Below are 144,179 nucleotides of genomic sequence, written 5' to 3'. Positions count from 1 at the left end.
TTTTGTGGCTGTCTAGACAGAATACACAAAGGCCAGTTATCACCCAACTCAGACTGAACAAAAACAGGCATCAGGCACCATATGGTTAAAGTAAGTAAATTCCAACTTTCTAAAAGTGCCATTTGTTAAACCATAACTTCAAATCCAACTTCACCATAAGTTGTGAATTTAAATTGTGAGTCCAGTGACACCAAACTTGAAAAGTCTATCTCTTTACAATTGGGAATTGAGCTTAAAAGATGTAATTAGGTAACCATATATGTTAACCTATGGGAGAGATAGGCCTTGCAGTAGTAAAACGAAATTGGAAGTTTTTCACTACCAAGAGATGCCTTTTAAATACATTATACCCTGCCCTGTCTGTCATACATGTCCTACCTTATGGTTGGTTTATATGTAAAAAAGGAAAGGTTTAAACCTGGCAAGAAGTTTATCTTTCCAGGTCGAAGTGGCAATGTAAACTGCACATACAGGCTCTGCCATGGCAGGTCTGAGCCATGGTTATAGTGCAACTAAAGTGCGTGGCACCAAGAGTGCTGCAGTCTCACTAGTAACATTTAATTTACAGGCCCTGGGCACATGTAGTGCACTTTATTAGGAGCATATAGGTAAATTAAATATGTCAGTTAGGTATGAGCCAATGGTACCAAGTTTAGGGGAGAGAGCACATGCACTTTAGCACTGGTTAGCAGTGGTAAAGTGCACACAGTCCTAAAGCCAACAAAAACGTGGTCAGAAAATAGAGGAGAAAGTCAAAAAGTTGGGGGAAGACCACCCTAAGGCTGCTAGGTCTAAGATATGTCCCCCCAGCTGAAAGTGGGGAGAGCTGCCCAACCCCTTGGGAGTTCTCCTCGCTAAGGTGTAGGAATCTGGAGAGACCATCAGCGTTGGCGTGGTCGGTCCTCGGGCAATGCTCCTCCATGCAGTCCAGCCCTGTGGCGAGATGGGCCACCTCAACCCCTTGGGAGTTCTCCTCACTAAGGTGTAGGAATCTGGAGAGACCATCAGCGTTGGCGTGGTCGGTCCTCGGGCAATGCTCCTCCATGCAGTCCAGCCCTGTGGAGAGATGGGCCACCTCAACCCCTTGGGAGTTCTCCTCACTAAGGTGTAGGAATCTGGAGAGACCACCAGCATTGGCGTGGTCTGTCCTCGGGCAATGCTCCTCCATGCAGTCCAGCCCTGTGGCGAAATGGGCCACCTCAACCCCTTGGGAGTTCTCCTCACTAAGGTGTAGGAATCTGGAGAGACCACCAGCATTGGCGTGGTCGGCCCCCGGGCAATGCTCCTCCAGGCAGTCCAGCCCTGTGGCGATATGGGCCACCTCAACCCCTTGGGAGTTCTCCTCACTAAGGTGTAGGAATCTGGAGAGACCACCAGCATTGGCGTGGCCAGTCCCCGGGCAATGCTCCTCCATGCAGTCCAGCCCTGTGGCGAGATGGGCCACCTCAACAGATTTCACCCCTCATCCGCATGAGCCATCTGAGGGGCCTGGGGTCAGTCTGAACCAGGAAGTCCACTCCCCCTCTGTTCCAGTGGATGTAGCCTCCTACTAATGAAGGCTACCGGTTACTCTAGGCCCTTCTCATTCATCTGTGCTAAGACTGCCCCTATGCCATGTTCTGAAGTGTTCGTTTGCACAATGAATTCCTTGGAGAAGTGAGGGTAGCTGAGCACAAGTGCTGTGCACGTGACTTCATTGAGGAAGTCGTCGGCTTTTTGACTAGCTTCTACCCAGATCATCAATCTTGCTGCTTCTTCGAAGTCAGCTTGGTTGAAGGGGCAAAAATGGTACCATAGCCTTTAACCAGTCTTCTGTAATAGCCAGTAAGACCTAGGAAGGCTGTCACTTCTGTTTGGGTTTAGGTAGTTGCTGGGCCATGATAGTTTCAATCTTGGCCTAAAGGGGCTGCACCTTGCCTCCAGCTATAAGGTGTCCCAAATAAACCCCGGAACCCTTCCCAATCGAGGCACATACTGACCTTGAAGGTCAGGCCAGACTGTTGCGGGGCCTGAAGCACCTCGTGGAGGTGGTGCAGATATTCCTCCCAGCTGGGACTATAGACAGCAGTGTCATCTAGATAGGTGGCACAAAAGGCCTCCTTACCAGCCAGGACCCTGTTAACCAACCTTTCAAAGGTAGCAAGGGCATTTTTCCATACAAAGGGCATCACCTGAAACTGTAAGTGGTCTTCCGGGGTTGAAAATGCTGGTCTCTCTTTGGCCCCCTCAGTCAAGGTGATCTTCCAGTACCCTAATGTCAAATCAAAGGTACTGAGGAATTTGGCCTAGCCCAGCCTGTTTAGGAGAACATCCGCTCGAGGGATGGGGTGTGCATCAGTGCTGGCGACTGAGATGAGTCCTCTGTATTCCATGCAGAACAGGAGTTCTGGTGTGGTCCACGGTTGGGTATCCTATGGTACCAACACCACAGGACTAGACCATGGACTATTAGAGGGCTCAATCACACTTAGGGCTAACATCTTGGAGACATCCTCCTAGATTTTGGCTCTCATCCTGTCTGACTGTTGAGTTCAGGGGTGAATGAGAACAGTGAGTTGAACTGCCCCAGCAACTGGTAACAGTCCCTTTGCTCTTCTGAGTCAGGGTGGAAGAGAGGTTGGTTCTAGGGTTGGGCAGAATTGGAGGAATTTAACAATTCTGCATTACTTATGTACCATGGGATTACTAATCAATTTTAGCACTCCGCCAGTGGAATAATCAACCTCACTTCTGAGGGAGAGCACAGCTGTGTAAAAGCTGTGCTGCATGTGAAAGATTAGAAAACAGACACACCGATGCAGCACCCTCTTAAAATATCCAGGGCTGGTTGTCGGAGGCTGGCCAAGCAGGCCTGCTCACACGTGTTTGCTGGTCTGCTTCTGACAGCCCCTCTTCCACCCTTCTTATAAACATATTCCTGCTTTCTGGCACTTTCGTCTCCCTTCCCCTTGACTAGTTCATGCCTGAACTCGAAGATCTTCCCACCTACAGTAACTCACAGGGTTGGGACAGCCCTTCGGAGCTCAGCATTGAGGGGAACCCAATTGCACACATTGGTATTTGTTTACCATGTGCAGCCGCGGCCGCTGCAGGTAAGAGCGGTGGGGTGGTGAGGCCGGCTGGGGGGATTTCGAAAGATGACCACGAGGGAAAATAATTATTTATTTATTTTTTCCTTGTGGTCGTTTCTCAACCAACAAAGCCCCCCCCCCCCCCACCACTCTTACCTGCAGCGGCCGCGGCTGACCATGTGGCAAACATGAGACTATTCATGCAAGGAAGGCATAAGTAACGCTGTTGCGAACCTTGGCCGTGTTGGTTGAAGGTGATGTAGAAAAAGGAGCCGCTGTCCCTCTCCTACGTGGAGACCCTCATTTTACAGATCATTTGGAAGAGGAAAAAATCATCTTCACTTTTGAGAAAAGTAGTTTCACTGTACATTATTTAACGCCGTTGTTGAGGAATCTAATATTACTTCGTCACAAATGCGGTATTACCACTTCTCTCCATGGAGCAGTCCAGGCTCGTTAGCACCAGCAAAAATCTGCTACCATTTCCACACTTTTGAATGGGGACTGATCATGGAGAAAGGAAAAGCATGCTGGAGCCTGGCTTCTGCCTGCCTTTCCCAATATAATTCCAAATGCACTGCAATATCACACTTTCCTTTTGCAGTAATACCATTTCTGAGATCGCTGTGTTACAATGACGACATGACGCACTGCAAACGAGGGACCTGGACTACAGCCTTTCCACAGTTTAGGCCCAGAGAGTCCTCTGTTTGCTATTTGTGGCTACAAAAAGTAAAGAATAGTACCTTATTGGCCTTTGCACGTGCAATTGGCAACAGGCCTACGCAGTCTGATGCCCTGGAGGGTGTAGAGATGAGGGGGTCTAGTGGTTGCGTGGGCGGAGCAGTGTGGGTGGAGAAAGGGGAGGACTGGGGAGACAGGAAGAGGCGGGGAATGGGGACAGGTCGGCAGTTGAGGGCAGAAGCATGCTGGTGTAAAGACGATAATAAAGTGCCCTAACGAGAACCCTCCGTGTCTGTCGTGATTGTGGCTGCGTGGACATGACAGCTGGCGACGAGGGTGGGATAGAGCTGGATGCTCTCCCCGGAACACCAGCACGCTGATAAAGCTGGCGCGGGACTGGTAGCAAAGGAACCAGCGAAAGCGCCGTCACCCGCGACCTGAGAGCTCCGCAGCTGAAGGAGTGAGCGCCCTGCGGTGAGAACGGACTGACACCGTGACAAGCAGGAAGAGAAGTGGCGACGCTGACACGCGCGTCTCCCAGGCCAGGTCGGAGCAGCGAGTTCGAGGACTCCACCCACCCGCCTACCTGCTGTGAAGCCGTGAGTAAAAGCGGATGATTAGAGGGGCCGTCTAAGCAGCGCGCTGTCCTGGAATGAATGAATCGAGAGCCCGGCACCACGTGGGATGTCTACACGCGTTCTCTAGCCGGCGGCCATTTTGAAGTCAGGCGGACTCTCAGACGCCCCATGCAAATAGGCCCGGGCGGCCATTTTGAAGTCAGGCAACGCTGAAACTTCAACAAGCACAGGCAAATACAAAAAAAAAAAGAGAAAAACGAGGGAAACTAATTGAATAAAGCGCACAAGATTCCACGTAGGATTCCCTGAGCCTACACTGCGCTGAAGCTGCACGCATCACACGTGCACCACGATGTCGAACCATGGATCCCCAGCTCATTCTCCAGCGCGCCAGGATGCGAAGCCGATCATCATGGGGCTATCGCACCTGCGCCCCCCAGAACCCTTAGCGCTCGTGGTTGGGAGCAGCATGGGCCCTCGCTGGGAAGAGTGGATTGAAGACTTTGAGGACTACATTAAGGGCTCGAAGGTGATGGGGGACGAGGATCAACTGATCGCACTTCGGAACCTCGTGGGCAAGGACGTCAGCAAGATGATAAAGGAACTCCCCGCCGCAGACGCGGGAACGTATGCGAGTGTGCGTGCAGCCCTGGATCGAAAGTTCGTGCACAAGAAGAACGTAGATTACGAACGATACGTGTTCCAAAGAGCGCGACAAGAAAAGGATGAGGTCATGGGCTCATACATCAGAAGGTTGCGGCGACTGGCTCGCCACTGTGAGTTCGACGAGTTCTCGACGGACGACGCCATACGCCTGCGGGTAATCGACGGCTGCCAGTCGGAGACGCTACGCAGAAAACTGCTAAAAAAAAGTCACACGCTGGATGAAATAGAAGAGATCACAAGGCTCCATGATCAGACTGAAGAGCAAGCCAAGACCATGGAGGCAGGACGCGTGGATCGCAAGGAGGTAGTTTGTCAAGTGCGCACCGACCGCCCTCGCCGGGGGTCGAGAGAACGGGAACGACAAGCTCGGCCGCCATCGAGACATCCCCGTACACTGGCCATCGACGGCCTGACTCGGGGAAGAGAAGCAGGCGTCAGGATTATGGGAAGAAGGCGCCATTGAGAAGATGTTACCGTTGCGGGTACGACTTCCCACACATCGGGGCGTGCCCGGCCCTGGGACAGAAATGCCACAAGTGTGGTCGCAACAATCATTTTGAGACCATGTGCGGGGACTACCGCCGGGAGAAAGAAAAAGCCTCCACGAGGTCACCAAGAGGCGAGACGCGCCGCCATCACGCGCGAGCGGTACGGGACCGCCGGAAGTCTTCCTCCAAGTCCCCCCAGTCCAGCAGGGAGTCACGGTCCTCAAGGTGGTCCAGAAGATCACCATCAAGAGACTCCGATTCACCTTCAAGTGAACATGAGTATTCCGTTGAATATGCCAACATGATCGCCGATCCAGACCAGCTCAAAAAATACCCTCGGCTGGACATCAGCGTTGGCACGCATCCCACAAAGTTTGTGATGGACAGTGGGGCATCCCTCAACTACATCCCAGTGACAGAATATAAGAAGATGAACCCTCGGCCTCGGCTCAATCCTGCACACGTGCGTGTCTACACCTGGATGTCCAGGAAGCCGCTCCCTTGCCTTGGGAAGTTTTCAACGACACTGAGGCACCAAACGACATCTATTCCGGCCGTGATTCACGTCATCGAGGGACCGGAAGCAGACTGTCTCCTCAGTCTACCAACTGCTGAACGGTTGAAGTTGGTGGAGATCCTGTACCGCGTCAACAGTGACAATGACACCATTCACAAGTTCCCAAAGCTGTTTTCCGGACTCGGCAAAATGAACAGAGGCCAGATCCGCCTCCACATAAATGACCAGGTCCGCCCGGTTGCCCAACACCCGCGGAAGGTACCGTTCCACCTCCAGCAAGCGGTGGAGGATGAGCTGCAAGACCTGCTGGACGCCGACATCATCGAACGGACAGAGGGCGCCACACCGTGGGTATCTCCAGTCGTGATAGTACCGAAGAAAGGAACACCAGGGAAAGTACGACTCTGTGTGGACATGAGAATGCCCAACACCGCCATTGAGAGAGAGCGTCATCCAGGACCTCACTTAAGTGACATGATCGCCGCCCTCAATGGGGCGAGGGTGTTTTCTAAATTGGACCTAAACAAAGGCTACCATCAGTTGGAACTACACGAGAGCTCCCGCTACATCACGACATTTGCAACACACCTAGGGTTGTTCAGGTACAAGAGACTAAACTTCGGCATTTCATCAGCCGCAGAAATATTTCAAGAAGCCATCCGACAAACAATACATCACATCCCAAATACGCTGAACTACAGCGATGACATTCTAGTCTACGGGGCAACACTCCAAATCCACGACACGGCCCTAGACAGGGTTTGCCATGCTCTCCTGGAAGCCAACCTCACGCTCAACAGGGAGAAATGCGAGTTTCATCAGTCGCAACTGAAATTCTTTGGCCACATCTTTTCAGGAGCCGGAATGCAACCAGACCCTGACAAAGTGAGTACTCTGAACAGCACCAAGAGTCCACTTGACGTCAGTGATGTGCGGTCCTTCCTCGGCATGGCGAGCTACTGTTCAAGATATATTAAGGACTATGCCACAATCAGTCACCCTCTGCGCACCCTCACCAAACAGGGACAGGCATTTGAGTGGACCCTCGAATGCGAGCAAGCATTCCAGGACATAAAGAGAGCCGTGGGCACGGTGGAAAGCCTGGCATATTTCAGCCCGGATCGCAAGACCGAAATAACGGTGGACGCAAGCCCCGTTGGGCTGGGAGCCATCCTGGCTCAATATGACAAGGACACGGACCACCGCCACATTGTGGCGCACGCCAGCCGGAGCCTTTCCGACACGGAGAAGGCCTACTCCCAACCGGAAAAGGAGAGCCTTGCGGTGGTGTGGGCGTGTGAGCACTTCCACGTGTTCATTTACGGGAAGCATTTCACCATGGTAACAGACCACCAGGCGCTCGTCACCATCTATGGCAACCCCCGGTCCAGAATGCCACCCCGCATCGAGAGGTGGGGACTCCGTCTGCAGGAATACACGTTCACAATCGTGCACAAGCCAGGGAAGGCTGCCAACCCGGCCGACTACATGTCGCGCCACCCGGAAGACTTGCGGCGTCATACACCGTCCATGGCAGACGAGTATATCCATTTTGTGGTGGACCAAGCGCGGCCACCAGCGGTCCCCCTAGAGGCTATCCTGGACGCCACCCAGCAAGACACCATGCTGCAACAGGTGATCCGAAGGGTCCAAACGAACAGGTGGCGGCACGAAGAGTCGGAGGACGAGAGGGGTGACACCACAAAGCGTCAGGAGTGGCAAGCATTCCGGAATGTGTGCGAAGAGCTATCTGTTACACCTGATGGCCTACTGTTGCGAGACAACCGAATTGTAATACCCCAGCAACTGAGACAGGGAGTCGTCAACCTGGCACACGAAAGCCATCGAGGAGTAGTCGCAACGAAAAGAGCACTTCGTGAACGTGTCTGGTTCCCCTTCCTAGACAAAATGGTAGAGCACACTCTGAAAGACTGTCTGCAGTGTCAAGTGGTAAGGCAAGGAGACCCGCCAGCTCCACTTCAGATGACGCCCCTGCCACCAGGAGTATGGCAAGAACTGGCCATGGATTTCTACGGCCCCATGCCGTCGGGCAAGTACGTGTTAGTCATAATAGATGAATACTCGCGGTTTCCCATCGCCCGGTTCGTCCCATCCACCAACGCAGCTGCCACGCTCACCATCCTGGATGAAGTCTTTGCAGCGTGGGGCATACCCACGGAGGTGAAAACAGACAATGGGCCTCCCTTCAATGGCCGGGAATTCAGTGACTTCCTGACACTCATGAATGTGCGACACCGACGGATAACACCACTATGGCCGCAGGCCAACGGCACAGCGGAAAGATTCATGGCCACTCTCAAAAAGACATTCCAACAGGCTGCTCTGGACAAGAGAGACCCGCAGGCAGCCCTCAATGATGTACTCCGAGCATATCGGACGACACCGCATGCCACCACAGGCAAATGCCCGGCCACACTCATGCTGGGACGCCCGGTCAGGACCCGGATACCCACCTGGGAGGGAGCGCTGCGACCCATTTCTCCCAGCCGTGTTCATCGGGAAGTGGAAGCCACCGACAAAGCTCGCAAAGAAAGCATGAAGGTGTACGCGGATGGCAGAAGACGGGCTCGTTCCCTATCGTTCCACGAGGGGGACTGCGTGGTCGTTAAGCAGGAGCAATCCAAGAAGACAGACAGCAGGTTCAGAGCGGAACCTCTGACGGTCACTCGTCAGAAAGGCACCATGCTGACAGCGGAGTCAGATAACAGGCGCGTAACCCGAAATGTGTCCCACTTTCAGAAGTGCAGCCCAGTTCTACAAGAGACACTTGAGTCGCGAACTACACCTTCAAGAACTCGGCAACTTGAAGCACAGAGCGATGGTGACAGCCACCCGGGACAGGTACCCGGTACCGAAACCACCACAGTGCCTGAAGGCCGCACACTCCGACCACGGCGAACGATCCGTCAGCCCAAGCGGCTGATTGAAGAGATGTAACTCTTGGTGACTCATTTCTTTGCTAACAAAGGGGGAGATGTAGAGATGAGGGGGTCTAGTGGTTGCGTGGGCGGAGCAGTGTGGGTGGAGAAAGGGGAGGACTGGGGAGACAGGAAGAGGCGGGGAATGGGGACAGGTCGGCAGTTGAGGGCAGAAGCATGCTGGTGTAAAGACGATAATAAAGTGCCCTAACGAGAACCCTCCGTGTCTGTCGTGATTGTGGCTGCGTGGACACGACAGAGGGGAACAGAGGCACCCTCACCAACTGACAGATATGTCTGCCTCTCTGTTCAAACACAGGGGGCCACAGTGCACTCTGCACTGGCGCAACCGGCTCGGAAGACTCAGGCCAGGTTCTCTTAATTGGTGTTATGCCACAGAATCTTGCGGAATTTTAATTTAAGCCTGCAGAATTCCACTGAATAAAACTCCACCAATACTGCCCACCCCTAGTTGAAGCCCTTCACTGACCCATTGTGGTTCTGTTCAGGGAGGAGGTCAGGAAGAGGTTCATTCTCCTCTTCCACTTCCTCATCTATTACTAGGGGGATGCTCATTTCAGACCTCTTAAAGTGAGGTTTGAGTCGGTTTACATTGAGCACCCCTAAGCGGTTTCTAGGGGTATGGAGATTCACCAAGCAGGTGGTCTCTCTCTTATACTCTTAGACTTTGTGTGGGCCGGATCAGCCAACGTGGAGAGCTGTGGGCTCTACTGGTTCCATGACCCACACTGTCTGGCCAGGCTAAAACTCCATCACTGTGTCCTTTTGATCGTACCAGAGTTGCATGGCTTAAGGAAGATGACCACACCATGGGGGGTTACTTGGGAGCTTTCTTCCACCCCTCCTTTCAGAGGTCCCCTAACATGGTGGTCATAGAATAGTGCAAAGGGGCTGTACCCTACTCCCTTCTGTGGCCCCTCCCTGTAGGCAAAGAGAAGTCATGGCAAGAGCATGTCCCACTTATGGCTGGTGGGGTCTGGCAGGCCCATAATCATGCCTTTCAAAGTCCTGTTGATTCTCTCCTCAAGACCATTGGTTTGTGGCTTATAGGATGTAGTGAACTTGTAAGTTACACCACACGCATCCCGCATGGACTTCAAGTACGCAGACATGAAGCTAGTGCCTCTGTCGCTGTTTAACGTCTACATGGCACCACTCGCCCACGTCGCCCGACTGCACGACCTCAACATCATCTCCTACACGGATGACACCCAGCTGATTCTCTCCCTCACCAAGGACCCCCACACCACCATAACCAACCTCCATGAAGGAATGAAGGCCATCGCCGAATGGATGAGGAATAGCCGGCTAAAGCTGAACTCAGACAAGATGGAGGTCCTCATCCTCAGATCCACTCCCTCATCCTGGGACGACTTCTGGTGGCCAACCGCACTGGGAACAGCTCCAACACCCACCGATCACGCACGCAACCTAGGGGTCATCCTCAACTCCACCCTCCTGCTTCAACACCCTCCACATGCTCCGCAAGATCTACAAGTGGATCCCCACCGAAACAAGAAGAACGGTCACCCAGGCCCTCGTCAGCAGCAGATTAGACTACGGAAATGCCCTCTACTCAGGAGCCTCGGCAAAACTCCTGAAAGGGCTGCAACGCATCCAGAATGCCTCTGCACGCCTGATCCTCGACATCCCTCACCGCAACCACATCACACCCCACCTGAGAGACCTGCACTGGCTCCCCGTCAACAAGAGGATAACCTTCAAGCTCCTCACCCACGCACACAAGGCATTCCACAACACCGGACCAGCGTTCCTCAACAGACGACTCAGCTTCTGCGCCCCCACCCGCCAGCTCCGCTCTGCCGACCTCGCCCTCGCCACAGTCCCCCGCATCCGAAGAGAGACCTCCGGCGGCAGATCGTTCTCCCACCTACGGCAGACCCAAGACCTGCTGACCTTCAGAAGACTCCTCAAGACCTGGCTTTTCGAGTAGGAGCAGCATTCCCCACCCCCCAGCTCCTTGACACCCTCACGGGTGAATAGTGTGCTTTATAAATGCCTTGATTGATTGATTGATTGATTGTCAGACACTACCTCCTTGGGGAACCTAACATTGGTAAATATCGCCCTCGGAGCTCTAGCCACCACAGGTGCAGTCACTGACCTCAGAGGAACGGCCTCTGGGTAGCAGATGGCATAGTCCACTACAACCACGACAAACATGTTGCCTAAGGCTGTCTTGGGGATCCAAGGTTCCAATTATGTCAATGCCCACCCTTTCAAAGGGGGTGCCGTCTGCTGAAAATGGGGATCAGGGGTGCTTTGTGCTTTTTCCCTGATTTCCCACTAGCCTGGAAGGTGAGACAGGACCTGCAGAATGCATCTGAGGCTGTCTTCGTTCAGGGTCAATAGAAGTGAAAGACAAGCCTGTCAAAATCTTGTCTTGCCCCAACTATCCTGCCAGGGATATATTTTTACCTAACCCAATAGGAAGGTCCAGTAACATTGTAGGACCGCCAGTAAATGGGCAGTCCCAGCACCGGGAACCTTAGACTCGCTATGAAGGAGATAGTTCTCCCAGTAGGTTAGGAGATCCCCAGAGGCTTCACCTGCTGCACGGGCCGAGCTCTCACCTTGAATAAACTGGTGTTAGTCGGTGTACACATCATACAATCACCCACAGTTTTATTCTGGCCCCACAATGAGGCAAGATCATGACGATGCCTTGGGAAGATCAGCCTGGACCCAACGGTCCCTGAGGTTCTTCCCTTTCTTAAAGGAAAACAAGGGTCAGTCATTGGAAAAGCCAATAGAACTAATCTGTGGCCAATGTTTACTCACAATCCTACAATCCTGGTAATTGTGATAAAACATTGGCCACTGCTCTGTGTACAGAAAGTAATGACACATTCAAATGTATCCATGTTTGTCTTGGCCGTGGGGGTCAATAGGAATTCCCTGTGGTGGTATCAAGCGCGTTTATGGGAGCCCTTCATCAGCCCAATGGGATCGCCCCGGGCCTCTAGTTTCTTATCCAAAATGCTGGCTTCACAGAAGTAGTAGTCCTTACATTTTCAATTATGAGCAGTAGGTTGGTGAAGCATCTTGTGACTAATTTACCTTCATAGGCACAAATAGTGAGGTCCAGAAAGTCAATGGAGCTGTTGTGATGTTAATTTAAGGTCCGTAGACAAAGAGTTTAGCCAGTGTAGGAAATCAGCAAGCAAAAAATGGTCGCTAATCCAAATAAAGACAATATCATCTATGCAACATTTCCACAGACGTATATTCTCCAAAACAAGGGTTTCTGTCTGCATCATAGATGTGTCTCTTCTCGAAATCATCAGCAAACTGCATTGCAAAGTTTGGGGCATAAGAAGCCCCCATAGATGTACCCCTTATCTGCATATACAACTGCCCATCACAGTCAAAACAGCTACGCGTCAGAGAATGTACCATATCTCAGAAGCTCCACTTCACTAACAGTCTAGTTGGCAAAATCATGCCCCTGCTCCTTCGTCCACTGTCCCACCAGATAAGGAGGTCTGGAAACTTGACTCTAGGAAGGAAGATGTGCGTCACAGTTGCTACCACTGTGAAGATGACAAGTGCCGCTGATCTACGGTGAAGGTACGACAGGTCTTTATGCTACTGACCTGCCTAGGGAAATCGTGGAAGTTTTCAATGGGAGCATGATGGTGTGAAACCATCTGATCAGTCTCGAGAGTCTTCCATCCTCGATGCACACAGCTTCTGTCATGACCTTGCATTGAGGCTTCTGCATGGTTGAAGCTTAGAGGCCTCTAACCGGAGGCTCAACAAACAATTGTGAACTTACCTTTCTCAGGAAACACCTTATTCTGCACTCACACCGGTGACGAAATGGCCAGAATGAAAGCTGCGATGGAGACTGAAGAGGCCTGGAAAAGGGGAGAAATTAAAAGGCATTCATACAGGCATTTGATCAGCAGCTACACATGGAGACTTCAAACCCCTCAGTGGTCTCAAGGAGAGCAACATCAGCACCAGAGGCCTTTCTTTCCGCAGCTGAGGCGCCAGTCTAGATGCAAGCATCTCAAATTAAAGTAAACAATTTAAATCCATCACAAATGGGGTCTGCAGGAGAGTAGGATCTGCTTCACATGGGTACCCCCACTTTTTGCTGGTGTTTAACTGTTTTTCGACCTTAGTCTGGCTGTGGCCCTGCTAATCAGGACCACAGCCTAGCTGCTTCCTCTCTAAAATGGTTTGCATGTACATTAGGTACATATCTAATTGGATTCTGGAGTGCCTTATAATCCTCTAGCATATGGTATACTATGTACCTAGGGCATAAGTACCTCAGAGGCCTACCAGGGGCTGCAGCATATATTATGCCACCCCTAGGAAGCACTCCAAAATGGCACCACAGATCTGCTACTGCAGCCTGGGTAAGGGTTTGCTTGCACCCCTTACAGTGGTATAGGATACCTCTATCCACACATATATACAGACACATATAAACCTATAAGCCACTCCTATGGCAGGCCTTGACAATCCTGAAGGCAGAGTGCTTGGTTTTATCTGAGAGGGTGCCCAAGCATGAGCTGAGCCCCTCTGCAGCTTTTGGAAATATTTCCTTACGGCTGTTCTGTGATACAGCCATACCATATACTCTTAAGTGAGTTATAACCTCACGGTAAATGACAACTTTGGAATGGCTGCATCCAAACATGTCGTGTTTGATGTCAAACGCTTTGGAATACTACCCCCCGCCAGTTCTGGCGGCGGGGGTAGCATTCCACCCTTCTAGAGGGAAAGACATGTTCACACTGGTCAAACCCGGTAGGACTTTCCTGAGCCCTGGCATCACAAAATGGATGCCTCTGCCACAGACAAGGCCTCCTGCTGCTGACCGAAACTCCGGCAGGGGAGGCCTGGACAATAGGTTTCCTGTCGAAGGGAGGTGTGACTACCTCACCAGACAGGCAGATGTGTATTGGGGCTGGGCGGGAGCACTCTCTGGTGATTTGAAGTCCTGCACTGGGGGCACGTTTGCTGTCCCTGTGCATAGCCCAGTTCAAACCGGTTGCAGGGGCTACCTGTCCCTGCTCTTGCATTAAACTGGACAAAGGAAATGGGTGTAACCAGCCCTCTTTCCAGGCCCACCCATAGGTGGAGTCTTAGAGTTAGACCATCCCCTAATCTTGGTATAAGTATGGGAATTCAGCCCCTAGGACTTTAGATTACCCTGGACGAAACTCTGCTACAGATATCCTGGACCTTCGAAGTTCTATCCTGACTAGGAGACTGAAGAAATCTCCCTTGGGGTCAAGGAGTGACTCCCCTGCTTGGCAGGCACCAAAGAAGCAACTGACCGGTCTGCATTGCTGAAGCTCCCGCCGGACACTGAAGTCTTTGCATCATCAGAGGTAGACTTCCAGACTTCCTAGGGGCTACCCTGAGTCCACAGCAAAGCTGAAGCCCATGGCTATCGTGGGTGATGTGGAACCGTGACCCCTGGACACCGTAAACGTTTGTAGCAACACTATCTTCCTGGTCCTCCTCGAAGTTGTGCTTTGGGCTCTGTGTAGCCCCAGCCTTGAGCACCTCCTACACCAACGATTGTTGGCCTTGGTCCATTCTGCCCTTGGTCACTGGCTAGTGACCCAGACTCTGTCCCCTCTGCTTTCAGGTTCCTTCCATCCTAGATCCAGGCTTGGATATCTTCAGACACTTCTCCTCTTCACAGCAGCAGCAGTTCTTTGCAGGCTTCCATTGAAATCGACGACGCGACCCGACACCAAAAGACACCTATGCACCAGGCTTCCCTGGGTGAGGTAACTCGAGTACTCCGGTGCTCTCGTGGGTGCTAGCCCTAGGACTTATTAAGTCCAAAAGGGTTTGGTCCTGACTCGATTAGAAGTGTCCCTAATCTTTAAACTTCCAACCACGACATTGCCCATAGAAGGTAACGGGAACCCGCGGTTGTGTTTACACACTGCATACAGTCCCCGTAGGTCCCCTGTGTCACTATCTTGGGTGGTTCCTTGGGTCCCAGCGATTCTACAGGCTCTAGGCCTTGTGTCCATCCCAGTCGTAGTTCTTATACCACTTTTTTGGTATATGGTTTGGCACGCCCCTAGGGCTCAAGCATGTATTTCTGCTATTACTGAAAATTGCTGACTTGTAAACAAAGTACTTCGAACTCCAGTCTCATAAAGAGACTAGAGGGGTGTGTTTCAACCTAAATACATATATTTTGAATATATACCTGGTGTGGTTATCTTTTCATTTGATCATTCAAGAGATTATAGACTGGTAAAACAAGCTGCTTTACATTCCTTCAAGACTTAGCCTGAAGGCTGCTCTCCATAGCTACCACTAGGATAGCTTTCAATAAATGTTGTCTTTAACCATTCACCATAAGGGGTTGTTTGGACTGATACAAGGTGCCCACTAGAACTAGTGGACAGCATATATCAGGCCACCTCCTCACGTTGGTGTGCAGCGTGTGGGATTCCAGCTTGCTATTATTTTACCAGATAATCGCAATTGAATTGATTAACTGAAAGCCACTAAAGGTACCTAAGGTACATATAATATCAAGTTTAGCTATAGTAAGTTCTACTGAACTTAGAGTTGTGTGTTAAGGGATAGCACACCCTTTCTACAACTCAAGAGAGTTTAGTAGGCCACACTAGTGTAGGTAGTGCAATACACCACACCACATTAGTGATGTTTAACCAGCCAGGAACCAGTGGGTCCCTACCAGGGGCCAATGAGCTCCTTCCCTATAAATATGAGGATCTCTCCTTTGCTGAGCTTAGGGCCTTATGTTCCATTAGGAAGCTGAAGACAGGCAAAAGTCCATCCACCCAGCATCTCATAAAGATCCTTAAGCTGGATGATATCGCAGGGCCTAGTGGGCCTGATGATGGAGACAGTGTGGGTGGGGCAGCAGGTGAGGGTGGGACTAGGGGTAACAATTCCCCTGACCCTAACTCTAATGCTGACCAGACTGGTGACAATGGCCAGACTCTGGTGAACACAGATCTACTGAATGATGATGAGGAGGATGACAATAATGCTACTTCTTTTATCCCTCCAGGTAGACCTGACAACAGGGCTAGAAGGGATAGATCTCTGTCAAGGGGATCTATCCAGTCTAACTCCTCTGTAGGAAACTATGTTTCTTCTCACAGAGGGAGGGAAACCTCCCAGGAGAGGAGAGAGAAACTGCTGAAGTATGAGCAAGACAAGTTCAACCTCAGAAAGCATAAGATGGCCCTAGAAAGGGAAGCCCTGGAGCTCTACAGAGCTAGTAAAAAGGAGGGACTAGAGTCCCTTGGTGGCAGCAATTTCCCTAGAGATAGGGAGAGGTCTTATGACCATAGAAACCTAAGTAAAATTGTCCCTCCCTACCAGAGTGGGGATGACATCCACAAATGGATAACTGCCTTGGAGAGGGCCTGTAAAGTACAGAAGGTCCCTCAAGGTCAGTGGGCAGCAATCTTATGGCTCTCCTTTGCAGACAAAGGTAGAGACAAGCTCCTCACTGTAAGAGAAGAGGATGCTGATGACTACAAAGTCTTGAAAAGTGCACTAATAGATATGTTTGGCCTAACCACTGAACAATACAGGTTAAAGTCCAGAGACACACAAAAAGCACAAAAAGACTGGGTTGACTTTGTTGACTGTGCTGCTAAGGCTCTGGAAGGTTGGTTATTGGGCAGTAAAGTGTGTGGCTTCAAAGGATTGTACAATCTGATAATGAGGGAGCAGGAGCAGATTCTTAATAACTGTCAAAATCAGCTGTTGCATCGGTACCTGGTAGACTCTGATCTGAACTCTCCCCAAGAATTGGGAAAGAAGGCAGACAAATGGGTCAGAACCAGGGTGAAGCAGAAGGTACAGAACCAAGGTGGTGACCCAAAGAAGCAAGATTCCAAACACTCTGACAAGAGTGGGGACAAGGGTATCTATCAATCAATCAATCAATCAATCATAGGCATTTGTATAGCGCACTGCTCACCCGGAGGGTCTCAAGGCGCTGGGGGGGGGGAACGCTACTGCTCGAACAGCCAGGTCTTGAGTTGCTTCTTGAAGGCGAGATGGTCTTGCGTTGTCCGGAGGTGGATGGGGAAGGAGTTCCATGTCTTGGCTGCCAGGTAGGAGAAGGATCTTCCTCCGGCGGTGGCTCTGCGAATGCGGGGGACGGTGGCGAGAGCGAGGCTGGCGGAGCGGAGCTGGCAGGTTGGCTTGTGGAAGGTAAAGACCAAAAGTCTTCTCAAGGGCCCCCAAAATCTTCTTCAGGTGGGGATTCACAGGCTAACAAAGGGAAAGGCCAAAATAAACCTTGGTGCAAAGTCTGTAAACAGAAACCTCACTAGATTAGTGACTGCACCAAGGCCAAAGACAATACTCCTGCCCCCACCAATGCCCCTAAGGCACCTGCTCCCCCTAGTGCAGTTACAATTGGTGGTGGGAATACACAGAATAAGGGTGTAGTAGGGTTGACCCTGGGTTCTGAGATGGACTCTGACCTAGTCAGAGTACCAACTCATCCTGTGCTTGTCAGTGATGGGGGCATGGATGTGTCCCCCTTTGTGAGTCCCAGTAACTTGGGCAAATACAGACAGCAGCCTATAATTAAATAAATTGAAGCTTGGGCATTCAGGGACACAGGAGCAAGTGACACAATGGTGACAAAAGATCTTGTGGATCCTGGGCAGATTATACTTGGTGAAATGTACCAAGTGACCAATGCTCGCAATGTCAGAACAGACCATTCTCTGGCAGTTGTTAACTTCTCCTGGGGAGGGGTAACTGGCCTTAAGAAGGTTGTGGTAAATGCAGACCTACCAGTACAGTGCTTGCATGGCAATGATCTAGAGACTTCAGCTTGGGCTGAAGTGGAGCTCAGGACACATGCAGAAATGTTAGGGATCCCTGCACATGTGTTTGCTGTGACCAGGTCACAGGCAAAAATGACTCAAACTGGACAGGCCCTGGATTCTGGAATAATGGACCAGGTGCCTAACAAGAGAAGGAGCAGTAGGGTTAAGGCAGAGCCTTCCCACCTGTCTCAGGATGCTGATCAGTCTCCTCAGGGAGATGATCTTGAGCCTGCAGAAGGAACTGTCCCAAAGGAGCTTGAACCTGACCAGTTTGAGTTCTTGGGGACAGGGGGCCCTTCCAGGTCTGATCTGAGCCGGGAGCAAAAAACCTGCCCCTCTCTTGAAACCCTCAGACAGCAAGCTGCTGATGAGGCTGCTGGGAATTAGGCCTGGGCCAAAATTTCGTTCCGTTCGCGGAAATTGCGATAATTTGGTATTTTCGCGTTTCGCGGAAAGCGCAAAAATGTCAAAATTTCCGCATTCCGCAGCTTAGCGATAATTTGTTTCTTGCTCACGCTGTAAAATAATACATTCTCGCGTGTGCGCGATCGCCTTACCTGAATCCCCGCGTTCGCCGACAAGTTTTCCCGATCCGGTCGCGTTCTCCACGAGATGTTGGATTGTTGGTAGCCATTTGCGCTGTCTCGCGACAGTTCGCGCCCACAGTAACGTCATGCATCGCGCGATCACGTCTTTCTTCTCGCGATCATGCACCGCGAGACAAGTGAAAACAAGATGGCCGCACCCGCGAGCACCCGCATGGGTAAGTTGGCGAGCCACGACCACGCAGAAAATACCGCGAACGGGCGGGAAAAAAACTTCTGCATCTTCGCGATATTTCCCCGTGTTTGCGGAGATTTTTTACATTTTCGCAAAAATTTGGGAAAGTGAATTTTGCAAATTCCGCCCACCCCTACTGGGAATACTAGTGGCACCCATAAAGTTTATTGGGATGATGGACTCCTATAAGTAGAGACCCCAAGGCTGGTGCATCCAGGAGGTTGGTTATACCTCTGAAGTTTAGGGGTTTCCTATTGACACTAGCTCATGATATTCCCCTAGCGGGACACCTAGGCCAGAACAAGACTTGGGACAGAATCGTTCCTCACTTTCACTGGCCTCACATGTCTGAAGACACAAAGGAGTTTTGTCGCTGTTGTGTAACCTGCCAAGCCAGTGGCAAAGCAGGTGGCACTACAAAGGCCCCCCTGATACCACTACCTGTGGTAGGGGTGCCCTTTGAAAGGGTAGGGATGATTTATACTGGTGGTAGTGGATCATGCCACCAGGTATCCAGAAGCAATTCATTAAGGACCACTACAGCACCTGTAGTGGCAAGAGCTTTCTTGAGTGTGTTATCAAGAGTAGGCTTTCCTAAGGAGGTAATATCTGACAGGGGTGCAAACTTCATGTCTAGTTACTTGACTGCTATGTGGAAGGAGTGTGGAGTGAACTATAAGTTCACCACACCCTATCACCCACAATACAATGGTTTAGTTGAAAGATTCAACAAAACCTTAAAGGGCATGATCAAAGGACTCCCAGAGAAGCTTAGGCGAAAATGGGACCTGCTCTTGCCCTGCCTTTTATTTGCATACAGGGTGGTGCCTCAGAAGGGGGTTGGCTACAGCCCATTTGAATTTCTGTTTGGTCACCATGTCAGGGGTCCATTGTGTTTGATGAAGGAAGGATGGGAGTTACCTCTCAAGCCCCCAAAGCAAGACATAGTGGACTATGTACTTGGTCTCCGCTCCAGGATGGCTGAGTACATGAAAAAGGCAAACACAAACCTTGAGGCTAGCCAGGAACTGCAAAAAGCCTGGCATGACCAAAAGGCTGTACTGACTGTTTACCAGCCAGGACAGAAAGTGTGGGTGTTGGAGCCTGTGGCCCCAGCAGCTCTCCAGGACAAGTGGAGTAGACCCCACACTATTGTTGAACAGAAGGGAGAGGTTACTTATTTAGTAGACTTAGGATCTCCCATGAGTCCCCTTAGGGTGCTCCATGTCAACAGGCTGAAGCCATATGTGCAATGGAATATACTCTTGTACAATGTTATCACAATTCGTAAAACAACATTTATTCTAAAAACAAATCACATATCATACCATGTATCATACATTATTAACACAGTTCATAGAAAACATTTGTTCTAAAAAACATTTCACCTATTATAATGTGCTACCTAATAGATATAAATCGCAACTGTGACCAGCACAATAGAGATAGACATCTACGTAAGATAAAAATTGTTCCTATTCTTTACGAGTGCATATCCACTGAGGCTTTACAACATAGTGCTTAATACATTGATGTAATCAGTATTTGACTTCTCTATGTCGATCCTTGGATGGCGATTTTCTAAAACCCGATGCGTGTCCTTTGAATCAGACGACCTGTTAACATAGATCCGTATCACAAAGAAAGAGCAACGAAAGTGCTAAAGTACGCGGAATCTGTTTAAAAGTAACGGAGGGCTAAAAAGAACGAAGGACGCTAAATGAAGGCACAGTGATCGATGGGAGGATACTCTTAAAACCCGACGCTTGTGCTCTAGACCAGAGGTCGTAAGGATATAGATTTGCCTCGCATATAAAAAAAGCGACAAGCAGCTCACAGGAACACGGCACCGCTGCTAAGAGGATACAGAACGTAGAAAGGGTAGATTGGAGACTAACAGGACAATACTTGAGGACTCAAGTTATGAGATAGACAAAATCTTGTGTCTTGATAAAGATGGCAAAAACTATTTGAGGCCATCGAAACGCGTCGACGCTGTTGAAGGCATAATCCAAGGATCGACATAGAGAAGTCAAATACTGATTACATCAATGTATTAAGCACTATGTTGTAAAGCCTCAGTGGATATGCACTCGTAAAGAATAGGAACAATTTTTATCTTACGTAGATGTCTATCTCTATTGTGCTGGTCACAGTTGCGATTTATATCTATTAGGTAGCACATTATAATAGGTGAAATGTTTTTTAGAACAAATGTTTTCTATGAACTGTGTTAATAATGTATGATACATGGTATGATATGTGATTTGTTTTTAGAATAAATGTTGTTTTACGAATTGTGATAACATTGTACAAGAGTATATTCCATTGCATGTGCATGTAGAATTACTGAATTCACTACATATATATTACTATTCTTTTTTAATAAATCATCGTGACAAAATAGAATCTTTGTTGTAACATCCAACTTTTTTATTATAAGAAAAATGGTATAGCGAATTGAAATAGTTAGTTCAAGGGAATTACTCTCTCTTTGCTTGGTGATAAGAACCTCATTTCCCTTGATTATTTAAGGGGTCCCTCTTTATACTTTTTATTGAAGCCATATGTGGACAGGGCTGACATGGGCTTGCTCATGGCAACCGATGAGGGACAGGAGGAAGAGAGTGACTCACTCCCTGACCTCCTCTCACAGAACCCTGATGATGGGTCAGTTGATGGTGTAGCCTTGGCAGGCAACCTCACTGCCCAGCAGCAAACTGATTGCAGACAGGTGCTCAATCAGTTCAGACACATGTTCTCACTGACTCCAAGTCAGACTACCTGGTGCACTCATGAAGTGGACACTGGGGACAGTCTGCCTATTAAAAATAAGATGTATAGGCAACCTGACCATGTCAGGGACTGTATCAGGACTGAAGTCCAGAAAATGTTGGATTTGGGTTTATTGAACTCTCAGATAGCCCTTGGGCTAGTCCAGTGGTCCTTGTGCCAAAACCTCACACCAGTGTTGGAAAAAGAGAGCTGAGGGATTGTGTGGACTACAGGGGTCTCAATGCAGTCACTAGGACTGATGCCCAACCGAAACCAAGGGCAGATGAGCTTATAGATACTTTTGCCTCAGCCAAGTACCTTAGCACATTTGACTTGAAAGCTGGCTACTGGCAGATCAGACTAGCCGATGATGCAAAGCCAAAGACAGCATTTTCAACCCCTAGTGGGCACTATCAATTTGTGGTAATGCCCTTTGTTAGACCTGTCAGCCCTTTGGGTGGTTCCTCCTCATCATTATTTATTTTGTCCCACTTTTGCCTCAAACCCTGTTAGTATTTTTCCTTTTTGGGAACCACCAGACTTTTTAGTGTTGATGCAGGGTCAGGGAGCCATTTTCCCTACCCCTGGAACTTCTGTCTGAGGGCCTGAAACACAAAATGGTGGCCACCCATTGTCACCAGTGACATCACTGGAACCTACTAGTACCTTCCAGAACATTCTAGAACCCTGTGACAGTGTGAGGCAGGTTTAGAATGTTGGGAAGCCAGCTCGGAGTTGGCAGTTGGAGTAGGCAGTTGGCACCTGACTGGAGAGGAGAGAGGACAGAGAAACAGAAGGAGGAAGGAGTAAGGCAGCAGGGGTGGAAACTTGTGCCTGGAGTGGGGTCCAGAAACCCACCCTTGATACTAGTCCCTACTGACCAAGCCCAGCCTAAAGCCCTGTGTGGGATAAAGACCAGAAAATCATCTTAAGGACCTGAACAGCCGGAACAGGCCTTAAAGGAGAAGAACAGCAAGTTCCTGACCTGTTTGGTGGAATCCTCCTGGAGACCCGACGTCGAGAAGCCTGGAGACCTGGAGCCCGAGGTGGAGAAGCGGCGCTGACAGAAGGCAGACGTCGTACCCGGAGCCGCTAGAGGTCGAGTGAGGGTGCCGACGGAGGTCGTGGAGAGCCACCGGAGGTCGAGTAGAAGTCACCTGAGGTCGAGGTGAGGCGTCGACGGGGGAGTGAAGTCCGCCCTCCGGAGTCGCCGGAAGCTGAAGTAAAGCGCGCAGGAGGTCGGGAGTGGAGGTCGCACTCCGGAGTCGCCTGAGGTCGAGGCGAAGCGCGCAGGAGGTCGGGAGTGGAGATCGCACTCCGGAGTCGCCGGAACCCGAAGTGGAGCCGACGGAGGTCGGGAGTGGAGGTCGCACTCCGGAGTCGCCCAGAAGCGGGGGAACCGTGACCCTGTGACGCCGGAACACGACATCGAGCCGAGGCCGCCCAGCGACATCCATCCGGAGCCGCCTCACGGCATCGACCCGGCGTCAGGTAAAGCAGATCGACGCAACATCGAACCGAGGCCGGCCAGCGACATCGAATCGGAACCGCCCGACGGCATCGACACGGCGTCAAGTGGAACAGATCGACGCGACACCGAACCGGAGCCGCCCAGCGACGTCGACCCGGCGCCGAGCGGAGCCGATCTTTGTGAAAAGGGCAGTAAGTGGTAGAAAGGGCATCTGAGGCCCTGTGGAGCCCTAAAAGACCAGTCTTGGGGCTAGAGGGGTGTTAGGACCAACCTGAGAGTGCTAGGGGGTGAACTGAGACTGGTGCAGGGACCTGTGTGAGGGACTGTGTAGTTGGAAGAATCAGAACCTTAGGTTTCCCTCATTCTACCTCAGCTTAGGCCCCAGCCTTGACCACTCGTGGAGAAGTGTAGCTCACTGGTTAGAGGAGGCATACCCTGAAGCAGAGATCAGACCCGGGACCTGGGTTCGATTACCGACGTGGCAGGGTCCAGAGCCCAATCGTCCACGGACTCGATAATTCTCGCTTCGGTGCCCACTCTAAGCACGAGTTCACACTATGCAGCTCTGGGCAACAAGCCTGCTTAATCTCCACAACGGCCCCCCGCGGCGGGATGCCTGGCTTTCACCTTGGGGATGCCCAGTACGGGTTATCTTACAGGGAAAAACCAGGACGGGTTCCCAATGCAAGCGCCAAGATGCCCGTAGGGTGATAGCTGCGCTCTATAAGTACATCAATCAATCAATCAATCAATCACTCTAGGTGGGACATCCCCAGGCCACCCCAGTGACCATAAGCTGTACTTGGGCATGGTAAAATCAATCTACCTCATAAATGTGATCTGATTTGCAATTGTTTGATGGCTATATTATGTATTGAAGGTGTTTTATTTATTGTCTGACCGTATTTATTCCTGCCTTGTATTTATTGTCTGACAGTATTTATTTGCCCCATGTATTTACCGCACCTCTATTTATTCCTTGTGTATTTATGACCTAATCCTATTTATTGCACCTGCAAAGTGTTATTATTTAATTGACCTGCTATTTCTGAAGAAAATCCTTTTGTATTGTATTTGTGTCATACCCCTGCAACTAAGAGAAAAACTAAGATAAACACAAAGTGATTCTTTCATAAATATTTACGGTGTAGAGTCGTTTTTGGAACGGATGAACGCATGGTTATTGTGAGGGTGTGACGTACGCTTAACACGGTGCCTGACCCCCGACTGCTCGAGCCAAGCTACCCCTTGTGTTGGGAAAAACCGGGTGACTGCTAACCCGGTTGCCCGGGGTTTTCTAACATAATTGGTGTTCAGCGGTGGGATAGAGCTGTGCTTGCGTCCACTCGACAATAACTGTGGGCAGTCCATAGGCCTACACCGGGAGTTTTCTCAAAGCGGACTTCCTAATTCTGAGTTTTGTTTTTTTCCAAATTTACTCTGGTGGTGGGAGGAGGTATTACAAAAGGTACCCCCCTGCATAGCTTCTGTAAACACCTGTCTTCTATTCTGAGTGGGCAAAATGGAGTTTGTGTTGGAAGATTTGGAAACTTACACTGTGGCCCAACTCAGAGAGTTTTTTCAGCGAGAGGGGGTGTATTGTCCCCCGGGTGCCAAGAAGGCTGAACTCCAGACCAGCTTGAGGGCTTGGGGGGAGGCACGACGGGAAAGTAAGGCTGAGCAGGAGGACAGGGATGGAGAGCCTGTTAGAGAGGGGGCTGGGTTGTACCAACCTGAGGTGGGGAACCTGTTAGCGGGGCCCAGAACACTTTCCAGGAAGGGCAGCACTGTCTCTAGCGGTGGCTTATCTGAAGCAGAGTTAACGGACCGGAGGGAGAAAAGACAGCTCACATGGGAGTTGGCAAAGCTTGAGAAAGAGAAGGAGGGACAGAGGATGGCTCACGAGTTGAGGCTGAGGGAAATAGATCTCCAGATCCTACAAGTCGGGGCACACACTGTTCCTAATGGTGGCAGCAAAGACAAAGAAATCACCAGGAACCCAAACCCTATCTGCCAAAAGACATAGTAGCTAGCTATAGTGCAGGGGATGATATTGCCAAGTGGCTAGCGGCCTATGAGGTCTCTTTAAGGGCCCATGGGGTGCCAGAGAAGTACTGGGGAGGGGGATTGTACAAATACATGCCTCCAGCTGGTAGGGATGCATTATTGGCCCTAGAGCAGGATGAGCAGACCCACTACCCCACCATGAAAGTGGCGCTCGTAAGAAAGTTTGGACTAACACCCGAGAAGTACAGACAGAAGTTCCAGGGTAGCCACAAACTGGGCACACAGAATTGGGTGGATTTCCTGGACTATGCAAAGAAGGCATTAGAGGGTTGGATTCAGGGCAGTGAGGTGAGGGACTACGAGGGGTTGTTTGATTTAATGTTGAAGGAACACCTGCTTGAAAAATGTTTCCCTGAACTGCGTCAACACCTGGTGGATAGCAAGCTGACCAATCCCCGGAAGCTTGCTGAGGAGGCGGACATTTGGGCTAGTACCCGGGTGTCCACAAGGGGGACTGGAGGGGATACTCAAAAGGCCGGACAGGGCGCCCCCCAGAAGAAAGAGGGAGGGGAAAAGAAAAAGGAGTTCTCTAAAGGCCCCCAAAATAACTTCCAAGGAAAGGGAACAGGATTCACCCCTAGGGCTAACCCACCGAGAAACCCTAATCCTGGCCAGAGTCAGCAGCCAAGGGTTGTCCATTGCTTCGAGTGTGGTGGCGTCGGACACTATAAGGGAGATGCGAAGTGCCCGAAAAGACCACCCCCTCCCATTGGAGGAAAGGCCCCCGGAGTAGCTAGTGTAGTGCTCGGGGAGGAGATGCCCTTAACTAAGGGAAGGGAGTGGGCGGGTGTCACTTTAGTGTCCCTGGGAGAACGGGAGATGGTTCCTAAGATCCAGGTGCCCGCAAATACCATAAAGTATGGGCAGTGTGTCACCATCAACGGCCAAAGAGGGGAGGCTCTGAGAGACACAGGAGCCAGTATGACTATGGTACGTAGCCAACTGGTGTCTCCAGAGCAGGTAATTCCCGATGTACTCCACCCAGCCGCGATGGCTGACAGCAGAACCGGCCACTATCCGGTGGCCGAGGTTCCCTTTGAATGGGAGGGGGTTGCAGGTTCACTTCGAGTTGCCGTAAGCCCTGCCGTGCCGGTTGATTGTCTACTGGGGAATGACATGGAGCACAATGCTTGGAAGGAGGTGGAATACCGGACTCATGCTGAGATGCTGGGTACACCTGACTGGGCCTGTGTTAGCACAGGGTCCGCGACTACCCGGAGAGGGAGTTTGTTTCGACTGGAGCCTGGAACAACAAAGGCACAGCCGGCTGCCGACCAAGGGAAGAACCGAGGACAGGAGGAGCCTGCCTCGGCATCCGCGCCCCGTGTGACGGATAGGCCACCAGAGGTGGTGGACCAGGAGTCCGCGGTGGGGGATGTTACCAAACTGGAGGACCTACCCATCCCGGCCAAGTGGCACGTGGAGGGAGGGCCGACCAGGGAGGAATTCTGCAAGGGCCAGAGGGAGTGCCCTACCCTTGAGGGACTGAGGCGACAGGCCGAAGCCCAGGCAGCAGGGAATGTTGAGGGGAACTACAACCTTTACTGGGAGGATGGCCTCCTCTACAGTGAACCCAAGGCACCCCTACATGGATCGTCACGAGCCTTAGTAGTCCCTCAACGTTACCGAGCCTTCCTACTGGAATTGGCTCACGAGATCCCCTTGGCAGGACACCTGGGGCAAGACAAGACCTTCGCCCGTCTTGTCCCACACTTTTATTGGCCTCAAATGAAAGTGTCGTCCGACACCTACTGCCGGACATGTGTGTCTTGCCAAGCCAGTGGGAAAACAGGGGTGAAGCTGAAAGCTTCCCTGGAACCACTTCCTGTCGTTAGCACCCCCTTTGAAAGGGTGGGCATCGACATTGTGGGTCCATTAGATCCGCCTACTACAGCTGGTCACAGGTTTATCCTGGTTCTGGTGGATCATGCCACACGGTATCCAGAGGCTATACCTCTAAGGACCATTACAGCACCTGTTGTGGCTAGGGCGCTGATGGGAATCTTTACCCGATTGGGTTTTCCCAAGGAAGTTGTGTCCGACAGGGGGACCAACTTCATGTCAGCATACATGCGGGCCATGTGGAAGGAGTGTGGAGTGACCTACCGGTTCACAACTCCTTACCACCCCCAGACCAATGGTCTTGTGGAGAGGTTTAACAAAACCTTGAAAGGCATGATCAGAAGTCTGTCTGAAAGCCTGCGGAGGAAATGGGACGTCCTCCTACCCTGTCTATTGTTTTCCTACAGGGAAGTGCCACAGAAGGGAGTGGGCTTCAGCCCCTTCGAGCTTTTGTATGGGCACCCTGTGCGTGGACCTCTCAGCCTGGTGAGAGACGGATGGGAAAGAACTCCCAGAAAGCTTCCCCAGGACGTGGTGAGCTACATGCTGGCCTTCCGAAGCCAAATGGCTAAGTTGTGGAAGCAAGCTTCTGACAACTTGGAGGCCAGCCAAGCAGTAATGAAGGCGTGGTATGACCACAACGCTCACCCGGTGGAATTGGAGCCTGGCCAGAAGGTGTGGGTGATCGAACCAGGAGAGCTTAGCGCCCTCCAGGATCGCTGGTCAGGACCCTTTGAGGTATTGGAGAAGAAGGGTAAGGCTACCTACTTGGTGGATCTTAAGACCCCTCGTCAGCCGCTACGGGTGCTGCATGCCAACCGCCTCAAACCCCACCACGAGAGGCCCGAAGTCATTTTGATGATGGTGACTGACGGAGCAGAGGACGTGGAAAGCGAGCCTCTCCCCGATTTGTTTGCGTCTCAAGAGAAGGATGGGTCGGTGGAGGGAGTGATTCTCTCCCCATCTCTAACTCCTGAACAGCAGGAGGACTGCCGCCAGGTCCTGGGACAGTACTCTTCGTTGTTCTCCCTTGTTCCGGGTAGGACTCACCTGTGCGTCCATGATGTGGACACAGGAGACAGCCCACCTGTGAAGTCCAAGATCTACCGGATGTCAGACAAGGTGAAGGCCAGCATTCACAGTGAAGTCACTAAGATGCTGGAGCTAGGAGTGATCGAACCTTCCAGCAGCCCCTGGTCCAGTCCGGTGGTGCTAGTACCAAAAGCCGCACCACCGGGTGCCCAACCGGAACTGAGGTTCTGTGTGGACTACCGGGGACTGAACTCAGTAACCAAGACTGATGCTCATCCGATCCCAAGGGCGGATTAATTGATTGACCGGCTGGAAGCTGCCCAATATCTAAGTACCTTTGACCTTACTTCTGGGTACTGGCAGATCTCTCTGACTGACGGAGCTAGGGAAAGGTCAGCCTTCTCCACGCCCAAAGGCCACTACCAGTTCTGTGTGATGCCCTTTGGGCTCAAGAACGCACCTGCCACGTTTCAGCGTCTGGTGAACCAGATCCTCACTGGAATGGAGAGTTTCTCTGCTGCTTATCTGGATGACATAGCCGTCTTCAGTAACAGCTGGGAGGATCACTTGCGTCACCTGCAAGCTGTTCTCCAGGCCCTGAGACAAGCTGGTTTAACGATCAAGGCCAGCAAGTGCCAGATCGGGCAGGGGTCTGTAGTGTACCTTGGACACTTGGTGGGTAGGGGAGCGGTGCAACCCCTCCAGGCGAAGATCGAGGCCATCATGGCCTGGGAACCCCCCAAGACTCAGACTGAGGTCCGAGCTTTTCTGGGCCTCACCGGATATTACCGCCGCTTCGTGAAGGGATACGGTACCATTGTGGTCCCCCTCACGGAGCTTACGTCCAAGAAACAACCTCGACGGGTAGTCTGGACGGAGGCTTGTCAGCAGGCCTTTGTAAAACTGAAGCAAGCCATGTGCGAGGCCCCGGTCCTACGGGCCCCAGACTTTTCCAAGGAGTTCATTGTCCAGACGGATGCATCGGAACATGGCATTGGGGCAGTGTTATCGCAACTCAATGAAGAGGGTCTGGATCAACCCGTGGTCTTCCTATCCCGGAGACTACTTCCCAGGGAACAGAAGTGGAGTGCAATAGAGCGTGAAGCCTTTGCAGTGGTATGGGCTCTGAAGAAGCTGCGGCCATACCTGTTTGGCTCGCACTTCCTAGTTCAGACCGACCACAGACCCCTTCGTTGGCTGATGCAGATGAAGGGGGAGAATCCCAAGTTGCTAAGGTGGTCTATCTCCCTACAGGGAATGGACTTTCAGGTGGAACATCGGCCTGGAGTGGACCATGCCAATGCAGACGGTCTCTCAAGGTATTTCCGCCTTAGTGATGAGAACTCCCAAGGGGTTGGGTAGCTCTCCCCACTTTCAGCTGGGGGGGACGCGTGTTAGACCTGTCAGCCCTTTGGGTGGTCCCTCCTCATCATTATTTATTTTGTCCCACTTTTGCCTCAAACCCTGTTAGTATTTTTCCTTTTTGGGAACCACCAGACTTTTTAGTGTTGATGCAGGGTCAGGGAGCCATTTTCCCTACCCCTGGAACTTCTGTCTGAGGGCCTGAAACACAAAATGGTGGCCACCCATTGTCACCTGTGACATCACTGGAACCTACTAGTACCTTCCAGAACATTCTAGAACCCTGTGACAGTGTGAGGCAGGTTTAGAATGTTGGGAAGCCAGCTCGGAGTTGGCAGTTGGAGTAGGCAGTTGGCACCTGACTGGAGAGGAGAGAGGACAGAGAAACAGAAGGAGGAAGGAGTAAGGCAGCAGGGGTGGAAACTTGTGCCTGGAGTGGGGTCCAGAAACCCACCCTTGATACTAGTCCCTACTGACCAAGCCCAGCCTAAAGCCCTGTGTGGGATAAAGACCAGAAAATCATCTTAAGGACCTGAACAGCCGGAACAGGCCTTAAAGGAGAAGAACAGCAAGTTCCTGACCTGTTTGGTGGAATCCTCCTGGAGACCCGACGTCGAGAAGCCTGGAGACCTGGAGCCCGAGGTGGAGAAGCGGCGCTGACAGAAGGCAGACGTCGTACCCGGAGCCACTAGAGGTCGAGTGAGGGCGCCGACGGAGGTCGTGGAGAGCCACCGGAGGTCGAGTAGAAGTCACCTGAGGTCGAGGTGAGGCGTTGACGGGGGAGTGAAGTCCGCCCTCCGGAGTCGCCGGAAGCTGAAGTAAAGCGCGCAGGAGGTCGGGAGTGGAGGTCGCACTCCGGAGTCGCCTGAGGTCGAGGCGAAGCGCGCAGGAGGTCGGGAGTGGAGATCGCACTCCGGAGTCGCCGGAACCCGAAGTGGAGCCGACGGAGGTCGGGAGTGGAGGTCGCACTCCGGAGTCGCCCGGAAGCGGGGGAACTGTGACCCTGTGACGCCGGAACACGACATCAAGCCGAGGCCGCCCAGCGACATCCATCCGGAGCCGCTTCACGGCATCGACCCGGCGTCAGGTAAAGCAGATCGACGCAACATCGAACCGAGGCCGGCCAGCGACATCGAATCGGAACCGCCCGACGGCATCGACACGGCGTCAAGTTGAACAGATCGACGCGACACCGAACCGTAGGCCGCCCAGCGACGTCGACCCGGCGCCGAGCGGAGCCGATCTTCGTGAAAAGGGCAGTAAGTGGTAGAAAGGGCATCTGAGGCCCTGTGGAGCCCTAAAAGACCAGTCTTGGGGCTAGAGGGGTGTTAGGACCAACCTGAGAGTGCTAGGGGGTGAACTGAGACTGGTGCAGGGACCTGTGTGAGGGACTGTGTAGTTGGAAGAATCAGAACCTTAGGTTTCCCTCATTCTACCTCAGCTTAGGCCCCAGCCTTGACCACTCTAGGTGGGACATCCCTAGGCCACCCCAGTGACCATAAGCTGTACTTGGGCATGGTAAAATCAATCTACCTCATAAATGTGATCTGATTTGCAATTGTTTGATGGCTATATTATGTATTGAAGGTGTTTTATTTATTGTCTGACCGTATTTATTCCTGCCTTGTATTTATTGTCTGACAGTATTTATTTGCCCTCTGTATTTACCGCACCTCTATTTATTCCTTGTGTATTTATGACCTAATCCTATTTAGTGCACCTGCAAAGTGTTATTATTTAATTGACCTGCTATTTCTGAAGAAAATCCTTTTGTATTGTATTTGTGTCATACCCCTGCAACTAAGAGAAAAACTAAGATAAACACAAAGTGATTCTTTCATAAATTTTTACGGTGTAGAGTCGTTTTTGGAACGGATGAACGCATGGTTATTGTGAGGGTGTGACGTACGCTTAACACGGTGCCTGACCCCCGACTGCTCGAGCCAAGCTACCCCTTGTGTTGGGAAAAACCGGGTGACTGCTAACCCGGTTGCCCGGGGTTTTCTAACACCTTTTGGTCTGAAAAATGCACCTGCCACTTTCCAAAGGTGGGTGAATACAGTTCTCACAGGTGTCTAAGCCTTTAGTGCAGCATATCTAGATGATATTGCTGTCTTTAGCTACACCTGGGAGGATCACCTGGTCCACCTAAGGAATGTTTTGGAGGCCCTGCAAAAAGCAGGCCTAACTATCAAGGCTACTAAGTGCCAGATAGGGCAGAGTCAGGTTGTGTACCTGGGCCACCTTGTAGGTGGAGGCCAGGTTCAACCATTGAAGAGCAAGATCCAGACCATAATGGACTGGGTTGCTCCCACTACCCAGACTCAGGTGAGAGCCTTCTTAGGCCTGACTGGGTACTATAGGAGATTTGTCAAAGGATATGGATCAATAGTGACACCCTTGAATGACTTAACTTCGAAGAAAATGCCCAAAAAGGTTCAGTGGACAGCTAGCTGTCAAAAGGCATTTGATGACCTGAAGCTGGCCATGTGTACTGCTCCCATTCTGCAGAGTCCTGACTAGTCCAAGAAGTTCATTGTTCAAACTGATGCATCTGAATTTGGGGTTGGGGCTGTACTGTCACAATTGAATGAAGAAGGTCAGGATCAGCCAGTAGCTTTCATAAGCAGAAGGCTGAACCCTAGAGAGAAACGTTGGTCAGCCATTGAGAGGGAGGCCTTTGCTGTGGTTTGGGCTCTGAAGAAGTTGAGGCCACACTTGTTTGGCACTCACTTCCTTGTTCAGACAGACCACAAGCCCCTCTTATGGCTAAAACAAATGAAGTGTGAAAACCCCAAACTACTTAGGTGGTCCATTTCCCTACAGGGGATGGACTTTACAGTGGATCATAGACGTGGGAGTAACCATGCCAATGCAGATGGACTCTCTAGGTATTTCCACTTAGAACATGAAGACTCAACTGTCAAGGTTAGTTTAATGTCCCTGTGTTTGGGGGGGGGGGGTTGTGTAGGAGAGTAGGATCTGCTTCACATGGGTACCCCCCCCCCTTTTTTGCTGGTGTTTCACTGTTTTTCGACCTTACTCTGACTGTGGCCCTGCTAATCAGGACCACAGTCTAGCTGCTTCCTCTCTAAAATGGTTTGCATGTACATTAGGTACATACCTAATTGGATTCTGGAGTGCCTTATAAGCCCCTAGTATATGGTATACTATCTACCTAGGGCATAAGTACCTCAGAGGCCTACCAGGGGCTGCAGCATATATTATGCCACCCCTGGGAAGCACTCCAAAATGGCAACACAGGTCTGCTACTGCAGCCTGGGTAAGGGTGTGCTTGCACCCCTTATAGTGGTATAGGCTACCTATATAGACACATATATACAGACACATATAAACCTATAAGCCACTCCTATGGCAGGCCTTGACAACCCTGAAGGCAGAGTGCTTGGTTTTATGTGAGAGGGTGACCAAGCATGAGGTGAGCCCCTCTGCAGCCTTCGGAAATACTTCCTTATGGTTGTTCTGTGATAATCCATACCATATACTCTTAAGTGCATTATAACCTCGCGGTAAATGATAACTTTGGAATGGCTGCATCAAAACATTTCGTGTTTGGTGTCAAACGCTTTGGAATACTACCCCCCCCCCCACCAGTTCTGGCGGCGGGTGTAGCATTCCACCCTTCTAGAGGGATAGACATGTTCACACTGGCTAAACCCGGTAGGACTTTCCTGACCCTGGCATCACAAAATGGATGCCTCTACCACAGACACGGGTCTGGCGTCCTGCTGCTGACCGAAACTCGGGCAGCGGAGGCCTGGACAATAGGTTTCCTCTCGAAGGGAGGTGTGACCACCTCCCCAGACAGGCAGATGTGTATTGGGGCTGGTCGGGAGCACTCTCTGGTGTATTGAAGTCCTGCACTGGGGACACGGTTGCTGTCCCTGTGCATAGCCCAGTTCAAACCGGTTGCAGGGGCTACCTGCCCCTGCTCTGGTGTGAAACTGGACAAAGGAAATGGGTGTAACCACCCCTCTTTCCAGGTCCACCCATAGGTGGGGCCTTAGAGTTAGTCCATCCCCTAAACTTACTATAAGGATAGGAATCCAGTCCCTAGGGCTTTAGATTACCCTGGATGAAACTCTGCATCATACATCCTGGACCTTTGACTTTCTATCACGACAAGAAGACGGAAGATATCTCCCTTGGGGTCAAGGAGTGACTCACCTGCTTGGCAGGCACCAAAGAAGCAACTGACTGGTCTGCATCACTGAAGCTCCCGCCGGACGCCTCCTCTCCACGAGTGACCCGTGGGCCAGCTTCAAGTGCAACCGCATGAGGCCCTTTCGCGATCACTAGCCCATTGGCTAGCAGGTCCCCACGAAGGCAACTCCTTTTCTACTTGGGCTTTCCTGGTTGCTCCAGAAGTGCCCTGATTTACCCTCACTGGGTGAGTCCCTCAGACCTTCCTGGTCTGCACCGCAGTCCTTTCTCTAAATTCCAGTGACTTGTCATTGCCAAGGCTTGTTGGGTCCATTCTGGTCGCGGACACTGCAGCACTTGACAGACTTCATGGGGCAGCTAGAATCCGGCTCGTGGACTTCGTCGATGCCTTCTGGACCTTGTGGCTGAAGAGTCAAGACACCCATCAACTCACCTAAAGCACACGACATCTGTGGGCATTGGTCCATCTTGCCCTAGGTCATTGGCAAGTGACCCAGACTCTGTCCTCTCTGATTTCAGGTTCCTTCCATCCTAGATCTGGCCTTGGATCTCTTCGGACACTTCTCTTCTTCACGGCAGCAGCAGTTCTTTGCAGGCTCCCATTGAAATCGACGATGCGACCCGACACCAAAAGACACCTATGCACCAGGCTTCCCTGCATGAGGTAACTCAAGTACTCCGGTGCTCTCGTGGGTGCTAGCCCTAGAACTTCTTAAGTCCAAAAGGGTTTGGTCCATACTTGATTAGAAGTGTCCCTAATCTTTAAATTTCCAACCACGACATTGCCCATAGAAGATAACGGGAACCCGCGGTTGTGTTTACACACTGCATACTGTCCCCGTGGGTCCCCTGTGTCACTGCCTCGGGTGGTTCCTTGGGGTCCCAGTGATTCTAGAGGCTATAGACCTAGTGTCTATTCCAGTCATGGTTCTTATACCATTTTTTTGGTATATGGTTTGGTACGCCCCTAGGGCCCAAATGTGTATTTATGCTATTACTGATAATTGCTGACTTGTAAACTAAGTACCTCGTACTCCAGTCTCATAAAGAGACTAGAGGGGTATGTTTTATCTTAAATACATATATTTTGAATATATACCTGGTGTGGTTGTCTTTTCATTTGGTCATTCAAGAGATTATAGACTGGTAAAACAAGCTGCTTTACATTCCTTCAAGACTTAGCCTGAAGGCTGCTCTCCATAGCTACCACTAGGATAGCTTTCAATAAAGGTTGTCTTTAACCTATCACCATAAGGGGTTGTTTGGACTGATACAAGGTGCCCACTAGAACTAGTGGACAGCATATATCAGGCCAACTTCTCACAGGGAGCAGGCTGGGAGATGGAAGCCGCTGGCTTCTCAGAGAGGCAGTGCCAGTAGGGAGCAGGCTGGTGGTGGAAGCCATTGGCTTCTCAAAGAGGCAGTGCCAGTAGGGAGCAGGCTGGTGATGGAAGCCATTGGCTTCTCAAAGAGGCACTGCAGAGAGCAGGGTGGGAGATGGAAGCCGCAGGCTTCTCAAAGAGACAGTGCCAGTGGGGAGCAGGCTAGTGGTAGAAGCTGCTGGCTTCTCAAAGAGGCAGTGACTGTAGGGAGCACACTGGAGATGGAAGCTGCTGGGTTCTCAAAGAGTCAGTGCAGGGAGCAGGGTGGGAGAAGGAAGCTGCAGGCTTCTCAAAAAGGCAGTGCCTGTAGGGAGTAGACTGGAGATGGAAGCTCCTGGCTTCTCAAAGAGGCAGTGCCAGTAGGGAGCAGGCTGGTGATGGAAGCCGAAGGCTTCTCAGATAGGCAGTGCAGGGAGCAGGCTGAGAGATAGAAGCCGCAGGCTTCTCAAAGAGGCAGTGCCAGTAGGGAGCAGGCTGGTGATGGAAGCCTCTGGCTTCTTGTAGGAGAGTAGGATCTGCCTCTTATGTTGCCCCCACATTTTTTCTGATGTAAACACTGGTTTCTGTCTATAGTCTGGCTGGGACCTGCTAATCAGGGCCCCAGCCTCTCTGTTCTCTCTAAACAACATGAAGTGCATATTAGGTGCACTAGTGATTGGATACTGTGGTGCCTTATGAGTCCCGAGTATATGGTACCTTAGGTACCCAGGGCATAGGTACCTCACAGGCCTACCAGGGGCTGAAGCATGTATTATGCCACCCCTGGGAAGCAGACTAAGTCTGACACCACAGGCTTGCTACTGCAGCCTGAGTGAGGTGGTGTTAGCACTCCTCACTGAGATAGAGGTTCAGTCACCCCCAAGGCAGTCCCTATCAATCCCGAGGACAGGGTGCTTGGTTTCCATGTGAGGGGGGTGCCTCTGCCTGAGCAGGTCCCCTCTGCAGCTCTCAGAGTCAGTTCTCTGGGGCTGGTTGTGAATGCGGTCAAACCATATACTCTAAAGTGCATTATAACCTCGTGGTAAATGCTAACTTTGTAATGGCTGCATCAAAACATGTTGTGTTTGGTGTCAAACACTTTGGAATCATACCCCATACCAGTAACTGGTGTGAGAGTATGATTCCACCCTTTTAGAGGGATAGATATGTACCTACTGTGGAAACACTGTAGAATCCTGAAGAGCCCTGGCATCACAAAATGGATGCCACCAGTCACAGACACTGGGCTGCCCTCCTGCTGATGACAGAAACTCGCAGTGAAGGAGGCCCAACAATAGGTATCCTGTCACAGGGAGGTGTGACCACCTCTCAGACAGGGTTTAGTGTATTGGGGCTGGGTGGGTGCACTCCTAGAGTGCTTTGAAGTCCTGCACTGGGGGAGCAGTAGGCTCCTCTGTGCATTCACCAGTTCAAACCGGCTCAGGGGCTACCTGCCCCTGCTCTGGCGTGAAACTGGACAAAGGGAAGTGGGTGTAGCCACCCACTCCCCTGACCCTCCCATAGGTGGGGTCATAGAGCTAGTCCCTCCCTTCCTTTCAGTATAAGTTAGGGAACCCTTGCCATTGCAAACTAGATACCCCTGGACGACGCTCTGAAGACGAATCCTGGACCTCCGACGTTCCACTACCTCTGGAAGACGGAAGAATCTCCCTTGGAGTCAAGCAGTGACTCCCCTGCTTGGCAGGTAGCAAAAACTACAAACTGCGGTCGCAAACTCCATCGCTCCTGCCGGAGCCCGAAGTCCCTGCAGCCCAGGAAGAGGATTTCCTGACTTCTCCAAGGTCATCGTGAGTCTCCAGCGACGCTGAGGCAAGTGGACCCCACGAGTGACGCGGAACCACAATCGACGCCTCCTGGACCTCCTGGCTGAAGAGTCAAGACACCCGTGGATCACCTGAAATCACCCGACGACTGTGAGCAACCATCTTCCTTGCCCTGGGTCACTGCCAAGTGACTTTGAACACTGTTCCCTCTGCTTTCAGGTCTTCCTTCTTCAGAATCCAGCCTTAGATTCCAGCGGACACTTCTGTCTTCACAAGCAGCAAGTCTTCTTTGGCTACCTTTGAAAACAACGCCGCGACCCGACACCAAAAGACACCTATGCACCCGGCTTCCCTGGGCGAGGTAACTCCAGCGCTACGGTGCTCCTGTGGGTGTTGGCTCTAGAACTACTTACCCTGTAAGGGACTTGCTTGTAGACTCTCCCAAAGTATGCTTAAACTCTTAATTTCTAATCGCGACTTGCTCCATTGAAGTTAATAGGGATTCGTGGCTGTGTTCTCACACTGCATGCGTCCCCCGTGGGTCCTTTACTTACCTGCCTTGGGTGGATTAGTGAGGCCCCAGTGCTTCTGAAGGCCCTAGGCCTTGTCCCCTTGCAAGTCGTTATCTCTAAGTCTCTTTTTTAGTATATGGTCTGGTACACCCCTAGGGCCCCAGCCATATTTGTGCCTAACTTATTGTGAAACGTTGATTTGTGCATATGTTTCTGACTTCTAATCTCACAAAGAGATTAGTAGTAAGTGTTTAGTAATAAATACATATATATTTGATATATATACCTGTGTGGTGTCCTTTCATTTCGTAATTCAAGAGATTATAAGGTAAAACACGCTGCTTTACATTCCTCAGAGACTTAGCCTGAAGGCTGCTCTCCACAGCCACCACTAGGATAGCTTTCTTTAAAAGGTTGTCTTTAAACCTATCTACCAAGAGTCGAATTGTACTGGTGCAAGGTGGCCACTTTAACTAGTGACCAGCATATGCCAGGCCAACTTCTCACACTTCTCAAAGAGGCAGTGACAGTAGGGAGCAGGGTGGTGATGGAAGCTGCTGGCTTCTCAAAGAGGCATTGTCATTTTTACCTAATAAATTTCATGTCTAGCAAGCACTCTTTCCTTTATGTATTCTCTCTAATATAATACAAAGATTTAAAGCTCTCCAAGCGAAGGGCTCATATGTTTACGTTAGGCGCTCATAAAAGGTTTTTTCTTCGGTTTAAATTGGCTGTTCCTCAGAGAAGTGTTCAGCAAATGCCACCTCTTTCATACTATGGCGGCTGCATTCAGTTGGAATGTTTATGAAGTGCCTACTTCCAATGAAAGGTAAATCAGTTAAATAAATAAAGGGAAGGGCCTGGCGGTCATATTCTATGTTTATGACTGTCACTGAGGATCCTATGAGGCAGAAGGTCTTTGTTTCGCAAATTTTATTTCTGTGCGCCAAGGCATGGGACTATCACAATGTAGAACCTTTACACTCCTCCAAACCCGCTTCACGCCTGCAGAACCTCTTCACCTCATAGGGGAGGACTAGACCCGCTCCACTCCTGCAGAACCTCTTCACCTCATAGGGGAGGCCTAGACCCGCTCCACTCCTGCAGAACCTCTTCACCTCATAGGGGAGGACTAGACCCGCTCCACTCCTGCAGAACCTCTTCACCTCATAGGGGAGGACTAGACCCGCTCCACTCCTGCAGAACCTCTTCACCTCATACGCAAGGACTAGACCCGCTCCACTCCACTCCTGCAGAACCTCTTCACCTCATAGGCAAGGCTCAGACCCGCTCCACTCCTGCAGAACCTCTTCACCTCATAGGCAAGGCCTAGACCCGCTGCACTCCAGCAGAACCTCTTCACCTCATAGGGGATGCCTAGACCCGCTCCACTCCTGCAGAACCTCTTCACCTCATAGGCAAGACCTAGACCCGCTCCACTCCTGCAGAATCTCTTCACCTCATAGGCAAGACATAGACCCGCTCCACTCCTGCAGAACCTCTTCACCTCATAGGGGAGGACTAGACCCGCTCCACTTCTGTAGAACCTCTTCACCTCATAGGCAAGACCTATACCCGCTCCACTCCTGCAGAACCTCTTCAGCTCATAGGCAAGGCCCAGACCCGCTCCACTTCTGCAGAACCTCTTCACCTCATAGGCAAGGCCTAGACCCGCTCCACTCCTGCAGAACCTCTTCACCTCTAGGCAAGGCCTAGACCCGCTCCACTCCTGCAGAACCTCTTCACCTCCATGGGGAGGCCCAGACCCGCTCCACTCCTGCAGAACCCCTTCACCTCATAGGCAAGGCCTAGACCCGCCCCACTCCTGCAGAACCTCTTCACCTCCCAGAGGAGGCCCAGACCCGCTCCACTCCTGCAGAACCTCTTCACCTCATAGACAAGTTCTAGACCCGCTCCACTCCTGCAGAACCTCTTCACCTCACAGGCAAGGCCTAGACCCGCTCCACTCCTGCAGAACCTCTTCACCTCACAGGCAAGGCCTAGACCCGCTCCACTCCTGCAGAACCTCTTCACCTCACAGGCAAGACCTATACCCACTCCACTCCTGCAGAACCTCTTCACCTCATAGGGGAGTCCTAGACCCGCTCCACTCCTGCAGAACCTCTTCACCTCACAGGCAAGTCCTAGACCCGCTCCACTCCTGCAGAACCTCTTCATTTCACAGGCAAGGCCTAGACCCGCTCCACTCCTGCAGAACGTCTTCACCTCACAGGCAAGGGCTAGACACGCTCCTCTCCTGCAGAACCTCTTCACCTCATGGGTAAGGCCTAGAAACGCTCCACCCCTGCAGAACCTCTTCACCTCACAGGCAAGGCCTAGAAACGCTCCACTCCTGCAGAACCTCTTAACCTCACAGGCAAGCCCTAGACCCGCTCCACTCCTGCAGAACCTCTTCACCTCACAGGCAAGGCCTAGACCCGCTCGACTCCTGCAGAACCTCTTCACCTCACAGGCAAGGGCTAGACCCGCTCCACTCCTGCAGAACCTCTTCACCTCATAGGGGAGGCCTAGACCCGCTCCACTCCTGCAGAACCTCTTCACCTCATACGCAAGGACTAGACCCGCTCCACTACTGCAGAACCTCTTCACCTCATAGGGGAGGACTAGACCCGCTCCACCCCTGCAGAACCTCTTCACCTCATGGGCAAGGAATAGACCCGCTTCACGCCTGCAGAACCTCTTCACCTAATAGGCAAGGCGTAGACCCGCTCCACTCCTGCAGAACCTCTTCACCTCATAGGGGAGGCCTAGACCCACTCCACTCCTGCAGAACCTCTTCACCTCATAAGCAAGGACTGGACCCGCTCCACTCCTGCAGAACCTCTTCACCTCATATGCAAGGATTAGATCGCTCCACTCCTGCAGAACCTCTTCACCTCATAGGCAAGGCCTAGACCCGCTCCACTCCTGCAGAACCTCTTCACCTCATAGGGGAGGCCTAGACCCACTCCACTCCTGCAGAACCTCTTCACCTCACAGGCAAGGCCTAGGCCCGCTCCACTCCTGCAGAACCTCTTCACCTCATAGGGGAGGACTAGAGCCGCTACACTCCTGCAGAACCTCTTCACCTCATACGCAAGGACTAGACCAGCTCCACTCCTGCAGAACCTCTTCACCTCATACGTAAGGACTAGACCCGCTCCACTCCTGCAGAACCTTTTCACCTCATAGGCAAGGCCTAGACCCGCTCCACTCCTGCAGAACCTCTTCACCTCATACGCAAGGACTAGACCGCTCCACTCCTGCAGAACCTCTTTACCTCATACACAAGGACTAGACCCGCTCCACTCCTGCAGAACCTCTTCACCTCATACGCAAGGCCTAGACCCGCTCCACTCCTGCAGAACCTCTTCACCACACAGGCAAGGCCTAGACCCACTCCACTCCTGCATAACCTCTTCACCTCATAGGGGAGGACTAGACCCGCTCAACCCCTGCAGAACCTCTTCACCTCATACGCAAGGACTAGACCCGCTCCACTCCTGCAGAACCTCTTCACCACACAGGCAAGGCCTAGACCCGCTCCACTCCTGCAGAACCTCTTCACCTCATACGCAAAGACTAGATCCGCTCCACTCCTGCAGAACCTCTTCACCTCATACGCAAGGACTGGACCGCTCCACTCCTGCAGAACCTCTTCACCTCATAGGCAAGGCCTAGACCCGCTTCACTCCTGCGGAACCTCTTCACCTCATAGGCAAGGCCTAGACCCACTTTACTCCTGCAGAACCTCTTCACCACACAGGCAAGGCCTAGACCCGCTCCACTCCTGCAGAACCTCTTCACCTCATACACAAGGACTAGACCCGCTCCACTCCTGCAGAACCTCTTCACCTCATACGCAAGGACTAGACTGCTCCACTCCTGCAGAACCTCTTCACCTCATAGGCAAGGCCTAGACCCGCTCCACTCCACTCCTGCAGAACCTCTTCACCTCATGGGCAAGGCCCAGACCCGCTCCACTCCTGCATAACCTCTTCACCTCATAGGCAAGGCCTAGACCCGCTGCACTCCAGCAGAACCTCTTCACCTCATAGGGGATGCCTAGACCTGCTCCACTCCTGCAGAACCTCTTCACCTCATAGGCAAGACCTAGACCCGCTCCACTCCTGCAGAATCTCTTCACCTCATAGGCAACACCTAGACCCGCTCCACTCCTGCAGAACCTCTTCACCTCATAGGGGAGGACTAGACCCGCTCCACTTCTGTAGAACCTCTTCACCTCATAGGCAAGACCTATACCCGCTCCACTCCTGCAGAACCTCTTCAGCTCATAGGCAAGGCCCAGACCCGCTCCACTTCTGCAGAACCTCTTCACCTCATAGGCAAGGCCTAGACCCGCTCCACTCCTGCAGAACCTCTTCACCTCTAGGCAAGGCCTAGACCCGCTCCACTCCTGCAGAACCTCTTCACCTCCATGGGGAGGCCCAGACCCGCTCCACTCCTGCAGAACCCCTTCACCTCATAGGCAAGGCCTAGACCCGCCCCACTCCTGCAGAACCTCTTCACCTCCCAGAGGAGGCCCAGACCCGCTCCACTCCTGCAGAACCTCTTCACCTCATAGACAAGTTCTAGACCCGCTCCACTCCTGCAGAACCTCTTCACCTCACAGGCAAGGCCTAGACCCGCTCCACTCCTGCAGAACCTCTTCACCTCACAGGCAAGGCCTAGACCCGCACCACTCCTGCAGAACCTCTTCACCTCACAGGCAAGACCTATACCCACTCCACTCCTGCAGAACCTCTTCACCTCATAGGGGAGTCCTAGACCCGCTCCACTCCTGCAGAACCTCTTCACCTCACAGGCAAGTCCTAGACCCGCTCCACTCCTGCAGAACCTCTTCATCTCACAGGCAAGGCCTAGACCCGCTCCACTCCTGCAGAACGTCTTCACCTCACAGGCAAGGGCTAGACACGCTCCACTCCTGCAGAGCCTCTTCACCTCATGGGTAAGGCCTAGAAACGCTCCACCCCTGCAGAACCTCTTCACCTCACAGGCAAGGCCTAGAAACGCTCCACTCCTGCAGAACCTCTTAACCTCACAGGCAAGCCCTAGACCCGCTCCACTCCTGCAGAACCTCTTCACCTCACAGGCAAGGCCTAGACCCGCTCGACTCCTGCAGAACCTCTTCACCTCACAGGCAAGGCCTAGAGCCACTCCACTCCTGCAGAACCTCTTCACCTCACAGGCAAGGGCTAGCCACGCTCCACTCCTGCAGAACCTCTTCACCTCACAGGCAAGGCCTAGACCCGCTCCACTCCTGCAGAACCTCTTCACCTCATACGCAAGGACTAGAGCCGCTCCACTCCTGCAGAACCTCTTCACCTCATACGCAAGGACTGGACCGCTCCACTCCTGCAGAACCTCTTCACCTCATAGGCAAGGCCTAGACCCACTTCGCTCCTGCAGAACCTCTTCACCACACAGGCAAGGCCTAGACCAGCTTCACTCCTGCAGAACCTCTTCACCACACAGGCAAGGCCTAGACCCGCTCCACTCCTGCAAAACCTCTTCACCTCATACGCAAGGACTAGACCCGCTCCACTCCTGCAGAACCTCTTCACCTCATACGCAAGGACTAGACCCCTCCACTCCTGCAGAACCTCTTCACCTCATAGGCAAGGCCTAGACCTGCTCCACTCCTGCAGAACCTCTTCACCACACAGGCAAGGCCTAGACCCGCTCCGCTCCTGCAGAACCTCTTCACCTCATAGGCAAGGACTAGACCTGCTCCACTCCTGCAGAACCTCTTCACCTCATACGCAAGGACTAGACCGCTCCACTCCTGCAGAACCTCTTCACCTCATAGGCAGGGCCTAGACCCGCTCCACTCCTGCAGAACCTCTTCACCTTATGGGCAAGGCCCAGACCCGCTCCACTCCTGCAGAACCTCTTCACCTCATAGGCAAGGCCTAGACCCGCTCCACTCCTGCAGAACCTCTTCACCTCATAGGCAAGGCCTAGACCCGCTCCACTCCTGCAGAACCTTTTCACCTCATAGGGGATGCCTAGACCCGCTCCACTCCTGCAGAACCTCTTCACCTCATAGGCAAGACCTAGACCCGCTCCACTCCTGCAGAATCTCTTCACCTCATAGGCAAGGCCTAGACCCGCTCCACTCCTGCAGAACCTCTTCACCTCATAGGGGAGGACTAGACCCGCTCCACTTCTGCAGAACCTCTTCACCTCATAGGCAAGACCTATACCCGCTCCACTCCTGCAGAACCTCTTCACCTCATAGGCAAGGCCCAGACCCGCTCCACTCCTGCAGAACCTCTTCACCTCATAGGCAAGGCCTAGACCCGCTCCACTCCTGCAGAACCTCTTCACCTCATAGGCAAGGCCTAGACCCGCTCCACTCCTGCAGAACCTCTTCACCTCCCAGGGGAGGCCCAGAGCCGCCCGACTCCTGCAGAACCGCTTCACCTCACAGGCAAGTCCTAGACCCGCTCCACTCCTGCAGAACCTCTTCACTTCACAGGCAAGGCCTAGACCCGCTCCACTCCTGCAGAACCTCTTCACCTCACCGGCAAGGCCTAGACCCGCTCCACTCTTGCAGAACGTCTTCACCTCACAGGCAAGACCTATACCCACTCCACTCCTGGAGAATCTCTTCACCTCATAGGGGAGTCCTAGACCCGCTCCACTCCTGCAGAACCTCTTCACCTCACAGGCAAGTCCTAGACCCGCTCCACTTCTGCAGAACCTCTTCATCTCACAGGCAAGGCCTAGACCCGCTCCACTCCTGCAGAACCTCTTCACCTCACAGGCAAGGGCTCGACACGCTCCACTCCTGCAGAACCTCTTCACCTCATGGGTAAGGAATAGACCCGCTTCACGCCTGCAGAACCTCTTAACCTCATAGGCAAGGCCTAGACCCTCTCCACTCCTACAGAACCTCTTCACCTCATAGGGGAGGCCTAGACCCACTCCACTCCTGCAGAACCTCTTCACCTCATACGCAAGGACTAGACCCGCTCCACTCCTGCAGAACCTCTTCACCTCATACGCAAGGATTAGATCGCTCCACTCCTGCAGAACCTCTTCACCTCATAGGCAAGGCCTAGACCTGCTCCACTCCTGCAGAACCTCTTCACCTCATAGGGGAGGCCTAGACCCACTCCACTCCTGCAGAACCTCTTCACCTCACAGGCAAGGCCTAGGCCCGCTCCACTCCTGCAGAACCTCTTCACCTCATAGGGGAGGACTAGAGCCGCTCCACTCCTGCAGAACCTCTTCACGTCATACGCAAGGACTAGACCCGCTCCACTCCTGCAGAACCTCTTCACCTCATACGCAAGGACTAGACCCGCTCCACTCCTGCAGAACCTTTTCACCTCACAGGCAAGGCCTAGACCCGCTCCACTCCTGCAGAACCTCTTCACCTCATACGCAAGGACTAGACCCGCTCCACCCCTGCAGAACCTCTTCACCTCATATGCAAGGACTAGACCCGCTCCACTCCTGCATAACCTCTTCACCTCATAGGGGAGGACTAGACCCGCTCCACCCCTGCAGAACCTCTTCACCTCATATGCAAGGACTAGACCCGCTCCACTCCTGCAGAACCTCTTCACCACACAGGCAAGGCCTAGACCCGCTCCACTCCTGCAGAACCTCTTCACCTCATACGCAAAGACTAGATCCACTCCACTCCTGCAGAACCTCTTCACCTCATACGCAAGGACTGGACCGCTCCACTCCTGCAGAACCTCTTCACCTCATAGGCAAGGCCTAGACCCGCTTCACTCCTGCGGAACCTCTTCACCTCATAGGCAAGGCCTAGACCCGCTCCACTCCTGCAGAACCTCTTCACCTCATACGCAAGGACTAGAGCCGCTCCACTCCTGCAGAACCTCTTCACCTCATACGCAAGGACTGGACCGCTCCACTCCTGCAGAACCTCTTCACCTCATAGGCAAGGCCTAGACCCACTTCACTCCTGCGGAACCTCTTCACCACACAGGCAAGGCCTAGACCAGCTTCACTCCTGCAGAACCTCTTCACCACACAGGCAAGGCCTAGACCCGCTCCACTCCTGCAAAACCTCTTCACCTCATACGCAAGGACTAGACCCGCTCCACTCCTGCAGAACCTCTTCACCTCATACGCAAGGACTAGACCCCTCCACTCCTGCAGAACCTCTTCACCTCATAGGCAAGGCCTAGACCTGCTCCACTCCTGCAGAACCTCTTCACCACACAGGCAAGGCCTAGACCCGCTCCGCTCCTGCAGAACCTCTTCACCTCATAGGCAAGGACTAGACCTGCTCCACTCCTGCAGAACCTCTTCACCTCATACGCAAGGACTAGACCGCTCCACTCCTGCAGAACCTCTTCACCTCATAGGCAGGGCCTAGACCCGCTCCACTCCTGCAGAACCTCTTCACCTTATGGGCAAGGCCCAGACCCGCTCCACTCCTGCAGAACCTCTTCACCTCATAGGCAAGGCCTAGACCCGCTCCACTCCTGCAGAACCTCTTCACCTCATAGGCAAGGCCTAGACCCGCTCCACTCCTGCAGAACCTTTTCACCTCATAGGGGATGCCTAGACCCGCTCCACTCCTGCAGAACCTCTTCACCTCATAGGCAAGACCTAGACCCGCTCCACTCCTGCAGAATCTCTTCACCTCATAGGCAAGGCCTAGACCCGCTCCACTCCTGCAGAACCTCTTCACCTCATAGGGGAGGACTAGACCCGCTCCACTTCTGCAGAAGCTCTTCACCTCATAGGCAAGACCTATACCCGCTCCACTCCTGCAGAACCTCTTCACCTCATAGGCAAGGCCCAGACCCGCTCCACTCCTGCAGAACCTCTTCACCTCATAGGCAAGGCCTAGACCCGCTCCACTCCTGCAGAACCTCTTCACCTCATAGGCAAGGCCTAGACCCGCTCCACTCCTGCAGAACCTCTTCACCTCCCAGGGGAGGCCCAGAGCCGCCCGACTCCTGCAGAACCGCTTCACCTCACAGGCAAGTCCTAGACCCGCTCCACTCCTGCAGAACCTCTTCACTTCACAGGCAAGGCCTAGACCCGCTCCACTCCTGCAGAACCTCTTCACCTCACCGGCAAGGCCTAGACCCGCTCCACTCCTGCAGAACGTCTTCACCTCACAGGCAAGACCTATACCCACTCCACTCCTGCAGAATCTCTTCACCTCATAGGGGAGTCCTAGACCCGCTCCACTCCTGCAGAACCTCTTCCCCTCACAGGCAAGTCCTAGACCCGCTCCACTTCTGCAGAACCTCTTCATCTCACAGGCAAGGCCTAGACCCGCTCCACTCCTGCAGAACCTCTTCACCTCACAGGCAAGGGCTCGACACGCTCCACTCCTGCAGAACCTCTTCACCTCATGGGTAAGGAATAGACCCGCTTCACGCCTGCAGAACCTCTTCACCTCATAGGCAAGGCCTAGACCCTCTCCACTCCTACAGAACCTCTTCACCTCATAGGGGAGGCCTAGACCCACTCCACTCCTGCAGAACCTCTTCACCTCATACGCAAGGACTAGACCCGCTCCACTCCTGCAGAACCTCTTCACCTCATACGCAAGGATTAGATCGCTCCACTCCTGCAGAACCTCTTCACCTCATAGGCAAGGCCTAGACCTGCTCCACTCCTGCAGAACCTCTTCACCTCATAGGGGAGGCCTAGACCCACTCCACTCCTGCAGAACCTCTTCACCTCACAGGCAAGGCCTAGGCCCGCTCCACTCCTGCAGAACCTCTTCACCTCATAGGGGAGGACTAGAGCCGCTCCACTCCTGCAGAACCTCTTCACGTCATACGCAAGGACTAGACCCGCTCCACTCCTGCAGAACCTCTTCACCTCATACGCAAGGACTAGACCCGCTCCACTCCTGCAGAACCTTTTCACCTCACAGGCAAGGCCTAGACCCGCTCCACTCCTGCAGAACCTCTTCACCTCATACGCAAGGACTAGACCGCTCCACTCCTGCAGAACCTCTTCACCTCATACACAAGGACTAGACCCGCTCCACTCCTGCAGAACCTCTTCACCTCATACGCAAGACCTAGACCCGCTCCACTCCTGCAGAACCTCTTCACCACACAGGCAAGGCCTAGACCCACTCCACTCTTGCATAACCTCTTCACCTCATAGGGGAGGACTAGACCCGCTCCACCCCTGCAGAACCTCTTCACCTCATATGCAAGGACTAGACCCGCTCCACTCCTGCAGAACCTCTTCACCACACAGGCAAGGCCTAGACCCGCTCCACTCCTGCAGAACCTCTTCACCTCATACGCAAAGACTAGATCCACTCCACTCCTGCAGAACCTCTTCACCTCATACGCAAGGACTGGACCGCTCCACTCCTGCAGAACCTCTTCACCTCATAGGCAAGGCCTAGACCCGCTTCACTCCTGCGGAACCTCTTCACCTCATAGGCAAGGCCTAGACCCGCTTTACTCCTGCAGAACGTCTTCACCACACAGGCAAGGCCTAGACCCGCTCCACTCCTGCAGAACCTCTTCACCTCATACGCAAGGACTAGACCCGCTCCACTCCTGCAGAACCTCTTCACCTCATACGCAAGGACTAGACCGCTCCACTCCTGCAGAACCTCTTCACCTCATAGGCAAGGCCTAGACCCGCTCCACTCCACTACTGCAGAACCTCTTCACCTCATGGGCAAGGCCCAGACCCGCTCCACTCCTGCAGAACCTCTTCACCTCATAGGCAAGGCCTAGACCCGCTGCACTCCAGCAGAACCTCTTCACCTCATAGGGGATGCCTAGACCCGCTCCACTCCTGCAGAACCTCTTCACCTCATAGGCAAGACCTAGACCCGCTCCACTCCTGCAGAATCTCTTCACCTCATTGGCAAGACCTAGACCCGCTCCACTCCTGCAGAACCTCTTCACCTCATAGTCGAGGACTAGACCCGCTCCACTTCTGCAGAACCTCTTCACCTCATAGGCAAGACCTATACCCGCTCCACTCCTGCAGAACCTCTTCAGCTCATAGGCAAGGCCCAGACCCGCTCCACTTCTGCAGAACCTCTTCACCTCATAGGCAAGGCCTAGACCCGCTCCACTCCTGCAGAACCTCTTCACCTCTAGGCAAGGCCTAGACCCGCTCCACTCCTGCAGAACCTCTTCACCTCCATGGGGAGGCCCAGACCCGCTCCACTCCTGCAGAACCTCTTCACCTCATATGCAAGGCCTAGACCCGCCCCACTCCTGCAGAACCTCTTCACCTCCCAGAGGAGGCCCAGACCCGCTCCACCCCTGCAGAACCTCTTCACCTCATAGACAAGTTCTAGACCCGCTCCACTCCTGCAGAACCTCTTCACCTCACAGGCAAGGCCTAGACCCGCTCCACTCCTGCAGAACCTCTTCACCTCACAGGCAAGGCCTAGACCCGCTCCACTCCTGCAGAACCTCTTCACCTCACAGGCAAGACCTATACCCACTCCACTCCTGCAGAACCTCTTCACCTCATAGGGGAGTCCTAGACCCGCCCCACTCCTGCAGAACCTCTTCACCTCACAGGCAAGTCCTAGACCCGCTCCACTCCTGCAGAACCTCTTCATCTCACAGGCAAGGCCTAGACCCGCTCCACTCCTGCAGAACGTCTTCACCTCACAGGCAAGGGCTAGACACGCTCCACTCCTGCAGAACCTCTTCACCTCATGGGTAAGGCCTAGAAACGCTCCACCCCTGCAGAACCTCTTCACCTCACAGGCAAGGCCTAGAAACGCTCCACTCCTGCAGAACCTCTTAACCTCACAGGCAAGCCCTAGACCCGCTCCACTCCTGCAGAACCTCTTCACCTCACAGGCAAGGGCCAGCCACGCTCCACTCCTGCAGAACCTCTTCACCTCACAGGCAAGGCCTAGACCCGCTCGACTCCTGCAGAACCTCTTCACCTCACAGGCAAGGCCTAGAGCCACTCCACTCCTGCAGAACCTCTTCACCTCACAGGCAAGGGCTAGCCACGCTCCACTCCTGCAGAACCTCTTCACCTCACAGGCAAGGCCTAGACCCGCTCCACTCCTGCAGAACCTCTTCACCACACAGGCAAGGCCTAGACCCGCTCCACTCCTGCAGAACCTCTTCACCTCATACGCAAGGACTAGAGCCGCTCCACTCCTGCAGAACCTCTTCACCTCATACGCAAGGACTGGACCGCTCCACTCCTGCAGAACCTCTTCACCTCATAGGCAAGGCCTAGACCCGCTTCACTCCTGCGGAACCTCTTCACCTCATAGGCAAGGCCTAGACCAGCTTCACTCCTGCAGAACCTCTTCACCACACAGGCAAGGCCTAGACCCGCTCCATCCTGCAAAACCTCTTCACCTCATACGCAAGGACTAGACCCGCTCCACTCCTGCAGAACCTCTTCACCTCATACGCAAGGACTAGACCCCTCCACTCCTGCAGAACCTCTTCACCTCATAGGCAAGGCCTAAACCCGCTCCACTCCTGCAGAACCTCTTCACCACACAGGCAAGGCCTAGACCCGCTCCACTCCTGCAGAACCTCTTCACCTCATAGGCAAGGACTAGACCTGCTCCACTCCTGCAGAACCTCTTTACCTCATAAGCAAGGACTAGACCGCTCCACTCCTGCAGAACCTCTTCACCTCATAGGCAAGGCCTAGACCCGCTCCACTCCTGCAGAACGTCTTTACCTTATGGGCAAGGCCCAGACCCGCTCCACTCCTGCAGAACCTCTTCACCTCATAGGCAAGGCCTAGACCCGCTCCACTCCTGCAGAACCTCTTCACCTCATAGGCAAGGCCTAGACCCGCTCCACTCCTGCAGAACCTTTTCACCTCATAGGGGATGCCTAGACCCGCTCCACTCCTGCAGAACCTCTTCACCTCATAGGCAAGACCTATACCCGCTCCACTCCTGCAGAACCTCTTCACCTCATAGGCAAGGCCCAGACCCGCTCCACTCCTGCAGAACCTCTTCACCTCATAGGCAAGGCCTAGACCCGCTCCACTCCTGCAGAACCTCTTCACCTCATAGGCAAGGCCTAGACCCGCTCCACTCCTGCAGAACCTCTTCACCTCCCAGGGGAGGCCCAGACCCGCCCCACTCCTGCAGAACCTCTTCACCTCACAGGCAAGTCCTAGACCCGCTCCACTCCTGCAGAACCTCTTCACTTCACAGGCAAGGCCTAGACCCGCTCCACTCCTGCAGAACCTCTTCACCTCACAGGCAAGGCCTAGACCCGCTCCACTCCTGCAGAACCTCTTCACCTCACAGGCAAGACCTATACCCACTCCACTCCTGCAGAACCTCTTCACCTCATAGGGGAGTCCTAGACCCGCTCCACTCCTGCAGAACCTCTTCACCTCACAGGCAAGTCCTAGACCCGCTCCACTTCTGCAGAACCTCTTCATCTCACAGGCAAGGCCTAGACCTGCTCCACTCCTGCAGAACCTCTTCACCTCACAGGCAAGGGCTAGACACGCTCCACTCCTGCAGAACCTCTTCACCTCATGGGTAAGGCCTAGAAACACTCCACCCCTGCAGAACCTCTTCACCTCACAGGCAAGGCCTAGAAACGCTCCACTCCTGCAGAACCTCTTCACCTCACAGGCAAGGCCTAGACCCGCTCCACTCCTGCAGAGCCTCTTCACCTCACAGGCAAGGGCTAGCCACGCTCCACTCCTGCAGAACCTCTTCACATCACAGGCAAGGCCTAGACCCGCTCGACTCCTACAGAACCTCTTCACCTCACAGGCAAGGCCTAGAGCCGCTCCACTCCTGCAGAACCTCTTCACCTCACAGGCAAGTCCTAGACCCGCTCCACTCCTGCAGAACCTCTTCACCTCATAGGCAAGGCCTAGACCCGCTCCACTCCTGCAGAACCTCTTTAACTCATACGCAAGGACTAGACACGCTCCACTCCTGCAGAACCTCTTCACCTTAAAGGCAATGCCTAGACCCGCTCCACTCCTGCAGAACCTCTTCCCCTCATACGCAAGGACTAGACATGCTCCACTCCTGCCGAACCTATTCACCTCACTGGCAAGGACTATACACGCTCCACTCCTACAGAACCTCTTCACCTCATACGTAAGGACTAGACATGCTCCACTCCTACAGAACCTCTTCACCTCACAGGCAAGGCCTAGACCCGCTCCACTCCTGCAGAAGCTCTTCAACTCATAGGCAAGGCCTAGAAACACTCCACTTTAACAGAAACTTGTTACCTCAACAAGGGGGTTATGGATGGCATGATGCTTAAAAGCGCTCCATTCCAGCAGAACGTCTTTACCTGGTAAATGGCGTTTGTGGATGTTTGAGTTATAGGAGTTCTGTTCCACTCAAACAGAGTCTCTTTACCTTCCTAATGGTGTAAGGGAGTCATGAGGGCCAGGACACTTCCACTCCTGTGGAACAACTTTAGCTCAATATCTTTGTTTGTGGAGGTGCAAGGCCCAGACCACTCCATTCCAGCAGAACATCTTCAACCCACAAATGGTGTTTGAGGTGGTACGAGGCACAGACCCTTCCATTCCAGCAGAACCTCTTTAACCCACAAATGGCATTTGTGGAGGTACGAGGCCTACAACACTCCATTCCAGCAGAACCTCTTTAACCCACAAATGGTGTTTGAGGCGGTACGAGCCCCAGACCGCTCCATTCCAGCAGAACCTCTTTAACCCACAATGTCATTTGTGGAGGTACGAGGCCTACACCACTCCATTCCAGCAGAACCTCTTTAACCCACAAATGGTGTTTGAGGAGGTACGAGGCCTACACCACTCCATTCCAGCAGAACCTCTTTAACCCACAAATGGTGTTTGAGGAGGTACGAGGCCTACGCCACTCCATTCCAGCAGAACCTCTTTAATCCACAAATGGTGTTTGAGGCGGTACGAGGCCCAGGCCCTTCCATTCCAGCAGAACCTCTTTAACCGACAAATGGAATTTGTGGAGGTACGAGGCCTACACCACTCCATTCCAGCAGAACATCTTTAACCCACAAATGGTGTTTGAGACAGTCCGAGCCCCACACCGCTCCGTTCCAGCAAAACCTCTTTAACCCACAAATGGCATTTGTGGCGGAACGAGGCCTACACCACTCCATTCCAGCAGAACCCCTTTAACCCACAAATGGTGTTTGAGGAGGTACGAGGCCTACATCACTCCATTCCACCCGAACCTCTTTAACCCACAAATGGTGTTTGAGGAGGTACGAGGCCTACACCACTCCATTCCAGCAGAACCTCTTTAACCCACAAATGGTGTTTGAGGAGGTACGAGGCCTACACCACTCCATTCCAGCAGAACCTCTTTAATCCAAAAATGGTGTTTGAGGCGGTACGAGGCCCAGACGCTTCCATTCCAGCAAAACCTCTCTAACCGACAAATGGCATTTGTGGAGGTACGAGGCCACACCACTCCATTCCAGCAGAACCACTTTAACCCACAAATGGTGTTTGAGACGGTACGAACCCCACACCGCTCCATTCCAGCAGAACCTCTTTAACCCACAAATGGCATTTGTGGAGTTACGAGGCCTATACCACTCCATTCCAGCAGAACCCCTTTAACCCACAAATGGTTTTTGAGGAGGTACGAGGCCTACACCACTCCATTCCAGCAGAACCTCTTTAACCCCCAAATGGTGTTTGAGGCGGTACGAGGCCCAGACCCTTCCATTCCAGCAGGACCTCTTTAACCCACAAAGGGTGTTTGAGGAGGTACGAGGCCTACACCACTCCATTCCATCAGAACCTCTTAAACCCACAAATGGTGATTGAGGGGGTACGAGGCCTACACCGCTCCATTCCAGCAGAACCTCTTTAACCCACAAAGGGTGTTGGAGGAGGTACGAGGCCTACACCACTCCATTCCAGCAGAACCTCTTTAACCCAGAAATGGTGTTTGAGGCTGTACGAGTCCCAGACCGCTCCATTCCAGCAGAACCTCTTTAATCCACAAATGGCGTTTGAGGCGGTACGAGGCCCAAACCGCTCCATTCCAGCAGAACCTCTTTAACCCACAAATGGCGTTTGAGGTGGTATGAGGCCCAGACCACTCCATTCCAGCAAAACCTCTTTATCCCACAAAGGGTGCTTGAGGAGGTACGAGGCCTACACCACTCCATTCCGGCAGAACCTCTTTAACCCACAAATGGTGTTTGAGGAGGTATGAGGCCCAGACCGCTCCATTCTAGCAGAACCTCTTTAACCCACAAATGGCATTTGTGGAGGTACGAAGCCTACACCACTCCATTCCAGCAGAACCTATTTAATCCACAAATGGTATTTGAGGAGGTACGTGGCCTTCACCACTCCATTGCAGCAGAACCTCCTTAACCCACAAATGGTGTTTGAGGCGGTACGCGGCCCAGACTGCTCCATTCCAGCAGAAACTCTTTAACCCACAAATGGCATTTGTGGAGGTACGGGGACTACACCTCTCCCTTCCATCAGAATCTCTTTAACCCACAAATGGTGTTTGAAGAGGTACGTTGCCTACACCACTGAATTCCAGCAGAACCTCTTTAACCACAAATGGTGTTTGAGGAGGTATGAGGCCCAGACCACTCCATTCCAGCAGAACCTCTTAAACCCACAAATGGCATTTGTGGAGGTACGAGGCCTACACCACTCCATTCCAGCAGAACCTCTTTAATCCACAAATGGTATTTGAGGAGGTACGTGGCCTTCACCACTCCATTGCAGCAGAACCTCCTTAACCCACAAATGGTGTTTAAGGAGGTACGAGGCCTACACCAATCCATTCTAGCAGAACCTCTTTAACCCACAAATGGTGTTTGAGGTGGTATGAGGCCCAGACCGCTCCATTCCAGCAGAACTTCTTTAACCCACAAATGGTGTTTGAGGGGATAGAGGCACAGACTGCTCCATTCCAGCAGAACCTCTTTAACCCACAAATGGCATTTGCGGAGATACGAGGCCTACACCACTCCATTCCAGCAGAACCTCTTACCCATAAATGGTGTTTCAGGTGGTACGAGGCCCAGACCGCTCCATTTCAGCAGAACCTCTTTAACCCACAAATGGTGTTTGAGGCGGTAAGAGGCCCAGACCGCTCCATTCCAGCAGAGCCTCTTTAACTCACAAATGGCATTTGTGGAGGTATGAGGCCTACACCACTCCATTCCAGCAGAACCTCTTTTACCCACAAATGGTGTTTGTGGAGGTACGAGGCCTACACCACTCCATTCCAGCAGAACCTCTTTATCCCACAAATGGTGTTTGAGGAGGTACGAGGCCTACACCGCTCCATTCCAGCAGAACCTATTTAACCCACAAGGGGTGTTTGAGGAGGTATGAGGCCCAGACCGCTCCATTCTAGTAGAACCTCTTTAACCCACAAATGGTGTTTGAGGCTCTATGAGGCCCAGACCGCTCCATTCCAGCAGAACCTCTTTAATCCACAAATGGCGTTTGAGGCGGTACGAGGCCCAGACCACTCCATTCCAGCAGAACTTCTTTAACCCACAAATGGCATTTGAGGATGTACGAGGCCCAGACCACTCCATTACAGCAATATCTCTTTAACCCACAAAGGATGTTTGAGGAGTTACGAGGCCCAGACCGCTCCATTCCAGCAGAACCTCTTTAACCCACATATGGTGTTTGAGGCTCTACGAGGCTCAGACCACTCCAATACAGCAGAATCTCTTTAACCCACAAAGGGTGTTTGAGGAGGTACGAGGCCCAGACCGCTCCATTCCAGCAGAACCTCTTTAACCCACAAAGGGTGTTTGAGGAGGTACAAGGCCCAGACCGCTCCATTCCAGCAGAACCTCTTTAATCCACAAATGACGTTTGAGGCAGTACAAGGCCCAGACCGCTCCATTCCCGCAGAACGTCTTTAACCCCCAAATGGAGTTTGAAGATGTACGAGGCCCAGACCCTCCATTACAGCAGAATCTCTTTAACCCACAAAGGGTGTTTGAGGAGGTATGAGGCCCAGACCGCTCCATTCCAGCAGAACCTTTTTAACCCACAAATGGTGTTTCAGGCTGTACGAGGCCCAGACCGCTCCATTCCAGCAGAACCTCATTAATCCACAAATAGCGTTTGAGGCGGTACGAGGCCCAGACCGCTCCATTCCAGCAGAACCTCTTTAACCCACAAATGGCGTTTGAGGATGCACGAGGCCCAGACCACTCCATTACAGCAGAGTCTCTTTAACCCACAAAGGGTGTTTGAGGAGAAACGAGGCCCAGTCCGCTCCATTCCAGCAGAAAATCTTTAACCCACAAAGGGTGTTTAAGGAGGTACTCGGTCCAGACCGCTCCATTCCAGCAGAACTTCTTTAACCCACAAATGGTGTTTGAGGCAGTACGAGGCCCAGACCGCTCCATTCCCGCAGAACATCTTTAACCCACAAATGGTGTTTGAGGCGGTATGAGGCCTAAACTACTCAATTCCAGCAGAACCTCTTTAACCCACAAATGGTGTTTGAGGAGATGCAAGGCCTACACCACTCCATTCCAGCTGAATCTCTTTAACCCACAAATGGTGTTTGAGGAGGTACGAGGCCTACACCGCTCCATTCCAGCAGAACCTCTTTAACCCACAAATGGTGTTTGAGGTGGTACGAGGCCTACACCACTCCATTCCAGCAGTACCACTTTAACCCACAAATGGTGTTTGAGGCGGTACGAGGCCTACACCACTCCATTCCAGCAGAACCTCTTTAACCCACAAATGGTGTTTGACGAGGTACGAGCCCTACACCACTCCATTCCAGCAGAACCTCTTTAACCCACAAATTGTGTTTGAGGCGGTACGAGGTCCGGACCGCTCCATTCCAGCAGAACCTCTTTAACCCACAAATGGTGTTTGAGGAGGTACGAGGCCTACACCACTCCATTCCAGCAGAACCTCCTTAAACCACAAATGGTGTTTGAGGAGGTACGAGGCCTACACCACTCCATTCCAGCAGAAACTCTTTAACCCACAAATGGTGTTTGAGGCGGTACGAGGCCCAGACCCTTCCATTCCATTAGAACCTCTTTAACCCACAAAGGGTGTTTGAGGAGGTACGGGGCCCATATCGCTCCATTCCAGCAAAACATCTTTAACCCAAAAATGGTGTTTGAGGCAGTATGAGGCCTAAACCACTCCATTCCAGCAGAACCTCTTTAACCCACAAATGGTGTTTGAGGAGGTACGAGGCCTACAACACTGCATTCCAGCAGAACCTCTTTAACCCACAAATGGTGTTTGAGGAGGTACGAGGCCTACACCCTCCATTCCAGCAGAACCTCTTTAACCCACAAATGATGTTTGAAGCGGTACGAGGCCCAGACCCTTCCATTCCAGCAGGACCTCTTTAACCCACAAAGGGTGTTTGAGGAGGTACGAGGCCTACACCACTCCATTCCATCAGAACCTCTTAAACCCACAAATGGTGATTGAGGGGGTACGAGGCCTACACCGCTCCATTCCAGCAGAACCTCTTTAACCCACAAAGGGTGTTGGAGGAGGTACGAGGCCTACACCACTCCATTCCAGCAGAACCTCTTTAACCCAGAAATGGTGTTTGAGGCTGTACGAGTCCCAGACCGCTCCATTCCAGCAGAACCTCTTTAATCCACAAATGGCGTTTGAGGCGGTACGAGGCCCAAACCGCTCCATTCCAGCAGAACCTCTTTAACCCACAAATGGCGTTTGAGGCGGTACGAGGCCTACACCACTCCATTCCAGCAGAACCTCTTTAACCCACAAATGGTGTTTGACGAGGTACGAGCCCTACACCACTCCATTCCAGCAGAACCTCTTTAACCCACAAATTGTGTTTGAGGCGGTACGAGGTCCGGACCGCTCCATTCCAGCAGAACCTCTTTAACCCACAAATGGTGTTTGAGGAGGTACGAGGCCTACACCACTCCATTCCAGCAGAACCTCCTTAAACCACAAATGGTGTTTGAGGAGGTACGAGGCCTACACCACTCCATTCCAGCAGAAACTCTTTAACCCACAAATGGTGTTTGAGGCGGTACGAGGCCCAGACCCTTCCATTCCATTAGAACCTCTTTAACCCACAAAGGGTGTTTGAGGAGGTACGGGGCCCATATCGCTCCATTCCAGCAAAACATCTTTAACCCAAAAATGGTGTTTGAGGCAGTATGAGGCCTAAACCACTCCATTCCAGCAGAACCTCTTTAACCCACAAATGGTGTTTGAGGAGGTACGAGGCCTACAACACTGCATTCCAGCAGAACCTCTTTAACCCACAAATGGTGTTTGAGGAGGTACGAGGCCTACACCCTCCATTCCAGCAGAACCTCTTTAACCCACAAATGATGTTTGAAGCGGTACGAGGCCCAGACCCTTCCATTCCAGCAGGACCTCTTTAACCCACAAAGGGTGTTTGAGGAGGTACGAGGCCTACACCACTCCATTCCATCAGAACCTCTTAAACCCACAAATGGTGATTGAGGGGGTACGAGGCCTACACCGCTCCATTCCAGCAGAACCTCTTTAACCCACAAAGGGTGTTGGAGGAGGTACGAGGCCTACACCACTCCATTCCAGCAGAACCTCTTTAACCCAGAAATGGTGTTTGAGGCTGTACGAGTCCCAGACCGCTCCATTCCAGCAGAACCTCTTTAATCCACAAATGGCGTTTGAGGCGGTACGAGGCCCAAACCGCTCCATTCCAGCAGAACCTCTTTAACCCACAAATGGCGTTTGAGGTGGTATGAGGCCCAGACCACTCAATTCCAGCAAAACCTCTTTATCCCACAAAGGGTGCTTGAGGAGGTACGAGGCCTACACCACTCCATTCCGGCAGAACCTCTTTAACCCACAAATGGTGTTTGAGGAGGTATGAGGCCCAGACCGCTCCATTCTAGCAGAACCTCTTTAACCCACAAATGGCATTTGTGGAGGTACGAAGCCTACACCACTCCATTCCAGCAGAACCTATTTAACCGACAAATGGTGTTTGAGGCGGTACGAGGCCCAGACTGCTCCATTCCAGCAGAAACTCTTTAACCCACAAATGGCATTTGTGGAGGTACGGGGACTACACCTCTCCCTTCCATCAGAATCTCTTTAACCCACAAATGGTGTTTGAAGAGGTACGTTGCCTACACCACTGAATTCCAGCAGAACCTCTTTAACCACAAATGGTGTTTGAGGAGGTATGAGGCCCAGACCACTCCATTCCAGCAGAACCTCTTAAACCCACAAATGGCATTTGTGGAGGTATGTGGCCTTCACCACTCCATTGCAGCAGAACCTCCTTAACCCACAAATGGTGTTTAAGGAGGTACAAGGCCTACACCAATCCATTCTAGCAGAACCTCTTTAACCCACAAATGGTGTTTGAGGTGGTATGAGGCCCAGACCGCTCCATTCCAGCAGAACTTCTTTAACCCACAAATGGTGTTTGAGGGAATAGAGGCACAGACCGCTCCATTCCAGCAGAACCTCTTTAACCCACAAATGGCATTTGCGGAGATACGAGGCCTACACCACTCCATTCCAGCAGAACCTCTTACCCACAAATGGTGTTTCAGGTGGTACAAGGCCCAGACCGCTCCATTTCAGCAGAACCTCTTTAACCTACACATGGTGTTTGAGGCGGAAAGAGGCCCAGACCGCTCCATTCCAGCAGAGCCCCTTTAACTCACAAATGGCATTTGTGGAGGTATGAGGCCTACACCACTCCATTCCAGCAGAACCTCTTTGACCCACAAATGGTGTTTGTGGAGGTACGAGGCCTACACCACTCCATTCCAGCAGAACCTCTTTATCCCACAAATGGTGTTTGAGGAGGTACGAGGCCTACACCGCTCCATTCCAGCAGAACCTATTTAACCCACAAGGGGTGTTTGAGGAGGTATGAGGCCCAGACCGCTCCATTCTAGCAGAACCTCTTTAATCCACAAATGGCGTTTGAGGCGGTACAAGGCCCAGACCACTCCATTCCAGCAGAACCTCTTTAACCCACAAATGGCGTTTGAGGATGTACGAGGCCCAGACCACTCCATTACAGCAGAATCTCTTTAACCCACAAAGGATGTTTGAGGAGTTACGAGGCCCAGACCGCTCCATTCCAGCAGAACCTCTTTAACCCACATATGGTGTTTGAGGCTGTACGAGGCTCAGACCACTCCAATACAGCAGAATCTCTTTAACCCACAAAGGGTGTTTGAGGAGGTACGAGGCCCAGACCGCTCCATTCCAGCAGAACCTCTTTAACCAACAAAGGGTGTTTGAGGAGGTACAAGGCCCAGACCGCTCCATTCCAGCAGAACCTCTTTAATCCACAAATGACGTTTGAGGCAGTACAAGGCCCAGACCGCTCCATTCCCGCAGAACGTCTTTAACCCCCAAATGGAGTTTGAAGATGTACGAGGCCCAGACCCTCCATTACAGCAGAATCTCTTTAACCCACAAAGGGTGTTTGAGGAGGTATGAGACCCAGACCGCTCCATTCCAGCAGAACCTTTTTAACCCACAAATGGTGTTTCAGGCTGTACGAGGCCCAGACCGCTCCATTCCAGCAGAACCTCATTAATCCACAAATAGCGTTTGAGGCGGTACGAGGCCCAGACCGCTCCATTCCAGCAGAACCTCTTTAACCCACAAATGGCGTTTGAGGATGCACGAGGCCCAGACCACTCCATTACAGCAGAGTCTCTTTAACCCACAAAGAGTGTTTGAGGAGAAACGAGGCCCAGTCCGCTCCATTCCAGCAGAAAATCTTTAACCCACAAAGGGTGTTTAAGGAGGTACTCGGTCCAGACCGCTCCATTCCAGCAGAACTTCTTTAACCCACAAATGGTGTTTGAGGCGGTACGAGGCCCAGACCGCTCCATTCCAGCAGAACATCTTTAACCCACAAATGGTGTTTGAGGCGGTATGAGGCCTAAACTACTCAATTCCAGCAGAACCTCTTTAACCCACAAATGGTGTTTGAGGAGATGCAAGGCCTACACCACTCCATTCCAGCTGAATCTCTTTAACCCACAAATGGTGTTTGAGGAGGTACGAGGCCTACACCGCTCCATTCCAGCAGAACCTCTTTAACCCACAAATGGTGTTTGAGGTGGTACGAGGCCTACACCACTCCATTCCAGCAGTACCACTTTAACCCACAAATGGTGTTTGAGGCGGTACGAGGCCTACACCACTCCATTCCAGCAGAACCTCTTTAACCCACAAATGGTGTTTGACGAGGTACGAGCCCTACACCACTCCATTCCAGCAGAACCTCTTTAACCCACAAATTGTGTTTGAGGCGGTACGAGGTCCGGACCGCTCCATTCCAGCAGAACCTCTTTAACCCACAAATGGTGTTTGAGGAGGTACGAGGCCTACACCACTCCATTCCAGCAGAACCTCCTTAAACCACAAATGGTGTTTGAGGAGGTACGAGGCCTACACCACTCCATTCCAGCAGAAACTCTTTAACCCACAAATGGTGTTTGAGGCGGTACGAGGCCCAGACCCTTCCATTCCAGCAGAACCTCTTTAACCCACAAAGGGTGTTTGAGGAGGTACGGGGCCCATATCGCTCCATTCCAGCAAAACATCTTTAACCCACAAATGGTGTTTGAGGCAGTATGAGGCCTAAACCACTCCATTCCAGCAGAACCTCTTTAACCCACAAATGGTGTTTGAGGAGGTACGAGGCCTACAACACTGCATTCCAGCAGAACCTCTTTAACCCACAAATGGTGTTTGAGGAGGTACGAGGCCTACACCCTCCATTCCAGCAGAACCTCTTTAACCCACAAATGATGTTTGAAGCGGTACGAGGCCCAGACCGCTCCATTCCAGCAGAACCTTTTTAAGCCTCAAATTAAGGGTGGGCGTAGTTCGTGAAGTAGCACTTCGCGAAGCTACGCAAAGTGAAGTTCGCACTACGCGAGCTATGCGTAGCACTTCGCGAACTGCGTAGTAACATGTTCGCACTGTGCAAGATGTTGTTTTCAATGATTGAACAGTGCGGACAAGCAACCGGCAGTGTGCAATCATTGAAAATGGCATCTTGCACAGTGCGAGCTGTAGGTTTCTGCTGCTCGAGTAGATTTTTACTCGAGCTTCAGCTTTCTCAACGTGAACTGGTAGTTTCTCATCGCGAGCGGTCGCGAGCATACGTGACCACTCGCAATGAGAAACCTGACCTCCTCGCGTCGGGAATCTCGCCGGGAGGTTTATTTTCCATGCTCGCGATCGCCAACTTGCAGTCGCTGATCGCGAACAAGTAAAAAGTCTCGCCGGGATGTCATTTTGCTTGCTCGCGGTCGCCAACTTGACGTTGAGGACCGCGAGCAAGCAAAAAATGACCGCAGCACTACGCAACACTACGCTACGCCTGTTCGCACTGTGCTACGTGCAGTTCGCGTAGTGGGAAGTAGCGCGAACTTCGCAAACTACGCGAGCGTAGCGTAGTGCTTCGCCCAGGCCTACCTCAAATGGTGTGTGAGGTGGTACGAGGCCTACACCACTCCATTCCAGTAGAACCAGTTTAACCCACAAATGGTGTTTGAGGCGGTACGAGGCCTACACCACTCTATTCCAGCAGAACCTCTGAAACCCACAAATGGTGTTTGAGGAGGTACGAGGCCTACACTGCTCCATTCCAGCAGAACCTCTTTAACCCACAAGGGTGTTTGAGGAGGTACGAGGCCTACACCACCCCATTCCAGGAGAACCTCTTTAACCCACAAATGGTGTTTGAGGCTGTACGAGGCCCAGACCGCTCCATTCCAGCAGAACGTCTTTAATCCATAAATGGCGTTTGAGGCGGTACGAGGCCCAGCGCGCTCCATTCCAGCAGAACCTCTTTAACCCACAAATGACGTTTGAGGATGTACGAGGCCCAGGCCACTCAATTACAGCAGAATATTTTTAACTCACAAAGGGTGTTTGAGGAGGTACGAGGCCCAGACCGCTCCATTCCAGCAGAACCTCTTTAACCCACAAAGGGTGTTTGAGGAGGTATGAGGTCTACACCACTCCATTCCGGCAGAACCTCTTTAACCCACAAATGGTGTTTGAGGAGGTATGAGGCCCAGACCGCTCCATTCCAGCAGAATCTCTTTAACCCACAAATGGCATTTGTGGAGGTACGAGGCCTACACCACTCCATTCCAGCAGAACCTCTTTAACCCACAAATGGTGTTTGGGGCTGTACAAGGCCCGGAACCCCCCATTTCAGCAGAAACACTTTAACCCACAAATGGCATTTGTAGAGGTACGAGGCCTACACCACTGCATTCCAGCAGAACCTCTTTAACCCACAAATGGTGTTTGAGGAGGTACGAGGCCTACTCCATTCCATTCCAGCAGAACCTCTTTAACCCACAAATGGTGTTTGAGGAGGTATGAGGCCTACACCACTCCATTCCAGCTGAACCTCTTTAACCCACAAATGGTGTTTGAGGAGGTACGAGGCCTACAACACTGCATTCCAGCAGAACCTCTTTAACCCACAAATGGTGTTTGAGGAGGTACGAGGCCTACACCCTCCATTCCAGCAGAACCTCTTTAACCCACAAATGATGTTTGAAGCGGTACGAGGCCCAGACCGCTCCATTCCAGCAGAACCTTTTTAAGCCTCAAATGGTGTGTGAGGTGGTACGAGGCCTACACCACTCCATTCCAGTAGAACCAGTTTAACCCACAAATGGTGTTTGAGGCGGTACGAGGCCTACACCACTCTATTCCAGCAGAACCTCTGAAACCCACAAATGGTGTTTGAGGAGGTACGAGGCCTACACTGCTCCATTCCAGCAGAACCTCTTTAACCCACAAGGGTGTTTGAGGAGGTACGAGGCCTACACCACCCCATTCCAGGAGAACCTCTTTAACCCACAAATGGTGTTTGAGGCTGTACGAGGCCCAGACCGCTCCATTCCAGCAGACTCTCTTTAATCCATAAATGGCGTTTGAGGCGGTACGAGGCCCAGCGCGCTCCATTCCAGCAGAACCTCTTTAACCCACAAATAACGTTTGAGGATGTACGAGGCCCAGGCCACTCAATTACAGCAGAATATTTTTAACTCACAAAGGGTGTTTGAGGAGGTACGAGGCCCAGACCGCTCCATTCCAGCAGAACCTCTTTAACCCACAAAGGGTGTTTGAGGAGGTATGAGGTCTACACCACTCCATTCCGGCAGAACCTCTTTAACCCATAAATGGTGTTTGAGGAGGTATGAGGCCCAGACCGCTCCATTCCAGCAGAATCTCTTTAACCCACAAATGGCATTTGTGGAGGTACGAGGCCTACACCACTCCATTCCAGCAGAACCTCTTTAACCCACAAATGGTGTTTGGGGCTGTACAAGGCCCGGAACCCCCCATTCCAGCAGAAACACTTTAACCCACAAATGGCGTTTGTAGAGGTACGAGGCCTACACCACTGCATTCCAGCAGAACCTCTTTAACCCACAAATGGTGTTTGAGGAGGTACGAGGCCTACTCCATTCCATTCCAGCAGAACCTCTTTAACCCACAAATGGTGTTTGAGGAGGTATGAGGCCTACACCACTCCATTCCAGCAGAACCTCTTTAACCCACAAATGGTGTTTGAGGCGGTACGAGGCCCAAAACCTTCCATTCCAGAAGAACCTCTTTAACCCACAAAGGGTGTTTGAAGAGGTACAAGGCCTACACCACTCAATTCCAGCAGAACCTCTTTAACCCACAAATGGTGTTTGAGGAGGTATGAGGCCCAGACCACTCCATTCCAGCAGAACCTCTTAAACCCACAAATGGCATTTGTGGAGGTACGAGGCCTACACCACTCCATTCCAGCAGAACCTCTTTAATCCACAAATGGTATTTGAGGAGGTACGAGGCCTTCACCACTCCATTGCAGCAGAACCTCTTTAACCCACAAATGGTGTTTGAGGAGGTACGAGGCCTACACCACTCCATTCTAGCAGAACCTCTTTAACCCACAAATGGTGTTTGAGGTGGTATGAGGCCCAGACCGCTCCATTCCAGCAGAACCTCTTTAACCCACAAATGGTGTTTGAGGGGATAGAGGCCCAGACCGCTCCATTCCAGCAGAACCTCTTTAACTCACAAATGGCATTTGTGGAGATACGAGGCCTACACCACTCCATTCCAGCAGAACCTCTTACCCACAAATGGTGTTTCAGGTGGTACGAGGCCCAGACCACTCCATTTCAGCAGAACCTCTTTAACCACAAATGGTGTTTGAGGCAGTAAGAAGCCCAGACTGCTCCATTCCAGCAGAACCTCTTTAACTCACAAATGGCATTTGTGGAGGTATGAGGCCTACACCACTCCATTCCAGCAGAACCTCTTTGACCCACAAATGGTGTTTGTGGAGGTACGAGGCCTACACCACTACATTCTAGCAGAACCTCTTTAACCCACAAATGGTGTTTGAGGTGGTATGAGGCCCAGACCGCTCCATTCCAGCAGAACCTCTTTAACCCACAAGGGGTGTTTGAGGAGGTACGAGGCCCAGACCGCTCCATTCTAGCAGAAACTCTTTAACCCACAAATGGTGTTTGAGGTTGTACGAGGCCCAGACCACTCCATTCCAGCAGAACGTCTTTAATCCACAAATGGTGTTTGAGGCAGTACGAGGCCCAGACCGCTCCATTCCAGCAGAACCTCTTTAACCCACAAATGGCATTTGAGGATGTACGAGGCCCAGACCACTCCATTACAGCAGAATCTCTTTAACCCACAAAGGATGTTTGAGGAGGTACGAGACCCAGACCACTCCATTCCAGCAGAACCTCTTTAACCCACATATGGTTTTTGAGGCTGTACGAGGCCCAGACCGCTCCATTCCAGCAGAACCTCTTTAATTCACAAATGGCGTTTGAGGAGAAACGAGGCCCCGTCCGCTCCATTCCAGCAGAACCTCTTTAACCCACAAAGGGTGTTTAAGGAGATACGAGGCCCAGACCGCTCCATTCCAACAGAACTTCTTTAACCCACAAATGGTGTTTGAGGCGGTACGAGGCCCAGACCGCTCCATTCCAGCAGAACATCTTTAACCCACAAATGGTGTTTGAGGCGGTATGAGGCCTAAACTACTCAATTCCAGCAGAACCTCTTTAACCCACAAATGGTGTTTGAGGAGGTACTCGGCCCAGACCGCTTTATTCCAGCAGAACCTCTTTAACCCACAAATGGTGTTTGAGGTGGTACGAGGCCTACACCACTCCATTCCAGCAGTACCACTTTAACCCACAAATGGTGTTTGAGGCGGTACGAGGCCTACACCACTCCATTCCAGCAGAATCTCTTTAACCCACAAAGGATGTTTGAGGAGGTACGAGACCCAGACCGCTCCATTCCAGCAGAACCTCTTTAAGCCACATATGGTGTTTGAGGCTGTACGAGGCCCAGACCGCTCCATTCCAGCAGAACCTCTTTAATTCACAAATGGCGTTTGAGGAGAAACGAGGCCCCGTCCGCTCCATTCCAGCAGAACCTCTTTAACCCACAAAGGGTGTTTAAGGAGATACGAGGCCCAGACCGCTCCATTCCAACAGAACTTCTTTAACCCACAAATGGTGTTTGAGGCGGTACGCTGCCCGGACCGCTCCATTCCAGCAGAACCTCTTTAACCCACAAATGGTGTTTGAGGAGGTATGAGGCCTACACCACTCCATTCCAGCAGAACCTCCTTAAACCACAAATGGTGTTTGAGGAGGTACGAGGCCTACACCACTCCATTCCAGCAGAACCTCTTTAACCCACAAATGGTGTCTGAGGCGGTACGAGGCCCAGACCCTTCCATTCCAGCAGAACCTCTTTAACCCACAAAGGGTGTTTGAGGAGGTACGAGGCCTACACCACTCCATTCCAGCAGAACCTCTTAAACCCACAAATGGTGTTTGAGGAGGTACGAGGCCCAGACCGCTCCATTCCAGCAAAACATCTTTAACCCACAAATGGTGTTTGAGGCAGTATGAGGCCTAAACCACTCCATTCCAGCAGAACCTCTTTAACCCACAAGTGGTGTTTGAGGAGGTACGAGGCTTACAACACTGCATTCCAGCAGAACCTCTTTAACCCACAAATGGTGTTTGAGGAGGTACGAGGCCTACACCCTCCATTCCAGCAGAACCTCTTTAACCCACAAATGATGTTTGAAGCGGTACGAGGCCCCGACCGCTCCATTCCAGCAGAACGTTTTTAAGCCTCAAATGGTGTTTGAGGTGGTACGAGGCCTACACCACTCCATTCCAGTAGAACCAGTTTAACCCACAAATGGTGTTTAATGAGGTATGAGGCCTACACCACTCCATTCCAGCAGAACCTCTTTAACCCACAAATTGTGTTTGAGGCGGTACGAGGCCCGGACCGCTCCATTCCAGCAGAACCTCTTTAACCCACATATGGTGTTTGAGACGGTACGAGGCATACACCGCTACATTCCAGCAGAACCTCTTTAACCCACAAATGGCAATTGTGGAGGTATGAATGAAGATGTTCTTGTATAGCGCATGGCTACCCGGAAGCATCCCAGCGCTGCGGAGAGGGCCAAGGAGAAGATGGAATTTAAGGGAATAGCCAGGTCTTAAGTTGTTTCCTAAATGACAGATGGTTGGCTTCCTTACGGATGGAAAGAGGAAGGGTGTTCCTGAGTTTGGGGGCATTATAGGATAGCAGGCGAACTCCTGATCGAGCCTTTCTAATTCTGGGGACTGCCGCAAGATGAAGTTGATCTGAGCGGAGGTTTCTTGTGGGTTTGTAAGGTTTGAGGAGGTTTTTGATAGCAGGGGGGCCTCTGTTGTGAAGTATTTTATGTGCAATACAAAGGGTCTTGAAATGGATTCTTTCCTGTATAGGTAGCCAATGGAGTGTGTGCAGGGCGGGCTTGGCTGAGCTACGGCTGTTAGTTTCAGTGAGAAGCCTGGCAGCTGAATTCTGGACAGTCTGTAGTTTGGCAATCACTGCTTTTGGTGCCCCCAGATAGAGGGCATTGCCATAGTCCAGCCTGGAAAGGACAAGTGCCTGAACCACAAGCCTTCTTGAGTGGGTGGGTAGAAGGGGGAGTACTTTCCGTAGCGTGCGGAGTATACCATAGCAGGTGGCCGCCGTTTTCCTTGCTTGAGTTCTTAGGGTAAGCTCATGGTCTAACCATACGCCTAAACTTTTTATTTCTTGTTTGGGGGATGGTGCAGGTCCCATGCAGAGTGGCCAGGATATGTTCGGATTGAGGCCAGCTTGATTACCCAGTAGCATAACCTCTGTTTTATCGCCGTTGAGCTTAAGATGGGAGAGGCTCATCCAGCTGTTAATTTCTTTGAGGCATAAACAGAGATTGCTATGGGATTGATCTTCCTGATTCAGAGCCACGATGAGCTGAGTATCATCTGCGTAGGTGACCAGCTGGATACCAAACGGGGAGACTATCTGAGCTAATGGGGACATGTATACGTTAAAAAGGGTAGGGCTCAAAGAGGAGCCCTGTGGTACTCCGCACTGGAGGGGAACAGGTTGGGACTGGGTATTCTCGTCAAACACCTGGAAGGATCTGTCTTCCAGAAATGATTCCAGCCAGGATAGCGCTTTGCTTGTCACTCCTACGTTTCTGAGACGGTGAATAAGAGTGTAGTGATTCACCGTATCGAACGCAGCGCTGAGGTCTAAAAGGATGATAGCTGCGGAGCCTCCCGTATCCAGAATCTTTCGTGATTCTTCTACCACCGCAATAAGCGCCGTCTCGGTGCCCTGTCCGGGGCGAAAGCCTGTTTGTGAGGAGTGAAGCATGTTCAAAGTTTCCAGGTGGGTCGAGAGTATTTGATTGACATGTTTTTCTGCGACCTTGCTAATGCCAGGGAGCAGCGAGATGGGTCGGTAGTTGCCCAGATCCGAGGGATCCAGGTGAGGTTTTTTTAAAAGTGCCCTAACCATGGCCTTTTTCCAATCCTGTGGGACTGAACCTGTAGCTAAGGAGGCATTGATTAAGTTGGCAATGGGGGGAATGATGATGGGCGAGGCCTGTTTGAGTATTTTAAAGGGCGCTGGATCGTTGGGGGAGCCACTTTTTATTGTCTCTATGATGTGGCAGAGGTGTTCCTCAGCGAGAGGGGGGAAGGAATCAAGCTGTCTCTTGTTTTCCAAGGGTTCTAGGTTCGGAGCATGGTTCCTCGTAGTGGGTGGTAAAAGATTAAGGATTTTTTTGATTTTTGTGGAGAAGAAGTCTGCCAGGTCCTCACAGTGGTTGCCAGTGGGGTCAATTGTCTGAGGGGGATCTGGGATAAGTGTAAGTTTTTTTATGATGCGAAAGATTTCTTTGGAATAGTTGGAGGAGGCTTGAATTGTTTCCTCAAAGTAGGCCGCCTGTGTTGCTCTGATTTCTGCTTTATAGGAGGCAATCGATGATCTATAGGCAGCTTTTTTCTCACTTGAGTAGTCTTTCCTCCAAGCTCGTTCTAATCTTTTACATTGTTGTTTTTGATTACGGAGGTTAGTAGTGAACCAGGGGCATTTATTAGGACCGCTTTTTTGTAGACTGTTTTTATAGGGGAGTAATGTATTAAGCGAGTTTTCAATCCATGAATGAAACTTTCTGTTTGCAGCTATTGGGTTCGGGTCGGGACTAGGAATGGTCCGTTCCAGTTCATCGGTCCAGTTCTTGATATTAAGTCTGGACCAGTGTCGCGCCCAGGTTCGTGACGACCGCAGGGGAATATGTATGTGGGGAGGGTGCCATTTAAAAGGGATCAGAAAATGATCTGACCAAGGAAGGGGGATGGGGTATAGTCCCTCTAGTTCCTTGATATTGGAAAAAATGGGATCAAGGAGGTGGCCCTTCAAGTGTGTAGCTTGATGGTTTTTCAGATGGAGCTGATAGGCTGCGAGGTCGTGCATAAGGTCAGATGTCACTTTATTGGAGAGCTCATCCAGATGTAGGTTGAGGGGGGAACAACCTTTACAACGCAACTTTTACAACGCAATACCTTTACAACGCATTTTTTACAACGCATAATCCATTACAACGCATGACATTACAACGCATACCATTACAACGCATTTTTAAAAACTACCTTTACAACGCATTCCATTACAACGCATACTACCATTACAACGCATACCATTACAACGCATAATATTACACTACACTATCCAACACTTACCCTACTGTTGCACCCCCTGGAGTTAGAATAGTAATTTTTACCCCTATACTATCCAACACTTACCCTACTGATGCACCCCCTGGAGTTAGAATAGTAATTTTTACCCCTATACTATCCAACACTTACCCTACTGATGCACCCCCTGGAGTTAGAATAGTAATTTTTACCCCTATACTATCCAACACTTACCCTACTGATGCACCCCCTGGAGTTAGAATAGTAATTTTTACCCCTATACTATCCAACACTTACCCTACTGATGCACCCCCTGGAGTTAGAATAGTAATTTTTACCCCTATACTATCCAACACTTACCCTACTGATGCACCCCCTGGAGTTAGAATAGTAATTTTTACCCCTATACTATCCAACACTTACCCTACTGATGCACCCCCTGGAGTTAGAATAGTAATTTTTACCCCTATACTATCCAACACTTACCCTACTGATGCACCCCCTGGAGTTAGAATAGTAATTTTTACCCCTATACTATCCAACACTTACCCTACTGTTGCACCCCCTGGAGTTAGAATAGTAATTTTTACCCCTACACTATCCAACACTTACCCTACTGTTGCACCCCCTGGAGTTAGAATAGTAATTTTTACCCCTATACTATCCAACACTTACCCTACTGATGCACCCCCTGGAGTTAGAATAGTAATTTTTACCCCTATACTATCCAACACTTACCCTACTGATGCACCCCCTGGAGTTAGAATAGTAATTTTTACCCCTATACTATCTAATACTTACCTTAAATGTAATTTAATATAATGCGTTGTAATGGTATGCGTTGTAAAGGTAGTATGCGTTGTAATGGCAATGCGTTGTAAAGGTATTTTTTAAAAATGCGTTGTAGTGTCATGCGTTGTAATGTCATGCGTTGTAATGGATTATGCGTTGTAAAAAATGCGTTGTAAGTGCATGCGTTGTAAAAGTGTGCGTTGTAACGTCATACATCCAGGTTGAGGTCTCCAAGCACGGTGAAATTGGACGAAGTACTGGCAAGATTTAATGTAGTTTCAAGTAGCGAGCTACAGAATTTTCCAGGGGTTCCTGGGGGCCGATATACAAGGATCCCGGAGAAAGTGACTAAGGGGGGTCACTTGTATAGAAAATTGGACATTTTCGCAGTCCAGCAGAGGGCTATCTAAGAGACGGCAGACTAGCCAATCTTTATAAATAATGGCAATTCCTCCACTTCTGCTGCCAGTTCTATCTAGGCGTTGGATCCTGTAACCCGGGGGGATTGCTTGGATCACATCGGGGTCCGAGCTAGGTGAAAGCCAGGTCTCTGTAAGAAAAATAATGTCTAAGTCTGACTCGTCTAGTAGTATGGAGATTTCAGTGGCATGCTTTGGCAGGGATCTGCAATTCAGCAGAGCCATGTTCAGTTGTTTATTTGCGGGGGACGAGGTGTTGGGCATAGGGGCAAGGATGTATCCACAGTGTGGACATTTGTTCTTGGGGGCGCCCAGGGACATTGGGTGGACACAGCATCTCTTAGAGTGGGCCCTGATAGCAAACAGGTTTTCTCTCGAGTATGTGGCGTGATTTGGGGTGTCTGGTCCAGAGTTCCTGAGCCCTGGGCCCGGTCGGCCGCGGACAGGCGCAGACGGGCTTGCCTTTGGCGCGCCTTCGGCGCGCCGCCGGCGCGCGTCCGCTGCGCGCTTCGCCCTGCATCAGGTTTTATGGCGTAGGGGGAGGAACAACTAGAGCGCTGACCCTGTAACCGGAAGTCTGCTCCCTCCACTCAATCGGGACAAGGACCCGTGGTGGACCGGGGAGTAACCGGAAGGGCTACGCGCTTGTTTGAAAAAGCTCAGGTAGGAGTTCTTCGTGTGCAAAGTACAATTATTAAGCTGTTAAAATGTTTTGGTGCTCAACAAAATACGTGACAATCAATTTTTTAAAAACGAACAACCTTTCTGAGGAAGCGAAAGCGATCAATCAGCTAGCGCCAGGTAGACTGGCAAACAACAGTATGGCCACCTTGACGCGTCCGCTGCGCGCTTCGCCCTGCGTCAGGTTTTATGGCGTAGGGGGAGGAACAACTAGAGCGCTGACCCTGTAACCGGAAGTCTGCTCCCTCCACTCAATCGGGACAAGGACCCGTGGTGGACCGGGGAGTAACCGGAAGGGCTACGCGCTTGTTTGAAAAAGCTCAGGTAGGAGTTCTTCGTGTGCAAACTACAATTATTAAGCTGTTAAAATGTTTTGGTGCTCAACAAAATACGTGACAATCAATTTTTTTAAAACGAACAACCTTTCTGAGGAAGCGAAAGCGATCAATCAGCTAGCGCCAGGTAGACTGGCAAACAACAGTATGGCCACCTTGACGCGTCCGCTGCGCGCTTCGCCCTGCGTCAGGTTTTATGGCGTAGGGGGAGGAACAACTAGAGCGCTGACCCTGTAACCGGAAGTCTGCTCCCTCCACTCAATCGGGACAAGGACCCGTGGTGGACCGGGGAGTAACCGGAAGGGCTACGCGCTTGTTTGAAAAAGCTCAGGTAGGAGTTCTTCGTGTGCAAAGTACAATTATTAAGCTGTTAAAATGTTTTGGTGCTCAACAAAATACGTGACAATCAATTTTTTAAAAACGAACAACCTTTCTGAGGAAGCGAAAGCGATCAATCAGCTAGCGCCAGGTAGACTGGCAAACAACAGTATGGCCACCTTGACGCGTCCGCTGCGCGCTTCGCCCTGCGTCAGGTTTTATGGCGTAGGGGGAGGAACAACTAGAGCGCTGACCCTGTAACCGGAAGTCTGCTCCCTCCACTCAATCGGGACAAGGACCCGTGCTGGACCGGGGAGTAACCGGAAGGGCTACGCGCTTATTTGAAAAAGCTCAGGTAGGAGTTCTTCGTGTGCAAAGTACAATTATTAAGCTGTTAAAATGTTTTGGTGCTCAACAAAATACGTGACAATCAATTTTTTAAAAACGAACAACCTTTCTGAGGAAGCGAAAGCGATCAATCAGCTAGCGCCAGGTAGACTGGCAAACAACAGTATGGCCACCTTGACGCGTCCGTATGAGGCCTACACCACTCCATTCCGGCAGAACCTCTTTAACCCACAAATGGCATTTGTGGAGGTACAAGGCCTACACCACTCCATTCCAGCAGAACCGCTTTGACCCACAAATGGTGTTTGAGGCGGTACAAGCTCCAGACCGCTCCATTCCAGCAGAACCTCTTTAACCCACAAATGGCATTTGTGGAGGTATGAGACCTACACTACTCCATTCCAGCAGAACCTCTTTAACCCACAAATGGTGTTTGAGGAGGTACGAGGCCTACACCACTCCATTCCAGCAGAACCTCTTTAACCCACAAATGGTGTTTGAGGAGGTACGAGGCCTACACCACTCCATTCCAGCAGAACCTCTTACCCACAAATGGTGTTTCAGGTGGTACGAGGCCCAGACCTCTCCATTTTCAGCAGAACCTCTTTAACCACAAATGGTGTTTGAGGCGGTAAGAGGCCCAGACCGCTCCTTCCAGCAGAACCTCTTTAACTCACAAATGGCATTTGTGGAGGTATGAGGCCTACACCACTCCATTCCAGCAGAACCTCTTTGACCCACAAATGGTGTTTGTGGAGGTACGAGGCCTACACCACTCCATTCTAGCAGAACCTCTTTAACCCACAAATGGTGTTTGAGGTGGTATGAGGCCCAAACCGCTCCATTCCAGCAGAACCTCTTTAACCCACAAGGGGTGTTTGAGGAGGTACGAGGCCCAGACCGCTCCATTCTAGCAGAACCTCTTTAACCCACAAATGGTGTTTGAGGCTGTACGAGGCCCAGACCACTCCATTCCAGCAGAACCTCTTTAACCCACAAATGGTGTTTGAGGCGGGACGAGGCCCAGACCGCTCCATTCCAGCAGAACCTCTTTAACCCACAAATGGCGTTTGAAGATGTACGAGGCCCAGACCACTCCATTACAGCAGAATCTCTTTAACCCACAAAGGATGTTTGAGGAGGTACGAGACCCAGACCGCTCCCTTCCAGCAGAACCTCTTTAACCCACATATGGTGTTTGAGGCTGTACGAGGTCCAGACCGCTCCATTCCAGCAGAACCTCTTTAATTCACAAATGGCGTTTGAGGTGGTACGAGGCCCAGACCACTCCATTCCAGCAGAACCTCTTTAACCCACAAATGGAGTTTGAGGATGTACGAGGCTCAGACCACTCCAATACAGCAGAATCTCTTTAACCCACAAAGGGTGTTTGAGGAGGTACGAGGCCCAGACAGCTCCATTCCAGCAGAACCTCTTTAACCCACAAAGGGTGTTTGAGGAGGTACAAGGCCCAGACCGCTCCATGCCAGCAGAACCTGTTTAACCCATAAATGGTGTTTGAGGCGGTACGAGGCCCAGAACCTTCCATTCCAGCAGAAGTTCTTTAACCCACAAAGGCTGTTTGAGGAGGTACGAGGCCTACACCACTCCATTCCAGCAGAACCTCTTTAACCCACAAATGGTGTTTGAGGCGGTACGAGACCCACACCCATCCATTCTAGGAGGACCTCTTTAACCCACAAAGGGTGTTTGAGGAGGTACGAGGCTTACACCACTCCATTCCAGCAGAACATTTTAAACCCACAAATGGTGTTTGGGGAGGTACGAGGCCTACACCGCTCCATTCCACCAGAACCTCTTTAACCCACAAAGGGTGTTTGAGGAGGTACGAGGCCTACACCACTCAATTCCAGCAGAACGTCTTGAACCCAGAAATGGTGTTTGAGGCTGTACGAGGCCCAGACCGCTCTATTCCAGCAGAACCTCTTTAATCCACAAATGGCGTTTGAGGCAGTTCGAGGCCCAGACCGCTCCATTCCAGAAGAATCTCTTTAACCCACAAATGGCATTTGAGGCGGTACGAGGCCCAGACCACTCCATTACAGCAGAATCTCTTTAACCCACAAAGGGTGTTTGAGGAGGTACGAGGCCCAGACCGCTCCATTCCAGCAGAACCTCTTTAACCCGCAAAGGGTGTTTGAGGAGGTACGAGGCCTACACCACTCCATTCTGGCAGAACCTCTTTAACCCACAAATAGTGATTGAGGAGTTATGAGGCCAAGACCGCTCCATTCCAGTAGAATCTCTTTAACCCACAAATGGCATTTGTGGAGGTACGAGGCCTACATCACTCCATTCCAGCAGAACCTCTTTAACCCACAAATGGTGTTTGAGGCGGTACGAGGCCCAGACTGCTTCATTCCAGCAGAAACTCTTTAACCCACAAATGGCATTTGTGGAGGTACGAGGCCTACACCACTCCATTCCAGCAGAATCTCTTTAACCCACAAATGGTGTTTGAGGAGGTACAAGGCCTACACCACTCCATTGCAGCAGAACCTCTTTAACCCACAAATGGTGTTTGAGGTGGTATGAGGCCCAGACCGCTCCATTCCCGCAGAACCTCTTTAACCCACAAATGATGTTTGAGGCGGTAAGAGGCCCAGACCGCTCCATTCCAACAGAACCTCTTTAACCCACAAATGGCATTTGTGGAGATACGAGGCCCACACCACTCCATTCCAGCAGAACCTCTTTAACCCACAAATGGTGTTTCAGGTGGTACGAGGCCTACACCTCTCCATTCCAGCAGAACCTCTTTAACCCACAAGGGGTGTTTGAGGAGGTACGAGGCCCAGACCGCTCCATTCCAGCAGAACCTCTTTAACCCACAAATGGTGTTTGAGGTTGTACGAGGCCCAGACCGCTCCATTCCAGCAGGACCTTTTTAACCCACAAATGGTGTTTGAGGATGTACGAGGCCCAGACCACTCCATTACAGCAGAATCTCTTTAACACAAAAAGGGTGTTTGAGGAGAAATGAGGCCCAGACCGCTCCATTCCAGCAGAACCTCTTTAACCCACAAAGGGTGTTTGAGGAGGTACGAGGCCCAGACCGCTCCATTCCAGCAGAACTTCTTTAACCCACAAATGGTGCTTGAGGCGGTACGAGGCCCAGACCACTCCATTCCAGCAGAATATCTTTAACCCACAAATGGTGTTTGAGGCGGTATGAGGCCTGAACCACTCAATTCTAGCAGAACCTCAGTAACCCACAAATGGTGTTTGAGGAGGTACGAGGCCTACACCGCTCCATTCCACCAAAACCTCTTTAACCCACAAAGGGTGTTTGAGGAGGTACGAGGCCTACACCACTCCATTCCAGCAGAACTTCTTGAACCCAGAAATGGTGTTTGAGGCTGTACGAGGACCAGACCGCTCTATTCCAGCAGAACCTCTTTAATCCACAAATGGCGTTTGAGGCAGTTCGAGGCCCAGACCGCTCCATTCCAGAAGAACCTCTTTAACCCACAAATGGCATTTGAGGCGGTACGAGGCCCAGACCACTCCATTACAGCAGAATCTCTTTAACCCACAAAGGGTGTTTGAGGAGGTACGAGGCCCAGACCGCTCCATTCCAGCAGAACCTCTTTAACCCGCAAAGGGTGTTTGAGGAGGTACGAGGCCTACACCACTCCATTCTGGCAGAACCTCTTTAACCCACAAATAGTGTTTGAGGAGGTATGAGGCCAAGACCGCTCCATTCCAGTAGAATCTCTTTAACCCACAAATGGCATTTGTGGAGGTACGAGGCCTACATCACTCCATTCCAGCAGAACCTCTTTAACCCCCAAATGGTGTTTGAGGTGGTACGAGGCCCAGACTGCTTCATTCCAGCAGAAACTCTTTAACCCACAAATGGCATTTGTGGAGGTACGAGGCCTACACCACTCCATTCCAGCAGAATCTCTTTAACCCACAAATGGTGTTTGAGGTGGTATGAGGCCCAGACCGCTCCATTCCAGCAGAACCTCTTTAACCCACAAATGATGTTTGAGGCGGTAAGAGGCCCAGACCGCTCCATTCCAACAGAACCTCTTTAACCCACAAATGGCATTTGTGGAGATACGAGGCCTACACCACTCCATTCCAGCTGAACCTCTTTAACCCACAAATGGTGTTTCAGGTGGTACGAGGCCTACACCTCTCCATTCCAGCAGAACCTCTTTAACCCACAAGGGGTGTTTGAGGAGGTACGAGGCCCAGACCGCTCCATTCCAGCAGAACCTCTTTAACCCACAAATGGTGTTTGAGGTTGTACGAGGCCCAGACCGCTCCATTCCAGCAGGACCTCTTTAACCCACAAATGGCGTTTGAGGATGTACGAGGCCCAGACCACTCCATTACAGCAGAATCTCTTTAACACAAAAAGGGTGTTTGAGGAGAAATGAGGCCCAGACCGCTCCATTCCAGCAGAACCTCTTTAACCCACAAAGGGTGTTTGAGGAGGTACGAGGCCCAGACCGCTCCATTCCAGCAGAACTTCTTTCACCCACAAATGGTGCTTGAGGCGGTACGAGGCCCAGACCGCTCCATTCCAGCAGAATATCGTTAACCCACAAATGGTGTTTGAGGTGGTATGAGGCCTGAACCACTCAATTCCAGCAGAACCTCAGTAACCCACAAATGGTGTTTGAGGAGGTACGAGGCCTACACTGCTCCATTCCACCAGAACCTCTTTAACCCACAAAGGGTGTTTTAGGAGGTACGAGGCCTACACCACTCCATTCCAACAGAACTTCTTGAACCCAGAAATGGTGTTTGAGGCTGTACGAGGCCCAGACCGCTCTATTCCAGCAGAACCTCTTTAATAGACAAATGGCGTTTGAGGCAGTTCGAGGCCCAGACCGCTCCATTCTAGAAGAACCTCTTTAACCCACAAATGGCATTTGAGGCGGTACGAGACCCAGACCACTCCAATACAGCAGAATCTCTTGAACCCACAAAGGGTGTTTGAGGAGGTACGAGGACCATACCGCTCCATTCCAGCAGAACCTCTTTAACCCGCAAAGGGTGTTTGAGGAGGTACGAGGCCTACACCACTCCATTCTGGCAGAATCTCTTTAACCCACAAATGGCATTTGTGGAGGTACGAGGCCTACATCACTCCATTCCAGCAGAACCTCTTTAACCCACAAATGGTGTTTGAGGCGGTAAGAGGCCCTGACTGCTTCATTCCAGAAGAAACTCTTTAACCCACAAATGGCATTTGTGGAGGTACGAGGCCTACACCACTCCATTCCAGCAGAATCTCTTTAACCCACAAATGGTGTTTGAGGAGGTACGAGGCCTACACCACTCCATTCCAGCAGAACTTCTTTAACCCACAAATGGTATTTGAGGAGGTACGAGGCCTACACCACTCCATTGCAGCAGAACCTCTTTAACCCACAATTGGTGTTTGAGGAGGTACGAGGCCTACACCACTCCATTCCAGCAGAACCTCTTTAACCCACAAATGGTGTTTGAGGCGGTAAGAGGCCCAGACCGCTCCATTCCAGCAGAACCTCTTTAACCCACAAATGGCATTTGTTGAGATACGAGGCCTACCCCACTCCACTCCAGCAGAACCTCTTACCCACAAATGGTGTTTCAGGTGGTACGAGGCCAAGACCGCTCCATTTCAGAAGAACCTCTTTAACCCACAAATGGTGTTTGAGGCGGTAAGAGGCCCAGACCGCCCCCATTCCAGCAGAACCTCTTTAAACCACAAATGGCATTTGTGTAGGTATGAGGCCTACACCACTCCATTCCAGCAGAACCTCTTTAACCCACAAATGGTGTTTGAGGAGGTACGAGGCCTACACCACTCCATTCCAGCCGAACCTCTTTATCCCACAAATGGTGTTTGAGGAGGAACGAGGCCTACACCGCTCCATTCCAGCGGAACCTCTTTAACCCACAAGGGGTGTTTGAGGAGGTACGAGGCCCAGAACGCTCCATTCTAGCACAACCTCTTTAACCCACAAATGGTGGTTGAGGCTGTACGAGGCCCAGACCACTCCATTCCAGCAGAACCTCTTTAATCCACAAATGGCGTTTGAGGCGGTACGAGTCCCAGAATGCTCCATTCCAGCAGGACCTCTTTAATCTACAAATGGCATTTGAGGATGTACGAGGCCCAGACCACTCCATTACAGAAGAATCTCTTTAACCCACAAAGAATGTTTGAGGAGGTACGTAGCCCAGACCGCTCCATTCCAGCAGAACCTCTTTAACCCAAAAATGGTGTTTGAGGCTGTACGAGGCCCAGACCGCTCCATTCCAGCAGAATCTCTTTAATCCACAAATGGCGTTTGAGGCGGTACGAGGCCCAGACCGCTCCATTCCAGCAGAACCTCTTTAACCCACAAATTGCGTTTGAGGATGTACGAGGCCAGACCACTCCATTACAGCAGAATCTCTTTAACCCACAAAGGGTGTTTGAGGAGGTACGAGGCCCAGACCGCTCCATTCCAGCAGATCCTCTTTAACCCACAAAGGGTGTTTGAGGAGGTACGAAGACCAGACCGCTCCATTCCAGCAGAACCTCTTTAACCCAAAAATGGTGTTTGAGGCGGTACGAGGCCCAGAAACTTCCATTCCAGCAGAACCTCTTTAACCCACAAAGGGTTTTTGAGGAGGTACGAAGCCTACTCCGCTCCATTCCAGCAGAACCTCTTTAACCCAGAAAGGGTGTTTGAGGAGGTACGAGGCCTACACCACCCCATTCCAGCAGAACCTCTTTAACCCACAAATGGTGTTTGAGGCTGTACGAGGCCCAGACCGCTCCATTCCAGCACAACCTCTTTAATCCACAATTGGCGTTTGGGGCGGTACGAGGCCCAGACCGCTCCATTCCAGCAGAACCTCTTTAACCCACAAATGGTGTTTGAGGAGGTACGAGGCCCAGACCACTCCATTACAGCAGATTCTCTTTAACCCACAAAGGGTGTTTGAGGAGGTACGAGGTCTACACCACTCCATTCCGGCAGAACCTCTTTAACTCACAAATGGTGTTTGAGGAGGTATGAGGCCCAGACCGCTCCATTCCAGCAGAGCCTCTTTAACCCACAAATGGCATTTTTGGAGGTGCGAGGCCTACACCACTCCATTCCAACAGAACTTCTTTAACCCACAAATGGTGTTTGAGGCGGTACGAGGCCCAGACCGCTAATATTCCAGCAGAAACACTTTAACCCACAAATGGCATGTGTGGAGGTACGAGGCCTATACCACTCCATTCCAGCAGAATCTCTTTAACCCACAAATGGTGTTTGAAGAGGTACGAGGCCTACTCCATTCCATTCCAGCAGAACCTCTTTAACCCACAAATGGTAACTGAGGAGGTATGAGGCCTACACCACTCCATTCCAGCAGAACCTCTTTAACCCACAAATGGTGTTTGAGGCGGTACGAGGCCCAAACCCTTCCATTCCAGCAGAACCTCTTTAACCCACAAAGGGTGATTGAGGCGGTACGAGGCCTACACTACTCCATTCCAGCAGAACCTCTTTAACCCACAAATGGTGTTTGAGGAGGTATGAGGCCCAGACCACTCCATTCCAGCAGAAACTCTTTAACCCAGAAAGGGTGTTTGGGGAGGTACAAGGCCTACACCACTCCATTCCAGCAGAACCTCTTAAACCCACAAATGGTGTTTGAGGAGGTACGAGGCCCAGACCGCTCCATTCCAGCAAAACATCTTTAACCCACAAATGGTGTTTGAGGCAGTATGAGGCCTAAACCACTCCATTCCAGCAGAACCTCTTTAACCCACAAATGGTGTTTGAGGAGGTACGAGGCCTACAACACTGCATTCCAGCAGAACCTCTTTAACCCACAAATGGTGTTTGAGGAGGTACGAGGCCTACACCCTCCATTCCAGCAGAACCTCTTTAACCCACAAATGATGTTTGAAGCGGTACGAGGCCCCTACCGCTCCCTTCCAGCAGAACGTTTTTAAGCCTCAAATGGTGTTTGAGGTGGTACGAGGCCTACACCACTCCATTCCAGTAGAACCAGTTTAACCCACAAATGGTGTTTAATGAGGTATGAGGCCTACACCACTCCATTCCAGCAGAACCTCTTTAACCCACAAATTGTGTTTGAGTCGGTACGAGGCCCGGACCGCTCCATTCCAGCAGAACCTCTTTAACCCACAAATGGTGTTTGAGGCGGTACGAGGCATACGCCGCTACATTCCAGCAGAACCTCTTTAACCCACAAATGGCAATTGTGGAGGTACGAGGCCTACACCACTCCATTCGGCAGAACCTCTTTAACCCACAAATGGCATTTGTGGAGGTACAAGGCCTACACCACTTCATTCCAGCAGAACCGCTTTGACCCACAAATGGTGTTTGAGGCGGTACAAGCCCCAGACCACTCCATTCCAGCAGAACCTCTTTAACCCACAAATGGCATTTGTGGAGGTATGAGACCTACACTACTCCATTCCAGCAGAACCTCTTTAACCCACAAATGGTGTTTGAGCAGGTACGAGGCCTACACCACTCCATTCCAGCACAACCTCTTTACCCACAAATGGTGTTTGAGGAGGTACGAGGCCTACACCACTCCATTCCAGCAGCACCTCTTACCCACAAATGGTGTTTCAGGTGGTATGAGGCCCAGACCTCTCCATTTTCAGCAGAACCTCTTTAACCACAAATGGTGTTTGAGGCGGTAAGAGGCCCAGACCGCTCCATTCCAGCAGAACCTCTTTAACTCACAAATGGCATTTGTGGAGGTATGAGGCCTACACCACTCCATTCCAGCAGAACCTCTTTGACCCACAAATGATGTTTGTGGAGGTACGAGGCCTACACCACTCTATTCTAGCAGAACCTCTTTAATCCACAAATGGTGTTTGAGGTGGTATGAGGCCCAAACCACTCCATTCCCGCAGAACCTCTTTAACCCACAAGGGGTGTTTGAGGAGGTACGAGGCCCAGACCGCTCCATTCTAGCAGAACCTCTTTAACCCACAAATGGTGTTTGAGGCTGTACGAGGCCCAGACCACTCCATTCCAGCAGAACCTCTTTAATCCACAAATGGTTTTTGAGGCGGTACGAGGCCCAGACCGCTCCATTCCAGAAGAACCTCTTTAACCCACAAATGGCGTTTGAAGATGTACGAGGCCCAGACCACTCCATTACAGCAGAATCTCTTTAACCCACAAAGGATGTTTGAGGAGGTACGAGACCCAGACCGCTCCATTCCAGCAGAACCTCTTTAACCCACATATGGTGTTTGAGGCTGTACGAGGCCCAGACCGCTCCATTCCAGCAGAACCTCTTTAATTCACAAATGGCGTTTGAGGTGGTACGAGGCCCAGACCACTCCATTCCAGCAGAACCTCTTTAACCCACAAATGGTGTTTGAGGATATACGAGGCTCAGACCACTCCAATACAGCAGAATCTCTTTAACCCACAAAGGGTGTTTGAGGAGGTACGAGGCCCAGACAGCTCCATTCCAGCAGAACCTCTTTAACCCACAAAGGGTGTTTGAGGAGGTACAAGGCCCAGACCGCTCCATGCCAGCAGAACCTCTTTAACCCATAAATGGTGTTTGAGGCGGTACGAGGCCCAGAACCTTCCATTCCAGCAGAAATTCTTTAACCCACAAAGGCTGTTTGAGGAGGTACGAGGCTTACACCACTCCATTCCAGCAGAACCTCTTTAACCCACAAATGGTGTTTGAGGCGGTACGAGACCCACACCCATCCATTCTAGGAGGACCTCTTTAACCCACAAAGGGTGTTTGAGGAGGTACGAGGCTTACACCACTCCATTCCAGCAGAACATTTTAAACCCACAAATGGTGTTTGAGGAGGTACGAGGCCTACACCGCTCCATTCCACCAGAACCTCTTTAACCCACAAAGGGTGTTTGAGAAATGAGGAAATATGAATTTTATGATCAGATAATTCCCTAACGTAGACCCCAACGGCTCCATGTACATGCTATACGTACATGTATGTTCCCTCCTGCTCCAGTTTTGAAGACGCAAATATATATGCGTCCACCGTCAACATGTCCCCTTTCAGATTCACCATGAATGGGTCAGATATTCCTTTCCCAAGTATGAAAGGCCACCGACTTTATGTGGTTCACTTTCCACATTTTACAGATCCAGGCGAGTAGGCCCGAATTCTGTCATCAAGCCTTTTCCTGCCTTCTGCCTCTGAAAGCTCCAGTCTGAGCCTGCATCTGTGACCATGAACTTTGTCTTACTCCCTGCGCGGCTAACGGTGCCTGATCCAGCCCGTCGCCTGCCAAAAACTGTATTTCACCTTCAAGATTATCTTCTCCGCCCCTCATCCGATGCATTCCTGTCTAGCAGTTTAGGTAAACATTCCTCCAGCTACCGTGCAAAGGGGCCAGGCCTCGCTGTCCTCATGCAAGTAATTCATAGCCCTGTTACCATGGAATATTCCTACCCCCTCGCATCTAGTGTAGACACTTAGACGCTTGTACACGCACTAACAGTCAGCATAGTCAGTATCGAATAAGATTCTATCCTAAGAGACCTCTCTTTTTGGATAACACAGTTCTTTAAACATAGGATATTAGATATGATTTGGGATTAGGTTGACATAACCCCAGACTTCTGTCTCCACATGTAGAGCTAAATGTCAAGTCCCCTTCTCCCTCTAGTTGCACGTCAATCACACGTCATGCGGCTGCGCACGCATCTCTGCCAAATATTTCTGCTGACATTGCAGGATTCTCTTATGGATCCACCCACTTGTGACATCATGTATAATGACGTTTTCTAGTTACGCCTATTCTAGTTACGCATGCATATTTTATTTTTCCTTATCAGTTGATACGTCTACTGCATTTGTTTTACTGTAATGCCTTTTCTATAAAAATGATTACCTGTCAATAATATATGCCCTTCCTTCCTGAACTTTCGTGGTGATGGAATAGAACGCCTACAATTCGAATTGTATTCCTTTGTATAGGAATAAAGCCTTTTTAAAACCTCTAATACCACGGATTCTGCCTCTCATTTTACTGAGTTGTTCTTAATAGACTTTACCGCATAAAAAATAGTACCGGTAACGAAATATTTACCACATAAATTGGCGCCCGAACAGGGACACTTTCTCATCTCATGCGCCGGCGGTGCGTTGCAGGCCCGGTCTCCTGCCACAGCTGAACGGACAAAAACGCGTACCCGCAGGATTTCCTGTATCTCCCTCCGGCCAAGCAGGGACGACTGAGGCTGCGATCAACACCCAGACGAGGCGGTGAGAAGTGCGAAGTATCCCGACCAGAGCCTAGCTGAGAGAGCAAGATCCGAGGTATACAGAGACCCGCCAGGTTCCGAAGTTCCGAGTCCAGTCGAGTCGAGTCCGGTCCAGTCCAGTTTCAGTTCCGTTCCGAGGCCTTCCGTTCCGAGCTACCCGGTGAGTACCATTACCGGGGAGGCATTTAACGTGCACATAGTCTGTGCCGGTCAAGACGGGTTTGGGTACACAAATCCGGTCTGCACTGTTTTAGCAGTGTATCTGTACTGTTTAGCAGTATATATAGTATGTTTTGCATATAAATAAATATAAATAAGTATTATCTAGTGTCAGTATTATGTCAGTAACTAGTTTTCTATTAGTTATTATTGTTCGTAAAACTGTTAAGTGTTAAATGTTTTGAAATACGTTCTATATACTGTGGTGTGAATGACTGTTCATTATTGTGTTTTTATAAAGTGTGTTCTAGTAATAAGGTCTAAAAATGCCGCTCTTTTCGAAACTAAGACAGATCAAAACTAGAAAAGGTGTACTCGAAGAAGCTGTTCCCATCCCACCGAGGGACACTCCAGGATACTTTATGTATCATAAGCATGGCCTAGATGCCGTATTATTTCTTGATTTATGGGTGGACTACACCAAAGAATTACCAGAGAGTCAGAGATGGCCCGCAGCGGGGACCTGGGATGCAGATTGCATCATGAGAGTAGAAGAAGAATTATGGAAAAAGAAAGCCAGACAGTCGCAGAAAGATGCCATTGAATTATGGCGTAAAGAATCATATAGACGCACGGAAAAAGCACTCAGACAGGAAGAGAAAGGTAGAGAGAATTCAAATAAAACCCGAGAAAATCTATTACTTGAGGAAGGTACCCGAGTACAATCAGAACAAGTAGACAGACAAAGAAACGCCCTTATGAATGGTATGTATCCACTTCTGGCCGAAGGGTTACCTAAGGCTACTCCGGAAATACCAAAAGACTTGCCACCTCCATTGTTTCCGATAAAAGCACATCCCAAGGGGCATCCTAGAACCGCAGAAGATGTTTTCCTTTCCTCTTATTTAGATGACGCAGCTCCCGAGTATGCTAATACCGCACCACATAGACCGCTTACCGATGATGCTCATCGCCAAGATTCTCCGTCTGTACCTCCACAACAACAAGCTCCGACACACATTCCGACAAGCACATCTGTTTCTACCGCTTTTCCCGCAACGACGGTTGCTGTCTCACCTTCAACAAATCCTTTCACGTCCAGCACCCCCGATGGTGCTACAGGAGGTACAACAGACATTTTTTCTACGCCACCCAGAGGAAATAAATTTTCCCTTAGAGAATTAGCACACCAACGTACGCCCAAACTAGCAACCCCCGACATGCTCAAGGAACTTCTAGTAGATTGTAGATATGATCCTGTACCCGGTAAACGGGACGAAATGCTGCTGTCATCATTACGTATTCGACGAGCTGCAATATATTTAACGAAGCTACCAGGAATGGCTACACATTTAGAAAATATATATCACTTTGTCCAGTCAGGACGAGGTCCAGAAAGTATTAGCAGAGCCATGGAGTACCAGAAAGCGGAGGTACAGGGACAACTGTTACGTTTCCTCATAAACTGTGTGATCAGAAATCAAGACCGGCCTGGGGTAAATCCGGAAGAAATGCAAAAACTTGTCACTTGGGGCCAGAATATATCAGAAGGGAGACATGATAAACAGTTATGTATAGTAGCTATGTACCGAAAGATCCGCAAAGAAGTAGAACGAATACACGAAGAAAGATTAGAGATAGACGCCGCTGACCTAAACAGAGAGGAGGGGGAGCAAGAACCAGACCAATTAGATACAATAGCTTATGTAGGTAAAGGAAGATCCCATAATAATACCAGAGGTTTTAACGACCCAATACGTCCAATACGTCCAGAATGTAATAGACATCTTCCAAACCCTATGCTAAATACGAAATCCCCTGAACACTTATTCCAAGCCGCTGATAAATTACTCCGAGATCGAAGGGGATACCACGTGCTTGATTCCATGGACGAACAAGAATTAGCCAGGTCAGCAGTACAATGGGCTGACAGTCCCGGCGAATACAATGACGATGTACTTGCACACACGTTTCTGAATCTAGACCCATATGAACAGCGTTTAGCTAGTATATACATGATTCAACACCTCCTTATATTATATAAAAACCAACACTCTGATCCAGGACCCTTACCTGACATATTGACAGAACTACTCACGAATATATGGAGAGGGTCAGGTACTGATTTGATTAAGGAAATTCTAGAATCCCGAAACCAATATTTAAATTTCATATGCCCAGAACACGTTCCAGTTCCCATTATGGGAAGAAAAATGTATCACATAGATAGACAGAATCCGTTACGCGAAGTACACCCAATTAGAGGTGCCGGTGATAATTTTACACGCGTGTTTGTGTACACGCCTATAACTAAACTAGAATTATTAGAAATGAAGAAAGTAGTACCAAGCCATGACAAGGACCCAGCAGGTTTCCACCGTGAGATAAAAGACATGTTACTCATGGGAGAGTATACCTACCCCGACATTATGAAAATATTAAAGGTCCTATTACCTGCCGGTGTTTATGAGAAACTCAAAGAAAAGGAATGGGAGGTGGGAGACCAAAAGATAGATTGGACAGCATTAGAAAACGAAGAAAAGGCCCGAGCTGCAGGAGCAGGGCTTGGGGAAAAGACTACAGCACTAGCAGGATTACTAATACAGGTACTGCCACGTTTATTAACTACGAAAAAGGAAGACTGGGGTGCAATCTCAGCCTGTAAACAAAAACCAGATGAAGACACTAGTGATTTCTATTCCCGATTTGAAAAATGTTTTAGTATAAATAGTGGTATAAAAGCCAGTAGTGAGTCATATCCACATCTGTTTGTGACAAAATTAGTTGAAAATTCTCTGCTACAAGTCAAGAATAGAGTATTAAAATTCGAAAGTACCTGGCAAGGTAATACCCCATCACAGATGCTACAGATGTTACAATATCACCACAATAGAATTAGAGAAGAACAAGAACACGAACAAAGACGTATGAAAGATACGAAAATGAAAATGCTTGTTGCACAGTCAGTTCCAGCCGATAGTCACCAAAAGGGTGATTCCGCCAGTCCTGCGAAAGGGACATGCAACTATTGTAAACAACCAGGTCATTCTATACACGATTGTCCAGTCCTGAAACATAATATTGCCACAGGTAGAACACATGAGAGACCACGTCCACCTAGACAGGATCAGAATCAACAACAAATCCCTCAGAATGCACAACCTAGGCTAGTTCCGCAACAACTAGCTCCGCAACAGGCAGCTCCACAACAGACCGTAGCACCACCACAAGCGCAGCCTGTTGCTGCAACACAAGCAACAACACAACAAATGTATCAGTATGCACAAACAGATTATCCCGATTATCAGCGATACTCATGAGATAGCCTAGAGAGGGAAGTTGGCTTACCCCTTATAGAGGTTCCTGTAGACCAAGAGGGACCTTATGTACATAGTGAACTATTAGGGGAAGACAGAAAGTTTTTACTTGATACAGGGGCAAGCAGAACAACTATAAGACGCAGTGAAGTTCCAGGGGCACCCCTCTCAGGCTCACAAAATATTTCTCTTGGATTTTCAGGAAAACCTATAATAAATGACGTAACACAACCTCTTCCACTTACAGTCGGTCCATTAACACGTACTACAGATTTATTGCTTACTAAATCATGTCCAGAAAACTTGTTAGGTATAAAAACATTGAAAGCTCTAGGAGCCATAATATGTTGCTCCCCGGAAGGAGTACGACTATTTTTACGTGACTTTAAAGGTCACTACGTATCCAGAGACATGGATCACCGACTGCAGAATTTACCTACACATTTATGGGCACAAGGCCCCACTGATGTTGGTTGCATGAACATTACACCATATCGAGTCACACTAAAGACAGGAGTGGTACTACCACGAATGCGACAATACAAGTTACCTCCAGATGCTGTAGTGGCTTTACTGCAAATCATTGACGAGCTCATTGCCCAAGGAGTGGTTGTCGAAACCGACTCCAATGTATGTAATTCCCCGATAATTCCGATCCTTAAAAGAACGGATCCAAAAGCACCACCAGTATATCGATTAGTTATTGATCTGCGCGAATTAAATAAATGCATTGTACCACAATACCCTGTGGTCCCAGATATCTCCTCATTACTCACAGCTATTGACTCAGAAGCAACGTTTTTCACTGTAATTGATCTCAAGAATGCTTTCTTTAGTGTCCCAATTGATCCAGAAAGTCAATATTTATTCGGTTTTAGTTTAAATGGACGAAGTTTTAAATTCACACGCGCACCTCAAGGATTTACAGAAAGCCCCAGCATCTATAGCCAAGCACTGAAACGAGAACTTGACAGTATCCACATGCCAGTTAACACTGCCTTGCTTCAATATGTCGATGATCTGCTGATCACCGCCCGAAGCGAACCTGAATGTGAAAAAGCGTCACTGACGGTTTTAAAATTTCTGGCCGACAAGGGGCACAAGGTGTCCCCTTCTAAGCTGCAATTCTGTGTCCCGCGAGTTGTTTATCTTGGGCACTCGCTGTCCAAGGAGGGAAGGCAGCTTACACCCGATCGCATCCAGTTAATTGCTAACATGCCACCACCCAAGACACAAAAGGAGGTGCGGGCTTTTATAGGCCTCACTTCATACTGTAGGCAGTGGATCCCTCAATATGCATTTCTAGCAAAACCACTCATCCAGTTGACAACACAGGAGGCAGCCACATCGACTGTCCTCCCTTGGACTCCAGAACATACACATGCCTTTGAAAGCTTAAAGAAAGCTTTATGCCAAGCACCTGTCCTAGCAACACCATGTTACAGTAAACAGTTTACACTCTTTGTTACAGAACGCGAAGGTACTGCTTTGTCAGTACTCACTCAGGAACAAGCAGGATCACACAAACCATGTGCTTATTTCTCTAGTACATTAGATCCAGTAGCGCAGGCACTTCCAGCGTGCCTGAAATCAGTGGCAGCAACAGCTTTAGCAATCAGACAAAGCGATGCCATAGTGTTAGGACATCAATTGACAGTACAAGTACCACACGCAGTAGAGGTTCTCTTGAACCGCACACAAACACAACACTTGACTATAGCAAGACTCACCGGTTACGAATTAACATTGTTTCAGCCACACATAGAAATCAGACGTTGTAATACGTTAAATCCTGCCACACTGTTACCAGTAGGCGGAACAGATCCATTGGCACATGATTGTGTCGAAGTCATTACTATCACGACGAAACCCAGACAAGACTTGACAGATATCCCTTTGACAGATCCAGACTTGACATTATATGTAGATGGGTCATGTATGAGAACAAGTACAGGAGAGTTAGTGGCCGCTTACGCAGTCACAACAGACACTGAAGTCATTGAAACAAATTGTATTAACACTTTGTCAGCTCAAGCAGCAGAGCTCATCGCTCTGACACAAGCCTGTATTCAAGCCACAAATAAAAAAGTCAACATATACACAGATTCACGTTATGCATTCGGAGTCGTCCATGACTTCGGCGTACTGTGGCGAGAGAGAGGTTATTTAACTTCTCACGGTGCCCACATCCAACACGGACCCCTCATTCAAGCCCTATTAGACGCGATTCATCTACCTACTGCAATATCGATTATGAAATGCAAAGCCCACACAAAAGTTACAGATATCATTTCTCAGGGTAATGACCTAGCTGACAGAACAGCTAAACAGACTGCTCAGAATCAGACTCACACAACTGACATGACAAAGACAATAGTCCTGACACCAACACATTGCATGACAATTAAGGATCCCGCCCTTGATGTAATTGACATACAGACACATGCTACACCAGAAGAAATAAAGAAATGGACTGAATTAGGAGGGATCCAAACAGATCAAGGATGGATGACGAAGGAAAAATCTATATGGTTGTTTCAGCCACACATAGAAATCAGACGTTGTAATACGTTAAATCCTGCCACACTGTTACCAGTAGGCGGAACAGATCCATTGGCACATGATTGTGTCGAAGTCATTACTATCACGACGAAACCCAGACAAGACTTGACAGATATCCCTTTGACAGATCCAGACTTGACATTATATGTAGATGGGTCATGTATGAGAACAAGTACAGGAGAGTTAGTGGCCGCTTACGCAGTCACAACAGACACTGAAGTCATTGAAACAAATTGTATTAACACTTTGTCAGCTCAAGCAGCAGAGCTCATCGCTCTGACACAAGCCTGTATTCAAGCCACAAATAAAAAAGTCAACATATACACAGATTCACGTTATGCATTCGGAGTCGTCCATGACTTCGGCGTACTGTGGCGAGAGAGAGGTTATTTAACTTCTCACGGTGCCCACATCCAACACGGACCCCTCATTCAAGCCCTATTAGACGCGATTCATCTACCTACTGCAATATCGATTATGAAATGCAAAGCCCACACAAAAGTTACCGATATCATTTCTCAGGGTAATGACCTAGCTGACAGAACAGCTAAACAGACTGCTCAGAATCAGACTCACACAACTGACATGACAAAGACAATAGTCCTGACACCAACACATTGCATGACAATTAAGGATCCCGCCCTTGATGTAATTGACATACAGACACATGCTACACCAGAAGAAATAAAGAAATGGACTGAATTAGGAGGGATCCAAACAGATCAAGGATGGATGACGAAGGAAAAATCTATATGGTTTCTTCCCGACTCAATGGTCCAAGTCATCATTGACACAATACATAGTCCAGCGCACCTAGGAGAAAAAGCTATGCTAGACAGCATTCAACACATTTGGTTCAACAAACACTTGCGAGCCGCAGCGAAACAAAAAGTTCGTACCTGTATGATATGTTGTCAGTTTAATCCAGGTAAAAGCATCCCCGTAGAACAGGGTGGATTTCAAACTCCCGATCATGCTTTTGAAGTCCTCCAGATGGATTATATCCAGATGGAACGATGTCGAGGATTCAAATATGTTCTCGTAGTTGTCTGTGCTCTTTCCCATTGGACAGAAGCATACCCGGTTTCAGATTACACTGCCCCGACTACTGCCAAACAGTTAGTTCGAGAATTCTTCCCACGGTACGGTTTACCACGTGTTGTCTACTCAGATAACGGCCAGCCGTTCTCATCCGAACTAATGAAACACGTTTCCCTTCTATTAGGATACCAATGGAAATTCCACTGTGTCCGACATCCCGAGGCGGCAGGTCTCGTGGAACGCCATAATCAAACTCTGAAAATTAGATTGTCCAAAATATGTAGAGAGAAAGGAGTCGATTGGATAGTAGCCTTACCAGTTGCGCTCTTTTACATGAGAATGGTAGCACATTCTCGAACAGGGCTATCCCCGTATGAGGTGATCTTCGGTAGACCACCAAATATGTGGGGGACGCCTATACCTCGTAAAATCACTGATGTTGACTGTAATATGCTGACAGATTACCTGGCTTCCTTGATGTCTGCACTACAATCTTGTCGTTCACAGGTATCCGCAGCTTTTCCCGACAATACTGAGGTGAAGCCCCATGACGTGGTTCCTGGTGACCTGGTTTTGGTCAGGAATTTCGACCGGAAAACCCAACTGGATCCTAGGTGGAAGTCACCGAAGTTGGTTCTACTTACCACAAGGACAGCTGTGAAAATCGAGGGAAGGAAAGGGTGGTTGCACTCGAGTCATATCAAGAAATTTTATGGACTACCATCCAGCGTAGAGACTCAACCCTGTATTCCCTCACAAACAGACTCAAAGCTCCCCTTGGCTGAATTAACAAAACCAGAACTGTATAAACTAAAATTGAGGTCCAGTAAGTCAGACAATTTGATTGTTTAAGTCCTCTCCAAGGTGAATCGGTTGAATTTGTCTCTGACATGTATCCTCTGGACCGGAATAGAGAAAGAAATAATCAAATGCTGCTCAAGAAGCATGCGTATTGTAAATCATTTCGTAGTCACTGCACAGTAACATTATTCATTTTGTTTTTTCTAAGTCTTCTGATCATCATTGTCAGCATCCTATTGCACTTGTATTATCCTATTCCTAAGCGTGCTTATAATATAACTGCAGAACATTCTTTTAGTGAATTACCTCCGCATGAATTGTCCTATAGATTTGCGCTGCGCAATAACACATTCATTAGTATGCTACATCATTCCCATCAAACCAGCAATGCCACAAATTGTTGGATATGTGGCCGACTCCCTCCCTATCAGAACTATAAGGGAGTTTTGCCCCTCTTTCCCTATCCGTTCACACACAATGGCTCCTGTGGAGCATGGTTCAGTTTGATTAATTCCCTAGATTCAAATTCCGCAGTTTATCAAGACAACTGGGTATGGGGAAACCTGAACTTAGTTTTGCTTCAAGTCTGCTACCCTAACAAGGAGGGACTTCCCAAAAGAACAGGAACTGATCTAGAAAATGAAGTATATGGATTAGGTAATTTTACACTTAACCTCATGATCCTGAACGTTGAATCTGAAGCTACACCAATCTTGCCCGCCATGTCCGTATTCCCAGTAAAAGGGGAACTATGTATAAGAAAGAATGGCTCCATACACATGGGCCATAGTAAATGCACCACTGTAATAAAATTCAGTGATCAAGGCAAGTCTACATTTAGAGCTTCTCGTCATTCCTACTTTATATGTGGCCAGACCGCATATATACGCCTACCTTTAGATTGGGATGGTACCTGTTACATAGCATTCCTCCTACCACCTGTTTTCCTAGCTCCTCCTGATTATCATAGAAATACTCATTTAGTACACAATAGACAGCAGAGAGATCTCCCAATTGTCGATTACACTGAAACAGCATGAGAACAATACACAGATTTCAATAAAGGTTTCTTTCCCTATATAGGTACAGTCACTAATAGTAAGCTGATACGTAGACTAACCAGAACCCTTGAAGCAGTAGTGAACGAAACTATTTCCGCCTTAGGCAATTTAACAGAAGAGCAGTCTGCTATGCGGATTGTTGTGCTTCAAAATCGTCTTGTCCTTGATGTCATCCTGGCCGATAGGGGCGGAGCTTGTAGGGTCATCGGATCAAGTTGCTGCATTTTCATACCAGAAAATTCGCCGTCAGTATATAAAGCCATAACCCGCCTTCATAAGATTGTAAGCCAGATACACCAGAGTCCAGGCACCTGGACTTGGTCCGGTTGGTTCTGGGGCGTGTTGTCAGCCTGGGGATGGAGAATGCTCTCCTTCCTAGGTATTGGCTTTCTCATACTATTCAGTTGCTGCTTATGTCTACAATGTGGGCCAGCGATTTGTGGTCTGTGTGCCACCTCGTGTATCCCACATCCAAGTTTTCGTTCGAGATCCCGGAAGAAGAAAGAAGAGCAAATGATGCTATATGAACAGATCGATGGATTGATGAAGATCGATATCTCCTAAGGGTCCGAAGGGGACAAGGAGGGAATGAGGAAATATGAATTTTATGATCAGATATGTCCCCTATCGTAGACCCCAACGGCTCCATGTACATGCTATACGTACATGTATGTTCCCTCCTGCTCCAGTTTTGAAGACGCAAATATATATGCGTCCACCGTCAACATGTCCTCTTTCAGATTCACCATGAATGGGTCAGATATTCCTTTCCTAAGTATGAAAGGCCACCGACTTTATGTAGTTCACTTTCCACATTTTACAGATCCAGGCGAGTAGGCCCGAATTCTGTCATCAAGCCTTTTCCTGCCTTCTGCCTCTGAAAGCTCCAGTCTGAGCCTGCATCTGTGACCATGAACTTTGTCTTACTCCCTGCGCGGCTAACGGTGCCTGATCCAGCCCGTCGCCTGCCAAAAACTGTATTTCACCTTCAAGATTATCTTCTCCGCCCCTCATCCGATGCATTCCTGTCTAGCAGTTTAGGTAAACATTCCTCCAGCTACCGTGCAAAGGGGCCAGGCCTCGCTGTCCTCATGCAAGTAATTCATAGCCCTGTTACCATGGAATATTCCTACCCCCTCGCATCTAGTGTAGACACTTAGACGCTTGTACACGCACTAACAGTCAGTATAGTCAGTATAGAATAAGATTCTATCCTAAGAGACCTCTCTTTTTGGATAACACAGTTCTTTAAACATAGGATATTAGATATGATTTGGGATTAGGTTGACATAACCCCAGACTTCTGTCTCCACATGTAGAGCTAAATGTCAAGTCCCCTTCTCCCTCTAGTTGCACGTCAATCACACGTCATGCGGCTGCGCACGCATCTCTGCCAAATATTTCTGCTGACATTGCAGGATTCTCTTATGGATCCACCCACTTGTGACATCATGTATAATGACGTTTTCTAGTTACGCCTATTCTAGTTACGCATGCATATTTTATTTTTCCTTATCAGTTGATACGCCTACTGCATTTGTTTTACTGTAATGCCTTTTCTATAAAAATGATTACCTGTCAATAATATATGCCCTTCCTTCCTGAACTTTCGTGGTGATGGAATAGAACGCCTACAATTTGAATTGTATTCCTTTGTATAGGAATAAAGCCTTTTTAAAACCTCTAATACCACGGATTCTGCCTCTCATTTTACTGAGTTGTTCTTAATAGACTTTACCGCATAAAAAATAGTACCGGTAACGAAATATTTACCACAGGAGGTACGAGGCCTACACCACTCCATTCCAGCAGAACTTCTTGAACCCAGAAATGGTGTTTGAGGCTGTACGAGGCCCAGACCGCTCTATTCCAGCAGAACCTCTTTAATCCACAAATGGCGTTTGAGGCAGTTCGAGGCCCAGACCGCTCCATTCCAGAAGAACCTCTTTAACCCACAAATGGCATTTGAGGCGGTACGAGGCCCAGACCACTCCATTACAGCAGAATCTCTTTAACCCACAAAGGGTGTTTGAGGAGGTACGAGGCCCAGACCGCTCCATTCCAGCAGAACCTCTTTAACCCGCAAAGGGTGTTTGAGGAGGTACGAGGCCTACACCACTCCATTCTGGCAGAACCTCTTTAACCCACAAATAGTGTTTGAGGAGGTATGAGGCCAAGACCGCTCCATTCCAGTAGAATCTCTTTAACCCACAAATGGCATTTGTGGAGGTACGAGGCCTACATCACTCCATTCCAGTAGAATCTCTTTAACCCACAAATGGCATTTGTGGAGGTACGAGGCCTACATCACTCCATTCCAGCAGAATCTCTTTAACCCACAAATGGTGTTTGAGGAGGTACGAGGCCTACACCACTCCATTGCAGCAGAACCTCTTTAACCCACAAATGGTGTTTGAGGTGGTATGAGGCCCAGACCGCTCCATTCCAGCAGAACCTCTTTAACCCACAAATGATGTTTGAGGCGGTAAGAGGCCCAGACCGCTCCATTCCAACAGAACCTCTTTAACCCACAAATGGCATTTGTGGAGATATGAGGCCTACACCACTCCATTCCAGCAGAACCTCTTTAACCCACAAATGGTGTTTCAGGTGGTACGAGGCCTACACCTCTCCATTCCAGCAGAACCTCTTTAACCCACAAGGGGTGTTTGAGGAGGTACGAGGCCCAGACCGCTCCATTCCAGCAGAACCTCTTTAACCCACAAATGGTGTTTGAGGTTGTACGAGGCCCAGACCGCTCCATTCCAGCAGGACCTCTTTAACCCACAAATGGCGTTTGAGGATGTACGAGGCCCAGACCACTCCATTACAGCAGAATCTCTTTAACACAAAAAGGGTGTTTGAGGAGAAACGAGGCCCAGACCGCTCCTTCCAGCAGAACCTCTTTAACCCACAAAGGGTGTTTGAGGAGGTACGAGGCCCAGACCGCTCCATTCCAGCACAACTTCTTTAACCCACAAATGGTGCTTGAGGCGGTACGAGGCCCAGACCGCTCCATTCCAGCAGAACATCTTTAACCCACAAATGGTGTTTGAGGCGGTATGAGGCCTGAACCACTCAATTCCAGCAGAACCTCAGTAACCCACAAATGGTGTTTGAGGAGATACGAGGCCTACACCGCTCCATTCCACCAGAACCTCTTTGACCCACAAAGGGTGTTTTAAGGAGGTACGAGGCCTACACCACTCCATTCTGGCAGAACGTCTTTAACCCACAAATGGTGTTTGAGGAGGTATGAGGCCCAGACCGCTCCATTCCTGTAGAATCTCTTTAACCCACAAATGGCATTACTGGAGGTACGAGGCCTACATCACTCCATTCCAGCAGAACCTCTTTATCCCACAAATGGTGTTTGAGGCGGTACGAGGCCCAGACTGCTTCATTTCAGAAGAAACTCTTTAACCCACAAATGGCATTTGTGGAGGTACGAGGCCTACACCACTCCATTCCAGCAGAATCTCTTTAACCCACAAATGGTGTTTGAGGAGGTACGAGGCCTACACCACTCCATTGCAGCAGAACCTCTTTAACCCACAAATGGTGTTTGAGGTGGTATGAGGCCCAGACCGCTCCATTCCAGCAGAACCTCTTTAACCCAAAAATGATGTTTGAGGCGGTAAGAGGCCCAGACCGCTCCATTCCAACAGAACCTCTTTAACCCACAAATGGCATTTGTGGAGATACGAGGCCTACACCACTCCATTCCAGCAGAACCTGTTTAACCCACAAATGGTGTTTCAGGTGGTACGAGGCCTACACCTCTCCATTCCAGCAGAACCTCTTTAACCCACAAGGGGAGTTTGAGGAGGTACGAGGCCCAGACCGCTCCATTCCAGCAGAACCTCTTTAACCCACAAATGGTGTTTGAGGTTGTACGAGGCCCAGACCGCTCCATTCCAGCAGAACCTCTTCAACCCACAAATGGCGTTTGAGGATGTACGAGGCCCAGACCACTCCATTACAGCAGAATCTCTTTAACACAAAAAGGGTGTTTGAGGAGCAACGAGGCCCAGACCGCTCCATTCCAGCAGAACCTCTTTAACCCACAAAGGGTGTTTGAGGAGGTACGAGGCCCAGACCGCTCCATTCCAGCAGAACTTCTTTAACCCACAAATGGTGCTTGAGGCGGTACGAGGCCCAGACCGCTCCATTCCAGCAGAACATCTTTAACCCACAAATGGTGTTTGAGGCGGTATGAGGCCTGAACCACTCAATTCCAGCAGAACCTCATAAACCCACAAATGGTGTTTGAGGAGGTGCGAGACCTGCACCACTCCATTCCAGCAGAACCTCTTTAACCCAAAAATGGTGTTTGAATAGGTACGAGGCCTGCACCGCTCCATTCCAGCAAAACCTCTTTAACCCACAAATGATGTTTGAGGCGGTACGAGGCCCAGACCGCTCCATTGCAGCAGAACCTTTTTAACACACAAATGGTGTTAGAGGTGGTACGAGGCTTACACCACTCCATTCCAGCAGAACCACTTTAACCCACAAATGGTGTTTGAGGCGGTACGAGGCTACACCACTCCATTCCGGCAGAACCTCTTTAACCCACAAATGGATTTTGACGAGGTACGAGGCCTACACCACTCCATTCCAGCAGAACCTCCTTAACCCACAAATTGTGTTTGAGGCGGTACGAGGCCTGGATCGCTCCATTCAAGCAGAACCTCTTTAACCCACAAATGGTGTTTGAGGAGTTACGAGGCCTACACCACTCCATTCCGGCAGAACCTCTTTAACCCACAAATGGTGTTTGAGGCGGTACGAGGCCCAGACCCTTCCATTCCAGAAGAACCTCTTTAACCCACAAATGGTGTTTGAGACGGTACGAGGCCTACACCACTCCATTCCGGCAGAACCTCTTTAACCCACAAATGGTGTTTGAGGCGGTACGAGGCCAGACCCTTCCATTCCAGAAAAACCTCTTTAACCCACAAATGGTGTTTGAGGCGGTACGAGGCCTACACCACTCCATTCCGGCAGAACCTCTTTAACCCACAAATGGTGTTTGAGGCGGTACAAGGCCCAGACCACTCCATTACAGCAGAATCTCTTTAACCCACAAAGGGTGTTTGAGGAGGTACGAGGCTCAGATCGCTCCATTCCAGCAGAACCTCTTTAACCCACAAATGGTGTTTTATGCGGTATGAGGCCCAGACCGCTCCATTCCAGCAGAAAAACTTTAACCCACATATGGCATTTGTGGAGGTACGAGGGCTACACCACTACATTCCAGCAGAATTTCTTTAACCCACAAATGGTGTTTGAGGAGATACGAGGCCTACTCCATTCCATTCCAGCAGAACCTCTTTAACCCACAAATGGTGTTTGAGGAGGTATGAGGCCTACACCACTCCATTCCAGCAGAACCTCTTTAACCCACAAATGGTATTTGAGGTGGTACGAGGCTCAAACCCTTCCATTCCAGCAGAACCTTTTTAACCCACAAAGGGTGTTTGAAGAGGTACGAGGCCTACACCACTCCATTCCAGCAGAACCTCTTTAACCCACAAATGGTGTTTGAGGAGGTATGAGGCCCAGACCACTCCATTTCAGCAGAACCTCTTAAACCCACAAATGGCATTTGTGGAGGTACGAGGCCTACACCACTCCATTCCAGCAGAACTTCTTTAACCCACAAATGGTATTTGAGGAGGTACGAGGCCTACACCACTCCATTGCAGCAGAACCTCTTTAACCCACAATTGGTGTTTGAGGAGGTACGAGGCCTACACCACTCCATTCCAGCAGAACCTCTTTAACCCACAAATGGTGTTTGAGGTGGTATGAGCCCAAGACCTCTGCATTCCAGCAGAACCTCTTTAACCCACAAATGGTGTTTGAGGCGGTAAGAGGCCCAGACCGCTCCATTCCAGCAGAACCTCTTTAACCCACAAATGGCATTTGTTGAGATACGAGGCCTACCCCACTCCACTCCAGCAGAACCTCTTACCCACAAATGGTGTTTCAGGTGGTACGAGGCCAAGACCGCTCCATTTCAGAAGAACCTCTTTAACCCACAAATGGTGTTTGAGGCGGTAAGAGGCCCAGACCGCCCCCATTCCAGCAGAACCTCTTTAACCCACAAATGGCATTTGTGTAGGTATGAGGCCTACACCACTCCATTCCAGCAGAACCTCTTTAACCCACAAATGGTGTTTGAGGAGGTACGAGGCCTACACCACTCCATTCCAGCCGAACCTCTTTATCCCACAAATGGTGTTTGAGGAGGTACGAGGCCTACACCGCTCCATTCCAGCGGAACCTCTTTAACCCACAAGGGGTGTTTGAGGAGGATCGAGGCCCAGAACGCTCCATTCTAGCACAACCTCTTTAACCCACAAATGGTGGTTGAGGCTGTACGAGGCCCAGACCACTCCATTCCAGCAGAACCTCTTTAATCCACAAATGGCGTTTGAGGCGGTACGAGGCCCAGAATTCTCCATTCCAGCAGGACCTCTTTAATCCACAAATGGCATTTGAGGATGTATGAGGCCCAGACCACTCCATTACAGAAGAATCTCTTTAACCCACAAAGAATGTTTGAGGAGGTACGTAGCCCAGACCGCTCCATTCCAGCAGAACCTCTTTAACCCAAAAATGGTGTTTGAGGCTGTACGAGGCCCAGACCGCTCCATTCCAGCAGAACCTCTTTAATCCACAAATGGCGTTTGAGGCGGTACGAGGCCCAGACCGCTCCATTCCAGCAGAACCTCTTTAACCCACAAATTGCGTTTGAGGATGTACGAGGCCAGACCACTCCATTACAGCAGAATCTCTTTAACCCACAAAGGGTGTTTGAGGAGGTACGAGGCCCAGACCGCTCCATTCCAGCAGATCCTCTTTAACCCACAAAGGGTGTTTGAGGAGGTACGAAGACCAGACCGCTCCATTCCAGCAGAACCTCTTTAACCCAAAAATGGTGTTTGAGGCGGTACGAGGCCCAGAAACTTCCATTCCAGCAGAACCTCTTTAACCCGCAAAGGGTGTTTGAGGAGGTACCAAGCCTACACCACTCCATTCCAGCAGAACCTCTGAAACCCACAAATGGTGTTTGAGGAGGTACGAGGCCTACACCGCTCCATTCCAGCAGAACCTCTTTAACCCAGAAAGGGTGTTTGAGGAGGTACGAGGCCTACACCACCCCATTCCAGCAGAACCTCTTTAACCCACAAATGGTGTTTGAGGCTGTACGAGGCCCAGACCGCTCCATTCCAGCAGAACCTCTTTAACCCACAAATGGTGTTTGAGGAGGTACGAGGCCCAGACCACTCCATTACAGCAGATTCTCTTTAACCCACAAAGGGTGTTTGAGGAGGTACGAGGTCTACACCACTCCATTCCGGCAGAACCTCTTTAACCCACAAATGGTGTTTGAGGAGGTATGAGGCCCAGACCGCTCCATTCCAGCAGAGTCTCTTTAACCCACAAATGGCATTTTTGGAGGTGCGAGGCCTAAACCACTCCATTCCAACAGAACTTCTTTAACCCACAAATGGTGTTTGAGGCGGTACGAGGCCCAGACCGCTAATATTCCAGCAGAAACACTTTAACCCACAAATGGCATGTTTGGAGGTACGAGGCCTACACCACTCCATTCCAGCAGAATCTCTTTAACCCACAAATGGTGTTTGAAGAGGTACGAGGACTACTCCATTCCATTCCAGCAGAACCTCTTTAACCCACAAATGGTAACTGAGGAGGTATGAGGCCTACACCACTCCATTCCAGCAGAACCTCTTTAACCCACAAATGGTGTTTGAGGCGGTACGAGGCCCAAACCCTTCCATTCCAGCAGAACCTCTTTAACCCACAAAGGGTGATTGAGGCGGTACAAGGCCTACACTACTCCATTCCAGCAGAACCTCTTTAACCCACAAATGGTGTTTGAGGAGGTATGAGGCCCAGACCACTCCATTCCAGCAGAACCTCTTTAACCCACTAAGGGTCTTTGAGGAGGTACGAGGCCTACACCACTCCTTTCTAGCAGAACCTCTTAAACCCACAAATGGTGTTTGAGGAGGTACGAGGCCCAGACCGCTCCATTCCAGCAAAACATCTTTAACCCACAAATGGTGTTTGAGGCAGTATGAGGCCTAAACCACTCCATTCCAGCAGAACCTCTTTAACCCACAAATGGTGTTTGAGGAGGTACGAGGCCTACAACACTGCATTCCAGCAGACCCTCTTTAACCCACAAATGGTGTTTGAGGAGGTACGAGGCCTACACCCTCCATTCCAGCAGAACCTCTTTAACCCACAAATGATGTTTGAAGCGGTACGAGGCCCCGACCGCTCCATTCCAGCAGAACGTTTTTAAGCCTCAAATGGTGTTTGAGGTGGTACGAGGCCTACACCACTCCATTCCAGTAGAACCAGTTTAACCCACAAATGGTGTTTAATGAGGTATGAGGCCTACACCACTCCATTCCAGCAGAACCTCTTTAACCCACAAATTGTGTTTGAGGCGGTTCGAGGCCCGGACCGCTCGATTCCAGCAGAACCTCTTTAACCCAAAAATGGTGTTTGAGGCGGTACGAGGCATACGCCGCTACATTCCAGCAGAACCTCTTTAACCCACAAATGGCAATTGTGGAGGTACGATGCCTACACCACTCCATTCGGCAGAACCTCTTTAACCCACAAATGGCATTTGTGGAGGTACAAGGCCTACACCACTCCATTCCAGCAGAACCGCTTTGACCCACAAATGGTGTTTGAGGCGGTACAAGCCCCAGACCGCTCCATTCCAGCAGAACCTCTTTAACCCACAAATGGCATTTGTGGAGGTATGAGACCTACACTACTCCATTCCAGCAGAACCTCTTTAACCCACAAATGGTGTTTGAGGAGGTACGAGGCCTACACCACTCCATTCCAGCAGAACCTCTTTAACCCACAAATGGCGTTTGAGGAGGTACGAGGCCTACACCACTCCATTCCAGCAGAACCTCTTACCCACAAATGGTGTTTCAGGTGGTATGAGGCCCAGACCTCTCCATTTTCAGCAGAACCTCTTTAACCACAAATGGTGTTTGAGGCGGTAAGAGGCCCAGACCGCTCCATTCCAGCAGAACCTCTTTAACTCACAAATGGCATTTGTGGAGGTATGAGGCCTATACCACTCCATTCCAGCAGAACCTCCTTGACCCACAAATGGTGTTTGTGGAGGTACGAGGCCTACACCACTCTATTCTAGCAGAACCTCTTTAATCCACAAATGGTGTTTGAGGTGGTATGAGGCCCAAACCACTCCATTCCAGCAGAACCTCTTTAACCCACAAGGGGTGTTTGAGGAGGTACGAGGCCCAGACCGCTCCATTCCAGCAGAACCTCTTTAACCCACAAATGGTGTTTGAGGCTGTACGAGGCCCAGACCACTCCATTCCAGCAGAACCTCTTTAATCCACAAATGGTGTTTGAGGCGGTACGAGGCCCAGACCGCTCCATTCCAGCAGAACCTCTTTAACCCACAAATGGCGTTTGAAGATGTACGAGGCCCAGACCACTCCATTACAGCAGAATCTCTTTAACCCACAAAGGATGTTTGAGGAGGTACGAGACCCAGACCGCTCCATTCTAGCAGAACCTCTTTAACCCACATATGGTGTTTGAGGCTGTACGAGGCCCAGACCGCTCCATTCCAGCAGAACCTCTTTAATTCACAAATGGCGTTTGAGGTGGTACGAGGCCCAGACCACTCCATTCCAGCAGAACCTCTTTAACCCACAAATGGCGTTTGGGGATGTACGAGGCTCAGACCACTCCAATACAGCAGAATCTCTTTAACCCACAAAGGGTGTTTGAGGAGGTACGAGGCCCAGACAGCTCCATTCCAGCAGAAATTCTTTAACCCACAAAGGGTGTTTGAGGAGGTACAAGGCCCAGACCGCTCCATGCCAGCAGAACCTCTTTAACCCATAAATGGTGTTTGAGGCGGTACGAGGACCAGAACCTTCCATTCCAGCAGAATTTCTTTAACCCACAAAGGCTGTTTGAGGAGGTACGAGGCCTACACCACTCCATTCCAGCAGAACCTCTTTAACCCACAAATGGTGTTTGAGGCGGTACGAGACCCACACCCATCCATTCTAGGAGGACCTCTTTAACCCACAAAGGGTGTTTGAGGAGGTACGAGGCTTACACCACTCCATTCCAGCAGAACATTTTAAACCCACAAATGGTGTTTGAGGAGGTACGAGGCCTAAACCGCTCCATTCCACCAGAACCTCTTCAACCCACAAAGGGTGTTTGAGGAGGTACGAGGCCTACACCACTCCATTGCAGCAGAACTTCTTGAACCCAGAAATGGTGTTTGAGGCTGTACGAGGCCCAGACCGCTCTATTCCAGCAGAACCTCTTTAATCCACAAATGGCGTTTGAGGCACTTCGAGGCCCAGACCGCTCCATTCCAGAAGAACCTCTTTAACCCACAAATGGCAATTGAGGCGGTACGAGGCCCAGACCACTCCATTACAGCAGAATCTCTTTAACCCACAAAGGGTGTTTGAGGAGGTACGAGGCCCAGACCGCTCCATTCCAGCAGAACCTCTTTAACCCGCAAAGGGTGTTTGAGGAGGTACGAGGCCTACACCACTCCATTCTGGCAGAACCTCTTTAACCCACAAATAGTGTTTGAGGAGGTATGAAGCCAAGACCACTCCATTCCAGTAGAATCTCTTTAACCCACAAATGGCAGTTGTGGAGGTACGAGGCCTACATCACTCCATTCCAGCAGAACCTCTTTAACCCACAAATGGTGTTTGAGGCGGTACGAGGCCCAGACTGCTTCATTCCAGCAGAAACTCTTTAACCCACAAATGGCATTTGTGGAGGTACGAGGCCTACACCACTCCATTCTAGCAGAATCTCTTTAACCCACAAATGGTGTTTGAGGAGGTACGAGGCCTACACCACTCCATTGCAGCAGAACCTCTTTAACCCACAAATGGAGTTTGAGGTGGTATGAGGCCCAGACCGCTCCATTCCAGCAGAACCTCTTTAACCCACAAATGATGTTTGAGGCGGTAAGAGGCCCAGACCGCTCCATTTCAACAGGACCTCTTTAACCCACAAATGGCATTTGTGGAGATACGAGGCCTACACCACTCCATTCCAGCAGAACCTCTTAACCCACAAATGGTGTTTCAGGTGGTACGAGGCCTACACCTCTCCATTCCAGCAGAACCTCTTTAACCCACAAGAGGTGTTTGAGGAGGTACGAGGCCCAGACCGCTCCATTCCAGCAGAACCTCTTTAACCCACAAATGGTGTTTGAGGTTGTACGAGGCCCAGACCGCTCCATTCCAGCAGGACCTCTTTAACCCACAAATGGCGTTTGAGGATGTACGAGGCCCAGACCACTCCATTACAGCAGAATCTCTTTAACACAAAAAGGGTGTTTGAGGAGAAACGAGGCCCAGACCGCTCCATTCCAGCAGAACCTCTTTAACCCACATATGGTGTTTGAGGCTGTACGAGGCCCAGACCGCTCCATTTCAGCAGAACCTCTTTAACCCACAAATGGTGTTTGAGGTTGTACGAGGCCCAGACCGCTCCATTCCAGCAGGACCTCTTTAACCCACAAATGGCGTTTGAGGATGTACGAGGCCCAGACCACTCCATTACAGCAGAATCTCTTTAACACAAAAAGGGTGTTTGAGGAGGTACGAGACCCAGACCGCTCCATTCCAGCAGAACCTCTTTAACCCACATATGGTGTTTGAGGCTGTACGAGGCCCAGACCGCTCCATTCCAGCAGAACCTCTTTAATTCACAAATGGCGTTTGAGGTGGTACGAGGCCCAGACCACTCCATTCCAGCAGAACCTCTTTAACCCACAAATGGCGTTTGAGGATGTACGAGGCTCAGACCACTCCAATACAGCAGAATCTCTTTAACCCACAAAGGGTGTTTGAGGAGGTACGAGGCCCAGACAGCTCCATTCCAGCAGAAATTCTTTAACCCACAAAGGGTGTTTGAGGAGGTACAAGGCCTAGACCGCTCCATGCCAGCAGAACCTCTTTAACCCATAAATGGTGTTTGAGGCGGCACGAGGCCCAGAACCTTCCATTCCAGCAGAACTTCTTTAACCCACAAAGGCTGTTTGAGGAGGTACGAGGCCTACACCACTCCATTCCAGCAGAACCTCTTTAACCCACAAATGGTGTTTGAGGCGGTACGAGACCCACACCCATCCATTCTAGGAGGACCTCTTTAACCCACAAAGGGTGTTTGAGGAGGTACGAGGCTTACACCACTCCATTCCAGCAGAACATTTTAAACCCACAAATGGTGTTTGAGGAGGTACGAGGCCTAAACCGCTCCATTCCACCAGAACCTCTTTAACCCACAAAGGGTGTTTGAGGAGGTACGAGGCCTACACCACTCCATTCCAGCAGAACTTCTTGAACCCAGAAATGGTGTTTGAGGCTGTACGAGGCCCAGACCGCTCTATTCCAGCAGAACCTCTTTAATCCACAAATGGCGTTTGAGGCAGTTCGAGGCCCAGACCGCTCCATTCCAGAAGAACCTCTTTAACCCACAAATGGCATTTGAGGCGGTACGAGGCCCAGACCACTCCATTACAGCAGAATCTCTTTAACCCACAAAGGGTGTTTGAGGAGGTACGAGGCCCAGACCGCTCCATTCCAGCAGAACCTCTTTAACCCGCAAAGGGTGTTTGAGGAGGTACAAGGCCTACACCACTCCATTCTGGCAGAACCTCTTTAACCCACAAATAGTGTTTGAGGAGGTATGAGGCCAAGACCACTCCATTCCAGTAGAATCTCTTTAACCCACAAATGGCAGTTGTGGAGGTACGAGGCCTACATCACTCCATTCCAGCAGAACCTCTTTAACCCACAAATGGTGTTTGAGGCGGTACGAGGCCCAGACTGCTTCATTCCAGCAGAAACTCTTTAACCCACAAATGGCATTTGTGGAGGTACGAGGCCTACACCACTCCATTCCAGCAGAATCTCTTTAACCCACAAATGGTGTTTGAGGAGGTACGAGGCCTACACCACTCCATTGCAGCAGAACCTCTTTAACCCACAAATGGAGTTTGAGGTGGTATGAGTCCCAGACCGCTCCATTCCAGCAGAACCTCTTTAACCCACAAATGATGTTTGAGGCGGTAAGAGGCCCAGACCGCTCCATTCCAACAGAACCTCTTTAACCCACAAATGGCATTTGTGGAGATACGAGGCCTACACCACTCCATTCCAGCAGAACCTCTTAACCCAAAAATTGTGTTTCAGGTGGTACGAGGCCTACACCTCTCCATTCCAGCAGAACCTCTTTAACCCACAAGGGGTGTTTGAGGAGGTACGAGGCCCAGACCGCTCCATTCCAGCAGAACCTCTTTAACCCACAAATGGTGTTTGAGGTTGTACGAGGCCCAGACCGCTCCATTCCAGCAGGACCTCTTTAACCCACAAATGGCGTTTGAGGATGTACGAGGCCCAGACCACTCCATTACAGTAGAATCTCTTCAACACAAAAAGGGTGTTTGAGGAGAAACGAGGCCCAGACCGCTCCATTCCAGCAGACCCTCTTTAACCCACAAAGGGTGTTTGAGGAGGTACGAGGCCCAGAACGCTCCATTCCAGCAGAACTTCTTTAACCCACAAATGGTTCTTGAGGCGGTACGAGGCCCAGACCGCTCCATTCCAGCAGAACATCTTTAACCCTCAAATGGTGTTTGAGGCGGTATGAGGCCTGAACCACTCAATTCCAGCAGAACCTCCGTAACCCACAAATGGTGTTTGAGGAGGTACGAGGCCTACACCGCTCCATTCCACCAGAACCTCTTTAACCCACAAAGGGTGTTTGAGGAGGTACGAGGCCTACACCACTCCATTCCAGCAGAACTTCTTGAACCCAGAAATGGTGTTTGAGGCTGTACGAGGCCCAGACCGCTCCATTCCAGCAGAACCTCTTTAATCCACAAATGGCGTTTGAGGCAGTTCGAGGACCAGACCGCTCCATTCCAGAAGAACCTCTTTAACCCACAAATGGCATTTGAGGTGGTACGAGGCCCTACCACTCCATTACAGCAGAATCTCTTTAACCCACAAAGGGTGTTTGAGGAGGTACGAGGCCCAGACCACTCAATTCCAGCAGAACCTCTTGAACCCGCAAAGGGTTTTTGAGGAGGTACGAGGCCTACACCACTCCATTCTGGCAGTACGTCTTTAACCCACAAATGGCGTTTGAGGAGGTATGAGGCCCAGACCGCTCCATTCCAGTAGAATCTCTTTAACCCACAAATGGCATTTGTGGAGGTACGAGGCCTACATCACTCCATTCCAGCAGAACCTCTTTAACCCACAAATGGTGTTTGAGGAGGTACGAGGCCCAGACTGCTTCATTCCAGCAGAAACTCTTTAACCCACAAATGGCATTTGGTGAGGTACGAGGCCTACACCACTCCATTCCAGCAGAATCTCTTTAACCCACAAATGGTGTTTGAGGAGGTACGAGGCCTACACCACTCCATTGCAGCAGAACCTCTTTAACCCACAAATGGTGTTTGAGGTGGTATGAGGCCCAGACCGCTCCATTCCAGCAGAACCTCTTTAACCCAAAAATGATATTTGAGGCGGTAAGAGGCCCAGACCGCTCCATTCCAACAGAACCTCTTTAACCAACAAATGGCATTTGTAGAGATACGAGGCCTACACCACTCCATTCCAGCAGAACCTGTTTAACCCACAAATGGTGTTTCAGGTGGTACGAGGCCTACACCTCTCCATTCCAGCAGAACCTCTTTAACCCACAAGAGGTGTTTGAGGAGGTACGAGGCCCAGACCGCTTCATTCCAGCAGATCCTCTTTAACCCACAAATGGTGTTTGAGGTTGTACGAGGCCCAGACCGCTCCATTCCAGCAGAACCTCTTTAACCCACAAATGGCGTTTGAGGATGTACGAGGCCCAGACCACTCCATTACAGCAGAATCTCTTTAACACAAAAAGGGTGTTTGAGGAGAAACGAGGCCCAGACCGCTCCATTCCAGCAGAACCTCTTTAACCCACAAAGGGTGTTTGAGGAGGTACGAGGCCCAGACCGCTTCTTTCCAGCAGAACTTCTTTAACCCACAAATGGTGCTTGAGGCGGTACGAGGCCCAGACCGCTCCATTCCAGCAGAACATCTTTAACCCACAAATGGTGTTTGAGGCGGTATGAGGCCTGGACCACTCCATTCCAGCAGAACCTCTTTAACCCAAAAATGGTGTTTGAGGAGGTACGAGGCCTACACCACTCCATTCCAGCAAAACCTCTTTAACCCACAAATGATGTTTGAGGCGGTACGAGGCCCAGACCGCTCCATTGCAGCAGAACCTTTTTAACCCACAAATGGTGTTAGAGTTGGTACGAGGCTTACACCACTCCATTCCAGCAGAACCACTTTAACCCACAAATGGTGTTTGAGGCGGTACGAGGCTACACCACTCCATTCCGGCAGAACCTCTTTAACCCACAAATAGATTTTGACGAGGTACGAGGCCTACACCACTCCATTCCAGCAGAACCTCCTTAACCCACAAATTGTGTTTGAGGCGGTACGAGGCCTGGATCGCTCCATTCAAGCAGAACCTCTTTAACCCACAAATGGTGTTTGAGGAGGTACGAGGCCTACACCACTCCATTCCGGCAGAACCTCTTTAACCCACAAATGGTGTTTGAGGCGGTACGAGGCCCAGACCCTTCCATTCCAGAAGAACCTCTTTAACCCACAAATGGTGTTTGAGACGGTACGAGGCCTACACCACTCCATTCCGGCAGAACCTCTTTAACCCACAAATGGTGTTTGAGGCGGTACGAGGGCCAGACCGTTCCATTCCAGAAGAACCTCTTTAACCCACAAATGGTGTTTGAGGCAGTACGAGGCCTACACCACTCCATTCCGGCAGAACCTCTTTAACCCACAAATGGTGTTTGAGGCGGTACAAGGCCCAGACCACTCCATTACAGCAGAATCTCTTTAACCCACAAAGGGTGTTTGAGGAGGTACGAGGCCCAGATCGCTCCATTCCAGCAGAACCTCTTTAACCCACAAATGGTGTTTGATGCGGTATGAGGCCCAGGCCGCTCCATTCCAGCAGAAAAACTTTAACCCACATATGGCATTTGTGGAGGTACGAGGGCTACACCACTACATTCCAGCAGAATTTCTTTAACCCACAAATGGTGTTTGAGGAGATACGAGGCCTACTCCATTCCATTCCAGCAGAACCTCTTTAACCCACAAATGGTGTTTGAGGAGGTATGAGGCCTACACCACTCCATTCCAGCAGAACCTCTTTAACCCACAAATGGTATTTGAGGCGGTACGAGGCTCAAACCCTTCCATTCCAGAAAAACCTCTTTAACCCACAAAGGGTGTTTGAAGAGGTACGAGGCCTAAACCACTCCATTCCAGCAGAACCTCTTTAACCCACAAATGGTGTTTGAGGAGGTATGAGGCCCAGACCACTCCATTTCAGCAGAACCTCTTAAACCCACAAATGGCATTTGTGGAGGTACGAGGCCTACACCACTCCATTCCAGCAGAACTTCTTTAACCCACAAATGGTATTTGAGGAGGTACGAGGCCTACACCACTCCATTGCAGCAGAACCTCTTTAACCCACAATTGGTGTTTGAGGAGGTACGACGCCTACACCACTCCATTCCAGCAGAACCTCTTTAACCCACAAATGGTGTTTGAGGTGGTATGAGCCCAAGACCTCTCCATTCCAGCAGAACCTCTTTAACCCACAAATGGTGTTTGAGGCGGTAAGAGGCCCAGACCGCTCCATTCCAGCAGAACCTCTTTAACCCACAAATGGCATTTGTTGAGATACGAGGCCTACACCACTCCACTCCAGCAGAACCTCTTACCCACAATTGGTGTTTCAGGTGGTACGAGGCCAAGACCGCTCCATTTCAGAAGAACCTCTTTAACCCACAAATGGTGTTTGAGGTGGTAAGAGGCCCAGACCGCCCCCATTCCAGCAGAACCTCTTTAACCCACAAATGGCATTTGTGTAGGTATGAGGCCTACACCACTCCATTCCAGCAGAACCTCTTTAACCCACAAATGGTGTTTGAGGAGGTACGAGGCCTACACCACTCCATTCCAGCCGAACCTCTTTATCCCACAAATGGTGTTTGAGGAGGAACGAGGCCTACACCGCTCCATTCCAGCGGAACCTCTTTAACCCACAAGGCGTGTTTGAGGAGGTACGAGGCCCAGAACGCTCCATTCTAGCAGAACCTCTTTAACCCACAAATGGTGGTTGAGGCTGTACGAGGCCCAGACCACTCCATTCCAGCAGAACCTCTTTAATCCACAAATGGCGTTTGAGGCGGTACGAGGCCCAGAATGCTCCATTCCAGCAGGACCTCTTTAATCCACAAATGGCGTTTGAGGATGTACGAGGCCCAGACCACTCCATTACAGAAGAATCTCTTTAACCCACAAAGAATGTTTGAGGAGGTACGTAGCCCAGACTGCTCCATTCCAGCAGAACCTCTTTAACCCAAAAATGGTGTTTGAGGCTGTACGAGGCCCAGACCGCTCCATTCCAGCAGAACCTCTTTAACCCACAAATTGCGTTTGAGGATGTACGAGGCCAGACCACTCCATTACAGCAGAATCTCTTTAACCCACAAAGGGTGTTTGAGGAGGTACGAGGCCCAGACCGCTCCATTCCAGCAGATCCTCTTTAATCCACAATTGGCGTTTGAGGCGGTACGAGGCCCAGACCGCTCCATTCCAGCAGAACCTCTTTAACCCACAAATGGTGTTTGAGGAGGTACGAGGCCCAGACCACTCCATTACAGCAGATTCTCTTTAACCCACAAAGGGTGTTTGAGGAGGTACGAGGTCTACACCACTCCATTCCGGCAGAACCTCTTTAACCCACAAATGGTGTTCGAGGAGGTATGAGGCCCAGACCGCTCCATTCCAGCAGAGCCTCTTTAACCCACAAATGGCATTTTTGGAGGTGCGAGGCCTACACCACTCCATTCCAACAGAACTTCTTTAACCCACAAATGGTGTTTGAGGCGGTACGAGGCCCAGACCGCTAATATTCCAGCAGAAACACTTTAACCCACAAATGGCATGTGTGGAGGTACGAGGCCTACACCACTCCATTCCAGCCGAATCTCTTTAACCCACAAATGGTGTTTGAAGAGATACGAGGCCTACTCCATTCCATTCCAGCAGAACCTCTTTAACCCACAAATGGTAACTGAGGAGGTATGAGGCCTACACGACTCCATTCCAGCAGAACCTCTTTAACCCACAAATGGTGTTTGAGGCGGTACGAGGCCCAAACCCTTCCATTCCAGCAGAACCTCTTTAACCCACAAAGGGTGATTGAGGCGGTACAAGGCCTACACTACTCCATTCCAGCAGAACCTCTTTAACCCACAAATGGTGTTTGAGGAGGTATGAGGCCCAGACCACTCCATTCCAGCAGAACCTCTTAAACCCACAAATGGCATTTGTGGAGGTACGAGGCCTACACCACTCCATTCCAGCAGAACCTCTTTAACCCACAAATGATATTTGAGGAGGTACGAGGCCTAAACCACTCCATTGCAGCATAACCTCTTTAACCCACAAATGGTGTTTGAGGAGGTACGAGGCCTACAACACTCTGTTCCAGCAGAACCTCTTTAACCCACAAATGGTGTTTGAGGTAGTATGAGGCCCAGACCGCTCCATTCCAGCAGAAACTCTTTAACCCACAAATGGTGTTTGAGGCGGTAAGAGGCCCAGACCGCTCCATTCCAGCAGAACCTCTTTAACCTACAAATGGCATTTGTGGAGATAAGAGGCCTACACCACACCATTCCAGCAGAACCTCTTACCCACAAATGGTGTTTCAGGTGGTACGAGGACCAGACCGCTCAATTTCAGCAGAATCTCTTTAACCCACAAATGGTGTTTGAGGCGGTAAGAGGCCCAGACCGCTCCATTCCAGCAGAACCTCTTTAACCCACAAAGGGTGTTTGAGGAGGTATGAGGTCTACACCACTCCATTCCGGCAGAACCTTTTTAACCCACAAATGGTGTTTGAGGAGGTATGAGGCCCAGACCGCTCCATTCCAGCAGAACCTCTTTAACCCACAAATGGCATTTGTGGAGATGCGAGGCCTACACCACTCCATTCCAACAGAACTTATTTAACCCACAAATGGTGTTTGAGGCGGTACGAGGCCCAGACCGCTCCATTCCAGCAGAAACACTTTAACCCACAAATGGTGTTTGAGGAGGTATGAGTCCTACTCCATTCCATTCCAGCAGAACCTCTTTAACCCACAAATGGTGTTTGAAGAGGTACGAGGCCTACACCACTCCATTCCAGCAGAACCTCTTTAACCCACAAATGGTGTTTGAGGAGGTATGAGGCCCAAACCACTCCATTCCAGCAGTACCTCTTAAACCCATAAATGGCATTTGTGGAGGTACGAGGCCCAGACCCTTCCATTCCAGCAGAACCTCTTTAACCGACAAATGGCATTTGTGGAGGTACGAGACCTACACCACTCCATTCCAGCAGAAACTCTTTAACCCACAAATGGTGTTTGAGGTGGTATGAGGCCCAGACCGCTCCATTCCAGCAGAAACTCTTTAACCCACAAATGGTGTTTGAGGCGGTAAGAGGCCCATTCCGCTCCATTCCAGCAGAACCTCTTTAACTCACAAATGGCATTTGTGGAGATACGAGGCCTACACACTCCATTCCAGCAGAACCTCTTACCCACAAATGGTGTTTCAGGTGGTACGAGGCCCAGACCGCTCCATTTCAGCAGAACCTCTTTAACCCACAAATGGTGTTTGAGGCGGTAAGAGGCCCAGACCGCTCCATTCCAGCAGAACCTCTTTAACCCACAAAGGGTGTTTGAGGATGTACGAGGTCTACACCACTCCATTCCGGCAGAACCTCTTTAACCCACAAATGGTGTTTGCAGAGGTATGAGGCCCAGACCGCTCCATTCCAGCAGAACCTCTTTAACCCACAAATGGCATTTGTGGAAGTGCGAGGCCTACACTACTCCATTCCAACAGAACTTCTTTAACCCACAAATGGTGAATGAGGCGGTACGAGGCCCAGGCTGCTTCATTCCAGCAGAAACACTTTAACCCACAAATGGCATTTGAAGAGGTAGGAGGCCTACACCACTCCATTCCAGCAGAATATCTTTAACCCACAAATGGTGTTTGAGGAGGTACGAGGCCTAATCCATTCCATTCCAGCAGAACCTCCTTAACCCACAAATTGTGTTTGAGGAGGTATGAGGCCGACACCACTCCCTTACAGCAGAACCTCTTTAACCCACAAATGGTGTTTGAGGCGGGACGAGGCCCAAACCCTTCCATTCCAGCAGAACCTCTTTAACCCACAAATGGTGTTTGAGGAGGAATGAGGCCCAGACCACTCCATTCCAGCAGAACCTCTTAAACTCACAAATGGCATTTGTGGATGTACGAGGCCTAAACCACTCCATTCCAGCAGAACCTCTTTAACCCACAAATGGTGTTTGAGGAGGTACGAGGCCTACACCACTCCATTCCAGCAGAACCTCTTTAACCCACAAATGGTGTTTGAGATGGTATGAGGCCCAGACCGCTCCATTCCAGCAGAACCTCTTTAACCCACAAATGGTGTTTGAGGCGGTAAGAGGCCCAGACCGCTCCATTCCAGCAGAAACTCTTTAACCCACAAATGGCATTTGTGGAGATACGAGGCCTACACCACTCCATTCCAGCACAACCTCTTGCCCACAAATGGTGTTTCAGGTGGTACGAAGCCCAGACCGCTCCATTTCAGCAGAACCTCTTTAACCCACAAATGGTGTTTGAGGCGGTAAGAGGCCCAGACCGCTCCATTCCAGCAGAACCTCTTTAACCCACAAATGGCATTTGTGGAGGTATGAGGCCTACACAATTCCATTCCAGCAGAACCTCTTTAACCCACAAATGGTGTTTGAGGAGGTACGAGGCCTATACCACTCCATTCCAGCAGAACCTCTTTATCCCACAAATGGTGTTTGAGGTAGAATGAGGCCCAGACCGCTCCATTCCAGCAGAAACTCTTTAACCCACAAATGGTGTTTGAGGCGGTAAGAGGCCCAGACCGCTCCATTCCAGCAGAACCTCTTTAACCTACAAATGGCATTTGTGGAGATAAGAGGCCTACACCACACCATTCCAGCAGAACCTCTTACCCACAAATGGTGTTTCAGGTGGTACGAGGACCAGACCGCTCAATTTCAGCAGAATCTCTTTAACCCACAAATGGTGTTTGAGGCGGTAAGAGGCCCAGACCGCTCCATTCCAGCAGAACCTCTTTAACCCACAAAGGGTGTTTGAGGAGGTATGAGGTCTACACCACTCCATTCCGGCAGAACCTTTTTAACCCACAAATGGTGTTTGAGGAGGTATGAGGCCCAGACCGCTCCATTCCAGCAGAACCTCTTTAACCCACAAATGGCATTTGTGGAGATGCGAGGCCTACACCACTCCATTCCAACAGAACTTATTTAACCCACAAATGGTGTTTGAGGCGGTACGAGGCCCAGACCGCTCCATTCCAGCAGAAACACTTTAACCCACAAATGGTGTTTGAGGAGGTATGAGTCCTACTCCATTCCATTCCAGCAGAACCTCTTTAACCCACAAATGGTGTTTGAAGAGGTACGAGGCCTACACCACTCCATTCCAGCAGAACCTCTTTAACCCACAAATGGTGTTTGAGGAGGTATGAGGCCCAGACCACTCCATTCCAGCAGTACCTCTTAAACCCATAAATGGCATTTGTGGAGGTACGAGGCCCAGACCCTTCCATTCCAGCAGAACCTCTTTAACCGACAAATGGCATTTGTGGAGGTACGAGACCTACACCACTCCATTCCAGCAGAAACTCTTTAACCCACAAATGGTGTTTGAGGTGGTATGAGGCCCAGACCGCTCCATTCCAGCAGAAACTCTTTAACCCACAAATGGTGTTTGAGGCGGTAAGAGGCCCATTCCGCTCCATTCCAGCAGAACCTCTTTAACTCACAAATGGCATTTGTGGAGATACGAGGCCTACACACTCCATTCCAGCAGAACCTCTTACCCACAAATGGTGTTTCAGGTGGTACGAGGCCCAGACCGCTCCATTTCAGCAGAACCTCTTTAACCCACAAATGGTGTTTGAGGCGGTAAGAGGCCCAGACCGCTCCATTCCAGCAGAACCTCTTTAACCCACAAAGGGTGTTTGAGGATGTACGAGGTCTACACCACTCCATTCCGGCAGAACCTCTTTAACCCACAAATGGTGTTTGCAGAGGTATGAGGCCCAGACCGCTCCATTCCAGCAGAACCTCTTTAACCCACAAATGGCATTTGTGGAAGTGCGAGGCCTACACCACTCCATTCCAACAGAACTTCTTTAACCCACAAATGGTGAATGAGGCGGTACGAGGCCCAGGCTGCTTCATTCCAGCAGAAACACTTTAACCCACAAATGGCATTTGAAGAGGTAGGAGGCCTACACCACTCCATTCCAGCAGAATATCTTTAACCCACAAATGCTGTTTGAGGAGGTACGAGGCCTAATCTATTCCATTCCAGCAGAACCTCCTTAACCCACAAATGGTGTTTGAGGAGGTATGAGGCCGACACCACTCCTTTACAGCAGAACCTCTTTAACCCACAAATGGTGTTTGAGGCGGGACGAGGCCCAAACCCTTCCATTCCAGCAGAACCTCTTTAACCCACAAATGGTGTTTGAGGAGGAATGAGGCCCAGACCACTCCATTCCAGCAGAACCTCTTAAACTCACAAATGGCATTTGTGGATGTACGAGGCCTAAACCACTCCATTCCAGCAGAACCTCTTTAACCCACAAATGGTGTTTGAGGAGGTACGAGGCCTACACCACTCCATTCCAGCAGAACCTCTTTAACCCACAAATGGTGTTTGAGATGGTATGAGGCCCAGACCGCTCCATTCCAGCAGAACCTCTTTAACCCACAAATGGTGTTTGAGGCGGTAAGAGGCCCAGACCGCTCCATTCCAGCAGAACCTCTTTAACCCACAAATGGCATTTGTGGAGATACGAGGCCTACACCACTCCATTCCAGCACAACCTCTTGCCCACAAATGGTGTTTCAGGTGGTATGAAGCCCAGACCGCTCCATTTCAGCAGAACCTCTTTAACCCACAAATGGTGTTTGAGGCGGTAAGAGGCCCAGACCGCTCCATTCCAGCAGAACCTCTTTAACCCACAAATGGCATTTGTGGAGGTATGAGGCCTACACAATTCCATTCCAGCAGAACCTCTTTAACCCACAAATGGTGTTTGAGGAGGTACGAGGCCTATACCACTCCATTCCAGCAGAACCTCTTTATCCCACAAATGGTGTTTGAGGAGGTACGAGGCCCACACCGCTCCATTCCAGCGGAACTTCTTTAACCCACAAGGGGTGTTTGAGGAGGTACGAGGCCCAGACCGCTCCATTCTAGCAGAACCTCTTTAACCCACAAATGGTGTTTGAGGCTGTACAAGGCCCAGACCACTCCATTCCAGCAGAACCTCTTTAATCCACAAATGGCGTTTGAGGCGGTACGAGGCCCAGACCGCTCCATTCCAGCAGAACCTCTTTAACCCACAAATGGCGTTTGAGGATGTACGAGGCCCAGACCACTCCATTACAGCAGAATCTCTTTAACCCACAACGGATGTTTGAGGAGGTACGAGGCTCAGACCGCTCTATTCCAGCAGAACCTCTTTATCCCACAAATGGCATTTGTGGAGGTACGAGGCCTACAGCACTCCATTCCAGCAGAATCTCTTTAACCCACAAATGGTGTTTGAGGAAGTACGAGGCCTACTCAATTACATTCCAGCAGAACCTCTTTAACCCACAAATGGTGTTTGAGGCGGTAAGAGGCCCAGACCGCTCCATTCCAGCAGAACCTCTTTAACCCACAAATGGCATTTGTGGAGATACGAGGCCTACACCACTCCATTCCAGCAGAACCTCTTGCCCACAAATGGTGTTTCAGGTGGTACGAAGCCCAGACCGCTCCATTTCAGCAGAACCTCTTTAACCCACAAATGGTGTTTGAGGTGGTAAGAGGCCCAGACCGCTCCATTCCAGCAGAACCTCTTTAACCCACAAATGGCATTTGTGGAGGTATGAGGCCTACACAATTCCATTCCAGCAGAACCTCTTTAACCCACAAATGGTGTTTGAGGAGGTACAAGGCCCACACCGCTCCATTCCAGCGGAACTTCTTTAACCCACAAGGGGTGTTTGAGGAGGTACGAGGCCCAGACCGCTCCACTCTAGCAGAACCTCTTTAACCCACAAATGGTGTTTGAGGCTGTACAAGGCCCAGACCACTCCATTCCAGCAGAACCTCTTTAATCCACAAATGGCGTTTCAGGCGGTACGAGGCCCAGACCGCTCCATTCCAGCAGAACCTCTTTAACCCACAAATGGCGTTTGAGGATGTACGAGGCCCAGACCACTCCATTACAGCAGAATCTCTTTAACCCACAACGGATGTTTGAGGAGGTACGAGGCTCAGACCGCTCCATTCCAGCAGAACCTCTTTATCCCACAAATGGCATTTGTGGAGGTACGAGGCCTACAGCACTCCATTCCAGCAGAATCTCTTTAACCCACAAATGGTGTTTGAGGAGGTACGAGGCCTACTCAATTACATTCCAGCAGAACCTCTTTAACCCACAAAGGGTGTTTGAAGAGGTACGAGGCCTACACCACTCCATTCCAGCAGAACCTCTTTAACCCACAAATGGTGTTTGAGGAGGTATGAGGCCCAGACCACTCCATTCCAGCGGTACCTCTTAAACCCACAAATGGCATTTGTGGAGGTACGAGGCCCAGACCCTTCCATTCCAGCAGAACCTCTTTAACCGACAAATGGCATTTGTGGAGGTACGAGGCCTACACCACTCCATTCCAGCAGAACCTCTTTAACCCACAAATGGTGTTTGAGGTGGTATGAGGCCCAGACCGCTCCATTCCAGCAGAAACTCTTAAACCCACAAATGGTGTTTGAGGCGGTAAGAGGCCCATTCCGCTCCATTCCAGCAGAACATCTATAACCCACAAAGGGTGTTTGAGGATGTACGAGGTCTACACCACTCCATTCCGGCAAAACCTCTTTAACCAACAAATGGTGTTAGCGGAGGTACGAGGCCCAGACCGCTCCATTCCAGCAGAACCTTTTTAACCCTCAAATGGTGTTTGAGGCTGTACGAGGCCCAAACCGCTCCATTCCAGCAGAACCTCTTTAATCTACAAATGGCGTTTGAGGCGGTACGAGGCCCAGACCGCTCCATTCCAGCAGAACCTCTTTAACCCACAAATGGCGTTTGAGGATGTACGAGGCCCAGACCACTCCATTACAGCAGAATCTCTTTAACCCACAAATGGTGTTTGAGGAGGTACAAAGCCCAGACCTCTCCATTCCAGCAGAACCTCTTTAACCCACAAAGGGTGTTTGAGGAGGTACGAGGCCCAGACCGCTCCATTCCAGCAGAACTTCATTAACCCACAAATGGGGTTTGAGGAGGTACGAGGACCAGACCGCTCCATTACAGCAGAACATCCTTAACCCACAAATGATGTTTGATGCGGTATGTAGCCTAAACCACACCATTTCCAGCAGAACCTCTTTAACCCACAAATGGTGTTTGAGGAGGTACGAGGCCTACACCACTCCATTCCAGCAGAACCTCTTTAACTCACAAATGGTGTTTGAGGAGGTGCGAGGCCTACACCGCTCCATTCCAGCAGAAGCTCTTTAACCCACAAATGATGTTTGAGGCGGTACAAGGCCTAGACCGCTCCATTCCAGCAGAACCTTTTTAACCCACAAATGGTGTTTGAGGTGGTACGAGGCCTACACCACTCCATTCCAGCAGAACCACTTTAACCCACAAATGGTGTTTTAGGCGGTACGAGGCCTACACCACTCCATTCCAGCAGAACCTCTTTAACCCACAAATGGTGTTTGACGAGGTACAAGGCCTACACCACTCCATTCCAGCAGAACCTCTTTAACCCACAAATTGTGTTTGAAGCGGTACGAGGCCCAGACCGCTCCATCCCAGCAGAACCTCTTTAACCCACAAATGGCATTTGTGGAGGTACGAGGCCTACACCACTCCATTCCAGCAGAACCTCTTTAACCTACAAATGGTTTTTGAGGAGGTACGAGGCCTACACCACGCCATTGCAGCAGAACCTCTTTAACCCACAAATGGTGTTTGAGGAGGTACGAGGCCTACAACACTCCATTCCAGCAGAACCTCTTTAACCCACAACTGGTGTTTGAGGTGGTATGAGGCCCAGACCGCTCCATTCCAGCAGAACCTCTTTAACCCACAAATGGTATTTGAGGCGGTAAGAGGCCCAGACCGCTCCATTCCAGCAGAACCTCTTTAACCCACAAATGGCATTTGTGGAGATACGAGGCCTACACCACTCCATTCCAGCAGAACCTCTTGCCCACAAATGGTGTTTCAGGTGGTACGAGGCCCAGACCGCTCCATTTCAGCAGAACCTCTTTAACCCACAAATGGTGTTTGAGGCGGTAAGAGGCCCAGACCGCTCCATTCCAGCAGAACCTCTTTAACCCACAAATGGCATTTGTGGATGTATGAGGCCTACACAATTCCATTACAGCAGAACCTCTTTAACCCACAAATGGTGTTTGAGGAGGTACAAGGCCTACACCACTCCATTCCAGCAGAACCTCTTTATCCCACAAATGGTGTTTGAGGAGGTACGAGGCCTACACCGCTCCATTCCAGCGGAACCTCTTTAACCCACAAGGGGTGTTTGAGGAGGTACGAGGCCCAGACCGCTCCATTCTAGCAGAACCTCTTTAACCCACAAATGGTGTTTGAGGCTGTACGAGGCCCAGACCGCTCCATTCCAGCAGAACCTCTTTAATCCACAAATGGCGTTTGAGGCGGTACGAGGCCCAGACCGCTCCATTCCAGCAGAACCTCTTTAACCCACAAATGGCGTTTGAGGATGTACAAGGCCCAGACCACTCCATTACAGCAGAATCTCTTTAACCCACAAAGGATGTTTGAGGAGGTACGAGGCCCAGACCGCTCCATTCCAGCAGAACCTCTTTAACCCACAAAAGGCATCTGTGGAGGTACGAGGCCTACACCACTCCATTCCAGCAGAATCTCTTTAACCCACAAATGGTGTTTGAGGAGGTACGAGGCCTACTCCATTCCATTCCAGCAGAACCTCTTTAACCCACAAAGGGTGTTTGAAGAGGTACGAGGCCTACACCACTCCATTCCAGCAGACCTCTTTAACCCACAAATGGTGTTTGAGGAGGTATGAGGCCCAGACCACTCCATTCCAGCAGTACCTCTTAAACACACAAATGGCATTTGCGGAAGTATGAGGCCCAGACCCTTCCATTCCAGCAGAACCTCTTTAACCCACAAATGGTGTTTGAGGTGGTATGAGGCAGAGACCGCTCCATTCCAGCAGAAACTCTTTAACTCACAAATGGTGTTTGAGGCGGTAAGAGGCCCATTCCGCTCCATTCCAACAGAACCTCTTTAACCCACAAAGGGTGTTTGAGGATGTACGAGGTCTACACCACTCCATTCCGGCAGAACCTCTTTAACCCACAAATGGTGTTTGCAGAGGTACGAGGCCCAGACCGCTCCATTCCAGCAGAACCTCTTTAATCCACAAATGGTGTTTGAGGCTGTACGATGCCCTGACCGCTCCATTCCAGCAGAACCTCTTTAATCTACAAATGGCGTTTGAGGCGGTACGAGCCCAGACCGCTCCATTCCAGCAGAACCTCTTTAATCTACAAATGGTGTTTGAGGAGGTACAAGGCCCAGACCGCTCCATTCCAGCAGAACCTCTTTAACCCACAAAGGGTGTTTGAGGAGGTACGAGGCCCAGACCGCTCCATTCCAGCAGAACTTCTTTAACCCACAAATGGGGTTTGAGGAGGTACGAGGCCCAGACCGCTCCATTCCAGCAGAACATCTTTAACCCACAAATGATGTTTGATGAGGTATCTAGCCTAAACCACTCCATTCCAGCAGAACCTCTTTAACCCACAAATGGTGTTTGAGGAGGTACGAGGCCTACACCACTCCATTCCAGCAGAACCTCTTTAACACATAAATGGTGTTTGAGGAGGTACGAGGCCTACACCGCTCCATTCCAGCAGAAGCTCTTTAACCCACAAATGATGTTTGAGGCGGTACGAGGCCCAGACCGCTCCATTCCAGCAGAACCTTTTTAACCCACAAATGGTGTTTGAGGTGGTACGAGGCCTACACCACTCCATTCCAGTAGAACCACTTTAACCCACAAATGGTGTTTGAGGCGGTACGAGGCCTACACCACTCCATTCCAGCAAAACCTCTTTAACCCACAAAGGGTGTTTGAGGAGGTACGAGGCCTACACCGCTCCATTCCAGCAGAACCTCTTTAACCCACAAATTGTGTTTGAGGCAGTACGAGGCCCAGACCACTCCATTCCAGCAGAACCTCTTTAACCCACAAATTGTGTTTGAGGCGGTACGAGGCCTACACCACTCCATTCCAGCAGAACCTCTTTAACCCACAAATGGCATTTGTGGAGGTACGAGGCCCAGACCCCTCCATTCCAGCAGAACCTCTTTAACCCACAAATGGCATTTGTGGAGGTACGAGGCCTACACCACTCCATTCCAGCAGAACCTCTTTAACCAACAAATGTTTTTTGAGGAGGTACGAGGCCTACACCACTCCTTTCCAGCAGAACCTCTTTAACCCACAAATGGTGTTTGAGGCGGTACAAGGCCCAGACTGCTCCATTCCAGCAGAACCTCTTTAACCCAGAAATGGTGTTTGAGGCGGTACGAGGACCAGACCGCTCCATTTCAGCAGAACCTCTTTAACCCACAAAAGGGTGTTTGAGGAGGTACGAGGCCCAGACTGCTCCATTCCAGCGGAACCTCTTAACCCACAAATGGTGTTTGAGGCAGTACGAGGCCCAGACCACCTGGAATCAATAACTGCTTCTATCCTTGTCCAAATTGTGTGAATCTGGACAAATATTTTATTTCACCGTGCCTCCTTTTTCTTTATTATCACATATGAATGCACTTTTAAATACTTGAGTTCAGGATGTGTATAAATACTTGAGTTCAGGATGTGTATTTTCCAAGCACCTCTTATTTTTGATTTAAGAGACTATAATGTTGCTCTGTCTATAAGGTTTAGGGTTTACATGACAACTGGCCTGCCTCATAGTTCACTAATGGCACTGTTGGTGGTGGTGGTGAGCCATACATATTTCTAAAAACGATCACTTTGAATAAATGTCTGTTTATCCTGTGATATAATCTGATGTTCTAAGGTAAATGTGTCCTCATGTTGCAGAAATGCACTTTTTTGAAATTTGAAGTAATTGAATCCTATTTGGACATAATATCATTACATGATATGCATGACAATCGTTCTCATGACTCACATGGGCTGTAGAGCCAAGCCAGACTCATGCCTCAGCTCAGGCTCGGCCTACTGTATTTATTTGCCTCTGTGCCTGGGGTCAAAAGTCACTTCAGAAAATGATTTGTAAAAGTTGAGAAGTAAAAACATGGAGCCCGTCCCACATGCATGGATTTGATAACTCGACCATCAAGGCTTCTTGTAGCAGAGACGAAGAAGAGTGTGCAGTGAAAATACAGTTAAAATGAGTGAATCCAGGCCTCTTTGTTGTACATGAACCTTGTCATGAGTTCCCAGGTAGAACTATCAGACCAGGAGGAGCAGGCAGGAGTGTATCTTCAGCAGTGGCGGTCCCACCATTAGGGGGACGACCGCCGCCCTCTCTGCCACCACCCTCAAATAAAATGATATTAAAACGGGTTTTAAACGCGTTTATTATTGGTTTATTTTACTCCCCCTGGACCCGCCAACCGGACTCTGATGAGTTTAGGGGGCGGGTCCAGAGAATGACACTGCTGGTGGGGGAGTGGTGGGCACTGTTACAGTGCGCATGACAGTGTGGCTGGCCAGTCAGGGGCGCTGGAGCTCTCTCCAGCCCCAGCTGCGTTGCTACGGCTGTAGAGAGCGGGCTCACGCTCCCAGTGTGGCTGGCCAGTCAGGGGCGCTGGAGCTCTCTCCAGCCCCAGCCGCGTTGCTACGGCTGTAGAGAGCGGGCTCACGCTCCCAGTGTGGCTGGCCAGTCAGGGGCACTGGAGCTCTCTCCAGCCCCAGCTGCGTTGCTACGGCTGTAGAGAGCGGGCTCACGCTCCCAGTGTGGCTGGCCAGTCAGGGGCGCTGGAGCTCTCTCCAGCCCCAGCTGCGTTGCTACGGCTGCAGAGAGCGGGCTCACGCTCCCAGTGTGGCTCGCCAGTCAGGGACGCTGGAGCTCTCTCCAGCCCCAGCTGCGTTGCTACGGCTGCAGAGAGCGGGCTCACGCTCCCAGTGTGGCTGGCCAGTCAGGGGCGCTGGAGCTCTCTCCAGCCCCAGCTGCGTTGCTACGGCTGCAGAGAGCTGGCTCACGCTCCCAGTGTGGCTGGCCAGTCAGGGGCGCTGGAGCTCTCTCCAGCCCCAGCTGTGTTGCTACGGCTGTAGAGAGCGGGCTCATGCTCCCAGTCTGCCTAGCACATCGCTCAGGCCTGTCCTGGCCATGCTTTCATGAAGGTTCAGGATTGGCTGCAGTGCAGTCTGGGAGCTTGCGCCTAGAAGAAGACTGGAAGAGTTCAACGCGGCGGGCGGTGTACAGCTAAGCTATTCCTTTATTTTTTCTCATTTTTTCCCCCCCGAGCCTCCCCACCTCCCTCCTCTGGCCCGTCCTGCCACTTTGGCAGGGAACGGGCTGCTACTGAGCTTCAGCTGTGGTGTTTGGGTTGTGACAACCCTCTAATACATTCTTGGAGCCTCATTTACAAGTTTTGACACAGGGCAGCACAGCAAGTCACTTTGCTGCGCTGCTCTGGGTCCAAAGGAAAGGACAGGAATGCGCTGTATTTATGATTTATGGCGTATTCCAGTCCTTTCCCATTTTGGCTGCCTCGCGCCAATGCAGGCATCATCGCAACGCCCACGGAACGCCTCCTTTGCGCAGAGTAAGGCAACACAGTGGTTTGCGCTGCGCTGCCTTACCCCATATCTATGAGGCCATGGGAACCACGCAGGGGGGCTTTTTGTTGCCCCATAGATATGATTGGGAGGCCTGCGCCACCCGATCACCTCAAAAAGTGGCTCTCCGGCGGTGCAGGACTCTTGTAAATGCGCCCTCAGGTTTGAGAGCAGGGTCTGGGGTCCATGAGTCATGTCGGCTTTGTCTATGTTCGTTTTTCTCATCACTCTCGTTCCATTAGGAGGTTTTGGTTCATTTTAGATCAGGACCTGAAATATATATAGTGACCTGTTTACTAAAAAAGGAGTAAACCCGCAGCTATGGAAGTACTCCTTGAATGGGTGCAAACTTACTACTATTTGAAATTCACAAACATTGGCAGTAGTAGGCTTGGAAAGCTGAGCCAGTCCCAGGTCTTGCGGCATAGTACCGGCAATCGAACACCCTAAAGGTGATGGGATGAATGCTTACATATACAGCATTACAGCCCATCTTTTCTCAGCCACTGTGCCACTCTAGATGGAGACCCCTAATGTAAATCAGTACTGACCCCATCCCTCCTGGAAACACTCCATCCCGAACTTTGGTCATTTTAACCCTCCACCCTGCAGCCCACTGCATTTTTAGTTGGGAAATTTGAGATTCAAACAATCCTAATCACACTTACCAAGCTACTGCCATGCCTAGACAGCTCCATGTCAGGGGAAACTCTATACTTCATGAATGGTGTTTGTGGCGGCACGAGGCCTGGACCCCTTCATTCCAGTAGAACCCCTTTAACTCATAAATGGGGTTTGTGGTGGCGAGGCCCAGACCCCTCCATTCCAGCAGAACCCCTTTACCTCACGAATGGGGTGTGTGGAGGTTCTAGGCCTAGGCTGCTCTAGTCCATCAGAACCACTTTACCTCAAGATGGGGGTTTGTGGAGGCAAGAGTACTGACACCTGCATTACAGCAGAACCCCTTTACTACATTAATGGGGTTTGTGGAGGCGTGAGGCCCGACCGCTCCATTCCAGTAGAACCCCTTTACCTCATGAATGGGGTTTGTGGAGGCAAGAGTACTGACACCTCCATTCCAACAGAATCCTATTACCTCACGAGTGGGGTTTATGGAGGCATGAGGCCAGACCCCTCCATATCAGCAGAACCCCTTTAACTCAAGAATGGGCTTTGCGGACGTGCGAGACCTAAAGCCCTCCATTTCAGCAGAACCCCTTTACCTCAAGAATGGGGTTTGTGGAGGTGCGAGGCCTAAAGCTCACCATTTCAGCAGAACCTCTTTACCTGACAAATGGGGTATGTGCACATGTGAGGCTAGACACCTCAATTCCAGCAGAACCCCTTTACCTCACAAATGGGGTGTGTGGAGGCACGAGGTCTAGACCGCTCCATTCCAATAGAACCTCTTTACCTCACGAATGGGGTTTGTGTAGGTGAGAGTACTGGCACCACCATTCCAGCAGAACCCCTTTACATCACAAAAGGGGTTTGTGGAGTGGTAAGGCCTGGATGCCTCCATTCCAGAAGAACCCCTTTACCTCAAGAATGGGGTTTGTGGAGATATGAGGCCTAAAGCCCTCCATTTCAGGAGAACCCCTTTACCTCAAGAATAGGGTTTGTGGAATTACGAGGCCTAAACCCTCCATTTCAACAGAACCCCTTTACCTCAAGAATGAGGTTTGTGCACATGGGAGGCCTAAAGCCCTCCATTTCAGCAGAACCCCTTTACCTTACAAATGTGGTAAGAGGCGCAATGCGTAGACAGCTCCATTCCAGCAGAACCCCTTTACCTCACAAATGAGGTTTGTGGAGGTGCGAGGCCCAGACTCCTCCATTCCAGCAGATCCCCTAAACTTCACAACTGGGGTTTGTGGAGGCGCGAGGCTCAGACTCCTCCATTCCATCAGAACCCCTTTTCCCTACGAATGTGGTAAGAGATGCAATGCGTAGACCGCTCTATTCCGGCATCACCCCTGAACCTCACAACTGGGGTTTGTGGAGGCGCAAGGCCAGACCCCTCCATTCCAGCAGAACCCCTAAACCTCACGACTGGGGTTCGTGGAGGCGCGAGGCCAGACCCCTCCATTTCAGCGGAACCCCTGAACCTCACAACTGGGGTTGGTGAAGGCACGAGGCCCACACCCCTCCATTCCAGCAGAACCCCTGAACCTCACGACTGGGGTTTGTGGAGGCACGTGGCCAGGCCCTCCTTTCCAGGAGAACCCCTAAACCTCACGACTGGGGTTTGTGGAGGCGCGAGGCTGGACCCCTCCATTCCAGCAGAACCCCTAAACCTCACGATTAGGGTTTGTGGAGGCGTGAGGCCAAACACCTCCATTCCAGCAAACTTCCTAAACCTCACGACTGGGGTTGGTGGAGGCGCGAGGCCAGACCCCTCCATTCCATCAGAACCCCTAAACCTCACGACTGGGGTTGGTGGAGGCGCGAGGCCGGACCCCTCCATTCCAGCAGAACTCCTGAACCTCACGACTAGCGTTGGTGGAGGCGCGAGGCCGGACCTCTCCATTCCAGCAGAACCCCTAAACCTCACGACTGGGGTTGGTGGAGGCGCGAGGCCGGACCCCTCCATTCCAACAGACCCTTTCTACCTCCCAAGTGCAGCGCCTTAATGCCTCCAAATGGCGGCCGGCGAGTCCGCGGCGCTGCAATCACCTTTCATCGGAGAGCCATTGTCAGCGCGCGGGGAAAGTATTGCTAATTGTCCTGTTTTTTCGAGGGTTTATAAGGCATTATGTGGTAAGTACACCATCGGCCCGCCGCGTGAAGGGAGGTATTTAACATGCACAGCGCAGACGGCGCGCAATACTTGACCTGTGTAGATAATGAGCGCGACGTGAAACGCGGCATTCAGGCGCCCTGAATAGCGCCTTCCACTGCAAACAAAACCCACAAAATCTTCTCTTCAGTCCTTTTTTTTAAATTCCCTCCCTCCTTCCTTTCCGAGCGAAAATGATGCTTTATATGAGAATCATTGCCGCAATTAGGCGGCATTTGGCGTACAAAAAAATAGCAATTTCTCTTCGTCAATGTGATTTTTTTTGTATTCGGCCTGGTAAATTACCTTTACGTATGTGAATAATTGTGCTGGGCTTTTATGGCACAGAACCGGGGCGTGGGCGCAGCCAACAATTTCCCCTGGCTTTATATATCATTATTTTTTCCAGTTAAATGTTAGCAAGTGTTTCTGTTGTCGTTTGCCTCGCGACGGCTCTGCTCTAATCTCTTTGCAGGGGCTCAGGGGGCAAATAAAGCCCCCCCCCCCCACCCCCAATAAGAACCTGGCGGTTTAACTGAGCCCCTTAACACAGGAATAAATGGTAGAACCTGCTCAGATTGGGGAGGGGGGGATTGATGTCAGTAGCGGGGCATTTGTTGTTTAATTTTGTGACAACCTGTTGGATGTATTTTATGTCTGCCAAGGACTAAACCCACTCGGACACAGCTCCACAAATGCACCTCTACCCGGCCCAACCACAACCACGGCTGGCTCAGTATGAAACCTGCACACAGCTCTGACAGTGCGCCTCTGTGCCACTACTGGAACCTGCACACAGCTCTGACAGTGCACCTCTCTGCCAGTACTGCACACAGCTCTGACAGTGCGCCTCTGTGCCACTACTGGAATCTGCGCACAGCTCTGACAGTGCACCTCTGTGCCATAACTGCACACACCTCTGACAGTGCACCTCTGTGCTAGTGCTACACACAGCTCTGACAGTACATCCCTGTGCCAGTACTGGAACCTGCACACAGCTCTGACAGTGTACCTCTGTGCCAGTACTGCACACACCTCTGACAGTGCACCTCTGTGCTAGTGCTGCACACAGCTCTGACAGTACATCCCTGTGCCAGTACTGGAACCTGCACACAGCTCTGACAGTGCGCCTCTGTGCCAGTACTGCACACAGCTCTGACAGTGCACCTCTGTGCCAGTACTGCACACCGCTCTGACAGTGCATCTCTGTGCTAGTGCTGCACACAGCTCTGACAGTACATCCCTGTGCCAGTACTAGAACCTGCACACAGCTCTGACAGTGTACCTCTGTGCCAGTACTGCACACAGCTCTGACAGTGCGCCTCTGTGCCACTACAGGAACCTGCGCACAGCTCTGACAGTGCACCTCTGTGCCATAACTGCACACAGCTCTGACAATACACCTCTGTGCCAGTACTGCACACCGCTCTGACAGTGCACCTCTGTGCCAGTACTGCACACAGCTCTGACAGTGCGCCTCTGTGCCACTACTGGAACCTGCACACAGCTCTGAGAGTGCACCTCTGTGCCAGTACTGCACACAGCTCTGACAGTGCGCCTCTGTGCCACTACTGGAACCTGCGCACAGCTCTGACAGTGCACCTCTGTGCCATAACTGCACACACCTCTGACAGTGCACCTCTGTGCTAGTGCTGCACACAGCTCTGACAGTACGTCCCTGTGCCACTACAGGAACCTGCACACAGCTCTGACAGTGCGCCTCTGTGCCACTACTGGAACCTGCACACAGCTCTGACAGTGCACCTCTGTGCCAGTACTGCACACAGCTCTGACAGTGCGCCTCTGTGCCACTACTGGAACCTGCGCACAGCTCTGACAGTGCACCTCTGTGCCATAACTGCACACACCTCTGACAGTGCACCTCTGTGCTAGTGCTGCACACAGCTCTGACAGTACATCCCTGTGCCAGTACTGGAACCTGCACACAGCTCTGACAGTGTACCTCTGTGCCAGTACTGCACACAGCTCTGACAGTGCGCCTCTGTGCCACTACTTGAACCTGCGCACAGCTCTGACAGTGCACCTCTCTGCCAGTACTGGAACCTGCACACAGCTCTGACAGTGTACCTCCGTGCCAGTATTGCACACAGCTCTGACAGTGCACTTCTGTGCCAGTACTGCACACAGCTCTGACAGTGTACCTCTGTGCCATAACTGCACACACCTCTGACAGTGCACCTCTGTGCCAGTACTGCACACAGCTCTGACAGTGCACCTCTGTGCCAGTACTGCACACAGCTCTGACAGTGCGCCTCGGTGCCACTACTGGAACCTGCGCACAGCTCTGACAGTGCACATCTGTGCCATAACTGCACACACCTCTGACAGTGCACCTCTGTGCTAGTGCTGCACACAGCTCTGACAGTACGTCCCTGTGCCAGTAGTGGAACCTGCACAGAGCTCTGACAGTGCACCTCTGTGCCATAACTGCACACAGCTTGTCGTACTTTAATATTCGGGACCGCGTAGGGGCAGGGCCCTACCCCTGTCTATCTTGGTATTAGCAAACCGCAAATGGTAAATGCGGCATGTACGAGTGCTTTATATATCGTTCTAGCTATGAATGCACTGTGTACACGTTATTCTGCTTCACTACGCGGGTTCCATTTTGGAAGCAGTGGCCATCTTGTCATTGCCCTCACATAGGCTATAATGGAGTAAATACGGGCCTCACAGTACATGGGCTTCTCCTCTGACTTCTCTGTGACCTGGGCAGCTGGCTCTGCTGCCCCAGGTCAAACCGGTCTCACGAGCTCCCCTTTCTCCTTCCACCTGTGATTAGCATCAGGGCTTGACCCGTCATAAAACCCTTTCATTCTATACAATCCCCCGGCTAATCTCTTCCACACCTGCTTGTTCCTGCTTTATGACTTGTTTCCCAAAACAGGAGATGCTCATGTTTATTGGGGGGTCTATTGACATCCGATGTGGGATCTGAACCTTACTGTGTAAATCATTGTGGGCTGGCCGAACTGGAATGTGGGATGGTCATCATGACTCTGCTTTTTTGTTTGTAATGTATACTTGTAATGGCCATATCGTAAACCAAGGAATGTGTGCCTGAAGCATGATATTTTGTATTTAAGGAGAAGCCCGTTCCTATGATTTTCAGCAGTCTCCTAAGAACATACACGCTGTTGTACTTCTAGGATACCTGTAATTGGTCTGCAGCCAATAAATGAATCTTTGACTTCACCCAGAAGACTCTGTGTTTCTGTAGGTCTGGAACAGGGTGAACCCAGAAGTCATAGGGTGTGTGCCCCTGCACCGCTGGGTCTAAAATACCCAGTACTTCAGTTTGGCGCCCAACTCGGGACGATTTCAGCGGTACCAGTCCAAGCCAGAGGTTCGTGAGGAGCTTCGTGTGGAAATTCCGGAGGAAGGCTGCCACTTCATCGACCCTTGCATGTCGACGTGGTCCGAAAGTCTTTTCTGCGAGGTTCTCCGCGTCCCGACGGCTACGAAGGACTGCTGCCCTGATTAATCGACCTGTTGTGGACCCTTGCCGAGTTTTGAGAGAGCGAAACAATCGAGAGAGTCTTCTGGTGACGCCATCGATCAGCAATATTCAGTTAAGTATAAGTGGAGCGTCTCCCATTTGTTTTGGTATCCTTCGGGATCGTTTGATTTGGTAATTTAGTGATTTGGAGTTTGCAAACGCCAAAGCCAGAGGACTCGTGTATTCACGAGAATATCGTAATCGATAATCCTTTGACGTTTGGATCTAGACTAGTGAGCAAAGATGCCTGGTTCTGGACTATTTGGTAGATTATTCTGTTTGGGTTGTGGAAAAGATTTCCAGCTAGAGGAATCATGTCCGGTTCCTCCGGTTGGAACTCCAACTTATGAGCTCTATGTAAAACATGGCGTAGGCCCCATTGCATATAACGAAGTGTGGATCCACTACACTAGGAAAGACGGTGTTTTAAAATGGCCCCAAAATGGTAGTTTCGATACCGATATTTTAGATAATTTGGAAATTAAATTGTTTAAGAAGAAAGCCCGGCCGGCGATGTTTGACTCTTTCCGCTTATGGCGAAAGGAAGCCAAACAAAAGGAAATTAAGTTAGCGAAAAAGAATAAGAGAGAGAGAGGTATGACAGTAATGCAAGCAGCTGTACAATTTAAAGACAATGAGGAGGAGCAGATGAGTGAGCAATTGCACAGGCAGCGCAAGTTAGGGATTGACAAATGTTACCCAGCTTTACCCCATTCTAAGCAGAATGAGTTAGAAGAAAAGGAGAAAGATCCCCTGATGTCACATTTGTTGAGTTCGCCACCCCCGTATGCTCAAAATGCCACGGCACCTCCCCAGCTTGTGAATATGCCACCTCCAGTGAATATACTGCAAGCCTTGCCGCTACCGCCAGCTGCTGCGCAGCCGGCCCTTATCCATATAGCGCAGCCCTCGCAAGGGCTGCCAGTTGTGCTTCCAACTGCCCCCGCACTTCCTGCGACTTTGCCTAATACAGCAGCTGCCTCTTCTGACACTCTTCCTTGCACCACTCCAGTACCTGTTTCTACATCCTCTTTTCTCCCCTCTGTTTATCCCCCTGTTTTCGCCTCAGCTTCTCCTTCAGCGCGACAGCGCTTAGCTAATGTGGTTACTACATTAATGTCTCCTCTCTTTGAGTCATCTGGTGCGACTCCTGGTTTACAGCGTAAGCAACTGCGCAGTCAATTGCCTAACCCCGATGAGAAAAAGGTAATAGATAACATGGCGCGTAGATGGATTGTTTTCCCTTCACTGTATGATGTGGAATCAGTTGTCAACATTTTCCATCAATGGGATGCCCCTAAACAGAGATATGTGTTTGAGAAAATGTGCGAAATTCTCTGTGAAGAATTGGAGGATAGTGGTAAAAATCCGAGCCCGCAGGAATTGTGTAGAGTGAGGTTTGATTTTGGAACTGGTATAATTGTGGACCGCGAAGTAGATAAAGCAGTTGCGGTTGTATTGTCCTTCAGGAATGATGATTGTCAACAGTCATTGTTTGAACAAGATGTCCTTGTGGGGAAAAAGGTAAAAGCGCGACAATACCCCATGAGAGAAGTTCCCCCGGTATGGAAGGAAGCAGTTGCAGCTGGTGCCGGTAATGCCGCTGTGCCAGCGCATTTCCAGCGTGTTTGGGTGCATGTTCCATGGAAGCGCTCAGAGGTGTTAGCACTTAAGCAGTCCTTACCTGATCCCCGTAAAAACCCAGCAGGTTATTATAAAGAGTTGTCACAGACGGCAGGGTCATGCGTTATGAATCTTGCCGACATAGACATGTTGTTTGGTAATGTTGTTCCACAGCCTCTATGGGGATCAATTCGTAATGTAGATCACGATGCAGAACTAGGGGATACATGGGCTAACATCGTTGCTGCTGATGCTAGACAAACTGGTGGCGCGAAACCAGAACCTTTAGTAGCTGAACTGCCTGGTAGAATCATCACGTATATGAAGACAATAATGCCTGCGATGCGCGTAAATTGGGACAAGTTATCTGCATGCAAGCAGAAGAAAGATGAGACAGTGTCAGACTTCTTTACTAGGTTTGAAGAAACGTTTATTGATCACAGTGGGCAGGATATGAGTACTGAGGGTGGCCAACGGTTATTTGTGGATAAGTTTGTGCAGAATCTACTTCCTGACCTGTGTAAAAAGTTAAAAGATTCAGAAAGTTCTTGGGCTGTTTCTTCTTCAGCGCAAATACTGGCTACTGCACAGTATTATGAAAATAGAGATAAAGACGAGAAAGATAGAACAGAAAAGAAAACGAAGGAACTAAAGACAAAGGTCATTTTACAGCAGGCCTATCCGCCACGTGGAGGTCAGAATAATTATAGGCAACCCCAAGGTGTCTATCACCAACCCCAACAGTTTCAGAACAACCAGCAAATGAACGGGTATTATCAACCACGTGTCCCTGTAGGTCCCAACCAATGTTCATACTGCAAAGAGGAAGGTCATTATAAATATAGTTGCCCTAAATTAATGCAGCGGAACGGTAATGCGTATGGCGCAAGAGGTAGGGGTGGTCAGCAAGCTCCTAGAGGCCGAGGGCGTGGAAATGCTCCCCAGAACGCGCGTCCTCTTCCGCCCCAAAGCGCCATTAATAGCTTTGATCAGCAAGCTAACGCGACTAGTAATACGGCCCAGTATTATAATAATGATTATTATGCAGAGGACGGTGATGCAGAAAGTAATGATTACTAGGACAGCCATAGACAGAGAGAGGGAGTTGTTTCAGTGCCAGTGGATCAGAGTGGACCGTATGTTGAGGTGACTACAGCAAATGTAACGGAGCCTTTTCTGCTAGACACTGGTGCTGCAAAGAGTTCAATCATGCATTCAAAACTCCCTGGCGCACCTTTGTCTGGCGATATAAATGTTTCAGTAGGTTTTTCTGGCGCCCCAGTTAGGAACCCGATTTCTAGTCCCATGTCACTTTCTGTTGGACCTTGCGAGCTGAAAGCACCCCTGATTCTGACAACAGGTTGTGGTGAGAATTTGCTGGGATTAGATTTGTTGAAAAGATTGCACGCTACACTGTATTGTTCTCCTTCAGGAGTACAACTTACATTAGGCAAGAAAGTGATTTCCCCAATGTACTTGTCTAAAAACACAATGCCGCCTGAATTGTCATCCCTTCCGGATGCCCTTTGGGCTACTGGTCCCAATGATGTGGGCCTCTTGGAGATACCACCATATGTGGTGACCTTAAAGGCTAATGTCAGACTGCCACGTATTCCCCAGTACAAGATCTCTAATGAAGGCCAGAAAGCATTGTTAGACATTGTCAGCGACTTGATTAATAAGGGTGTGATTGAAGAGACAAGAGGCAACGTTTGCAACAGTCCGATTTTCCCTGTCTTAAAACGAACGGACCCTTCACAGCCACCTGTTTACAGATTTATGATTGATCTTAGAGAGGTTAATAAGATTGTTGTGCCACAGTTTCCGGTTGTCCCTGATATAACCGCCTTGTTAACGATGATTCCAGCCTCTGCTGCATGGTTTTCAGTGATCGATTTAAAGAATGCTTTCTTTAGTATCCCAATTGCAGAAGAGAGCAGAGACATTTTTGGCTTTAGTCTGGGAGGCCGAAGCTTCCGCTTCAAACGCGCTCCCCAGGGCTACTGTGAAAGTCCATCAATATACAGTCAAGCTTTGAAAGCGCAGCTTGATGCACTTGTTTTACCTAGTGGCGCTATCCTGATTTAGTACGTGGACGATTTACTAATCGCCGCGGATACTGAAAACGTCTGTAAAGAAGCCACATTGTCATTGTTGCGCCATTTATCTACTTTCCATCACAAAGTGTCTCTCTCTAAGCTGCAATATTGTCGACAAGAAGTGACCTACTTAGGTCATCTCTTATCGAAGGAGGGAAGGAAACTGACCCCAGAAAGAATTCAAGATATTGCACAGTTGAGTGTGCCAAGAACACAGAGAGAAGTGCGTGCTTTCTTGGGCATCACTTCATACTGTAGGCATTGGATCCCTAGTTTTTCTTTGTTGGCAAAACCTTTAGTAGCCTTAACATGCAAAGACACACCGAATCCTATCCCATGGTCTGAAGAGTGCCAGAAAAGTTTTGTGGAATTGCGTAATGCATTGTGTTCAGCACCTGTGTTGGGCACTCCTGACTACAGCAAACCTTTTACATTGTATGTTCACGAGAAAGATGGTTGTGCGTTGTCAGTGTTAACACAGCCTTTTGGCGACAGACCGCGCCCATGCGCATATTTTTCATCAACCTTGGACCCTGTAGCGAGGGCATTGCCAAGCTGTTTGAGAGCGACAGCTGCTGCAGCAATGTCTATTCGACAATCTGCTGGTTTGGTAATGGACAATACATTGATTGTTATGGTTCCACATGCTGTAGACACATTATTAAATAGAACCAAGACACAACACTTGACTAGTGCGCGATTATCAGGCTATGAGCTCACACTGTTAGCAAATCACATACACATAAAGAGATGTAATACGCTGAATCCAGCTACATTGTTACCAATTCCATCAGACTCAGATGAGATTGAGCAACATGACTGTCGGTTCAGAACAGAAGAAGAGACGAAAGGAAGAGTAGATCTGAAAGATACTCCCCTGACTGAGTGTGATGGCACTTTATGGGTGGATGGTTCATGTTTCAAACTCCCTAATGGTGACACGACTGCTGCATATGCTATCACGACTTTACACACGGTCGTGGAAACTGCACGAGTGCCACATAATTCGGCCCAAGCAGCAGAATTAATCGCCCTCACGAGAGCGTGTGTGTTGTCTGAAGGAATGAGAGTGAATATATACACCGATAGCCAGTACGCCTTTGGCGTGGCTCATAATTTTAGGCGTTTGTGGAAGGAACGTGGGTTCCTGACGTCGCATGGAGCTAAAATTCAGAATGGCAAGTTGGTGAATGATCTCCTTGAGTCACTGACCCTACCGTTGCAAGTTGCGATCATGAAATGCAGTGCGCACAGGAAAGTCACCGATGATGTCGGACGTGGGAATGCGTTTGCTGATGAGACCGCGAAAGAAACAGCACGGAATGTGAAGACTAGAATGTATGTTGCAGGCCCCGCAAGATGGGTTAATGATGTGGGAATGTGTGAGAACACAATAGAGAGTGTAAAGTCCCTTCAAGCTGAAGCCACAGAGGAAGAGTTAAGCAAGTGGAGAGAAAGTATGGGTAAGTTGGATGAGAATGGTTGTTGGATTGATCTGACAGAACATAGGCGATGGTTGTTGCCTGATGCATAAGTGCTTCCAGTAGTTACAATGGCACATGGAATGGCACACATCAGTACGAAAGGTATATGCAAGTTGTTGGCTCCAGTATGGCAGAATGCTGGGATTCCCAAGTGTGCAAAGAATGTGGTCAAGAATTGCATAGTATGCTTGAAATACAACCCTGGTAGGGGAACCCCAACTCCAGCTGGTCACTTTGCACCCCCATCATGTCCATTCGAAGTTTTGCAGCTAGACTTTATTCACATGGAAAGATGCAACAACCTGAAATATGTGTTGGTGGTTGTCTGCGCTTTCTCAAAATGGATAGAGGCTTATCCTCTGAAAGATAACACTGCCCTATCCACAGCCAAAGCCCTTGTGAAGGAATTTTTCCCTAGGTTTGGGATGCCAAGAATGGTGTGGTGTGATAATGGAAGTGAGTTTATGGGTAAAGTGATGAAGAATGTATGTGAAGGGCTAGGGATAAAGCAGAAGTTCCATGCTGCAAATCACCCCCAATCAGCTGGATTAGTAGAACGCTACAATGGAGCCTTAAAGCTCAAGCTGGCCAAAATTCAGGCGAGCACCGGTCTTAAATGGCCTGACGCTCTGCCTTTAGCACTCCTGTCCACCAGAATGACCATACACTCACGAGTGGGACTTAGCCCTTATGAGGTCGTCTTTGGCCGCCCGGCCAACGTATGGGGTGTACCGAGGCCTACGAAGTTCAGTGAGATTGAACATCCAGTACTACTCGATTACCTGTATGATTTGACTGTTAAACTGCGTGTTTTGCACCAACAGGTACATGATACTCTTCCCCAAGCTTCTGAACCTCCCGGACACCCTATCAACCCTGGCTCGTGGGTCCTGATCCGAAATTTCCAGCGTAAGAGCAACGACGAGCCTCGCTGGATCGGCCCTCACCTTGTACTCCTGTCGACAAGGTCAGCGGTGCGAGTAAAAGGGAAGAAACACTGGATCCATGGTACCCACTGCAAAGTAGTCCCCTTGCCTCTGCCATATGACCAGTGGGTCAAGGAGGGTATCGCCGACTCTGAGACAGACACTGTACCTCGTTTTGTACCACTCAGTGACGCACGCCTAAGAGGTGCAGTTTCAGACCAAGAGAGTGACAATATTCTGCAGGAAGCTGTGCCACCATCAAATCGACTGGACACCACTGAGCCTGAACTTTTGTTTCAAGACCAAACAGCACCTGGCCGTCTCCGCTATAATTTGAGACCAAGGCCCATGGACAAATAAAGATTTCCTTACTATTTCCTTTTTGACATTTTTTTTGCTCTCCCATCTGAAGGACTTTCTTGATTTTTGTTTTTCGAACCACCATCCGGGTTCTGCCGCAGGGTCGCGGTGCCAAGACTTTGGGGTACAGGCCGAAGACGTTAGGTCAACGGTTCTGGTTGGTCTAGGGCGTTTCCCTGGACTGACAGGCGTGCCCCTTAGCAGAAGACACTCATCCGCCGCGAGCGGCCCGAGTAGAGGATGGAGTTTTTTAAGATGGAGAGACCGATTGAGGAAATGAACTTTAACGCCAGGATGTGTAGAATTGTAAAAAGTAAATGTTTTGTATTTTTGTGCCTCTTTACACTGTGTAGCATAATGATGTTTATTGTAGGATTTGTGTTCTTCTCCGCTCAAAAGCCCATTGAACCCACTGAACAGCCTATACCTCTTTCTACTGCCTCCTCTCACTCTTTTCACCCTTTGCCTGAGCACGAACAGACCAGACGATCAGAGTTCGTAAATAACTCGTTTATCCAGCTCTTGCACCAGCACCAACTGGTAATGAATACGACCAATTGCTGGGTGTGTGGGTTAATGCCACATACCATTAACAAGGGTATTCCCTACCTGGTGCTGCCGTATAGTTACAATGGATCGTCATGGGCATTCCAGACCATGTTTCTCTATGCTCTAGATACATACTCCCCTCGCCAACCGCGTTCCATCAGACCTATCACCAATAATAAGGCTTTGATAAAAGGAGTGGCCGATATGAGTAGGGATATTGATGCATACTCATCCATTCCCAAAGAAGAGTTGAGACCTTATGTAGGATGGAACGCGACGGGGTATAGTATTAGTCTGGGTGAAAGACAGCGAAAAATCTCATCTCCAATCTGGGTCGTACCCCACATGGGTCGGTTCTGCTTACAGGGTAATGGTCAGAATCCTAGAGCTCAACTGGGAAGAAGTGACTGTACTGAAACGTACACTTTCCCGTCACAGTTTTCCCCTGCGTTTTTGGCTGTCAAGGGCACATATTTCATCTGTAATGACCGAGCATATACATGGCTGCCCCCTGATTTCTCGGGCACATGTTATATCGCGAACTTGCTACCGCCGACATTTACTGCTGCCTCTGACTATCACAAGACCAGAGTTGTGAGAGGTGTGATTAGTAAGGAGGATACTGCCGGTCAGGAAGCGGGAGACTTCTTCTTGGGTTTCCTGCCGTTTTGGGGACCTATGGTCAATAGTAGGAACCTGAGACAGCTGACTCGTGTGGTTGAATCCACCGTCAATGTAACGGCTGGTGCCCTTGGTAATCTGACAGCTGAGCTCCAAGCGGATCGCCTTATGACTTTACAGAACCGCATGGTTCTAGACGTTATTCTTGCAGACCGCGGTGGGGTATGCCAGGTCATCCAATCCAGTTGCTGCATTTTCATACCAGATAATGCTCCAACAGTGTATCAAGCCATCTCCAAACTCCATAAAATATCTGAATCCAAACACGTGGATAAGGGAGATTGGTCACTGGTTGGGTGGTTCTGGGAATTGATATCTGCCTGGGGTTGGAAAGTTCTGATGGTCATTGGAATGATCTTAGCCATTCTTTTCCTGTTCTGTCTGTGCATACAGTGTGCTCCTGCGATATGTGGCCTCTGTGCTACCTTATGTGTAAGGAAACCTGTATCGAGGGACGAGCTAAGTAATAGGATGATGCTACAGCAACATCTCCATGACTTTGTGGACATTGACCTGGACTCGGATTAAGATGAGTATAGTGATTGCCTATGTAAGGGCAAAAGGAGGGTCTGTCGTACTTTAATATTCGGGACCGCGTAGGGGCAGGGCCCTACCCCTGTCTATCTTGGTATTAGCAAACCGCAAATGGTAAATGCGGCATGTACGAGTGCTTTATATATCGTTCTAGCTATGAATGCACTGTGTACACGTTATTCTGCTTCACTACGCGGGTTCCATTTTGGAAGCAGTGGCCATCTTGTCATTGCCCTCACATAGGCTATAATGGAGTAAATACGGGCCTCACAGTACATGGGCTTCTCCTCTGACTTCTCTGTGACCTGGGCAGCTGGCTCTGCTGCCCCAGGTCAAACCGGTCTCACGAGCTCCCCTTTCTCCTTCCACCTGTGATTAGCATCAGGGCTTGACCCATCATAAAACCCTTTCATTCTACACAATCCTCCGGCTAATCTCTTTCACACCTGCTTGTTCCTGCTTTATGACTTGTTTCCCAAAACAGGAGATGCTCATGTTTATTGGGGGGTCTATTGACATCCGATGTGGGATCTGAACCTTACTGTGTAAATCATTGTGGGCTGGCCGAACTGGAATGTGGGATGGTCATCATGACTCTGCTTTTTTGTTTGTAATGTATACTTGTAATGGCCATATCGTAAACCAAGGAATGTGTGCCTGAAGCATGATATTTTGTATTTAAGGAGAAGCCCGTTCCTATGATTTTCAGCAGTCTCCTGAGAACATACACGCTGTTGTACTTCTAGGATACCTGTAATTGGTCTGCAGCCAATAAATGAATCTTTGACTTCACCCAGAAGACTGTGTTTCTGTAGGTCTGGAACAGGGTGAACCCAGAAGTCATAGGGTGTGTGCCCCTGCACCGCTGGGTCTAAAATACCCAGTACTTCAAGCTCTGACAATACACCTCTGTGCCAGTGCTGCACACAGCTCTGACAGTGTACCTCTATGCCATAACTATACACAGCTCTGACAGTGCACCTCTGTGCCAGTACTGCACACAGCTCTGACAGTGCGCCTCTGTGCCACTACTGGAACCTGCGCACAGCTCTGACAGTGCACCTCTGTGCCATAACTGCACACAGCTCTGACAATACACCTCTGTGCCAGTGCTGCACACAGCTCTGACAGTGTACCTCTGTGCCATAACTATACACAGCTCTGACAGTGCACCTCTGTGCCAGTACTGCACACAGCTCTGACAGTGCGCCTCTGTGCCACTACTGGAACCTGCGCACAGCTCTGACAGTGCACCTCTGTGCCATAACTGCACACAGCTCTGACAATACACCTCTGTGCCAGTGCTGCACACAGCTCTGACAGTGTACCTCTGTGCCATAACTACACACAGCTCTGACAATGCACCTCTGTGCCAATACTGCACACAGCTCTGACAGTGCGCCTCTGTGCCAGTACTGGAACCTGCGCACAGCTCTGACAGTGCACCTCCGTGCCAGTGCTGCACACAGCTCTGACAGGGCACCTCTGTGCCAGTACTGGAACCTGCACACAGCTCTGACAGTGCACCTCTGTGCCAGTGCTGGAGCCTGCACACAGCTCTTACACGGCACCCCTGTGCCAGTACTGGAACCTGCGCACAGCTCTGATAGGGCACCTCTGTGCCAGTACTGGAACCTGCACACAGCTCTGACAGTGCACCTCTGTGCCAGTGCTGGAGCCTGCACACAGCTCTTACAGGGCACCTCTCTGCCAGTACTGGAACCTGCACACAGCTCTGACAGTGCACCTCTGTGCCAGTGCTGGAGCCTGCACACAGCTCTTACAGGGCACCTCTCTGCCAGTACTGGAACCTGCACACAGGTCTGATAGTGCACCTCTGTGCCAGTGCTGGAGCCTGCACACAGCTCTGACAGGGCACCTCTGTGCCAGTACTGGAACCTGCACACAGCTCTGACAGTGCACCCCTGTGCCAGTGCTGGAGCCTGCACACAGCTCTTACAGGGCACCTCTCTGCCAGTACTGGAACCTGCACACAGGTCTGATAGTGCACCTCTGTGCCATAACTGCACACAGCTCTGACAGTGCACCTCTGTGCCAGTACTGCACATAGCTCTTACAGAGCACCTCTGTGCTGGTACTGGAACCTGCACACAGCTCTGTTATGTTATGTTATATATACTTCTATAGCGCTCGACTCACCCGGGGGCATCTCCGCGCTTGACCAGAAATATTCTAGGCCTGGGCTAAATTTCCGTTCCGCTCGCGGAAATTGCAATAATTTGACATTTTCGCGTTCCGCGGAGAGCGCGAAAATGTAAAAAATTCCGCATTCCGCAGTTTAGCGATAATTTAGATCTTGCTCGCGCTGTAAAATAATACATTCTCTCGCGCGCGCGCGATCGCCTTACCTAAATCCCCGCGTTCGCCGACAAGTTTTCCCGATCCGGTTGCGTTCTCCACAAGATGTTGGATTGTTGGTAGCCATTTGCGCTGTCTCGCGACAGTTTGCGCCCGTAGTAACGTCATGCGTAGTGCGATCACGTCTTTCTTCTCGCGATCATGCACCGCGAGAAGAGTGAAAACAAGATGGCCGCGCCCGCAAGCAACCGCATGGGTAAGTTGGCGAGCCGCGAACACGCAGAAAATACCGCGAACGGGTGGGAAAAAAACTTCCGCATCTTCGCGATATTTCCGCGGGTTTGTGGAGATTTTAAACATTTTCGTGATAATTTGCGAAAGTCGCTTTCGCAAATTCCGCCCACCCCTAAAATATTCCTGAGACTAAAAAAGAGGCAAGAGAGATTAGAATAGGAAGGCTTTTAGCTGTTTCCTAAATGTGCTATAGATAGCAATTTTGCGAAAGGGATCTGGTAGCTCATTCCAGTATCTTGGTGCTAGATGCGAGAAAGATTTTCCTCTAGAGCCACACAGCCTTATACGCGGTACTTGTAAGATACCCCATCCCGCGCCCCGGACCTAAGGTTTCTAGTAGGTACGTGTTTAGTCAGTCTCTGGAACCTGCACACAGCTTTGACAGTGAACCTCTGTGCCATAACTCCACACAGCTCTGACAGTGGACCTCTGTGCCATAACTCCACACAGCTCTGACAGTGGACCTCTGTGCCATAACTCCACACAGCTCTGACAGTGAACCTCTGTGCCATAACTCCACACAGCTCTGACAGTGAACCTCTGTGCCAGTGCTGCACACAGCTCTGACAGTGCAACTATGTTCCAGTACTGGAACCTGCAGACAGCTCTGACAGTGCATCCTTGTGCCAGTACTGGAACCTGCACAACGCTTTAACAGTGCACCTCTGTGCCAGTACTGGAACCTGCACACAGCTCTGACAGTGCATCCCGGTGCCAGTACTGGAACCTGCACACAGCTCTTACAGTGCACCTCTGTGCCAGTACTGGAACCTCCACACAGCTCTGACAGAGCATCCCGGTGCCAGTACTGCACACAGCTCTGACAGTGAACCTCTGTGCCAGTACTGGAACCTGCACACAGCTCTGACAGTGCAACCCGTGCCAGTACTGCACACAGCTCTGATAGTGCACCTCTGTGCCAGCACTGGAACCTGCACACAGCTCTGACAGTGCACCTCTGTGAAAGTGCTCGAACCTACACACAGCTGTGACAGTGCACCTATATGTCAGTACTGGAACCCGCACACAGCTCTAACCGTGCAGCTCTGTGCTGGTACTCTACATAGCTCTTACAGGGCACCTCTTTGCCAGTACTGGAACCTGCACACAGCTCTGACAGTGCATCTCTGGACCAGTACTGGAACCTGCACACAGCTCTGACAGTGCATCCCTATGCCAGTACTGGAACCTGCACACAGCTCTAACAGTGCACCTCTGTGCCAGTACTGAAACCTCCACCCAGCTCTCACAAGGCACTTCTATCACGACACATGCATTGCTGTTCCAGTACCAAGACCTCCACACAACACTGTTAATGCACCTTTATTCCCAAGAACAAAACACCTGCTGGGGACTGGCCCGACAGCCCCGATTGGGTGTTCATGGAGGCATCTGAATCCATTCCAGTACTACGATCTACCCTTAGCTCTGGTAACGCATCTAATTCCATTCCAGTACTACAATCTATCCGGAGCTTTGGAAACGCATCTGAGTCCATTCCAGTACTACAATCTACCCTCAGCTTTGGTGACGCATCTAATTCCATTCCAGTACTACAATTTACCCGGCGCTCTGGTAACCCATCTGAATCCATTCCAGTACTACAATCTACCCTCAGCTTTGGTGACGCATCTAGTTCCATTCCACTACTACAATCTACCCGGAGCTCTGGTAACGCATCTAATTCCATTCCAGTACTGCAATCTAGCCGGAGCTCTGGTAATGCATCTGAATCCATTCCAGCACTACAATCTACCCGGAGCTCTGGTAATGCACCTGAATCCATTCCAGTACTACAATCTCCCTGGAGTTCTGATAATGCATCTGAATCAATTCCAGTACTACAATCTCCCCGGAGCTCTGGTAACACATCTGAATGCATTTCAGTACTACAATCTATCCAGAACTCTGATAACGCTTCTGAATCCATTCCAGTACTACAATCTACCCTCATCTCTAGTAACGCATCTGAATTCATTCCAGTACTACAATCTATCCAGAGCTCCGGTACCGCTTCTGAATCCATTCCAGTACTACAATCTACCCGGAGCTGTAGTAATGCATCTGAATACATTCCTGTACTACAGTCTACCCAGAGCTCTGGTAATGCATCTGAATCCATTCCAGTACTACAATCTACCCGGAGCTCTGGTAATGCACCTGAATCCATTCCAGTACTACAATGTCCCCGGAGCTCTGGTAATGCATCTGAATCCATTCCAGTACTACAATCTCCCTGGAGTTCTGATAATGCATCTGAATCCATTCCAGTACTACAATCTCCCCGGAGCTCTGGTAACACATCTGAATGCATTCCAGTACTACAATCTATCCGGACCTCTGGTAACGCTTCTGAATCCATTCCAGTACTGCAATCTACCAGCAGCTCTGGTAACGCATCTAATTCCATTCCAGTACTACAATCTATCCGGAGCTCTGGTAACGCTTCTGAATCCATTCCAGTACTGCAATCTACCAGCAGCTCTGGTAACTCATCTGAATCCAATCCAGTACTACAATCTAACCGGAGCTTTGGAAACGCTTCTGAATCCATTCCAGTACTGCAATATACTAGCAGCTCTGGTAACGCATCTGAGTCCATTCCAGTACTACAATCTACCCTCAGCTTTGGTGACACATCTAATTCCATTCCAGTACTACTATCTACCCGGAGCTCTGGTGACGCATCTAATTCCATTCCAGTACTACAATCTACTAGCACCTCTGGTAACCCATCTGAATCCATTCCAGTACTACAATCTATCCGGAGCTCTAGTAACGCATCTGAATCCATTCAAGTACTACAATCTATCTGATGCTCTGGTAACGTATCTGAATCCATTCCAGTACTACAAACTATCCGATGCTCTGGTAACGTATCTGAATCCATTCCAGTACTACAATCTATCCGGAGCTCTGGTAACGCATCTCAATCCATTCCAGTACTACAATCTATCCGGAGCTCTGGTAACGCATCTGAATCCATTCCAGTACTACAATTTAACCTATGTTCTGGTAACGTGTCTGAATCCATTCCAGTACTACAATCTACCAGCAGCTCTGGTAACGCACGTTAATCCATTCCAGTACTACAATCTAACCGGAGGTCTGGTAATGTATCCGAATCCATTCCAGTACTACAATCTACTAGCATCTCTAGTAACCCATCTGAACCCATTTCAGTACTACAATCTATCCGGATCTCTGGTAACGCTTCTGAATTCATTCCAATACTACAATCTACCCGGAGCTCTGGTAAATCATCTAAATCCATTCCAGTACTACAATCTATCCGGAGCTCGGGTAACGCATCAGAATTCCTTCCAGTGCTACAATCTATCCGGAGCTCGGGTAACGCATCTGGATCCATTCCAGTACTTTAATCTATCGGGAGCTCTAGTAACGCATCTGAATCCATTCAAGTACTACAATTTATCCGGAGCTCTGGTAACGCTTCCTAATCCATTCCAGTACTACAATCTACCCGGAGCTCTAGTAACGCATCTGAATCCATTCCATTACTACAATCTATCCGGAAATCTGGTAACGCTTCTGAATCCATTCCAATACTACAATATACCCGGAGCTCTTGTAACGCATTTGAATCCATGACAGTACTACAATCTATCTAGAGCTATGGTTAAGCATTTGAATCCATTCCAGTTCTACAATCTACCCGGAGCTCTGGTAACTCATCTTAATTAAA

Source organism: Triturus cristatus, chromosome 9 (genome assembly GCF_964204655.1).
Source record: "Triturus cristatus chromosome 9, aTriCri1.1, whole genome shotgun sequence".
Lineage (NCBI taxonomy): Eukaryota > Metazoa > Chordata > Amphibia > Caudata > Salamandridae > Triturus > Triturus cristatus.
This window is presented reverse-complemented; position numbering follows the sequence as displayed.